Source organism: Coffea arabica, chromosome 2c (genome assembly GCF_036785885.1).
Source record: "Coffea arabica cultivar ET-39 chromosome 2c, Coffea Arabica ET-39 HiFi, whole genome shotgun sequence".
NCBI classification, from domain to species: domain Eukaryota; kingdom Viridiplantae; phylum Streptophyta; class Magnoliopsida; order Gentianales; family Rubiaceae; genus Coffea; species Coffea arabica.
Genome location: NC_092312.1, coordinates 14,201,447 through 14,340,304, shown reverse-complemented (window position 1 = coordinate 14,340,304; position 138,858 = coordinate 14,201,447). Strand labels below are relative to the sequence as shown.

The window sequence follows — 138,858 nt, the reverse complement described above, 5'->3', positions numbered from 1 at the left end:
CCTCCTCCAGTTCTGTTCATTCTTTTACTAAGACAAACTTTAGAAACCTCTAATGGAAGGGCCAAATAGAGGGAATAATCAACATCATTTATGAAAAAAAAATAATAATCAGAGCTACAACATATTTCAACTCTCAACCATTCGGAAAATTCAACTTACTCTTCCATCCAAGAAAGAGTGAAGTAGTTAATTTCGTTCTGAAATTGAATCCCACTTAAACTTACAGATTCGATAATTACTTTTGCTATGGTTTCTTGAACAACCCAAAAAAAAAAAAAAATGCAAACCATGATCTTCAAAATTCCCTTGCTTTCATATTGAATTCAAAACCAAATTAGGCTTACAGAATGCTCACTTTTGGTTTCTAGATTCATATTGACCGACCACGGAGTTTTCCCATGATCCAAACGTAATTAGGTCGAAAAATTTTATGTTGGTCCAGAGCCATTATTAGGTATGCTAAAGAAGGGATAATTGCAGAAACCTCCCTTGACTTTTATAGTAATAGCATTGACCTCCCCTATCAATTTTGAAATAGCACTGACCTCCCCTATCAAAAGTTGGAGACAATTTAAGGGATAATTGCAGAAACCTCCCTTGACTTTTATAGTAATAGCATTGACCTCCCCTATCAATTTTGAAATAGCACTGACCTCCCCTATCAAAAGTTGGAGACAATTTAATAGGCAAAGGTGGGTCAATTTACTAAAATACCCCTGACATGATTTAATTTTACCAAATGAATGTGATGAGTACTTTCATCAAACCCAACAAAACATTTGTTAATAAAAATTACACTAAATTAACTATTTCTGCATAGTTTAACTAATTAACTAAATAACTAATAATCTAATTAATTAATAACTAATTATCTAATTAACTAATTATCTAATTGTTAATAGTTATTAACTAATCAAACTATTTCTGCATAATTAAACTAATTAACTATTAACTAATTATCTAATTAATTAATTAACTAATTAACTAATTTCTGTTTATCTAATTAACTAATCTCTATTTATCTAATTAACTAATTAACTAATTAACTAAAGCTATTGTCTGTCCAAAACTAATAAACTATTTGCATGTTAAACTAATTAACTAATTAGCTGCTTAACTAATTAACTACCTAATTATCTAATTAATTAATTAACTAATTTTTGTTTATCTAATTAACTAATTATCTAATTAACTAAAGTTGTTGTCTATCCGAAACTAACAAACTATTTGCGTGTTAAACTAATTAACTAATTAACTGCTTAACTAATTAACTAAAGCTGTTGTCTATCCTAAACTAACAAACTATTTGCATGTTAAACTAATTAACTAATTAACTGCTTAACTAATTAACTAACTAATTATCCAATTAATTAATTAACTAATTTTTATTTATCTAATTAACTAATTATCTAATTAACTAATTAACTAAAGCTGTTGTTTATCCGAAACTAACAAACTATTTGCATGTTAAACTAATTAACTAATTAACTAAAGCTGTTGTCTGTCCGAAACTAACAAACTATTTGCATGTTAAACTAATTAACTAATTAACTACTTAACTAATTAACTAACTAATTATCTAATTAATTAATTAACTAATTAACTAATTTCTGTTTATCTAATTAACTAATTAACTAATTATCTAATTAACTAAAGCTGTTGTCTATCCGAAACTAACAAATTATTTGCATGTTAAACTAATTAACTAATTAACTGCTTAACTAATTAACTAATTTCTATTTATCTAATTAACTAAAGCTATTGTTTGTCTCAAAATAACAAACTATTTGCATGTTAAACTAATTAACTAATTAACTACTTAACTAATTAACTAATTAATTAACAAATTATTTGCATGTTAAACTATATGCAGTACGCATTACCTATTTAAAGTATCGGCTCTTTATAGGTGTTTTACTTTCAAACATTTAATTTATGATAAAAATATCAATGTTTGTAAGTAAAATTCAAAAAGTGTTACAAAAAATATCAATATTCTTACTTTCAAATATTTAATTTATGGCCTTATACCCCTCCCTTTTTGTAAGAATATTACTGTAACACTTTTTGAATTTTACTTACAAACATTGATGTTTTTATCATAAATTAAATGTTTGAAAGTAAAATACCTATAAAGAGCCGATACTTTAAATAGGTAATGCATACTGCATATAGTTTAACATGCAAATAGTCTGTTAATTAGTTAGTTAGTTAATTAGTTGATTAGTTAAGCAATTAATTAGTTAATTAGTTTAACATGCAAATAGTTTGTTTGTTTCGGACCGACAACAGCTTTAGTTAATTAATTAATTAGTTAAGCAGTTAATTAGATAAATAGAAATTAGTTAATTAGTTAATTAATTAATTAGATAATTAGTTAATTAGTTAATAATTAATCAGATAATTAGTTAATAGTTAAGTAGTTTAACTATTAACTAATTAGATAATTAGTTAAGCAATTGTCAAACAAATAATAATTGTCAAGCAAGAAGAGGGCAAAATTGGAAGAAATTTCTTATCTCACTTCTACAAAAGCTGTCAGGGAGGTTTCTGCAACGAATTGTTACTGTTCAGGGGAGGTGAATGCAATTTCAAAACCTAGAGGGGAGGTCAGTGCAAATATCAGAAATCTCAGGGGAGGTTTCTGCAATTATCCCATGAAAGAATATATAAGGATCTTACTTAATTTAATTTAACATGTCAAGTGGATTCCATTTAACATGTGAATTAGCAAATGAGTCCTTTACATGACTAGTAGTTATTTCATATCGACATAAAACTTCTTATCTTCCCTTTTGACGATGAACAATAGAGTCAATAATGCACCATTAGCTGTTGCAAGTAGGTTGAAGCATGAAATATTATGTCCCTAGTCATTCTGTGTAGCGACTAGGACTGTACAAAACATTACAAGTGATAATGACTCACACATTTAGTACTCTAAAAGATTATAGATTGTCAACGAATTTGAAACAAGGAAAAGATGTAAAAGCAGTAGTTAATTACTTGACTATAGCTGGAAGGAGTACTCGAAAAATGCTTAGAGAAATAATCATAAATTGTTAATTGAACGTACGCATCTTCATCTGGGATCTCCTCCCCATTAGTGTTAATATATGCATAATGAAACCTGCCAAGAGCATACACGAGCTAAAACCTGCAACTAGTAGCACAGGAATCATAGCAATGGCAACATGGAGAGTTAACGCTTCATCATCTGTATCAACTGCAATTTCAAGTATTTTCCAATTCAACAACCAGCAAACAGCTACAACACCAAAATAGCAGAGACAATTACAAGAACCCAATCAAGGCTTTGTTCCCTTTCTGCGCTTAAACCTGTGAGGAGACAAAGACAGACTATTGATGAAATATTCAGAGTTTAAAAATAGCAATGTCTTACAGCTTTTGAATTTGTCAAGACTCAAGACTAATTTCTACCTTCACAAAATGGACCAAGCTGAAAACAAAATAGGGTTGAATTTCCTGCCCTTCCAGACAGAGTTTTCCAAGGACGAATTTTATTGATATGTACACCCCAAAAAAAAAAAATTCTCTTTGAACATTTGGACTTGTACTAGAACTTCGCAAAAAACTGCACATGTACATACTTTTTTTTTTCTTTTTAGTAGGATTACAATAAACTAGCAAGATGACACCGTGCTCGCGCGCGGTGAGAAATTAAAGTGATGCCCAATGTGAGCTGATTTGCATGTAATGTATGGTTGTATTTGTTATTTTGTTTAATGAACGAAATTAAGACATTATTAACAAAAAAATGAATAGGTGAAGTAGCTGCATAAGAAAAGATATTGAAATGTATGTGTGTAGTTTGTGCCGTGAATGGGAAGGAAGTTAATAAATTCAATGAGGAAAAAACATGTAGTTTTATTTTTCTTTTATAATAATGCAGGAAAACATGGTGAATAAAAAGAAGTAGAAAGTTGTTAACAATATTCATTTTAGATAGTTTTTTTGTAAAGTGGTATAAAATGTAATAGATGAAAAAAAAATTTGCTGGAAACATATTTTGGCGGGTGCATATTTGTTTAATTAAACGTACGTTTTGTTTGGCAAAACGGACCCGGACCCGGACCGAATCCGTCAAATTTATCCGGGTATAGGTAGGGATTTAATTCCGTTACCTGGATTCGGATCCGGATCCGTTTTGCCAAACAAAAAACGGGTCGGATACAGAATATAGTATTCCAACCCGTATTGGATCCGGATCCGGATATAAATGGATTAATAATTCAAAAAATATATATATATTTAATAATATAATTTGATTAGGATGATGTATTTGAGTAATCAATATAATTGGACCCAGATCCTAATCAATATAATTTGATTAGAATGATGTATTTGAGTAAAGGTTAATTTGATTTCTTTTCTTATTTGATTTTTTTTGTATTAGTTAGAAATTAGTTTATAAATATATGTTTTTTTCTCATTTTTGTTAGGAATTATGAATTTTGTTATTTTTTTTCAAGTAGACCCGGATCTGGAACATATAGTAAAGACCCGTCAGATAAATGGGTCGAGCCCGGATCCGATATAGTGTATCGGGTCTGGAATAATGAATTTTGACCCGGACCTGATCCGTTGACAAGCCTAGTCCTATTCATTGACTGATTAGATAGGAAAAAGCAGTGTGAATTTTAGCGTTGTCTTATCAGCATGGTTCTTGAATTTTGCAATGTCTGAATGGTCACTATTAATTAATAGTGCCGTTTATTTCTTTTTATATATTTCTTTTTAAATTTATGTACTTAGTGTTCACTTCTAACATTAAGTACACTTAATATTAATTAGTTACTTATTTGCTCTTAAATTTAGTATAAAAAATTATCCTTCACTTTTGCCGTTAGTATCAGTTAGTTAATTTGTTCTTAAATTTAATCATGGCAATCACTTAGTGTTCAGTCTAATCATTATCTAAAGTTAATAATCTTGATTCTATTATTACTTGCACTTGATTATTATTTCATATACTCACTATGAAGTAAATATTCCTTATGTATAAATATAAATATATGTAAATATTCCTTTTGTATGAATGTGAATATTCCATATGTATGAATCTAAATCCAAGCATTCTCGCTGCTCGCGCGTGGCGCAAATCCACTTGCTACAAACAGCCTACTAGCCCGCTTAAAAGTCTCTATTAGGAATCACAAAGATCCATCAGTGCAAGTATTAGTGTGAAAGCATCTGCAGAAAGACTCTTATGTATGTAAATATAACAATTTACTATTAGCTTGGATAATCTCTATTTCTTTTTAACTTTAATGTATTCAATTGCAGCAATACTGTATTTTCAATTTATTATGACCCTTTTGAGCACATGCCAATTGCCATATCTGGGCAACCTCGCGCCTCGTGCAAGGCCTAAATTAACTAGTTATATATAAAGTTCTTTATAGTACAGTACTACAAAGTTAATAAATCCACAAAAAGTGGGATAATTAGTAGCAACAACCAATAGATAGTTAGATGAAAACTCAGCATACAAAGTTAATAAACTCAGCATAGACTATGTGTCAGAAATTTATTAATCTTCTATGTACTAAGGTCTAAATTTATTTACGTAAGTAAATAGGTTTTCGTTTATAATTTATGATCTCCACTTATACTAAATCTATACTTAAAACATAAGACATGCATCTAAACCTGATTGCATAGCATTGTATTAACACCGTCACTGTCAATTAGAGAATATTAATCCTTCTTATGCAATACTCCTAACGACGAAAATTGCGGGGTGCAAGATCGGTATAACTTTGTACAACAATAATAAAAAATTTTCAAAATCTAGATAAGCAGGATAGTTACCTGCTCCGGAAGCTGGTCCTTTGGCTCCAAATCTGTAATGGTTCTCACTCTACTGTCTCATGTTCTTTTCTCCGGTAATATTTGGTTTTTTAGGCTTTTTGGGGTTAAAAGCCTGAAATGAAATTGGAAATAGCAATCAACAACTAAAGTACTCAAATGCTTGACTTCTTCTTCGTAATCTTCCATTTTCAATTTTTTAGCAACAGAAAAGGAAAGCAAAAGTAAATAGTATTTATCTCTTCATAGTTTTCCTGTTAAAAAAATGTAAACATCTTCTATTTAATTTTCTTTCTTATCTAAACTAGGAGTATTTTTTTTGTTGGTTTATTTTAATTTATTTTGATTTAGAGATAAGGCATCGGAAGAATAACCTCTAGAGTCGGTGGGATTGGCAATTCTTATATATAGAAGTAAGAAATCGCTCTAATTAAAATATCTACTCACACACACATACTATGCGTGTGTGTTAGCTCCCTTCATTATTATGAGTTTGAGGCCATATATATAGGAGGGGCAAACCATGAAAAATTGAAGAATTTTGAACAATCGAGATTGCGCAAAAAAATTTAGATAACTAAAAACACCAACAAATGGAGAATGATAAACAGCAAGCAACTATTCTCCCAACAATTTACAAAGGAAATATGTACTAGTTAAATCTCTATCCCATTTTTGGAATGTTACGTAATGTAATTGAATGGACAATTGCTTAGTTAAATCTCCATCCCATTTTTAGAATGTTGTTAACGTAATTGAACGGACAATTGTTCATAGACATACGTTCGCTCTACCATTGACGGAGCTAGGAGTTTTTTTCTTGGGGGACCAAAATTTTTTCGAACAAAATTACCTTAATATATTATGTTCAAAATAATTTTTATTTATTTAAATATATGACATCTTAAAATATCAAATTTTAATTTTAATTGTAAAGATATGTCTATTTCATAAATATGTAACATAGTCATAATTAAAATTAAGACAAGAAATAAGTTTTGATTAAATATCCTATAATATCACAAACCACCTAAGTTGCACGTTATGAGAAGATGCTCTAATATATCACTTGTGCAAAAACAAAAATATAACTATTCAATATAAATATGACTATTTGCAATTAAAGAAATATAAAAGTTATGTTAACATGTCTTAAAATTTCATCCTCTTTTATTAAAAGTAAATTGAACTTTATATTCTTTCATAGAACTAAATTCATGTATAATTGAATCAATGCTAAATTTTTGAATAACTTCCAATTTTTATGTACATTGTTAGGCAATCATTTAAGAAATTATCTTTTATCTTGTTTCGGAGATTTGTTTTGATTATCTTCATAATTGAAAATGTCTATTATATAGACTATAGAATGGAGCCAGGATTTTTTCCTTAGGAGGAGAGCCAAAATTTTTCTGAACAAAATTATCTTAATATGTTATGTTCAAAATAATTTTCATCCATTTAAATATATGACATCTTAAAATATCAAATATTTACTTTAATGGTATGTCTATTTCATAAATATGCAGCATAGTCTTAACAAAAATTAGGATAAGAAATAACCTTTGATTAAATATCTTATAACATCACAAACTACCCAAATTGTACATTATGAGAAGATGCTCCAATGTGTCACTTGTGCAAAAATAAAAATATAACTATGCAATATATATATAACTATTTTCAATTAATAAAAGATAAAAGTTATATTAGCATACTTTGAAATTTCAACCTCTGTGCTTAAAAGTAAATTGAGCTTTACGTTCTTTCATAGAACTAAATTCATCTATAATTGAATCAGTGCTAAATTTTTGAACAACTTCCTTTTTTTTTTTTATGTACATTATTAGACAATCATTCAAGAAATTATTTTTTATCTTGTTTTGGAGTTTTGTTTTGATTATATTTATAATTAAAAATGTCCGTTCTATAGTTGCAGTTGACGTAGGAAGAGTGATAACAAGTATAATCAATCTGTCAATAATAGGATAGATCGCTCAATTTCTTGTCTTCATCAAGCCTTCAAGTAATTATTTGTATATTTGTAAATGGGTCAACAAGAGGATAGATCACTAATTTTAAAATTTTCATCAATTAGACTAAGTTGTATATTTGTATATGGTCCAATAAAGTAATTATTTTTGTTTTAGCCCATCCATAATTATGAATTGAGTCTTTTATTATAATATATCAAATTGGGTCAATTTACTATGGATCATCAAATTATATGTTTAATTTTTTGAATGTTAAATAATTATCACAATAATAAATAAATAAATCATAGTGCTAATTCATACACACACATAGATATATATATATATATATATATATATATATATATACTCATATATACTATAATAATATAAACTAAAATTGTAAAAAATTAAGGGGGTCAACTTTGTCTTATACATATATTTATATATTATGAATTAAAATTTTCAAAACTTAGAGTGGTCATGGCCCCCTCCTCAGTCTCTCCTTGGATCTGTCATTGTGCTCTAGTTATTTCCCTTATTTATACAAAAAAACCGAACGTCTTATGAGAGAGATCTTGGCATTAAGACAAGGTCTTCTTTCTTCTTTCTTTGTTTTTATTTTATATTTATCAAAATCTTTCTTAAGTTATGCTAGTGCAAGTTTTCTCCCTCCTAATATTTGGTAGTGAGTGTTTTCTTTTCTCCTAAGCTATCCTAGTGGAGTTTTATTTAAATTTTTTTTTTCTTGGATTTAAGAGTTTTTTCAAAATTACATGTTAGATTTGGAATTTTTTGGATCTTCTCGACAGATCTCAAATGTCATTTTAAAATTTGAACTATTGGATAATGTATTTGAATGAACAGACGTGCAGATTTATGGAGCAATTTGTACAATTAATCAGATATGATGGTTTACAACGTATTCTTACTTTGTAACTGTGTTAGATCGACGATTTTTCAAATTACATATATATCTATGATATGTTCAATGTATGTTCAGCCACATAGTGCAATTTTTTTTGTCAAGCAAATCTTCTTTGATGATTTTTAACTAGTTTATTAATAATATTCACTTCAGTTTTTATTAAAAAAAAGGTCATAAGATCATAGGGAAACTAAATTAATTAGCTGTGAGAACGAGTTGTACAACTAAAGAAGGCTCCATTACTAAAGAAACGTGCTACATGTATATTTGATGATTTTTAAGTCTTGATTACAAACTAGGAAAAGCCCGGCTAACCATCAATATGAAAATAAAATTTGCAGATATAGCTCTTGTTGTTTGTAAGAACTACTGTAAGAGAGGAAAAGATAGAGATTATTCAAAAAAAAAAAACCTTCAAGACGTGCTACCGCATATTGTAAAAATGAAAATTTTCATATATGTATTATGTATATATAAACAAAACATTTGATAGAGTCTCAATTTTTTTATTTTACTAGTATTTTCAAAATTTGCCATTCAAACAGACGCCGTTTGAAACAGACGCCGTTATTTTACTAGTCCTCTGTCAGGCATTTAAACAGACGCCGTTAAACAGACGCCATTCAAACAGACGCCGTTATTTTACTAGTCCTCTGTCAGGCATTTAAACAGACGCCGTTTAGATCAGTTTGACAGTTATTTCAGTTACTTGCAATTCATGAGATCACGTGTACAAAATAAGATAATCATAACAGAAATTGGCATGATTCTCTCGCCTCTTTTGTCTTGTTTTCTTTCCTCTTTTGTCTTTTGCCTCTTCTCTCTTCTTCTCTCTCTCTTCTTCCTTCTTTCTCTCTTTTTTTCGGAAATGATGGCTCTCTACTCCCTCTCAAATGGAATTTTTATCCAGGGGCTTGACATCCTCATCCTTGCCAGCTCACAAAATAGGACACAATCACACGCACAAGCTTCACACACCGGCACTACTTACACGCTAGTCTAATACTACCACCTGGTATAAAAGTTCATCACCTTTCACCAGATATCAAGTCATCAGGAGAAAGGAAAAACGCAACGGAAGACTGAGAAAGAAGCAGGGGAGCTCGCTGCCACCGTTAATCTCGTCGTAATCCACAACCACCGCCGTTGTTCAAATTGGTACTTCGCAATTTCACATACTACTGATGCCACATTTTTTTCTTAATTTTGCAAACCTTGCTATAGTTCGTTGGTATGACCTGCGGTTAACATCGATGGCCTTAATCATCAGGAGAAAGGAAAAAAGCAACGGAGGTCCTTTCATGATCAATTAATCTGCTTCCTCCTCTTCCACTAAACATCTCATCCCAATATCTTAATTCAGTGGTCTTTGAAGATAAACCCTCCAAACACATGCTTTGAAACTTCTGGATTTCTGGAACCTCTTTTTTTCTGATGCTGTTCAAAGAACTTGCGTCTTTGAAAAAGCAGATGGTGGAGGAAAATAAAAAAGCAGCAGCCATACCTTTGAAAATACTGATATTTTTTGAGCTAAAACTTGGTATAAAATTAATTTAGTATGCATTAAGGTGATTTTAGTATGTTTTCGTTCATGTAATTGACATCCCTTCAAATTATTGCGAGTGATGTCATATCTGGTGCCGTTTTCTATTTTTTTATATATATAAATATTATACCTCTATTCTCCATAACAAATATTATTATAAACATGGTCGAATTGTCGGGTTCAATAAGAGACATCAATTGGACGAACAAGGAGTTCCCGATGCTGTACAGCCAGAGGCCTATTTCAGATATGCCATGAAATGCATCATTACGGAGCTGGCGATGGGGTGTATCCTACTTTTTTTAGAGGCTGCAATTGCCATCACTGAATACACCATTGGTAAGGATGAAGACAAGAACAAGGGTGCTGCCAAGGGATTTGCTATCGGTTTGAACGTGCTCTCCTTCAGGCTTTTCGTCTTCTTGTTATGCAAGTTTCATTGCCGGGCAAAAGCAGAAAAGGCCACTCTCCGGTGGAAATATGTGTACGTATGGATCGATCCGATGACCCAAGAGGTCTGGCAAATGTATACACCATTTAAATTTTGTTTTTTTTCTTGGATTTAAGAGTTTCTTCAAAATTACATGTTAGATTTGGAATTTCTTGGATCTTCTCGACAGATCTCAAATGTCATTTTAAAATTTGAACTAGTTGGATAGTGTATTTGAATGAACAGACATGCAGATTTATGGAGCACTTTGTACAATTAATCAGATATGATGGTTTACAACGTATTCTTACTTTGTAACTCTGTTAGATCGACGATTTTTCAAATTACATATATATCTATGATATGTTCAATATATGTTCTACCACATAGTGCAATTTTTTTTGTCAAGCAAATCTTCTTTGATGGTTTTTAACTAGTTTATTAATAATATTCGCTTCAGTTTTTATTAAAAAAAAGGTCATAAGATCATAGGGAAACTAAATTAATTAGCTGTGAGAACGAGTTGTACAACTAAAGAAGGCTCTATTACTAAAGAAACGTGCTACATGTATATTTGATGATTTTTAAGTCTTGATTGCAAACTAGGAAAAGTCCGGCTACCCATCAAAATGAAAATAAAATTTGCAGATATAGCTCTTGTTGTTTGTAAGAACTACTGTAAGAGAGGAAAAGATAGAGATTATTCAAAAAAAAAAAAAACCTTCAAGACGTGTTGCCGCATATTGTAAAAATGAAAATTTTCATATATGTATTATGTATATATAAACAAAACATTTGATAGAGTCTCAATTTTTTATTTTACTGTTATTTTCAAAATTTGCCATTCAAAAATTTGTCGATCCTCTGTCAGGCATTTAAACAGACGCCGTTTAGATCAGTTTGACAGTTATTTCAGTTACTTGCAATTCATGAGATCACGTGTACAAAATAAGATAATCCTAACAGAAATTGGCATAATTCTCTCGCCTCTTTTGTCTTGTTTTCTTTCCTCTTTTGTCTTTTGCCTCTTCTCTCTTCTTCTCTCTCTCTTCTTCCTTCTTTCTCTCTTTTTTTCGGAAATGATGGCTCTCTACTCCCTCTCAAATGGAATTTTTATCCAGGGGCTTGACATCCTCATCCTTGCCAACTCACAAAATAGGACACACTCACACGCACAAGCTTCACACACCGGTAGGGCTGCAAATGAGCCGAGTCGAGTCGAGTTTTGAGATAATCGAGCCGAGTCTCGGCTAAATTTTATCAAACTCGAGCTCGAGCTCGTCTCGAATCAAGTCCAGCCGAGCTCGAGCTCGAGCTCGAGCTCGAAAAAAATAAAAAAATTTATTTTATTTTTAAAAAAAATAAATAAAATAATATTTTTTTCTGAATAAATAATAAAATATTAAGGATATATCCGTAATTTCACTATGAAAATAAAAAATAAAAAAAATATGTATATAACATACGTAATTTTATTATTAAATAAAAAAAATAAAAAATATATATATATATATATACTCAAGCTCGCGAGCTAACGAGTTTAATATTCTGAGCTCGAGTTCGAGCTCGAGTTTGACTCGAGCTGGCTCGAGCTCGACTCGAGCTCGATTAATGTCGAGCTCGACTCGAGCGGCTCGCGAGCGGCTCGCGAGCGGCTCGATTCGTTTGCAACCCTACACACCGGCACTACTTACACGCTAGTCTAATACTACAACCTGGTATAAAAGTTTATCACCTTTCACCAGATATCAAGTCATCAGGAGAAAGGAAAAACGCAACGGAAGACTGAGAAAGAAGCAGGGGAGCTCGCTGCCACCGTTAATCTCGTCGTAATCCACAACCACCGCCGTTGTTCAAATTGGTACTCCGCAATTTCACATACTACTGATGCCACATTTTTTTCTTAATTTTGCAAACCTTGCTATAGTTCGTTGGTATGACATGCGGTTAACATCGATGGTCTTAATCATCAGGAGAAAGGAAAAAAGCAACGGAGATCCTTTCATGCTCAATTAATCTGCTTCCTCCTCTTCCACTAAACATCTCATCCCAATATCTTAATTCAGTGGTCTTTGAAGATAAACCCTCCAAACACATGCTTTGAAACTTCTGAATTTCTTGAACCTCTTTTTTTTCTGATGCTGTTCAAAAAACTTGCGTCTTTGAAAAAGCAGATGATGGAGGAAAATAAAAAAGCAGCAGCCATACCTTTGAAAATACTGATCTTTTTCGAGCTAAAACTTGGTATAAAATTAATTTAGTATGCATTAAGGTGATTTTAGTATGTTTTCGTTCATGTAATTGACATCCCTTCAAATTATTGCGAGTGATGTCATATCTGGTGCCGTTTTCTATTTTTTTATATATATAAATATTATACCTCTATTCTCCATAACAAATATTATTATAAACATGGTCGAATTGTCGGGTTCAATAAGAGACATCAATTGGACGAACAAGGAGTTCCCGATGCTGTACAGCCAGAGGCCTATTTCAGATATGCCATGAAATGCATCATTACGGAGCTGGCGATGGGGTGTATCCTACTTTTTTTAGAGGCTGCAATTGCCATCACTGAATACACCATTGGTAAGGATGAAGACAAGAACAAGGGTGCTGCCAAGGGATTTGCTATCGGTTTGAACGTGCTCTCCTTCAGGCTTTTCGTCTTCTTGTTATGCAAGTTTCATTGCCGGGCAAAAGCAGAAAAGGCCACTCTCCGGTGGAAGTATGTGTACGTATGGATCGATCCGATGACCCAAGAAGTCTGGCAAAGGTATAGATCAGCGATGCAGCTTTTGGGCCTCACCATGGGTCTGATCCATTTTGTGGTGTCAATCGTGGACATTTTCAGACTTTTCGATAAAATCCTCCCGCATCTCTCCATTTTTGCAATTCTCCCGCTGTTTGTCGTCGCTTTCAAAATAATCTTGAGAATAGCGTCACTTCTTGATGACCTTTGCTGCATGCAGCGGGATTGGCGATGCAGTCATCAATTATTCATCTATTGCCAAGGATATGATACACCCTGCATTGATGAGGAGCCAGCAACAGTCGCTGTTGGAGGGGAGGATCTTGAGGCTGGCGCTGTCAGAGGAGAGCACATCGAGGCTGCAGCTGCAGCAACAGCCGGTGCTACAGTAGCTACGATAGCAACTACCGCTACCGAAACCGAAGCAGCCGTTGAAGCTATAGCGGCCGCTACCACCAGTGGAACCGGTGGAGTTGTAAGCCACTGGCAATGTGTGCAAACTTACCGGTACAATGAATTCAACACCTACGCTGCCCGTTGTGTACACCACGGCTGCCATGATGGTCCAATGCACCGGGTTGTAGCTACGCCTCGTTGGAAGGAGAAGTAGGGGCACGAGGTGGAACAGGGGCAAGAGCAGTGCTGATTGCAGTTTTTTTATAGCTTACTGCTTAACTTCCAGAGTTTCTTCATAGCTTGCTACTTAAACTTTTTTCTGATTAGCTTGTTACTTTAACATCTTCAGTTGCACGCTCTTGGCAGACTGTAGCCGCTCGCCTTAGCCATTTGTTATTTTATTTCTAGTTTCTACATCGTTATCTATAGCAGTGCTTACAAATTTTCAATTATAAAGTATAATTTCAGAATATAGATTTTAATGAAGACATCAATTTGTTGCATTGCTGAGTAATCCTATACGTTATCTAGACAACTATAGGTAGAGAGCAGAAAGACTGAACAACAACAGCTAACGTATTTCAGCTAATGCACTTCAAATTGTTTGACTTGCTCGGTTGCTCCAGGAATGTCCTATTGCCAACAAGATTCCTAACTACTTCACTGCATCTCTTTAAGTTTAAAAAATTAAACTAGCCTCCCTTAAAGTTTATTAATTTGTAACATTTAGATCCGACCAGTAATTAAAAAGTATTTATATTAGAAGAGAGAAAATAGCATGATTTCACCATTATCCCTCATCTATTATATTAATTAGTTAATTTAATATGAGTCCACATATTAAAGAAAAATAGGAGAATTTGTTGTTTATCTCCCAGAATTAAATCACACACAATATACCATTCTACACAATTTACTTAATGTAATTTTAATTATAGAACCATTGTCAAATATGATCAACAACAAATAATCAAAAAAATCTACAACCAAGATATTAAAATTCACTCTCTGTAATTTTTTCCATTATTTATTATTGACCATGTTTAACAATAATATGTAGCTGGAAAAAATAATTTAGATTTTACATTAAGTAAAAAAAATATACAATGATATACTATTTTTTGATGCTATATGTAATTTGATCTCCAATGTTAAATAGCAAATTTTAGTATTTTTCTTTATTGTATGAGTTAGTATTAAATTAACTAATTAACAAAGTAGATGAGGGACATTAGTTACGAGTTTGAGGCCATATATATAGGAGAGGCGAACCATGAGTATCAATGAATTTTGAACAATCGAGATTGCTAAAAAAAAAAGAACAAAAAAATGAAAATCCAACAATGAACATCTTTAATTGCATTTTCAACTTGTATCCCGAGACAATTTTTGATGTTTAGAAACAAATTCGATCATAGTACCAATAAAGTTGAGAGATGAGGGGTGGTAAAGGATTTGCAAGGAGTAGGACAATGCAATGAAAGTTTTTTTGTAATTGGTGCTTTGCAGGCTGAGACTGGTTCTGACCTTTGGTCCAAATTTCGGTCACAATAAAACTTCAGTTCTTACCAATTGTGCAAGACTTCTGATGCCAAATTTAGACACAAATGTAAGCAATTGCTTATTGGATTGACCAGCTCAGTTGTGTATAGACTTCAAAACTAGGATTGGGATGGAAATGGAGAATGTTAGCGTTTTAGTGTCTCAAAATTTGTTGCAGGAAAACATGAAAAAAGTGCACCATGACCAGACGATACACAACACGATGATTATGTAAGTCTAATCCTGTCAAAAACAAGTTTTTTCAATCAAATCTCCAATACCGGTTTTGAGGCCAAAACAATCTCCGGAATAGGGTATGTTTCGTTGCATTTCATGATCCAGCCAACCCTGTGTCGTTTGTATATGGTATTGCGGGGCCTCGTTCACCAATTATAGCGGGCAAGCTATGGACCTTGAGTACATATATATAAATATATCTATACATATATATACATACATGTATATGTATACATACATAAATACATATATAAATATATATACACATGTATATAAAATACGTACATATATATACAAATATGTATATATATACATGTGTATATATATATATGTATGTATGTATAGATCCAACCAATAATTAAAAAGTATTTATATTAAAAGAGAAAAGATAGCATGATTTCACCATTAACCCTCATCTGTTATATTATTTAGTTAATTTAATATTAGTCCACATATTAAAGAAAAATAGGAGAATTTGTTGTTTATCACCCGGAATTAAATCACATATAATATACCATTCTACACATTTCGCTTATTGTAATTTCAATTATAGAACCGTTGTCAAACATGATCAACAACAAATAATCAAAAAAATTTGCAACCAAAATATTAAAATTCACTCTCTGTAATTTTTTTATTATTTATTGTTGACCATGTTTGACAATAATATGTAGCTGGAAAAAATAATTTAGATCTTGCATGAAATAAAAAAATATACAATGATATACTATTTTTTTGGTGCTATATGTAATTTGATCTCTAATATTAAATAGCAAATTTTAGTGTTTTTCTTAATTGTATGAGTTAGTATTAAATTAACTAATTAACATAGTAGATGAGGAGCAATAGTTACGAGTTTGAGGCCATATATACAGGAGAGGCGAACCATGAGTATCAATGAATTTTGAACAATCGAGATTGCTAAAAAAAAGAGAACAAAAAAAAATGAAAATCCAACCATGAAAATATTTAATTTCATTTTCAAATTGTATCCCGTGACAATTTTTGATGTCTAGAAACAAATTCGATCATAGCACTAATAAAGTTGAGACTTGAGGGATGGTAAAGGATTTGCAAGGAGCAGGAAAATGCAATGAAAGTTTTTTGTAATTGGTGCTTTGCAGGTTGAGACTAGTTCTGACCTTTGGTCCAAATTTTGGCCACAACAAAACTTCAGTGCTTACCGATTGCGCTAGACTTCTGATGCCTAACCTAGACACGAATGTGAGCGATTGCTTATTGGATTGACCAGCTCAGTTATGCTAAGAATTCAAAGCTAGGATTGGGATGGAAATGGAGAATGTTAGGGCGTTTTATTGTCTCAAAATTTGTTACAATGAAGAAAATGCACCATGACCAGACGATACATAACACAATGATTATGTAAGTCTAATCCTGTGAAAAACAAGTTTTTTCAGTCAAATCTCCAATACCGGGTTTGGGGCCAAAACAATCTCCGGAATAGGGTGTGTTGCATTGCATTTCATGATCCAACCAGCCCTATGTCGTTTGTATATGGTATAGCGAAGCCTCGTTCACCAATTATAGCAGGCCAACTATGAACCTTGAGCACACATATATATAATACATACATATATATATGTATACAAATATATATATATATACATGTGTATATTTATATGTATGTATAGATCTAACCAATAATTAAAAAGTATTTATATTAGAAGAGAGAAGATAGCATGATTTCACCATTACCCCTTATCTATTATATTTTTAAGTTAATTTAATATGAGTCCACATATTAAAAAAAATAGGAGAATTTGTTGTTTATCACCCGAAATTAAATCACATATAATATACCATTCTACACATTTCACTTAATGTAATTTCAATTATAAAACCATTGTCAAACATGATCAACAACAAATAATCAAAAAAATCTGCAACCAAAATATTAAAATTCGCTCTCTGTAATTTTTTCCATTATTTATTGTTGACCATGTTTGACAATGATATGTAGCTGGAAATAATAATTTAGATCTTGCTTTAAGTAAAAAAATATACAATGATATACTATTTTTTGATGCTATATGTAATTTGATCTCCAATGTTAAATAACAAATTTTAGTATTTTTCTTTATTGTATGAGTTAGTATTAAATTAACTAATTAACAAAGTAGATGAGGCGCAATAGTTACGAGTTTGAGGCCATATATATAGAAAAGGCGAACCATGAGTATCAATGAATTTTGAACAATCGAGATTGCTAAAAAAAAAAGAACAAAAAAATGAAAATCCAACAATGAACATCTTTAATTGCATTTTCAACTTGTATCCCGAGACAATTTTTGATGTTTAGAAACAAATTCGATCATAGTACCAATAAAGTTGAGAGATGAGGGGTGGTAAAGGATTTGCAAGGAGTAGGACAATGCAATGAAAGTTTTTTTGTAATTGGTGCTTTGCAGGCTGAGACTGGTTCTGACCTTTGGTCCAAATTTTGGCCACAATAAAACTTCAATTCTTACCGATGGTGCCAGACTTCTGATGCCTAACCTAGATACGAATGTAAGCAATTGCTTATTGGATTGACCAGCTCAGTTGTGCTCAGAATTCAAAGCTAGGATTGGGATGGAAATGGAGAATGTTAGGGTGTTTTAGTGTCTCAAAATTTGTTACAGGAGGACATGAAGAAAGTGCACCATGACCAGACGATACATAACACGATGATTATGTAAGTGTAATCCAGTGAAAAACAAGTTTTTTCTGTCAAATCTCCAATACCGGTTTTGAGGCCAAAACAATCTCCGGAATAGGGTATGTTTCGTTGCATTTCATGATCCAGCCAACTCTGTGTCGTTTGTATATGGTATTGCGGGGTCTCGTTCACCAATTATAGCGAGCCAGCTATGGACCTTGAGTACATATATATACATATATCTATACATATACATACATATATGTATATGTATACATACAAAAATACATATATATACACATGTATATATAATACATACATATATATATATACAAATATGTATATATATACATGTGTATATATATATGTATGTATAGATCCAACCAGTAATTAAAAGGTATTTATATTAGAAGAGAGAAGATAGCATGATTTCACCATTGCCCCTCATCTATTATATTATTTAGTTAATTTAATATGAGTCCACATAATAAAGAAAAATAGGAGAATTTGTTGTTTATCACTTGGATTTAAATCATATATAATATACCATTCTACACATTTCACTTAATATAATTTCAATTATAGAACCATTGTCAAATATGATCAACAACAAATAATCAAAAAAATTTGCAACCGAAATATTAAAATTCGCTCTCTGTAATTTTTTCATTATTTATTGTTGAGCATGTTTGACAATGATATGTAGCTGGAAAAAATAATTTAGATCTTGCATGAAGTAAAAAAATATACAATGATATACTATTTTTTTGGTGCTATATGTTATTTGATCTCTAATGTTAAATAGCAAATTTTAGTATTTTTCTTAATTGTGTGAGTTAGTATTAAATTAACTAATTAACATAGTAGATGAGGGGCAATAGTTACGAGTTTGAGGCTATATATATAGGAGAGGCGAATCATGAGTATCAATGAATTTTGAACAATCGAGATTGTTCAAAAAAAAAAAAAGAACAAAAAAAAATGAAAATCCAACCATGAAAATCTTTAATTGCATTTTCAACTTGCATCCCGTGATAATTTTTGATGTCTAGAAACAAATTCAATCATAGCACCAATAAAGTTGAGAGTTGAGGGATGGTAAAGGATTTGCAAGGAGCAGGGAGACGCAATGAAAGTTTTTTTTTGTAATTGGTGCTTTGCAAGCTGAGACTGGTTTTGACCTTTGGTCCAAATTTTGGCCACAACAAAACTTCAGTGCTTACCGATTGCACCAGACTTCTGATGCCTAACCTAGACACGAATGTGAGCGATTGCTTATTGGATTGACCCGCTTAGTTGTGCCTAGAATTCAAAGCAAGGATTGAGATGGAAATGGAGAATATTAGGGCGTTTTAGTGTCTCAAAATTTGTTACAGGAGGATATGAAAAAAGTGCACCATGACCAGATGATACATAACACGATGATTATGTAAGTCTAATCCTGTGAAAAACAAGTTTTTCAGTCAAATCTCCAATATCGGGTTTGGGATCAAAACAATCTCCGGAATAGGGTGTGTTGCGTTGCATTTTATGATCCAGCCAGCCCTGTGTCATTTGTATATGGTATAGCGGAGCCTTGTTCACCAATTATAGCAGACCAGTTATGGATCTTGAGCACACATATATATAATACATATATACATACAAATATATATATACATGTGTATATTTATATGTATGTATAGATCCAACCAGTAATTAAAAAGTATTTATATTAGAAGAGAGAAGATAGCATGATTTCACCATTACCCCTTATTTATTATATTATTTAGTTAATTTACTATGAGTCCACATATTAAAGAAAATTAGGAGAATTTGTTGTTTATCACCCGGAATTAAATCACATATAATATACCATTCTACACATTTTACTTAATGTAATTTCAATTATAAAATCATTGTCAAACATGATCAACAACAAATAATCAAAAAAATCTGCAACCAAAATATTAAAATTCGCTTTCTGTAATTTTTTCCTTTATTTATTGTTAACCATGTTTGACAATGATATGTAGCTGGAAAAATAACTTAGATCTTGCATTAAGTAAAAAATATACAATGATATACTATTTTTTGGTGCTATATGTAATTTGATCTCTAATGTTAATTAACAAATTTTAGTGCTTTTCCTTATTGTATGGGATATTATTAAATTAACTGATTAACATAGTAGATAAGGGGCAATAGTTACGAGTTTGAGGCCATATATATAGGAGAAGCGAACCATGAGTATCAATGAATTTTGAACAATCGAGATTGCTCAAAAAAAAAAGAACAAAAAAATGAAAATCCAACCATGAACATCTTTAATTGCATTTTCAACTTGTATCCTGTGACAATTTTTGATGTCTAAAAACAAATTCGATCATAGCACCAATAAGGATGAGAGCTGAGGGGTGGTAAAGGATTTGCTAGGAGCAGGAAAACGCAATGAAAGTTTCTTTGTAATTGGTGCTTTGCAGGCTGAGACTGGTTCTGACCTTTGATCCAAATTTTGGCCACAACAAAATTTTAGTGCTTACTGATTATACTAGACTTCTGATGCCTAACCTAGACACAAATGTAAGCAATTGCTTATTGGATTGACCAGCTCAGTTGTGCCCAGAATTCAAAGCTAGGATTGGGATGAAAATGGAGAATTTTAGGGCGTTTTAGTGTCTCAAAATTTGTTACGGGAGGACATGAAGAAAGTGCACCATGACCAGACGATACACAACACGATGATTATGTAAGTTTAATCTAGTGAAAAACAAGTTTTTTCAGTCAAATCTCCAATACCGGTTTTGAGGCCAAAACAATCTTCGGAATAAGGTATGTTTCGTTGCATTTCATGATCCAGCCAACCCTGTGTCGTTTGTATATGGTATTGCGGGACCTCGTTCATCAATTATAGCGAGCCAACTATGGACCTTGAGTACATATATACATATATCTATACATATACATACATATATGTATATGTATACATACATAAATACATATATATATATACATATGTATATATAATACATACATATATATATACAAATATGTATATATATACGTGTGTATATATATGTATGTATAGATCCAACCAGTAATTAAAAAGTATTTATATTAGAAGAGAGAAGATAGCATGATTTCACCATTACCCCTCATTTATTATATTATTTAGTTAATTTAATATGAGTCCACATATTAAAGAAAAATAGGAGAATTTGTTGTTTATCACCTTGAATTAAATCACATATAATATACCATTCTACACATTTCACTTAATATACTTTCAATTATAGAACCATTGTCAAATATGATCAACAACAAATAATCAAAAAAATTTGCAGCCAAAATATTAAAATTCGCTCTCTGTAATTTTTTCATTATTTATTGTTGACCATTTTTGACAATGATATGCAGCTGGAAAAAATAATTTAGATCTTGTATTAAGTAAAAAAATATACAATGATATACTATTTTTTTGGTGCTATATGTAATTTTATCTCTAATGTTAAATAGCAAATTTTAGTGTTTTTCTTTATTGTATGGGATATTATTAAATTAACTGATTAACATAGTAGATGAGAGGCAATAGTTACGAGTTTGAGGCCATATATATAGGAGAACGAACCATGAGTATCAATGAATTTTGAACAATCGAGATTGCTCAAAAAAAAAAAGAACAAAAAAAAAAGAAAATCCAACCATGAACATCTTTAATTGCATTTCAACTTGTATCCTATGACAATTTTTGATGTCTAGAAACAAATTCGATCATGGCACCAATAAAGTTGAGAGTTGAGAAGTGGTAAAGGATTTGCAAGGAGACTGGTTCTGAAAGTTTTTTTGTAATTCGTACTTTGCAGGCTGAGACTGGTTCTGACCTTTGGTCCAAATTTTGGCCACAACAAAACTTCAGTGCTTACCGATTGTACCGGACTTCTGATGCCTAACCTAGACACAAATGTAAGCAATTGCTTATTGGATTGACCAGCTCAGTTGTGCCCATAATTCAAAGCTAGGATTGGGATGGAAATGGAGAATGTTAGGGCATTTTAGTGTCTCAAAATTTGTTACAGGAAGACATGAAGAAAGTGCACCATGACCATACGATACATAACACGATGATTATGTAAGTCTAATCCAGTGGAAAACAAGTTTTTTTAGTCAAATCTCCAATACCGGGTTTGGGCCCAAAATAATCTCCGGAATAGGGTGTGTTTCGTTGCATTTCATGATCCAACCAACCCTGTGTCGTTTGTATATGGTATTGCGGTGTCTCGTTCACCAATTATAGCAGGCCAGCTATGGATCTTGAGTACACATATATACATATATCTATACAAATATATACATATATGTATATGTATACATACATACATACATATATATACACATGTATATATATACATATTTGTATATATATGTATGTATTATATATACATGTGTGTATATATATATATATATGTGTATGTATAGGATGCAAGGAATCTACTAAATTAGAAGACAAATTTTTCCCTCAATAAAGTTGAAGAAACACTGGTCCTTTCAAGGTGTAAGCTCGCTGCTCCTATTCATTGCATGAAACTCAACGAGTATGCACAAACCCCTTCCAGTATTCTTTTTTACCGCTAATCACCTGGAAAATTAATTTAATAAAGCGCTTAATTTCGGGCACAACTGAGCTGGTCAATCCAAGAAGCAATTGTGACATTTCAGTCTCTCAAGACTTCTACCAACTAAACTATGTCTCCAACTTTAAATCTTAAGATCTCAACCTTAGCTATTAGAATAAGCCACCTCGACCTAAGAATCTTTTTGCAGATAAATAACTCTAAAGCTGTCAAACTCGTACTGCAAACTTTGAGGCACTATTGCCGTTGAGCCAATTTTCATCATATCCAGCAAGAGTTCCCAATTTATAGAATTTACAGCAACAACAAACATATATAAACTACAAAATTGCACAAAACATGGCTAGATGAGAGGAAAGAATACTAAATATTAGTGCATGGTCTAATATGTGATTTGTCTTGTATTTTAATTGTATCGAACTTATTTCAAATAGTAAACAAAATAAAAGATATGCTAAATTGCCATCTAAACTGTAAGGTACTAAAAATAAATTGAAGTTACTAAGCCTAATATCTCATCTCCACCTTAAGTCTTCAGCTACATCCAGTATTCTACCTTGGAGATCTACCAGAGAGGCACCTTCCACAGGAGACAAATTTAAGCAAAGTTTGAGGCTTCCTTCCTCTGACTTTTAAACGTGAAAGCTGCAATAAGACAAGTTAAATGTGTTATGGGATCCATGAAAATGGCTCAATAAAAAATTTTTGTAAGCTGTTATCTACCAGGTTGCTGGCACATACCCATTATATCGGTGTTAAATAAGACGATAGTGATAGTGCAGTTAAGGGGCACATGACTTTACTGCATATCTTTCTTTTTCTATATATATATATATATATATATATATATATATATATATATATATATATATATATATATATATATATATATATATATATATATATATAAACTGCATATCTGAGTAATCCTACACATTTACTTAAACCAATACAAGTAGCTGCACAAGAATACAGCTTTAGAAAAAATAATAAGAAATTCAAATACCTTTCTTCGAGTTACTCTAGAAGATTTCCAGCAAAGTAAGCTCCTTGATCTAGGTTCCAGTCTCCTGCAAAACAAGTAATATCTCAAACTTCCTCAACCCTTGGGAAATAGGTTAAATTATAGCTATAAATTTGAGTAATACATAGGGTTTCAACACAAGCTTCTCTTTTTAATGTTAGTAGTGGTAATGAATAATGAGATTCATATGATACGATTTCGAGGCCTTACATATAGTAGGGAGAACCAAGAATAGCGAAGAATTTTGAACAATCGAGATTGCTCAAACAAAAAATTTTAGATAACTAAAAATACCAGCAAATGGATAATGATAAACAACATGGAACTATTCTCCCAACAATATGCAAAGGGAACATGTGTGATAGTTAAATCTCCATCCACTTTTTTGAATTTTATGTAACGTGATTGAATGGACAATTGCTCATAGACATACATTTGTTGTAGTTCTATCCTTTATTTATTACAAAAACCGAACTTCATAAGATCGTAGGCAGACCAAATTAATCAGCCATGAGAGCGAGCTGTACAAATTAAAAGAAGCCTCCATTACCAATTAAGAAACACGCTATTAGATGATGATTTTTAAGTCATGATGATAAACCAGGAAAAGAGGAAAAATATAAAGACAGATCAATGGATCCCCAATACGACGGGTCTGTTCTCAACTGAGTATGATTTTGTAAAAATTGATTTCGTAAAATTGATTCTTAAAAGTCAGATTTTTTAGAATTACTCATGCATTTTTATTTACTATTAAAAAAGCCATTTCAATGAATGCATAGGTGTCTAAAAAAAGTTTTAAAAACTAATTTTCATAAAAAAAAAATGTTACCCTTATGTGCTATATGAATGAACTAATTAATTAAATAATTTTTTATATAATTAATTAATTTTTTTTTATGAAGCTTAAATGATAGATGGAAAAACAAGGGACATAAAGATGAGAGGAAGAAGTTAGAAAAACCATAAAAAAGACACCTAACCTTTAGATAATTTAGTAATTAAGTTAAAATTTGAACGATAATTTTGTCACGATAAAGTAGACTAGAATCAGAATACAAAAGTAGCTCAAAATCTGATTCTAATTTTCAGCTTTTTTGGACCCAAAAAAATCTAAAATTGGTTTTTAAAAATCGTTGAGAACACATAACATTAGCTTTTCAAAAATCAAATGCTAAAATTAGATTTCCAAAAAACAATAAGCACTAAGGCTAGTTAGGTGGTCATGGGTTCATCTCTCAAATCTTTTCGTTTCTTATTCTTCTATGTAAATATTGGAATCTCTTTTAAGCCATAAAATATAACAAAAATTTTGAACCCCATTTTCTATGAAAATCCCATCATGATTTTGTCATGGTTTTGTCCCTTCCATACCGATCATAAGTACCTATGTATATACATTGACAATGCTCACAGTCAAGTCAAGGAAGATAAAAACACTTATAAGATATCCCCAACTATACATTTCATTATATTATCATCTCTCAGTTTTGGTTTTCTCTATCCCTAGTGATGATATATATACATACATACATACATACATCACAGGCAATAACGCAAGCTACAATGAAGCCAAAGAGATCACAAAGGACAGCCATAAGAATCGCAAAATACGTGTGATCAAATGGAATTCGTGGTGATATTTTAGGGTTGCTGCAAGTGTCCAAATAATGCAGCGGAGCGAGAACTAAATTTGACGCACACAAACAATAAACAAGAGAAACTAGTCACAGGGCTTTGTTCAATAAACGAGTAAATAGATAAACTCATGACAAAATCATGAGTTTTGCACACAATCGCAAAACACGTTTTAATCAAATGGCAAAGCTAAGGCGTGGAAGGTTCTAAATATTTGTTCACTTTTCTCAATTACAAAAGTTGGACCTCAAGTTCTTAAATAGATAAACGTAACTAAGAAATAAACTTATTTTAATCGTAATATCAAAATATGACTCAACCCTATTTCTTAAATTAACTTTGACACAAATTCTAATATAGTTATCAAATTACAAACCAATTTTTAATATAACTAAAATTCTAAATATGTTTGGTTTAATTGAAAAGAGATCATAGATCAGACGTGTTTGAAAATCGAGTATTAGCACAAAAGTAACCAAAAACTTATTTACTTGTGTTTGAAATATTGGGATAATCTTCCCTTTCCAATTCTTTAGCAACAACCACGAAAATAGGACTTTTCTCCTCATCTTTGTCACCAGAACAAGTTAATTGTGGTTTGAATTGAAAAAATCATTGTTTGCTTGATAACAATAACCAAATTAATCAGGCATGATGAAAATTGTGTTTTCCACAAGCAATAGGATTTAATAATTTGTAGTTCGAGTATTTAGCAAGGAAGGATATAGATTAATTGATAAATCTCAACCTTGAAGTATGTCTAAATTGCTACGCTCCCTCTTAAGAATTCCTAAATTTTCGTTATCTTGCAAATAATTTCCAATGCTTCCCCTGCCAACCCAATGGGGTGAAAAGAGCCTTGTAGACATTTCTCATTTCATTTAAAACCTCTTATGCAACCTACCCGTTTAAGGGTCTAACAGCCTCTTCCTTCCCCAGCAATCCCCAACGAAATGAGGGCATGGTCCTAAGGGTTAAGGGCCATGATTGACCAAAATAAACAAAAAGTTGTAAGGCTCAATTAACGTGATTTACATCGTTTGCAATGTTATGTGTGAGAAGTACAAAAATTTGTGACTTATGTTGTTACTAAACAAAAGATATACATTTCGTTTAAATGAGCACAACTCTTCGGAGACGGCTGATTTGCCACTGTACAGAAAAAACCATCTATAAATTAGGCCAAGGATGATGCATTAAGTCTATTTCGTGATCGTTTTTATTGCACTAACAAATCAAGCGATAAGGTTATCATTTGTTCATTCTCCCTTCTGCCATTCCTTTATTCCTCCGGTTTGCATCTGTAGCTTCAACAGCGCAACAGCAACTGGCTCTTGAGAGGTTTAATTTCCATCCCAAATGGAACCAATTTGAGGTTATTCCACAGAGCATGGTTAAAGTACTCATCCCAGCAACATCTGAGTACTGCTTTTCTATCTTTTGCTCAACTCGAGCAACAATCCGTAATGTTTCCACTACCTGTGTAATAAAAAAATATGTTTCTGCTAACTGAACTGAATTTTAGGACTAGTTACGAGTATTTGTTTACAAAGTTGCCAAGATGTGGTCCAATGGCTAGGTTACGTAGGGTAGGGGGGAGAAGGGGTTGTTAAGGGAGCCGTAGGTTGCAATGAAAGAATGTAAATTGAATGAGAATGCTTGCAAGGATGTAAATCCAGTGATAAGGTATTCGTTTGTTCGTCAACGGATTTGTTTAACGAGCTACTAGAATAAGGCCACCTCGGCCTCTGAATCCTTTTGCAGATAAATAACTCTGAAGCTGTCAAACTCGCACTGCAAGCTTTGAGGCAATATTGCCCTTAAGCCAATTTTCATCATATCCAGCAAGACTGAGTTCCCAATTTATAGTACAAAACATGGCTAGATGAGAGGAAAGAATACTAAATATTACTGCATGGCCTAATATGTGATTTGTCTTGTCTTTTATTTGTATCGAACTTATTTCAAATGGTAAACAAAATAAAAGATATGCTAAATTGCCATCTAAACTGTAAGGTACCAAAAATAAATTGAAGTTGCTACTATGCCTAATATCTCCACTTTAAGTCTTCAGCTACTACATCCAGTATTCTACCTTGGAGATCTACCAGAGAGGCACCTTCCACAGGAGACAAATTTAAGCAAAGTTTGAGGCTTCCTTCCTCTGACTTTTAAACGTGAAAGCTGCAATAAGACAAGTTAAATGTGTTATGGGATCCATGAAAATGGTTCTTTGTAAGTTGTTATCTACCAGGTTGCTGGCACATATCCATTATATCGGTGTTAAATGAGACGATAGTGATAGTGCAGTTAAGGGACACGTGACCTTACTGCATATCCTTCTTTTTATATCTATATAGATAAACTGCACAAGAACTAGCTGCAGTATATCTGAGTAATCCTACACATTTACTTAAACAAATACAACTAGCTGGCAGCTGCACAAGAATGCAGGTTTAGAAAAAATAATAAGAAATTCAAATACCTTTCTTCGAGTTACTCTAGAAGCTTTCCAGCAAAGTAAGCTCCTTGATCTAGGTTCCAGTCTCCTGCAAAACAAGAAATATTTCAAACTTCCTCAAATCTTGGGAAATAGATTTGAGTAATACATAGGGTTTCAACAGAAGCTTCTCTTTTCAATGTTAGTAGTGGTAATGAATAATGAGATTCATATGATACTTAATCTCGAAACATGCAACCAATTCTAGAATCTAGATAGGAGTTGAACAGCAATACATTTACTAGAGTGAAAGCTATCTAAAGGAAATTAAGAGGAACTCCTCTCAGAACACCACCCATTCCTGGTCAGTCTAAAGGGAACAACAAAAACTGTCGTGAAGCAAAAGAGAGTATACAATTTCACATAACTGATGCAGCAATAGTATCTTCAGCTCTCTTTTGGTCCTACACCACTTTGTAGCCCATAAAAGTTCTTGTTATTGTCCTTGTAATTTCTGTTAGCTATTTACCAGACAGCAGAACAAAGAAAGCAAAGAAAAATGTCGCAGAGAAGCTACTTCCCATGATCCATGGACACACATCACATGGGTCTTGAGAATCTTTTTTTTTTTCCTTGATAAATCCATATAACTTGAAAAATGCCAAAATCAGCAGAAGTTCACGAAGTTTCCGATCCCAAAGGCTTTATAACCATAAAAAGCAACTACAACACACACTGGCATGGTTCGCCTAAAAAATCTCCGACATAGTAAGGATGCTTGGTGAAAGACTGAATGCAATGATTTGGACCACATAATATTATGCTCGGTACTTCTCGCCTCCAGGCATTTTATGTGCCCATGGGAGATCTGATAAATTTGGTTAAAGAAATGAAGAAAAATTGGAATGGACTTAGAGGTCACTTTTCCAGCAACAGTAAACCTTCAATATGATGTCAATTTTCTAAATAATTATTTTGCAGTATATTATTTATAATTTAAGATTTTGTCATCACACAATGACGAATTTTAAGAGCAAAGGAGACATGTAACAAGAAGAAAATATCAGACCATATAATACATGCATTCCATGTGGTTAGAGGAAGTAAACTCACCAATAAAAAACTGGTCGGAGTTTCTTCACTAGTCCACCATTATACATACTGTTAATCAACTAGTAGTATAACGAAGGAAAACTTTTCTTGTCGATACATCAAAGGAAAAAGCTAATCCCATGTAAATCAACCAAACTTTATGGGTTTATAACAGCCTATGAAAAGGAAAGTCCACAGAATCATAAGTTTTAAAAAAAAAATTATCATGTGGCATTATACCATTTAGTATGCATTAATAAAAGAGCCAATCAGCATTGCAGTTATTTCAAATTCCAGTGAAGGAGTTTCAAAGACACAATAAATGTAAGTATTTAACTCTGCCATGTCATCTATCTATTGAGAAGAAACACAGCATCAGGAAATAGGAAGTGGAAATGAAAAACATACAGGTTCTCTTGTTCAAGCTTTTCAGCAATAGACACAGCCTTGCGTTTTGACCACCCACTATGCTGTGAACATCCTTCTTGAATTACATGCGCAAGGGAAACCTTGCCTCTTACAAGACTCAGACTCTGATTTCTGTCCCCCAGCTTTCTTCCTTCTGGAACAGTTCCTCCTCCAACTGAAGCACTTGCAACATTTTCCCTATCACCCTGTGCATCATTTTTTAGATGCTCATTGCCCTTTGCTTCTCTTGGAGAAGTATCCAGTTCAACAATCTCACTCCTACGTAATCCAGCAGAACTGAACTGAACTTGAGTTGAACTATCTCTATCTCTATGGTTACTTCGGCTGATACCTGGCACCTTGTTGCTGCTAAGCGAAATGCGGCTTTTCTCTGCATGGGACAAACCATCCTGAGATGCTGGTAAGACAATTGGCCCTGCCTTGACATCTGTACTCGAATCACATCTGATTTCTATTGTCACAGGAGCCCCAAGAACACACTCGAAAGCTTGTAAAATGTGTGCACCAAATTTCTCTGCCTTGGATTTCATTAGATGTGAACTAAATATCAACTGCACAGTTGGAGCTGAATAAAGATGAAAGTTAGACATGCCAGGAAATCTCGAACAAAGGCAAACTAATCAACTAGCAGGATGATGCAATATTGTAGGAGAAACAACAAAAAGTTCCAAGAGCTAAACAGATTTCAACCGTAGCATTAAACTTTCTCCAGAAATGATTGTGACAAAATTTTCAGGAAAGTGCAGGATTATGCCGCAAACAATTCATATACTCGAAGCCAAAAGAGACATCACCAGATCATCGTTTAAGGTGAATAAAATGAGCCACATGTAGAGAGTCAAGAAATGAGTAGCTTTCAATCTCATTTTGCTTTTCTTAAAGCTAAGGCGACCACTGAGATGCATAACCGGCTGGGTACACCTCCAGTATGAACTATGAAGTAAGTGAAACGAAAGTTCAAAGCAAGAAGAAGAGGAAGAAGAAATAAGATGAGCAAACCCCATGTCTTTTTCCGATATCATAGCAATTTAGTCATCAGGGTCAGCACTCTGGTAGTCATTTTATGAATGGCCTAAGAATATATAGCAAGAGGGTTAAGCGAAAACAACCCCAGCCATGTTTAGATCAGTTATTGATTTTCGAAGCATGATTCGCACGTGTTGGTACAACAGTACTTGTGCAACTGTATCTGCAGTAGTTATATACAATGACAAACATGACAGCCACATTGATGTGTTTTAGCAACTAATAATGCTCCAGTAACCTAACAATAATGAAAATCCAAAAAGAAAAAAAAAAGGAAAAAGTACTTGGAGAAGCTTAATGACTCTCATATAGTCTATATCATATGGGTAGCAGATACATGAATACATAGATTCACAAAAATTTAGCACAAAGACACTCAAATAGTTCTTACACCAACATTTCTACTTTTAGCAAAAGGGCATTTAAAACTTTTATAAGATTGTTATTCTCCACATTTGGAACATTATGTCTTCCCTTATGCATCACTTCAACAGAATATAGGCTACAGCCATAGACTGCCTGTCACTGATTGCCATTTAAAAGGATTTGAGTTGAAAAACATGTGTCTTGCTGATTTAATGAAATTTAGTATTCTATTCAGAAGGAATGCATATGTGTCCAGAAATACGATTCTTGTTTAATCTCAAATGAAAAGGAGAAAGAAACAACAATGATCCTATTAATGCAAAATATCTAGATTTTTGATAGTTACAGATAAAAGAAACGACACCCACTACTCCATGCTATGATACACAAAACTAGATATGACATTCTCAGTGCAAAGAACAGCCAAAACCAGAGAGAGTCATCAACATAATTTCATTGACTTGTCTTAAATAGGAACCCATAACCTGACCATGAAAGATCAGCCTAATATTTGTCCATTGTTTCCGTATATTATCGCTACTGCAAAGCCATTTCCTTTACTGAACCATGTAGAAAGATAATCCTGTAGCAAGAAATGACTGAAAATTTATACAATGGTCAAAATCCTAAACAACAAAGTCAGCCAATCCTCCAACCTTCATTTTCCTTAAACTTCACCAGTTTTTCCACTACCATTTCAATTAATTCCAATTAACTTCAACGTCATAGCCAGTTAAATACTTGTTTCAAGAAACAAAAAATTGACCTCGGTTGAAATGACAAGAAAACTTTGATATTCTTGATTAGACCCCTGCCACATTTCTACACCACAATAGGTGCACAACTGTACAAATATATCAAACACAGTAAGGACATAGGTATGCAAAATTTCTCAAGTTTTTGACATGAGATCACTTTTGTCTTTTGACGTACAAATAGTCAATGCAAAAGCAAGTGAATTGTTGAGAAGTCATAAGAATCAGATACTTGAGATGGTAATATTTGATTGTAGAGGATAGATTTAGGGAGTAATTTGTTCTTAAACACAACAAATAGAATTAGACACAGTGAGTGGTGAAAATACCTGCACCAAAACTGACAGAGATCAGCTTTCCTTCTTGGAACAAGAACTCTCTTAGGCTATCTCCTTGAATCTTGCGAAGCACGTCCAGCCAAATTTCTTCAATTTCACTACGACATTTACCTTGTAACTGCCTACTGCTTACTTTATCTCTTTTACTGGAAAAGCTGTAAGCCTGTTGTGGAACTGTTGTGTTACTTGTTCCTGTATCTAAACTAGTACCTTTCAACCTACCACTATAATTAAAACCACCGGCATTTCCAGTTTGAACATTCCCTTTTCTAACTCGTGTTGACAATCCTCTCTCTTTAGGCACCTCAGCACGTTCACCACTACTTTTCCTTGGTCTATCTCGGACGGCAACATTATTTAAATCGAGAGGACTGTGATTAAAGCTAGTATCACCAGAAGAACTGGGTAATATATATTGTGGGTCAGGAGCAAGTTGCAATAGCGCAGCTGTTAGCCAAGTTAGTCTGTCATTGGACATCCTAAGCTGCTTTTCAGCTTCAGATAATGTTTTCAGAGCTTGACGCAGCTTTTCCATATCTTCCTTTGATACTGAAAAAAAAAAAAACTTACTTTTGTCAGCTGGAGAAAATAAAGTTGCATTTAACCGGACAACCACAAAAATAAAATACAATGCAGCAGCTGACAATTGTAAAACAAAGAGCACCAAAAAGATTTAATAATTCTGGCCAGTTCTAGTTGCTTCTGATTTTTGTGACTTGAATTTGTAAAGGCTCGATAGCAGAATTGAAAAGCAGACACTTGTAGCTTCTGACTTTGGCTTTTATAGCAAAATTTTACCTGAAAATCTTCACCATATATAAGAGGGTATATCATAATAACTCACATGCTTGTGTCTGGAAGAATTTCCTTCTAGGCCCGTCTTTGGTGAAGTTATAGCCACCAGCAAGAATATCGGTGATCACAGTGGCAAGTTGTGACATCAAAGCAAGTGGTTCCACACCAGATTCCATTATCTCTCTCAGATTCTTTACTGTATTTACTGTGTCTGCGGATAAAGCTAAATCAAGCAGATCCACCAACTTCTCATCTGAAATGAGCCCAACCTGTGAAATTGTGTCCCCAGAAATTTAATTAAAAAAAAAACCCCCTCTGGAAAAAAATATAGTGCTTGCAGATAACACCGGTCTGACTATAACCAGATTACAGAAGATTGAGATAGACAACAAGTTTCATAACAAGAAAGGCCATCAAATTGTTCCTCAGTCATACAATATGAACCTCTAGAGAATAACAGAAAAAATGGATCTATGGGTAGGATGATTATTTTATACATTGGCATATAATGATGAAGCAGACATGAGGATTATTTTCCACCTTCCCCTAGCCAAAATCTGGGTCAACGGATATCAAAATCATATATTTCCAGAAATACCCACAATTCACGTAAGAATCATAATAGCTTTAACTTTGTACAAGAAACTTACAGATTTCAATTTTTTATTTGAACAATAGAAACAGATTTCTTATTAAGCCATAGTTGGTAGTAATGCTGGGAGCTAGGACCTAGGGGCCAATGGAGGCAGGGCAAATGTCAACTATAATTGTGCATTAGAGATTAAAGCATGTATATGTTTGTCTGTCATATATTTGTTTAAAGAATTCTTAAAAATTTTGTTCTTTATAACTGGCACCTTTTTCTCTTTGGAATAATTTTAAGTATTTTTATAATCAAAGGGTAATTGAACTATTGAAGCATGTTTTAATGTTTTTAAGGAGATCAATCAAGAAAAGAGGAAATTTGGAGAATTTAGTAACGGCGAGTTAATGAAAACATATAAATAAACAACGTTTGCAGGCAATTGAGTAAATTTTCCAAAGCTGGGTGTCCACCTTCAACTAAGTGTAGATCAGCCTATAGTTGGTAAAATGCCATGATAGAGGGATGGAACAGGGACAATCCAGATTACATATAATCTGCTGTACCCCGCAAAGAAATTAAAACACATTGTTCACAATTAGGTATAAATGGAAATGACATTATAGGAAATGAAAAATAACACACTCGAGCAAGCATGAACAACCCAAAGTTCCTCCTTGGAGAAAAAGCAGCAACACACAATCACAAGGCCTTGGTAACAAACAGGGATTTAATGGTCAGAGTTGATTAGGTTTTAAACTTATACATGAACGAACAAATGATATCTCTAGTGAAAGGCAAGGCAAAGACTGTTGTCAAGCTACATTTTTTATGGCGATGAAATGCAATTTTAAGTACAAGGACTTGCTAATCCAAACAGAGAGAACTTACCATTTCCTGCACCAGAGGGACAGAGATTCTCTCCCCAAGCAAACTCAACTGTTCAAGAGTCATCTCAGCATCCCTTAAAGATCCATCTGATTTTGATGCAATAAGTTTTAGAGCATCCTTATCAATCTCTAAACCTTCTTTGGATGCAATCCACTGCAAGGTGTATATGACATCAGCATCCTTCAACTTTGGGAAGAAGAACTTCTGGCACCTCGATATGATTATATGAGGCAAAACATCGAGACTCGAACAAACAAGGACAAAGACCACGCGCCTAGGAGCTCGATCAATTACCTTAACTATAGCACTCCAACAATCAGGAGAGAGACTATCACAATCATCAAATATGAACACTCTGTACTGGGATGGCATCTGGGAAACAATCATGTTGTCAAGAAGATCTATGATGCTTTCGAAGTCAAAATTACTGATAGGGCCTATTTCTCTTATATTTCGACTCTTCCCAATGTCATGGGCAACGCAAGGATTACAAAATCCACAAGGTTTGGGATGTTCTAGAGCCTGGCAATTTAATGCTCTTGCAAATATGCGTGCTGTGGAAGTCTTCCCTGTGCCATGAGGGCCATAAAACACATAAAGCAAACCAACCTTTCTTTTTGTAACAGCATTGCTAAGGGCTTGAGCCACCAGATTTTGCCCGACCAGATCTCTGAAGGATTTTGGCATGTACTTTTGAGTCAGATTCTGATGTCGCCCATTATGAGGCCCTCTATGTTTGTATTGCTCTCCATATCTAGCTTCTGAGGCCAGGTCTGAGTCAAGTTCACGCCTTAGTAGATTGTCAGCAAAAATACCCAACTCCCCTGAGTAATCATGAAACCAAGCAGCATTTTCGGTACTTCCCTGGGATCCAGAAGCATCAAGTAGTAGTGGCAGTGCTTCTGCATCAGATCTTGTAGATGAACATGAGTGGTCAGACATCATAGGAATATCAGGAACCTCACTTCCTTGAGGAAGAGGACCACCTTTCTTTAGTCTTGAGTCAGACAAACCACAAGACAAACTTCTACCAGCCATGTCAAGGAAAGATTTACCCCTGTGGTGAATCCGTGACCAATTCCAAGGAATTCCACACCCATTCCTAGGAGCCCTTGTGACATGTTGATGCCCATATCCTTCATCTGCCTCCCCTAGTTGATATTTTTGGTGTGCTGCACCTGAAGCAAACGAATTAGAGGCCACGGACATTTCGCTTTGGGTTCCAAATTGCCTGGGTGCTACCGAGGCCCGCATTTTTCTTGCACCTCGAAATTTACGCCTCTTCCCTCTATTTAGGCCACTGGAGTAGCCACGAATGGTTGCTTCTGCATCTTCAGCAATCTGGTCAGTTAGAGAATGTCTTGCATGCACATGAACGCGAGATAAAGCTGCATCATCACTATCACCTGGGAGCTCATTTAACTGCTCAGAGAGGGTTTTAATGTGATCAACTTGACTATGCCTCCCTTTATGTTTGACACCCTCGTCCCTGAAACCTGAGCTTCCAGAAGCATTATCATGTCGCAAAGTACTTCCATCTCTTGAAAGATCGTGCTCATCCTTCTCAACCATGAGATCAGTCCCAAAATTCCTCCCACTTGACTCTTCCCTCTTAACCCTTCTACGTTCACGAGCCCCATTCTTGCTACTATGCTCGCTCACAGCAGCTACCCCATCCATATGCCTGTGTACTTCACCAGCCGTCACTTTAGCTGTTGGTAGATCAGCTACAGATGGCGAACTTCCAGACATCCCTCCAACAGCCCTTGGCCGCTCAATGCCCACACTCCTCCTCCCATTTCCAATTGTTGACTCTTTTTCACCTCTTTTAAGAAGTAAATCAACAGGAGAATGCCATGATGGTGGACTTGTAGATGGATCTCTAAGAGACCTTGATTTCTGAAGGATAACAAGGTCCCTCATCAGGGATTTATCAGCCAACATAGGGCTATGCTTATGCATGTTCTTCAGATGAATACAATTCGTCAAATGTATGTGATTGCGTAGGTGATCACTAATGTTACCATTTGCATCCTTAAGCACCCGGTCGCGGACAACCTTGGTCATGATCAGTACACAAATAGATCCAATAATAGAAAGTTTCTCAAATCAATCCAAGATATCAGAATAATCTGCATTCTCTTAATATGAAAAAAAAAAACGACTCAAATCTTCTTAAACTACCCAAAAAAAAATCTCCTCAATTATGGCATCATAAATACAAGAAAATCTGCCACAATTCACTACAAAATCCCATCAACGTTGTGCATCAACCCAATTACAGTCATCCCCAAATCCAAGCCATCAAAAATAACCCTCCAACTTAAGCATTCAATCCTAAATTTTTCCACATTTTTCCAATACTGCCTCCGCCAAAATCCCAACATACAAGCCGTTCGGTGTTTGCCATTTGTATGCACAAACACAAGCGAAAAGCTCAGAGGACAAAAGGCAACAGCCAAAACTAACCGACCAATATTAATTCATAAAAATCCAATCTCTAGAGCTCAAAATCCCAACTTTCTAGTACATCCCACAAATGAGCAATAGCTAGAAACTCAAAGCACCTCACTTCACCAACAGACAACACTAATTAATCTTACCTCAGTCAGACAGAACATGCAAAACTGCAAAAATAGCAAATTCTAAAATCCTCCCATCAACTATGTGAAAAAAAAAAAAAAAAAGAAAGTCTCCTTCTTTCTCTCTTTTTAAGCTTGTACACTAAAAGGGTTAGTGAAAACATAGTCAAAACAAGGTTCTAAACATAGAAAGGTGGATGTACGGGCAAGTAACTGAAAAGGAGGGGTATAAACTATAAAGAACACTACATTCACCTGACTTTCAGCGGCAACTAACTTGTTGTACAGGCAAGTCACCCGCTTCCATCATAAAAACTCTATCTTTCGCACTTCTTTCACTTTCTCAGATCCCTTTTTCCCAAAGTTTCACATGAATTTCACCAGGGATTCATTCAATCAAGAAAAACAAAATATGGTCATGTATGAATGAACAAAGCAAATAGGAACAGTTGAGAGTTTGTCTTCTGTTTTCTATCTGGGTGTTGATTTTAAAGAAAAGTAGTGACTTGAAGTAACGGAGAAAGTGAATGAAGAGAGGTATTTACAGTGTGAGATTCGGAATGGTGTAAGAACAGAGACTGAGAAAAGAAAGAAAAAGAGAAGGGAGAGTTTTCTTGAGAATTTTATATGGAAGCTGGGGCCTACGGGGGAGGGGATGGGGTCCATGGGGGTGCTGACAAGATTGCATAGGAACTGGACACTTATGCAAGAAAAAGCTGAGAAAGGTTGAGTCCTACAATTTGTTTATTTGATTAAAGTCCATTTATCGAAACACTCGTACAAAAAACTGTGAGTTATGAAAGGGATTAAAGTCCAAAGGATTGCATAGAAGGGGTAATCTCTTTTTACCCAAAAAAAGAGGGGTTTTATCAGAATTTGTGTAAAATATAGCAACTTCTTTTGTACTTTTTACCCTTTTGTATCCAACTATATGAATCTAAAAAAATTGAAACTTTATTTTTATTTAAACTAATTCTGAAGTACTCATACCTGATTTTGAAATTTTTAGAGGTAGAGTTTATATTTGAAATTCTCAAACTTTGACACCAAAACTATTATATTTATTCAGAGATCGAGCTAGTCTACAATTATTTTGCTAATTCAATTGGAGAATCATGCTAGAAATGTTGGATTAAATACTAGTTTCTTCTTAAATGTGGATTCTAGTGATTTGGCAATTCGATGCCATCTAAATATTACCAAAGAGGATTGAAAAGAAGCGTTTAAAATTCGGATAAAATCATACAATTGCATAAGTATACGTCATTTTGTACCATTACACTAAAAGACAAAGATCTAAGTTGAAATTGCTTAGCAAGAAACAATACGAGGAAAGGAGATTTTGAATAATAATACCTAGCTATAAGTTAGTACAAGTTTTTGAAAAACCGAATAGGGTACCAAATGCATAATTATTCAATTTTTGTTTGCTTTGCAAGGCATAAATGAAAAAAGTCAAACTCAATCTTTACCACATTAATTAACCACGTGATCTTATGCATAATTATTCAATTTTTGTTTGCTTGTCAAACATACATGAAAATAGTCAAACTCAATCTTTTTACTACATTAACCACGTAATCTTTGAGTTGATGTTCTTCGGTCCACCACACAATTATCAAAATTAAATTTCATTCACCAAAGCAATAAAGTAATCTAAAGGACCTTGCCCTTCCAAGTTCTTCCCTTGGATTTTGAAAAATTCTTCCCTAAATGGTTGTCTTGGGGTGTTTTCATAAAATTTGATTTTTCTTGTAGCATATTGTGAGATAAAAATATGGTTAAATCCATATTGGTGGATCAGTTCTCTGAACTAGTTTTCCTTTCAAATCATCTAAATTGCATTGGAATCTTAATTTTGACTGTCCACAAACCTTAAGAAAATTTTACCCATCTGTTAATAATATTTGTCCATATCACCCACCCTATATGATGAGGTAGGTGCTCAAGTCTTACCTCATATTTTAAATTTAGAAATGAAATTGAACCTGAACTTGAATTTTTAACTTCATTAATAACTCCTCGTTAGCTTGATGGACAATTGCTAACTTTATATGTGAATAGAGTGTTTGAGTAATGCTCCCATGAGTATACTTACTTGCATTCACACTTTGAAGCGCGAATATGATATAGCCTTTGGATAAGAAGATTAAGATATCTTCTACATCATACACAAACAAGCAATAGCCATTGCGAAGAACAACAAATGAATCAAGCAAGTGAAGTAATAAGAGATTAGTGAATTAAAAAGAGATTAACTACAAATTTTTGTACTGACAAATTAAACTCATGGGACGAGTAAGATCATTATTGTTATCAAAAAAAAAGTTCAAGTTTCATACACCAAAGCACACTCACCCTTCCTTATGTATCAAGACTCTACAAGAACTTCTTGAAAAGTAACAAATCGATTTATAAAAAACTAGTACCCACAATGAAGCATGAAATTTTTAGTTAAAATGATTTGCAGTTCGTGATCAAGGTATCAGTCGTTTAATCAAGAACAATCGTGGGTGTAAGCGTATGGTAGTTTTTGGAGAATTATGATGATGTTGGCAATTGAGTAAATCCATAAATGAGAGTGTTGAGTAATTAAGAAGTTAAGTGGTGAAAATAGTTGCAATAAATTTGGACTATTTGTACCCTTACAACTAAACTTCACGGTGTAAGGGCAAGATACCACATAGTAATTCTCAAACTTCATGTATCGTGGAAACTGTGTTGAGGATTCAATTGGCATATTTTATACTCGACTCGAAAAGAAAATGGCATTTTAAAACAGTATGCATGGGGTTCTTGTCCTATTCACACACTCAAAAATGATTAAATTGTTTAATCTTTAATTGAGTTAAGTTCCTGTCCCCCATGTTATTATGTAAAAAGCTAACAAATGTATAGAAAATTGGAGTGCTAATAAATTGTTGAAGTTGTGCAGAAAATCTACCATATATGAGTTTTCAAAATCAATAAATAAACTTTTTAAAATGGCCAACGTATCTAGGAGTTACTGATTCAGATTTTGATTTGGAGCATCCAATGAAATTTAATTTCGAAAACTAAAATACTTTTGAAATGTTTGTTTCTTTGTGAGGCACAAAAGATGCTCAGATGTTTTTCTTTTTTTTTTTTTTAGTATAAAGATGCTCTTTTTTTTTTGTTCAAAAGGAGTATAAAGTAGGGGTGCAAACGAGCCGAGTCGAGTCGAGTTTTGGCCTTATCGAGTCGAGCCTTAACTTAATTTCATCGAACTCGAACTCGAGCTCGACGAGCTGGTAATTTTCAAGCTCGAGCTCGAGCTCGACTCGATTGGAGCCGAGCTCGAGCTCGAATTCGAGCTCGAAAAAATAAAAAATAATTATTTTATTTTTAAAAAAATAAATAAAATAATATTTTTTCTTAATAAATAATAAAATATTAAGGATATTTATGTAATTTTACTATTAAAAATAAAAATAAAAAAAAAAATATATATATACTCGAGCTCGCGAGCCGGCTCGCGAGCTAACGAGTTTAATGTTTTGAGCTCGAGCTCGAGCTCGACTCTGGCTCGAGCAGCTCGAGCTCGTATCGAGCCGCTCGCGAGCGGCTCGCGAGCGGTTCGATTCGTTTGCACCCCTAGTATAAAGGTGCTCAGTGCTCAGATGATGAACATCCGGTTAATGATCAATGTTGATGGCAGTATTGTATTGGCCACATAGGACAGGAAAGGACCGTCAATTATTAGGTGACCATACTATCTGGTTGTACCTTAATTTCAATCAGGTACAATATTCACTGAAAAATTAATTACATCAGCTAACACCATATGGATGGTGAAACTTGAAAAGGATGCCTGGATCTCCGTAGATATGACCACGATTTTAGAATCGTCGGTTCCAGTTTAAAGACTAACAGTTTTAATTATTATGAAATGTGGGACCTAACTCGATCCTTATAGAAACGGTTATGGTTACGGTTCTTAAACTTTCAGTTTTGATTACAATTTCTGTTTCTTCTGATCACGATTTAGTTCTTTTAGTTATGTTTAAGCACTTATTGTTATAAAATTGATTCAAAGAAAATATGACAATGTATGTAAAAATAAAAAAAAAACTTTACTGTATTATCATGTACAAGGGAAAAAATGGTGTAAATTTTATTAAAAAAATATATATATCTCCTTGGTAATTAGATTAGATTGGTTTTGAATTTAAATTAGTCATGGGGTATGCACTTACTAATGGATTGTTAGGCTACAATTGAAGCTGCTGGAATTAGATGCTAACCATTAATATTGAACTCTAAACTGGCCAAATAAATTTAGGTAGCAAATATTTTTAAAAATAGTTTTGAATGAGTTATAAACCGTTGGTTCCGATTCTAGTTCAAGTTCAAAATTTTGATGAACTTGAACTTGAATCTTTAGTCACGATTATGGTTTCAATTCCGATTTCTAAAATCTGATTCTGGTTTCTGTTCAGCAAACTGTCGATCCGATTTCGATTTAAACCTGAATCATGGCCACACTAGATCTACAAGAAAATTGGTAAAAAAAAGGTAGAATGCTTGCAGATTTTATGGATATGAATGGACAAGCATTTTAATTTTCCAATACGAAATTAAGAGGATGCTTGCTTCTATAACGCAATAACTGGACTTTTACTTAACTAAGAAGTTTCTCACACATTTTTATTATGCTTGTTCTTTTCTTTCCTTCTTGTTCTTAGTTGATTTGGAAGGTTAAATAATAAGAATTTGTTGATTTTTTTTTTGAGTAAATAGGCATGTTAATTACTGCAATATAGAATAAAAGTTACTAGGGAAGAGCTTTGAAAATCTTTCTTGTTGTCAGGTATAGCTGGAAATAGAAAGGGCGTGGCAAGGCATGTGAGGGATTAAAAAATGGTTTCCATAGTTGATATTCGGCAAGATAATTTGGATTAATATTTCCCACATTATCAATTTAATTTTTAGTGTAATTTTTAAATTTATCGGCATGGAGATATTTGGATAAAGTGGCTTTTGATAATGGTGATAGACATAAAAAACATATTTGGGCATCTTAATAACTTTTGAAATAAGAAAGATATAGCACCTGAGAAGGCATAAGTTGAGGTGCTGGTTATTTCAATTTCTCGGAGCATAATTCACGTAAGATTTTCTCTAACATGTATAAGACAAGTAGCGGTTAGTATACCTAATTTATTTGTAATTAACTAAATGAAATACGCAAAATCACATTTAGCCCCTCTTAGCCAATTCTTATCAGCATCTGTTGGAAAAATTTACCTTTATATATAGTGCCCCTCATGCTGTAGAAAATTGTTTCAGTTATGTTTGCTTATTTTGTTTGGATTCACTGCCACAAACATGTTGGAGTATCGAGTAATTATGAGATTAAAGAGACAGAAAATAGACAAATGCCATCTCTCACTGACTTTGTTAAAAAAACACTTTTAGACGTTAAAAAGTATTTTTGAAATGTTTGGTGAATATCATATCATAAATATAGTGTTTTTAGAGTAGTATTTGTGTTTTAAAACAATAAAACATAAAATTTAATAATTTTGTACTATATTATGAACTCAATAAAATGATAATACATTTTTTAAAAATTTAAAAATTATACATTAGTTAACACAATACGCACTTATCAAAGTATTGCATTCAAATAACATATTTAAGCACTTAATAAATGATTTAATTAAAAGATTCATTAGGCGAATACTACTTTTCAATGAGTCCAAACAAGCACATAGAGTCTTTTTCCATTGTACTACAAACTTTCTTTGTCTACTTGCAAATTCACTTTTCCGTATTCCATTGTAATCTCAGAGGCCAAAATGGGCATCATACACTACAAATTTTCTTTTATCTACTTGCAAAATTCACTTTTCAGTATTCAGCCATGCTTTTCGCACCTTTCATAATGGCTAATTTTATTAGTATATACCTGATAGAAAAGCATGTTCAAAAAATTGTAGGGGTACTCCAGTGGAATTATAGCAAACTTTAGGAACGTCTTGTAATTTCTGCTGTATTTTTAGAACGCACTAGCCGTTATAGAACAACCTGCCCTGTGCATGTGCTTTCACATCATTTCAGAGATTTTTCTAGAATGATGTCATTTTCACAGCTATAATCAGTTAAATTCCTTCTTCTCCCCGCAGTTAATTTAACTCCATAAATTCCAGGTGGGATATCGAGGCACAACAATTTCTTTTCGGCAAACGAAAAACAAACAGTAAACTTTTTTACGGTACAATTGTACGGAAGAGTGGACCAGTCGAGACATCCGTTTGGATAATATATTATTAATTTGGGGAAAAAATTTGTAAACATTAACCAATTTATATTATAAAAATTTTTTAATCATATTTTTATTTTATCTTTTTTCACATACATCATATCACAAAAAACACTATACAATCTCTTTGATTTTTTTTTTTTTTTTTGCAATCTCGTTTGATTGAATAAATGAAAAATAAAATAAAAATGATCCAGTAGTGAAACTTTGGTATTGCAATAATTTAGGAAATGAAAATTTTCGTAGAAGTTTTTAAGAAAGAATTTGTTATTTTTCCCTTTGTGTTGAAAAAAGGAAAACTTAAAAATTTCACTAATTTAAACTCAATGAATATTTTTCAAGTGATTTTCTGAGCATCCTTGTGTATTAATTTATGAAATTGTATGAGAGATTTATCTTAGCCAGTCAAATAACAAAGTCTTCTTCTTGTTAGCTATTATTGCCAACCATTACAAAAGGAATATCATTGAACTTCCAGTGGCAGTTCCTTTTCGTAGTCATTGACTGTGTTTTGATCAAAGTAGTAACTTTTTCAAAATTCTGGCATTTACATACTCGTAACGTTGCTATTTACTTTATTTGAGTGGCATTAATACATGCATTTTTTTTTTGTGTGCGTATGGGTGTTCGAGAATATAAAGAGATACTCTAATGTTGTGATGATGATAATAATAAGAATAATAATACAAAACAATGACGATGATAAAAATACTAATAATAATAATTGTATTAGTGTTAAATATGATAAGAATATCAGCTATTATGTTTTAAATAGTTGTTTTAATTCTAGAATAAGTCTTACTACAGAAAGAACAAAAAGGTCGTTGACCTGATTTTTGAAAATGGATTTTTCCGAATGAGTGCTCGCCAGGCATTTTCAGGAACATAACATCTAAATTATATTAAATTTGCCATTCTTTTCAAAAAAAAAAAAACAATTTTCCAACGGGAGAGTGGATTTAAGAACCGAGAAGGGGTAGAGGATTTAAACCTAGAACACCTAGTTCCTCCATATTAAATTTTCCATTCAAAAGTGTACAATCACATTTATTGTCTCTCTTGAGATGATTTTTTCTATTTAAGTTCATTTTTTTTTTTGCCAATTGATGCAAGAAAAATTTACTATACAAATTTAATTGTGTTTGGATTGTAATTTTTTAAAGAAAAATTGATACGTTTTTTATAAACATATTTTTTAATTATTTTTTTATTTTAAATATATCAAATTGCTACAATATTTTTTCTAAAAAAAATTCAAAAAACAAACATGCTGGGAAAAGAAGAATTAAGAGACACGACTTCATAATACAACTAATTCATCTCGCGGCAGTGTCCAGTTATAACTCTGAAACTGAAAAATGCTGTGGGGCTAAGGAAAGCATTATATTATTTTAACATCGGGGATCACTAAGACCATCAATCAGAATCAACGTCACCTGTGATGATAATGCATTGACGTCTATTGATGGATGATGTTTACCGTTGAAAACTTCTGATTTCCATAAAATTCTGGAATATTAACGGTGAACTGTTCCCACTCCGTTAGTAATAATGAACAATATTTAAATAGAAAAATGGAAGAGAAGTACCTGCTGTATTGCAGTCAAGGACAAACTTTACATTACAGCAGAACAACATATATTTCTCTTGCTTTTTCATGAGGTTAAAGTAATTACACACGTGATGATTCTGAATAGAACTATAATATCAGCATTCTGATTTATTTTATCGAACTAATTAAAAAAATCAATTATTCCATGATAAAAATCAAATCCTATACTTTGAACATTCAAATAATCCTATGGGGGATCTTTCCTCATAAACAATATGGAAGGGCATTTTTATCACAAAATTTGAACGGTTTGTTATAATGAATTGTATTTTTGTCAACACAAGTTTTAATGGTCAACGTGATGAGTTGGACTAAAATAAGGAGGTAAAGTGAGAAGAAATAAACGTTAGGAAACATAACTTTAACTTTAAACCAAATCTTCTTTTTTCTTAAATCAGTAATTTTTTCTGTGGCAATAAACGAGAAACCACAATTAGAATTTTGAAGTATTGTACAGTACGTGAGTTTTTATGTGTAGCAGGTATTTCAATGAAAACCCAAAAAAATAGGATTCCAAAAGAAATATTTTAACTCTTCCAATATTTAGAACTTATTTCTTCCGCTAGTTACATGTTTCTTTTCTTTCTTAATAAAAACGTATCAGTAAAAAAAAAACCAATTTGAATTTGTCTTTAAAACATTTGCATAGAAAAGCAATTTTTTTTAAAGCCAATCATTAATGGTGTAGAGTTCAAATAACAGATAAACAACTCTTTAGTGAGTTAATCTTATATATGCCGAGAGTATAGATTATTACAATTGGATGCATGACACATATGCAAAATCTAAATTTCAAATTCAAATTTGGATTAATTATCATGCATCTAATAATAATAGTATATACACTATTAATACATAAAATATTAATCCTTTATTTAAATAAGAACATGCAAATATTAAACTTCATGGAAGGTCTATCTTCTCTTAGCAACTACTGAGCTTTCACCACTCGTAAAGCGCTCATTTTGAAGCTATTAATGTCTCAACATTAATTAATCATGTAGAAACATTAATCTACATGGATTATCTTTCTCTTTGATGCTCTTTTAACTTTTTATTTAACTATTTGTTTGCGTCTCTATCTTTATTGTATATTCTGACCCAAAAAGGAAAAGAAGGGAACCTAGTAGCATCTTGTCTAGGGTTCCTGGGGTTGGCTATTTTACAGAAACTGGATTTTCTCGGATTCTCCGTGAGAAATTATAAGAAAGTGGAACTGGACCACCTAAGTTCTGTCGTTCAGTTGATTCAAAGTGAAAAAAATTGATCACAGAATACCGTCACCATGTGTTGTCAGTCTTGAGAAACAGTAACTACATGAGAACTAGACTGCACATATGACATTTGTACTTTCTGATGCGACTGTAGCATGAGCATATGCTCATGTGACCGTTCATGAATCATTCAGAACTGAAATTAACAAAAGTTTGGTCACACATTTTAGTGCAATAATTATAGGTTTAGATCATGAGTTAATTAAATGATGACTCAAAAAGCAGAGCATTAACATCCGAATGATGAAAACCATTTTTCCTGCTCATTTTAATCAAAATATATTGGGTGAGAAGTAAGGAGTTTAGGATTTAACTCTCATTAGGGTAGGAAGGTGTCTATGATGATGGTCCTACAAGAAAGCTTAGAAAATTGGGGATCGGTTGGTTCTCACCTCTTCTCATTCTGGAATAGAAGTCAAGAGTTAATGCTAATAATGGCAATGGTGTCAAACATTAATTCTTCCCTATCTGGTTTCTTGACAACTTTTTTTTTTTTTTTTTTGGTAGAAAATGATTAGGATAGACATACATAGACACAACTCGTACACAAGGAAGAAAACTAAAAGAGAAAAAAGATTTGTCCTAGGGTAATGGTACTGGTTGAGAGGGTGTCACGTGTGTATATACAGATAAACGTGATATCTCTCTTAACCAATGCCCATTAAGCACCTATTAAAAAAAATGAGAGAACGGATGGAATTTGATAAAAAATGAGAGGAAATGAACCAAAATATGGAATTCTTCGGGCCTCAATCTTAGTGACCCCTTGTTTCTTAACAATTTTCTTGAGGCATCACTATTAGTTTTGTGAAAACATATAACTAAATTGGAAAAGTAATTAAATACAAGAGAACATTAAATATATGTATGTGCAAATGATAAATTGTATATAAATTAGGTATACTAACAGGGGCGGATTTAAGGTGGGGGCACGGGCCCCACTGCCCCCTTAAATTTCTATAATACTTGTATAATTTTAATATAATTTTAAGTGTGCCCTCATAGTTTTCTTAAACCGGATGTGAAAGAATTACGTGATTTTTTAAGTTAGTTAATAAACTATAATTCTAAAAGATACGTGTGTCACAAATTCCATTTGAAATAAACTAAAAAAACCTTTTCAATTCAACTAACAAGTACCAATCATATCATTCACTTTTTTTGAACCCCCACTCCCCAATTTCCCTTCCTTCCTCTGGGCCCCCATTTTTCCCCCACAACCGAGAGTCACTACCTTCCACAACTAAGCAGCTAGCTACTCTTTCTTTTGATCAATTCATCCAATCATATCATTCACTTTCTTTGTCCTCACTTCCCAATTTCCCTTCCCTCCATTAATCCCCCGTTTTTCCTCCACAACCAAGAGCCATTCTTACTTCCACAACCAAATTAATTATCAAAATATAAAAACTTGTAGTAAGCAATTGTAAATAGTTAGTTTGTTTTTGAAATAAAATTATTATTACATTAATAATTTTGAATTTGTCTTTTTATGTTTTTCATGGAATATATGCATCATTTGTACTTGCTGGTGAATTTTTTTTTTTTTTTGCTTGAAAAACTAGAAAAAGAGTAAGTAAAAAATTTTAGTGTTGCTTTTGCCCCCACTAAGAATTTTTTCTGGCTCCGCCCCTGTATACTAACACAAGCACACACAAAAAGAATCCCTTATGAATAACTTAATGAGAACAAAATGTCATGGATATCATGTGGAGTCAGCAAACCGGGAATGAAATAAGAGAATCATCCAGACTGGAAAAGATGGAGGAAAAAATTAATAGTTCACGACAAAATGGGTAATCTTTTTCTTTTTGCCAGAAGTCACATTTCACATACTGTAGAACTAATTTCAAACCATTTGAATTAATTTCGAATCATAATCTTGACTTTGAAACTCTCCAAGCAAATGGTGCCATAGCAATTTGAAATGAAAAGGTAAATTGATTCCCCCCCTTGAGAACAAGGGCATGTGCAAAAATCCCAAAATGTAGAACCAAAACTTGTTGAAGAGAACAAGTCTCCCACTGTCTTGGCATGAATGTCAACATTTGGTTGAGATATTCATCTCCCTTAATTATTGGCTAGAGATCCAACCTAGGCCTAAAAATGCATGCATATGAGGCTACACAATAGCTTTGTTGACCTTTGTTTAAGATTCCTTGAATTCTTTGATCTTTGATTACAAAGTGTGGAGAGCATCATTAATAGTCATTGGACAAAGCTAAAACATGTCTAGTTCCAAAGGGACAAAATTTTGGGTATATGTTCCATGGTCTAATTTTCTTTTCCTACTTATGGGGTGAAATCATTCCCTAATCTTGAGAAGGCCACTGTTCATCACGTTTCCCTCAAAGTAACTGATTACTCACAAAGTCACACGATCACATGCATCTTTGCGGCCGCCGTCGACTGACTTCCCACCGTAGAGGGAAACATAGGGATAATAAACTTGCCAGCATGTATAAATAATTTGAGAGGATTTTGAGTGGAGAAATCCTGCCTGATAAATAAGATATGTATACATTCTCAGACCAACTAGACAAACAAGGGGACATGGTGAAGTAATTTAGAGTTGAAATGTGAACCAAAATACTTTATGGTAATCGGACCTTAAAATGTAGAGGTTCTAAGTTCAAATTTCATTCCCTTTTCTCACTTCTTAAACCTCACCTTTCTCCTACTAAAAAAAACATTTAAAGATTTGATTCATAAATCTACATTCTCCTTTGGCGCTTCTTAATCGCACCCCTCTTGATAGTAGTTGATTTACGTTCGGCTCATCAAGAGTTTATTCAAAGTTCGATTAATAAATTTAATCAACTTAAGCTTGAATGTAAGTTTTAGTTGGTTAATTATCAAATTAGGGTCGAACCTGGTTTAATTAGCATAAGACAAGACCAATGCACGTCGAAAAAATCGAATTATGCTGAGCTTTGCTCGATGGTCAAAGAAATCGTACATAGTAAAATTTTCAAGAAATCAAACCTAATTTTGTATACATTATGTTGGCTTTAACTCAGTCTAGGCATCTCTACATCAAATAGGATTATAATTAAAAGATAAAAAGGGGGAAAGGTGAAGGATGGTGCATGCATTTGAATTGTAGTTACTCAAGATTGCATGAATTGATCTAGGCTTCTCCAATCGGTAGAATTATATGCGGAGATTTGAGCAAGTTTTCGAGAGCCCATTTCCAAGAACTTGGAATTTGGTGCAGTTTTGCACATCTTTTACGCATGCAGCTGAATTTGTAGCCAGGTTAATCAAATAAAAACAAGCTCAGTGGCGCAGTTTACCAGAGCCACACATATAAGTCTGTGCATGCACACATGGAACACACATGCATATGATACTATCAAAAGATTCTAGCCAATATAAAGACTGTGAGTCTGCAATAGAGTTCATCCCCTTGAGTCCATTGTCCATGGAATTGGGCAAGAAGGGCTTTGGGAAATAAGTCCAATAAGGCAATTGTTTTCTTTTTAGGCTCTCGTGGATGGCTGCAAACACCCTAGTACTGTCTGAACTATGAAGTTCTAAAGAGGGTATTAGCAAGATTTTAGAACTTTGCATATTATGGGCTCACTTCAAAATTATTTATCTTCTCATGTGTATGGTATGTATCCTATGCATTACAATTCTCTTCCAATACATGACCCTTTTTTTTCATGAAATGTGAAATTTTCTTGAATTTAGTGTGCATCTTAATTGTTTACCCAAGAAATACCTTGCCTTGGGCTATCGTATAATTGATGTGAAAGTGGATTTGATGATGCCACTTCCAAAGAGACCAGGGTTTGGTAAGGCGAAGTAGCTAACCTGCAGTACCTGAAGCTTCAGCCTAAGTGTGGTAAAAGAAGGAAGAGGGGCAGGAAAAAGCAATCATTCCTGAAAGTTTATGGCCAAGATTTGGCCAAAAAAAAAAATTGTAAGATCTAGATCTTATCCCGTACCTCATTTTTCACATCATGTTTAAGACCCACAACAAAATTTTGTTCTATAATTATACGAGTTACGCCGTGTGCATTTTGCACAAAATCGCCTTGAACGGTTTTCTTGATAACTGTTCGGCCCCTTGTCCGTAAGAGACATACCTAAGTAATCCAAAAAGGCAAAACAAGGAAATTCCAAATAAGTACCCTCTCCAACTCTCAATTCCAAGTCAAACACCATAGCTGGACTTTGAGACAAATGCACACATGCTTAACTACAATAGCAACCAATGGACGCGTTTTTCAACACGCAAAACAATAATAATGCAAGTTGCTGTCATCTACAATCCCTCCACCACAAAAGAAAAGAAAAAACCAACCCCACCAAGCAATTGTCATCCTGCTGCATTTCACACATACACCAAAAACAAACTAAACCATCATGGAATAGAGTAAAACAACACTTCTGGCACGTTTTCTAGGAAACTCCCAACTATTTGAGATGCATTAAGCAAGACTTCTACAAGAAGCATAGGGGAACAAACCTTTTTCTATTTTACTATTTTACTAGGACAAAATACCACATCAAGTAAACTCTGAAAATGACCAGCTACTTAGCATTTATGTATATTTGCGAATAAACAATTATCAAGCGCAACCACATTGACAAGAAATACCATCCACAATATACAGTAGCTGTTTGTTAGGAGGAGTCTATTGCGCATATTAGAAGGGAAGCATCTTACGAAGAACCTCTATATCTTGAACGAAAATCAAATGCCAAGCAGGATTGATTTTTGGCTGAATTTAGCAAGAAATGAGGATGCAGTAATTTACACGATTTACAGTCTCAGTATGATGTTGTATTAGGCTCTCTCTTTAGCTCTCTCGGATCAAATTGGTTGGTTCACTCAAAACATATCTGGGTAGCTCATATTTTGCACCTGCAACAAAAATCTTAAAGTTAAGTACATCCAATAAAAATTATTTTAATTGAAATATCAGAAACTGGAAAAGAAAGTGAAAACTAAATTGCATCACACCTCTCTCATCATAGCAGATTGTCAAGTCTGGGTTTTGAACGATAATACCAGCACTGTCAATGATTGCTTGTGCTAGGGTTAAATCTGCCTCAGCTGCAGCTCGTAATGCATCCCAGATCTCTGAGAATGCAAAAGGATATTCGTTCAATTTGTAGTTTCATTCTAGAACTTCTAAATGTACCACAGTTGCCAGCAACAATGATGGATAAACCACATATATCATGGCATTCTGATACCAAGCAGTACCAGCAGAACCGCTTTCCCAGCACCCAGCAGGGTGGCAAGGTATCTCAGTAATTTCTTAAACCTGGCACAAATATGAACCTCAATGACACCAAAAGACGAAGTGGAGTGTAGAATATGAAGTGAAACACATGAAGAACTATAAGATGCAGCATAATGAAGCCAATCAAAAATCAGGGAACAACTCTATTGCGGTATCTCTCTCTCTCTGTTCTATTCAGTCTTAGCTTAACAATCTAAGAAAGATTCGGATAAACAACTTTATGACCTGTTCATCCATACATGGAGTCAGAGACAAGGAAAGGGAATGGGTGGAAGGGAGATGAAAAGGCAAGTAAAGAAAAACCATGAGATAATTATCCCCATGAGCAGAAGCGTAAAAGAAATAACTGCCACTTGCACCCTCTTCTCCCTCGATACTGCTTTATGTATAACAGTCATCTGAGATTTCTGGAGAATAGAACTTACTTCCTAAAGAAAATCATGCTTCATCAGATTTAACACAGTATACTACACAAAATTTTTTGAGTGACTGCAAAAATGAGGCTAGTGCAAAAGAAATCCAATAGGATCCTAAAACTAACCCGAAACCTCTTGAGGTGTTTTCAATTTTAGGTAAAAGATGATGCATAAATTCCATCCACATATCTAGAGAATTGAGGCTTGTGCAAGGCTGATGAACGACACTGTCAGGATGGGCTTTCACTAGGATACTCTGCATCTATCCACGGGCACTTAAAAGTGAAACTTCAGCTCATGCTCTTCTCCCAAAGATAAATCTTGTTCTACATCTGTAACCTATTCCACTTAACCATATTGCACTTTCAGGCAATGAATGTACAAAGCGATCATGTGGTTAATGGATTTTACAATGACCTGACAATGCCTGAGACATCTGTGATTTGACGAGTCCAAAAAGGTCATCCAAACTACATCTTGTATTTGGTTCACAAGGCATAGAAAAAGAGATACCCAGACCTCTATCCAAATATGTATGTGGTTCACAAATCAAAAAAATTCAAGTTACTCAAATTAAAATTATTAACCATTTTGCAGCACCAGGCATATGCTCTCCCTACCTGCAGACCCTTAGTCATGACAAGAGAACTATTAGTACAGCCATGGGAAGCATTTATTCTTTCTAAAATACACCAACATCAACCATAATCACTAGATCATTTAACCGGACCCAATCTCACATACAAAGGGTTGATAAAGGTCTCTTGGGATTATGCTAACAGATCAAAAGTGGTGAGATTGTTGCCTCAGCAAGCAAAGGTGCTGTTTAAACCATGTCATAGAGAAAGATGCAATCAAGGTGCTCACAGAAAGAGCTTGAGGCAGGATGAGAGTGGTGACAAGGATATGAACTGAAATGGTGATAAGGAGAACTTGCAGTGCTGGTCTTGTGAAAGAAGACTAGACACTCGAATGTTGCACAAAGGAAAACATAAATGCAATTCTGTTTTCTATTCCCACCCACAACTTGTCCTGTGAGGTCTAGCAGCAACGACTCCCGAAAATACAATAGTACCATGCAGGGTGAGGTAATCAAACTAGGTATGCAAAGAAAGGATGAGGCAGAGGCTGTGAGGAAAGCCATCCCAATTTATAATTATTGTAACCATTGAAGCCTCACTAATGCAGGTTGAACATAGGAATATAAAAGGTCATGTTCAAACTTTAAGATTATAACAATACAGTGTAAGCACAAGGGACCATTTCATACTCAAATGCACTCCTTCCTACAAGACGTTTCAAACAAAGAACCGCATCCAAAGTTATGATTACCAGGATTAATTTACAAAAGTATTTTGTAAAGAATGCAAAGCAAAACCATTCCACAGCATAGGCATCTGTACAAGCTAAAGCAGAGGAATTGAATCAAATTTATTCATTTCATAAAAGAGAAACTCAATATTTTATGTATCATTAAAAAACAAAACAAGATGTCATGCCATGGCGATCCTAGCATTAAACAAGTGTCTAGCTACAAGCATTGAGTTCACTGATTATATACCACAGAAACCCATAACTAAAGACTTGATTTAATTTCAAAATCTCTGCGATCCCAATTAAGCATCTATTGCATATGACTCCAAAAATAATTTTGAATAGTAGATGTTGCCGATGAAGGGAAATCAAAGCTGGAAAATCAATTTATAGCTTTTCACTTCAAGTGATATAAAGAAAATGGATATATGTAGTCATTCCGAAATACTCACATTCTGTATCTCAATATGTTTATAACATGTTTTGAAAGTCAAGGTACCTCTGAATAATTGGGTTTCCTCTTTCTTTCTTTCTTTTTTTTTTTGGGGGGGGGGGAGGGGGGGGGGGGGGGGGGGGGGGGGTTTGTGGTTTGGGGGAGGCCAAGACAAACCATGTGAGACAGGCTGAGTTTCATTTTAGACTTAGATTGAGCTGTTTTTTCAAAAATTACCCCCTTTAGAGCAAAAAGAACGAATGTGACGGTGTCCTATTAGTTAACTTGCTCTTCTTACTTTTGTACATTTCCACATTCATTTTTCGGCAAAGTTTCTTTTTTATAACAACTATATTCAAACTCTAAGTATGAAACTGGGGAGCTTCTTGAAGCTATGCAGTACCTTCATAGAGAAGAGAGGTCAAACAAGCAAAATAAATAATGGACAGGCAGCATATTAAAATAAAAGCCATATCTGATTTATACAAAACAAAACAGATATATAATAGCCTAAACTCCAAGAAATGGAAATTGGAATGTTGATAACAAATGAATATTTGTAAAGGTAATGCTGTACTACAGACATTAAAGTAAATGTTTCTTTTTGGGGTTACTCTTTTGGCAAAACTAATGATCGTGTTCCTATATCACTTAGGAGATTAAGTTTCAGAAGACTCTAAATGGACAAATCTATGGGATACGCTGCTAAATTCAGTTTTGCATATAGTTTTATACTGGATACTTCAAATTATCTTGTGACAAATTTAACAAATGAAGGCGGCTAAAAATAATAGTAAAAAAGTAAAACTGAACAATTGAAAAGACAACCTTTGCGACCACCGTAATGAGGAGCAGTATCCCAGAACTCATCACGCATCTGTACAAGCTGAGCCCTAGTTATTGGTTCTGAATGCTTCCAAGGCTTTGGCTTTCGTATCTTTTTAACAGGTTCTGCAAAATATTTACATGTAATGAGTTCAAAAAATAGCAATGTTCAAGCACAACAGAACTGGCAAATTTTATTTATTAAAACGTGCAAGGACATGTCTTATCTCCACTAGTCAAGATAGAGAAAACATACACTTAAATTAACTATCTACATCTACGAAGCCACAAAACTAGGAAGAATTGAATGACTTGATTCCCAAAACTTAATGTAGTCTGCCATGTCAATAAGATTGTACCTTTTACAATCCTACCCCCTGTGCTTCAGCATCTCTTCCAACATATTCATAAAGAACATTCCTGAAATCTACCTATTTTAAAGCCACAAGGCTCTCTCCATACAATTCTTTCCACTCATATGATGTTGAAAATTTAGAAAGGTATTTTTGATAAGTTTTATTGGCAACTTGCACAGCTTTCCGCTTTTTCACTTTCTACAACAGTATAATGCTTCTGTAGCACTCATGTTGTCAGAATTTCGTCTTTTCATTCTTCTGTTCAGGAATAGAAGATTTACTAAATTTTAAATGGCCTACAAATATCTAGCAGACAGCAATACTACAGCTTCTAAAACTACACTCTGAAGAATGTAAGATTAAACATCCTATGGAAAGAATGGCAAAATTAGTACAAATTTCAGGAAGAGAGCAGGACAATCGAAATAAAGCTAAAGAGCTTCAGAGAAAACAGACCTGACACAGTGTTTATAGAATAAGAGAGGAAAGGGTCACTCACAGACATAAGAACCATTTGGAGTTTACCTAACTTAGATTCATGCTTTCTAAGCTTGAATTCATTTAAATTAATGAAAAATAATTAAGGAGTAAAATCATGGTACAACCTGACACATATTTTAAGAAAAGACACTACAGTATATTGCCCAATAAAAAGACTGCATTGACACAAACTAAACATAAGGCTTGTTATGCAGTGGGAGCAAGATAAATATAGGATACTTAACAAAGGTCACTCCAATCCAAACAGAACACTTAACCACAGAACACATGATCATGGTATCATCATGCTACAGTTCAGGTGCAAATGACATTTTTAATCATCTAAGTTTCCACACCTCCTCAGAAAGATAATATGATACAATAGGTGTGAAAATAACAGTACCAATAACTATATAAGAACCAGGGAAAGGCTAAAATAGTATGACAGCTGAAATGCAGCGTCATGCTCTCTTAAAGAGGTCTATCAGTTGATTGATAAGAATCTAGAAAGACAGGCTAATAATTATTATCCGCAACAAGAGCAGGTAAAAGCTTTGGGTAATAGCAGTGGATGCCTATGACAAATACAGCAGCTTTAGGCAACACTTTTCCGCATATCAGGCTTTATATCCCTGTACAAAGCAGTCTATCCATTCCATCTAAATCATCTTATTTTTTTGAAATTCTTGGGATACGCTAACATGACATATTACTATTCCCAAAAAGGTGTGATTTGAAGGATATTCTGTTTCTATTTGATCATAGGACGTCTTAAGATTAAATCATTGTCCAGGAAAAAAGTATTTTCCCAATATTCTCTAATTTTGTTAGACAATGTAGAAATACTAATAAATGCTATATTATTCTCCTTTAACTTAAGAATCTTCATTTTCATATGCAAAAGCTCAAGTGTCTTTTTCTTTATGAAAAGCAATACCATATTCCAGACCACCTATTGGTATGTTCTCCACCTTCATAAAAAGAAATATTCAAGAGATTATGCTAGTGGAAAGGTATCTGAAGTTCTTGGATAAAGATATGTGTATTTTATATTGTCCCTGCATATAAAGATGGTTACTTCGGTAGTAAAAACATGAATTTTCAAGTCATTCAACTATTAGCTCTTTTCATAGCTAAATTGTCAAGGCCTTCAACTAAAATCCTAAAATACCACATAGTTTTTCAAATTTTTTCCCAACCAAGAAAAAGGGAAAAGCACAAGAAAAAGAAACTGATATCTTCATTCAATCAAGAATGAAACCCATGAACATCCGTTAAAAAAAAAAAAAAAGAATCTGATTCAAGTACATGAAGTAGATTGCCACACAGGAAAAGCTCAAGTCCCCAAAAAGAATTCTTGATATCTAGCGTACTGAAATGCCAAGCCCAAAACAACAAATTACATTAAAAAAGAAATGAAAAGAAATGATTGCAGCTATATAGGCAAACGCACTATCTTACCAGAAAACCATCATGGTAAATTGGCAATAATTAGGAACCACGTACATTTCAGCTGAAGCATACGAAAAATTCCAAAACCCCACGATAGAAAACAGAACCAATTCACAAAATCAATCAAGAACTTCCCAGAAAGCACCACTAATTAACTCTAACTTCAAAATAAACAGAAAGAGAAAAAGTCAACTTCAAGAAAGTCCCAGAACCCAAAATCATCCAAAACAGCTACCAGATATTCAATCAGATAATAACTCAAATGGGTTATCAAGAAATCATCTAAACAAACAAACAAGCCACGAATTACTGGATAGAAAAGCAAAAGCAAAAGCAAAAACCTTCTTTTTTGGCACGCGATCCAGCGCACCCCATGATTTAGAATTGATCTTTCTCCCCACGATATAGAACCTCTATATCTACAGATACGCTGGAAAGACAGAGAGAAAAAGGGTTGCAGTGAAATTTGGATTATGTTCTAGTATTTTCAAGAAAGAAGGTGATTTTGCGTGCTCACAACTCTAGCTATTTATATCCTACCTATGTACCATGTGTATTTTACTGTATTTTGTACAGCAACGGAAGGTGAAGCTAGTACCTTTTCTAGAGGTGATGAGAAGGAGAGAGACTGAGAGAGAGGGACACACAGTCCACCTGCTTTCAACCCTTTCTGGCCCTCTGCTATATTTTTGCCTTGTGCTACTGAAGGCTAGTTCGTTGCACTGGCCCTACTTGGATTGTACATTAATTATTTGGAAATGTATTATTAAGATGAACATTTTCCCGTTGTGATGTACATTAGGTAAGATTAGAAAGTTGAAGGATAAAAATATTGATTAAGAAATGTATTTATAATAAAATGATTTTAACATATAGGAGTAGTAGGTAGAAAGATAGTTCAAAAATGAAAAAAAAAATGATTGAAAAATATTTTTATAATGTGATTTTTTTGACAAATTTTGTTAGTATTAGAAGATGAGATTCTTGAAATTGACCATAAAGATTCACTTTTAGGAAGAGTAAAATGCTGGATCAAACATAATAAATAATAATTGAGTTTCAAATTTTGGACCAAACAGGGTCCAAGAAAAATTAGAGGCATTCTTTTTTCTTTTTTTTTGAGGAAAATTAGAGATATCCTTGTGTTTACAAAAGGAAAAGAATGAATAAATTGGAGAGGCTAACATGGCATGGGGCAAATGGAGGAGGTTAAAGGATTACTAATATTTTCTTTGGTAGAAATTTTCTTCTTCTTCTTCTTCCTCCTCCGTTGATTAGACCATCTGGACTAGCAAGAAACCACAAAAAATATTGGTTTGTGCCTCATTTTTATTGGAGAATGGTGTTACTAAACCTTCAATTTGACTTGAATGTTTTTGGTAGCAGATGCAAAATGAGCATGTAAATTTTATTAAAGAGTGGTTAGGATCAACTATGTGTTGCTCATATTGATGATGGTTTATTATCAAAGATGAACTTTGGGAGGCGTTGAGACAAGGGCTATTTGCCTCCACGGGATAGCTCGAGTGGTCCGCTCCCCCTCTTTAAAGTATGGCGACTTTCCTGACAACCAGGATTCGAGTCCCGCTGTTAACGCGTTCGGGGGATGGGGCCTCTCCACCCGAGTCGGAGTGGGATTAGTCAGGCCCCGTAAGGATTGACCCGGACATCCACTCCATCAGAAAAAAAAAAAAAAAAAAGAGAGAGACAAGGGCTGTTTGTATTTATGAAGGAATCAATCTTAAAACTTTTATGGATCTCAATCTTGAGTTGAATATAAGCATGTTTCGTAGGTTAGTCTTTTGTGACAATTCGATGATAGAAGAGTATGCAAAAGAAATGATTGTAATAAAAGAAAAGAAAAGGGTCATAACGTCGTCAAATCATACTCTACTATGTACTAAGTTCACAACTTGAGAATTAAGGTTCATTTTTCTCCAATAATAAATTTTGAAGATGTATGCACAAGGGTCTCGTGGTGAAGTAACATTATCGTCCTTTTTAGTTAAGATTATAGAAAGAAAAAAGAATCAATTGAATACGTAGTTATAAAGCTGTAATAGACGGCCTATACTTGAGACAATAATTGACCACATAATTTGCACAAAGAAATTTAAATAAAACGATCAAGTTTGATTCTTATCAAGTTTTAGAAAGGCATTCCAGGGTAGGGAAACTCAACAATAGAAATACTACTACTAGTTAAAAGAGTTATACAAACACAACAATAAGCCGTAAAAGCCCTTGTGTCCCGTCAATTTCTTAGCAACTTGCATGGACAAAAATGTGCCCCGTGGAGAAAACGGAAACTCAGCAAGCGGTATCTCAAGACTGCTATAGCCAACACAAGTTGACTCGATTGGTAAGTTTGAATTTCACTATTGACGTGAGGGTTGCGAGAATTTGCCTAATATTTAATTCAAATCGAGATAAATTTCCTTCAAATAACCTTAATATTAGACGATGAGGTATAACATAAGAATGTTTAAAAATTGCATGATTTTAGAGGACAAGTCTCAATTATACATAATAATATCCATAATTATTTATTTTATTTCAAAAATTTTCTTGTCAAAGACATATGTACAAGAAAGTGATCTTCTCGTTTCTTTGCCTCACTTTCCTTTAGTTCACTTTTTCACGTACTTTTTTATACAGTCTTACCATCAAACAAATTTTTTAAAAACATATATTTGTTTTTAAACACGTATATTTATTTGGACACATGTAGATACCATGATATCTTCAAATTGTCACCCACACACATTAGTTTGGACATGTGTGAAACTTTTGTCGATAAATCTCTTTTACAATGACAATTTATACTTTAATATATATGAATGAACGCTTGCAATATATGTAAATTCGGAGATAAAATCCAAATAAAAATGATGTAATATACACTAAAACCTGTTAATATATGTACTTTCAATATATATATATATATATATATATATATATATATATATATATATATATATATATGAAAGATTTATCATGTTTATGTTTAATGATAATAATGTAAACGTCTTACTAGTTCCGTTGGCTCAATGCTGTCTTGTTTGGGAAGTCATTTTTTTTTCATATATATATATATGTTTATTAAATATTTTTTTACCTTACATATATCAAATTACTACAGTCCATTTTTTTTTTACAAAAACTCAAGAAAATAGTAATCCAAAGGAACCTAAATTTGTTTCTGAAATCCGTAAAAGAGCTTTGTACTTGTGCACCCCCCCCCCCCCCCCCCCCCGTAGAAATGATTAATCACTGACTCGTACTGGCCTTTATTTATATAGAAGGGAATTTTTTTTTTTAAATGACTCTTTCTTTTGATTATACAAATACCACCATTTCCATTTAGTTTTATTTTTTTTTTGGGATGAATAATTTTTACTTTTTCTTGAGAAGAAAGTAAAGACCGATAACGACAAATGATGTGACATAACGAATGATTAGAAATTAAATAAATTAAAAACTCCAAAAATTGATAGTTAGATTTTAGAATCATACAAAAGTCAAAAGCGCAACTTTTAGGTTTTAGCACCACAATTTATTGATTTGTTTGTATAAAAAACCATTTTTTGGAAAAACCATTTTTATATTATGCCATAACGTGGCCTAAGTCATCCACGCAACACCGAACATGCCTCTGCCACGCATTACATCCCCCCCCCCCCCGGGGCCCAAAAAAAAAGGAAAAATTAAAACCAACACACAGTCACATACTTCTCATTCATTCCTTTGCGTTCTTCCGACGTTTAAAACCCATCTCTCTCTGTCCCTCTCATTCACTTTCTCTCACTAAACTCTGGAATTTACCACTTCTCTGCCTAAAATCTCAGGCTGCAAAGATGAATATATTCAGATTAGCTGGTGATATGACGCATTTGATGAGTGTTTTAGTACTTCTTCTCAAAATTTACGCCACGAAATCATGCTCAGGTCTGGCTATTTTGCCCCATTTTTTTCGCTTTTATTTGACTAATTCTGTGTTTTTGGTGCGAAGAGCTTAAATTTACGTTTTTAATTTTTGAGCACGTTTTGTTTCAGATTTTTGTTAGTGGAACTAATTGTTTTTAGGTTTCAGGAGTTATTTAAATTTATTTTAAGCTAGCATTAGTGTCTGGAATAGAGTTGTCTCGGGTTTATGCTAGTAATTACTGTATTCATCTAATTGGAGTAATTTAATAATGTAAAAAAAGGCGAAAGAAAAGAAAAGAAAAAGGCATGGTATAATTGGATGGAGATACGAAGATGTTAGAAGTGAGTATTGTAGATGTAGATTATGCATTCCGAGTTACTTGAACAATTTGGGGTTAACTTTACTGTTAGTATTTCAGGCTGTGGTTTATTTTTGTTACTTGCTTGCAATTTTCCCAAAATTAGGTCCTCGTTTGGAAGGTGAGAAGGAAAATAAAACAGGCAGGAGTTAAGTTTGCATACATAAAATGATGTAGTGCATTGGGTGTATCATTTGATAGTTGATGTCTGAGTGGTTGAGTTTGTTGGACTGAGTTATTTAGGATGGAAATGTTTGCTTCTTTCATATGTTTGGCAGGTTTTATGTAGCCGTGTAGATATATGTAGAGGTTTTACATCCATATGTAACTTTACAGCATGATTTGATATTACTATTAGATTGATTAGGGCTTTGCTCCTGTGTGAATGAGTTGATCCTATATATGTAAGCAACAAACTCTTTGAGATCTTTCTTTTGTTCTTTTTTTTTCTTTAGCTGATGAAACTACGCTGAGATGCTTATGAAGTCTACCCTTAGATAAACATCTCAAAATATTAGTTGTGCTTATAAGCTTTTAGCAAAGTAGTGTTTTTAGTGTTTAACATTTTTTTTATTCAATCTCAGTAGATCAAAGAAATGTACAACATACAAGATCTGAATAAGGTTATACCCATGTTTGGGACTATGATAATATATATCTCTCTGTCTCTCTCTCTCTCTCTAAAGTTGATTTGGCCAGTTAGATCTCGCTTAGTTATTTTTCTAAGAATGAAGTAGATGCGCATGAAATGTGTTTTGATGGATTCTGCGTTTGGCATTAGCTATTGGTCTGACTGTCAGCCTGCATATAATTGGGCATGTCCAGGGGTGCAAATAGAAATGATGCAGTTTCATTTGATTGAGAATTGGAAGAATACTCAGAAAGGTTGAAGAATGGTTCACTTAAACAAATTGTACATAAATTAACTAGTATAGGGTACATAACTGATTGGGGAAAATATATATTGAAAAGCAAGTGGGTTGATAACGATCTCAAAGATTTACATCATCTTTCTATCAGAGTCAAGGAAGATAAATTAGCTAATATTCCCTAGGATTCTGCATTTTGTAATCTCCTTTTTGTCCAAGAAGAATTCTTGTCAAGCTTGTGGGAATTATGCAACATGACATGCTGAGGAATGACCGCACTAACCCGGGGGTTTCCTGATGAAGTTTCCTGGTTGAGCATAAACTGCATGTCATAAATTTTTTCCTTTTGTTTAGAACATCAAAATTGGGACAATCTTCTTTTGCTTTTAAGAGGACTGGTGGATCTTCATTGGAAAATCTTGAATTCTGCTTTTGAACTTGCTGCTTGCTTTATGCTGCCCGCACATGCAAATGTTCTGTTTGAAATTTTGGTTTTGTGTTTAATTATTGATTTTCTTAGATGTAGGGAAAATATGAGGGAGCAATTACTATACAGTAAATTGGAAAGATCAGAAGCAATAGCTGTAGTAAAAAATGCTGGAAAATACATACTGGAATGAAATATTTGCTATATGCTCAGAGAAAAGTATATAATTACTCCAAACCCAAAAAAGAAGTCCTCAAAGCTTTTTTTTTTAAAATTTTTTGAATAAACTTTATGTTTTGCAGTCCATCCAGCTGCTGTAGAGATGATTTGTATTGCATTTTTGATCAATTGTCAAAAAAGAAATGGTGATACAACAATTCCTAGTGGAACAAAAAGTTAAAATAACTTTGCTGGATTGTGATTCTCTATCAGAAGTTTGATTTGATACAAGATGTTTGTTATTTGGATGTTTGGTACAAGCTGCTTGCTAATGAAGAATGTAGGAAAATTATTTCATTCTTTTCTTTGGGTGAAAGGAAGGTGGGTGGGGAGCCTGCCCTTTTGATGTTCATCATCATGTCAAGATTGTTGAGAAGTGGCCCGTTGTGTATTCTATGTTTCCAGTGATGCTTGAATAGTTAGCTGTTCCAAATAAGTATTTTTGCAACCGTCTGTAGCTCAGTGAAGCTGATATATCCTTGGTTCTGACTGCAAATGTATGAGACTCAGACTAATGTGTATAAGATTCTCTGAGGTATTAATGGGGTATTTGACTTGTTGTGTTAGACAAGATTTTAAGTGCAATGCTTTACATTCCAGCAATTCTATTATGACTTTTTTTGGGTAGTATCTCATTGGATGAGTTGAATGTGAGTAAAACTGTATGAATTCCTTGTTGATTATAAATTCGTCTGTTTGTCTTGGAAAATGACCGCGTGTGTGCCGGGGGGGGGGGACTTCGACTGGTATTGTTTTCCTTATCCGTGGGACTGAGAATTTACATTTCTGCTCATGGTCCTAGTTTAACTCGCGGTGTTTCATTAGTCATGCATGTGGAAATTGGATGTTTTGCTTTTATCTTTAGGAGGGATTGCTGATAGGATCCAGTTTGGTAGTTTGAGTTTACAAATTGAGTGATGAGCTCATCATCGAGCTGAACAACTATTTGATTTTAGTGTTTGAGTAGACTGCTACTTTTTTTGCATCTATCTTCAGAGATATGTGTCTAGTGACATTTGTTAGATTTAAAAAAGCTGGAAGAATCTGAATTTGTTGATAATTTATTTAGGGATTTCATTGAAGACACAGGAGCTGTATGCGGTTGTCTTTTTGGCTCGGTACTTGGATCTGCTTACTGATTTCTTCTCTTTGTACAATTCCGTGATGAAAGTGGTGTTTATTGCGAGCTCTCTGGCAATTGTGTGGTGTATGCGGTATCACCGAGCTGTGAGGCGCACATATGATCGTGAACTGGACACATTTCGCCATTACTTTCTTATTCTGGGTAGCTTTGTCTTGGCTCTCATTTTTCATGAGAAATTCACAGTTCAGGAGGTAAACTTCTTGTTTTGCAGTTGTTTTGTTCGATTTATTTGTGTCTATATATTTTGTCTTAAAGTTTTGAAAGCCATTCATTATTACCAAATAGTTTGTCTAGATTGTAACAGGAATTAATTATGTGAGTGGTAATGTTGTGACTTGCAAAACTCTAGAACTTAGCTTGCCACCTCTGGCTGAGTATCAGATTAGCCTTTATCTATTAAAAGAACTTCCGAATTTGGTGTAGTGATTAGAGTGATTTGTGATATTTGAAGGCTGAAATTTTCTTCTGTTTCTGAAAACTTCAACCTTAAGCAAAATTACATTCAATGTGATATTTGAGATTGTAATTTTAGTTTTCCTTTGAGATTGTACCTTAGTTATTAACTTCTAGGGACTATTGTGCTTAGTTTAGTACTTATTGATTTTTAGACCCACAGTGAAGGCAAAGGAAAGGAAGAGAAAATGTGCTGGAATGGAGCACAAGGATTTCTTTCTCAATTTCTCTTTGGACTAACAACTTTTGACTGCGGTTGAAATTTGGCATAATGGAAAGCTTTTGATGTCTAAATGTAGATATTTACTTCTTATTTTTGCTTGCAATTAGTTTTTCTTCTTGATTTTCTTTGGTAACAGGAGAACGATTTTCTCATATTTCGTTTGCTTTTCCTCCCAAAACACTAAGCTGCAAATAGGCCCGGAATGTTCTTGAAATAAATGTAGGAAGATGATTGAAAAACTTGTTTCTCAAATGCCAATGTTTATCAGAAGAAAAAATGTGCTCAAGTCGAGGAATATAATTGCCTTCACATTTTTCTCTTCACTCTAATTTATGGCTTTTGACAGAGGTTGAAATTTGACGTAATTGAGAGTTGTTGATGTCTAAGTGTAGATTTTTATTTCTTATTTTTGCTTACAATTAATTTTTCTTATTGTTTTTCTTTAGAAACAAGAAAACGAGTTTCTCAAAATTCATTCTCTTTTCCTCTTTTTAATGTTAAGTTGTAAATAGGGCCTGAATGTTCTTGAACTGAGATTTAGTAAGCTGATTAAACAACTTTTTGGTCAACTCCAACATTTATCATTACTTGTACAATTTTTGCATCTGGTTAGAAAATGAACTATATAGATCAAATTTAAGAAATGTGATCTTTGAATCTTATGTGATTTTTCTGCCTGAAGATATTTCTGGATCTTTTATTCTTTAAAGGACAAATAAGATGAGGCAAAGGCAACCTGAGGCTCTCTTTTTACTTCATCTGTCATGTGGAAAATTAGTTGACACTATACTAATCCATGGAATCAAGAATTATATCATTGCTTGCTCTTATGTCCTGACATGTATTCTCGTGCTTCTTGCATCTATTATCTAAAGCTTATGCACAAGTTGGTTCCACACAATTTTCACTCACACCAATTTATTTCTAAAGTTGTCATCAATATTTATTTTTCTGTTCACAGATCTAATTACCCCACTTGTTTTGCTCATTACATTTCTGATATCATTGCAGATATTTTGGGCGTTTTCAATATACTTGGAGGCTGTTGCAATTCTTCCCCAGTTGGTTCTATTGCAAAGAAGTGGGAATGTGGACAATCTGACTGGACAATATGTCTTCTTTCTTGGGTATTTTAGACTTTCCTTTTGTTTGACTACTTCTCAGAAATACGACTTAGTTAACTTTACTTGGTTTGGAATGACTTTGGGGAAGCATGAGTAGTTGTCTTTATGAATCTAGTTTCATGCAACATCCATAATAATGTCGAAACAATTTCAGCTTTAGAGATATGCCCTGATACGCAATGGTGCTTATGCAGGATGGTTGCAATGGTACCTCTACCGAGACATAGTTGCAATATACTTGTCAAAAAAGTTGATGGATATCTTGGATTCACTCTGCTTAGCCTTTGTTTGTTTGTTATATGATTACAGGGCATATCGCGGGTTCTACATCTTGAACTGGATTTACCGCTATTTCACAGAGGCACATTTCGGTCGATGGATAGGTAAGAGTTTTGACAGTGGGGTGTATTATTCTAACATTTAACCTTAGTTTATAACATTTTACCCTAAACGTTTTACTTTTTCTCAGCTTCCATCTCTGGTCTCGTCCAAACAGCGCTTTATGCAGATTTCTTCTATTACTACTTTATCAGGTAACTAGATCTAAACTTAGTAATGATGGATCGTTCTGGTTCTGTAATGTACAAAAACTAACCCAGAAATTGGTTTTGCAGCTGGAAAAACAACGCCAAGCTTAAGTTGCCAGCATAAATACAAGCTTGTTCATAATTGATACTTCTTCTGCTATAATCACTAAAAGTTTGCTGCTGACAGAACTTGCCTACAAGATAAAACTTGTTATCAGATGGAATTATCTTGGTTGCAAAGTCAAATTGATTTGACAGTGTTAGATGACGTATCTACTAGCTTAGCTCATACCATCTTTCTGATTAGTTGAAATACCCCTGTTCATATCAAAGGGAATGTCCTAAAAGTTTGTTTACATTCCCATATAACGTAGAGCTGATTGTAGAAGTTCAGAATCAAAGGTGGATAATTTTGTTTCTCTGCTCCTGCAAAATACTGATTCTTATTGCCACAGTTTCGACGATGAACGAGCCTTTAGACTAATCTTCATTTCTTGTTTTCCCCCATTTCATTTATCTTTTTACGTTCAAGCACACAACTACTTAGAAGGTTGGTTCTTGGATACTACCTTCAGCTAGAGGGCAATTGCAATTTCCAATTGACCTCTATTTCAAACCAGAAGGTTGGTAAGTTTGGTTTAGGAAGCCAGGATACATGCGAGGGCGTAAAGTTTCAAAGCTAGGTGGTTGGTCATGTTTTCAATTTGTTTTGCTCCTTGGCTGTGTAAATTTTCAGTCGTACAGTTTGAAGTTGGAATGTTCATCTATTGGTGTTCAGGTTGTAATGCAGATGAAAGTGACATTTGGATTCCGAAACTTGTCGAGATAAACTAATTTTGTCATCGACCAATTGGCATGGTTGCTTGGTTGTCTCTCTTGGCCCTGAGATAAACAACTAAAAGAGAAGTTTACTCGTAAATGTTTATGCAAATTGCTGCTTCATTTCGAGAAAATTTTTGAAGGATGGTAAAAATATAACAAACCCTTTGACCTTGTCCTACTTATTATCGTAGAAATGGTCAAAATCAACTTCCAACTGTCCTCCTGTTGGCTCTGACCTTAAATCTGAATATTCTGATGATTTGAAACTTCCTTTAATTAATTTTTGATTGAATATCCTCGACAAGACTCAATCTTATACTTCAAACAAAAACAAATTTAATTTCATTATGCGACACAAAGAAAAAGGGTACCTATATCCTCTTTTTAAATTGTTCTATTCTAATTTAACATTACAAAATAATTGTACAGTACCACAAGAAAATATCCGTTTTTGTAATTTTCAAAAACAAAAAAACTCCAGCTTCTCATCCCAAAATCAATCATCCATATAATATAAAAAGTTAGACTAGTGGCAGTTGGTATAAATAATTTTGGTCATTTTTTGAACTTTCAACTTCACTCTTACAAAAAATTTTTTTTTTTACCCTCATCATCTAATCACATTTTACCTTTATGGATTCGTAACTGCACTAATCTGAATGCCAAATTACTAAAACATTATAAACCAAAGTTCTTTAGTAAAAAATTCATATCAATTTGATTTACGTAAAAAAAAAAATTTGTATAAAATTAATTCATTTTAATTATTTTTAAATTGTACATGCATTATTGAGTGCACCCGTATAATAAAACCACCGTGGCAGTCCTCCTATTAGAGTCCTCCAATAAGATCCAAGAACGAGTACGACGCGTTTCGGGCACCCGACCCGATTTCCAAACATACTTCTTGTGTAAACCCTACAAATCCAAAGAATTCCCCAAAATAGATGTACAGTTCCTCTTTTGTCATTTCTTTTTCAATTTCTCTGCCATCAATCGAACCGAAATTTAGACCGGTGTATCCACTGTAAGCTCTCTGATTCCTTTGAATTTCTGTTTAGTTTTATTGGCTGCATTTAAAAAAATTTTTTGGTGCAGTAATTGCTCAGATAGGTTTAAATGTTCACTTTTGATTTTTGATTTTTTTTGCTACTTGCATGGATTGTTTGGATGAATTATCTGTAAGATCTGATTATTCTGTCTGATTGTGAATATTTTATATTTTCATTTTGTGATTGATATGTAAGTGAAAATATACATTTAGCTAACGATCTCTGGATTTTAAATTTTCTGGAATTCCAATGGTAAGAATATTAATCTTTTTCCATGTTTGCACTTGTAGAATTTACTCATGGTTGTGTTTAGGTAACATTAGGAACAGGAAAAAACGGTGATTTTTAGTGGGTATAAATTTCCGTGGAAAGTGGTTCATAATATCTGTTCTGCTATGGTTTAGGTACTTGCTATCTCGACTTTATTGTGTGAAAATTTTATGTTTTTGCTACTGGATTTTAGGAGATTTTCCATTGTCAAATACCTTGTTTGAAGCTGTTTGGAGGGACTGTAGGAGTTGATTATCTCATATTATGCATTATTTCTGCGGTAGGTTTGACTAATGAGAACAAAAACACACAATGGGTGCAATTTTTTTAAAAAAACCTGATGGATAAGTGATGTGATAATTATTAGTTGTGGGTTAATTTGAAATTTTTGATAGAGTTATTGCTGTCACGTATTAGTCTGTTCATTTTGTCTAATTTTCTTTGAGGAATGACAGCAATGTCTGAACAGGGTTGTAAATACCAAGCAAGAATGGAATTTGGTTAAAAGGATAAGGAAGAGGATCAGGAAAAAATAGGAGCAGGTTGGAAATTAAATGGGTTTTGTTCTAGATATGTATGAGATTATGGGGAGTTGTTAAAAGTGATTAAAAGTGCTTTTTGTATGGTCGAGTTGTTAAATGGTGTCTGTAATAAAGGATTGAAGGGTAATTGAACTTTTTCCAGGTTAGTAATATGTGAAAGCAAACATTCTTTGATGGTATGTTGCTCTGGGAGATAGAAAGGCATTATCAAAGCATGGTGAAAAAGAACATAGGATCCCCAGCCCTTTTCTTTTTTCTTTTTTCAATAGTAAACCTCATTTTTAACAGTTGAAATGCTCTCAAAAATGAATGAGAATTAGAATCCTATCAGCTTTGTTCTATTGACAAAATTTGTTATATTCATTTTTCATAGTCGAGTTAACGGGTGCTTAATTTTTATTACTATATACCACTTTGCTGTGAAGATATGTTTCTAGTTGGCTTATGAATGTTTTTTTACATCTTAAGCACAGGCTAAAGATAATCGGGTCTAATTTGGGAAAATGGGTGGAGGATTTAGAGTGCTGCATTTGGTTAGGCCATTTCTTTCATTTCTACCAGAAGTTCAGAACGCTGACAGGAAGATTCCCTTCAGAGAGAAGGTGATATATACTGTCATCTCCCTTTTTATCTTTCTCGTCTGCAGTCAACTCCCTCTTTATGGCATCCATTCTACAACTGGGGCGGATCCTTTCTATTGGATGCGTGTCATTCTTGCCTCTAATCGTGGTACTGTCATGGAGCTGGGAATTACACCTATTGTAACGTCAGGACTGGTCATGCAATTGTTAGCTGGATCAAAAATCATTGAGGTTGACAACAATGTCCGCGAGGATCGAGCGCTTTTGTAAGTCGATTCTTCTCCCATGGTAGGATTGTGAACAGTTCTGGATTTGTGGCACAACCTTTCTTGCATTTGTTAACTTATTTTAGCACCTTGAATAGTTGATATTATCCGTAAGAACTTGGTCCTTTTTCTTTGTTGTTCTCTTGATTTTAGGTATCTTTATGTACACAATTTTTTTCTTAAGCAGGATCATTGTTTGGAGGAACAATTGGTGGATGTCATGATTTTAGAATTTTTTATGCAATACGTATTATTTCCAAAAGTTGATTATATTACCACTATACGAACATACATGCAAATATGCGCGCACACACACATTATAACTGTATATGAGTTAAATGGGGATTTAGCTGTGACAATATTATGTCCACTCTGAAGCCTCAAGTTTAATTTCTTTATCTTGGTATTTGTTCTCTTTGAAAATATAAATGTCAATTGTTGCCTGAGCTTATTCATACAAGCTCTGTGTCAATACTTTTTATTTTTGAACAGCCACTGGATTTACTGTTTTGAATTGACCAGAATTCACGCTTTTCCTTCAGAGCCTTTTTTTTTAAACCTTCTTTTCCTCCTAATTTCCTTAACTTCAAGTTTTACTGGATTCCTTCCTTTATTTTTGCTATTTTCTTTTTTTTTTTTTTGTAAAATTGTTCTCTGTTGATCTGCAGAAATGGTGCTCAGAAGCTGCTCGGAATCCTGATTGCAGTTGGTGAAGCTGTTGCTTATGTGCTGTCAGGGATGTATGGCAGTGTGAGTGAACTTGGGGTTGGCAATGCCATTCTTATCATTGTTCAGCTTTGTTTCGCTGGTATCATTGTCATATGCTTAGATGAGCTTCTTCAGAAGGGCTATGGTCTTGGCTCTGGGATTTCTTTATTCATAGCAACCAATATCTGGTATGTTGCCGATTCCACTTTTCACTTGTCATTCTTTTTAATGCTTTCCAATTGTTTAGGATTCATGATTTTTGGAGGCAGTGTGCTAAGTTGTTGCTAATCTTTTTAGTGAAAATATAATCTGGAAAGCATTTAGCCCCACCACTATCAATAGCGGGCGTGGTGCTGAGTTTGAAGGTGCTGTTATTGCTTTGTTCCATCTACTGATAACAAGGACAGATAAAGTTCGAGCTCTCCGTGAGGCCTTCTACCGACAGAATCTGCCAAATGTTACAAATCTTCTTGCTACAGTTTTGATCTTCCTCATAGTTATCTACTTCCAAGGTTTCCGTGTGGTTTTGCCTGTGCGCTCAAAGAATGCCCGTGGACAACAGGGCTCATATCCGATTAAGCTTTTTTACACCTCTAACATGCCCATCATTCTTCAATCTGCACTTGTAACAAACCTCTACTTCATCTCCCAGGTAATCTAGCTTGATGCTTCTTTGGTGCTTTGAAGCATTTTCTGTCTTTTCGTAAGGTGAGGCTAGAATGCAATACTATCTTCTTCATCTGCAGTTATTGTACCGAAGGTACAGTGGAAATTTCTTTGTCAGTTTGTTGGGCAAATGGAAGGAATCTGAATATTCAGGTCAGTCCATTCCTGTGGGTGGTCTGGCATACTATGTTACTGCACCATCAAGGTAAAGTTCTTTACTTCCTGAGAAAGTTTAATTTTCCATCCCCTTGCTCTGCTGATGGACATGGAAAAATACATGAAAACATCTGAATATTTTCACACTAATTTTTTAATCCTTATGTTTGGGAGCTGAATCTTTTTTCTTGATTTTGTTATCATTTATGTCAGTCTGGCGGACATGCTAGCACATCCCTTCCATGCGGTCTTTTATATAATCTTCATGCTCAGTGCCTGTGCACTATTCTCGAAAACTTGGATTGAAGTATCTGGATCTTCAGCTAAAGATGTTGCCAAGCAGCTAAAGGTATGACTGATCTGACTCTTAGATTTTTTGTTGTAATTAATAGTATTCAAGATATTTAAAATAGATTAGATTTGTTTTGGGCAACAATTTTTGGTTCTTTATGAAGAATTAGTAGTTTATTGGCTCTGGTACAATGCCCTTGTTTCATTGCTGTTTGGCCTTGAAACATGTCCTTGACTATGCGGACTGTGATTAATGCATAAGATATGGATATTGTAATTGTCCTTATTCATTGTACCCATAACACAAAAGAATTGGGACTTTGTTTCAGGGTGCCCTGCTATTACTCATTCAGAATAAACAGAACTTTTATGCTTTGTTTTAGTTCTCTCTGATTTGTTTTGTTGCTGAAAGTTCTTTAAGCAGTTGCATTTTATCTGGCATAGCTTTTGCGCATGCCCAACTTGTTGATTTAACCATAAGACTTTGAGCTTACTCATTGGTGCACAGCCGTGGAGGATAATATTTGATTTTGTCAATGCTTTTGCAGGAGCAACAAATGGTGATGCCTGGACATCGCGATTCCAATTTGCAGAAGGAACTGAACCGTTATATACCTACTGCAGCTGCCTTTGGTGGAATGTGCATTGGTGCATTAACAGTTTTGGCAGACTTAATGGGAGCTATTGGTTCAGGGACTGGAATTCTTCTTGCAGTTACTATTATTTATCAGTACTTTGAGACTTTTGAGAAGGAGAAAGCCAGTGAGCTGGGCTTCTTTGGATTCTAAGAGGGGAAAAACAATGAAATTATTAGATACAGGGATTCAAATGTTGCTAGTTGGTTCAGGATACAGGCTCCATAGGAACTACTCATCTGGGATATTACATGTAAAGCTGCTTGTTAGCACCCATGGATAGAGAGATTCAGGTTACGATTGTAGTCTAAAAGCTTTTGTTATCAGCGGAACTCGCAAATTTTGTAGAACTGTGTTGTCAAAGGAGAATGAAAGCTTACATCTCAGGTCATTTGCTTTTAATGTAGAATGCCTTTGGGTTTGTTTTCTTTTCTTTTCCCGAGACAGTAAAAGTTTCAAAGATTCCAGGGCAGATGAGCTCTCGATGTTTAAACAGAAATAATGATACTAACAATCTGTATTGGTTCCAGTCCCTTATCATGACAATGCAAAACGTAAATATGATCAAAACTTCTTATTACGCAAGCAAAACTGGCTCTTGGTGTTGGACTCCGCAATTGGGCACAGGCTTTAGTCCATTTGTCATATTCTAATATCGCCAAACAATCCAACTATTTTTACCGGTCGAGAAGACTGGTTGATTCGTCTATCTTTTCCCTAATTTCTTTATGCTTGCTTATATGTTGGTCACTAATAAGATTCTTGCCTGAATTTTCAATGAAGTGACTTAGATTACATCACTATAGGCTTCATCTTCCTTCCCTTGTTCACTTTTTTCTTTTGATAGAAAAAATCATTTCATTTAATATATATATGCATGAATAATAGAAAATGCCTCAAACAAATATGACACAGATATATAGAAATTTGAAATCAATAGAAGTGGCAGATCGTAATACAAGACATTTGGATTGTGTGGTATGTGCGAACTCTAAAATGTTGACATCATATAGAAAAACGAACAGAACCTATATTTTCGCCTGGAAAACATTTGCACTGCAGAGGCACAAGAATGCTGTGGTCAGTTGGTCTAAGAATTTTACAAGTCATTTTCATCAAGAAGTACCTCAATAATCAAGCTACAAAAGGAAGCCAACTGAACATGGAAAGGAACAGTGATAAGCAAATCCTCAAGTGTTTATAAAGTTTTTTTGGTTGCTTGTTTCTTCTTTTGTAAAGTAATCATATCAAAAACAGACTCAGGGCATTGTGCTCCATGGAAAAGGAGCAGGGAAGAAAGGTTCTGGAATCCAATCCACAAGAATATCCAAAACACTTCTAATTATTTCTTCTTTTTTTTTAAAAAAAAATTAAATTAAATTCCTGCCATGCATTTTGGGATACTTTCTCCAATTAATGTCACAAATAGCATTTGTTCAACAATGAAAGTTGAACACTCCATGAAAGAACACAACAAAAAGAACTAGTTAAAAAAATGGGTCGCTATGGAGTGTCTCCCCTTGAACACACAAAAAAAAAAAAAAAAAAAAATCAACAGTCCTTTGAACAAGGGCTAAGCATGCCTAAATTTGATGCAAATTTAATATTGTAGGTTTAGCATTCATGTAACTTACTCATTACATAATTTTCACAATACATTCTCAAAATCAAAACACTGGCATACACAAGGTTGGGATTCATGTAACCACTAGCTAGAATATCATCTTCTGCACTTGAACCTCTATTTGCATTTTTTGAGAGCTATCGTCACAATGAAAAGTCGCATACAGCCATCCCCAAAAATCGTCTTGGATCAACAACTTGAAAACTTACTTCTAAGGTAGATGCCTGAGGTTCTAGATTTAGAGACCTTGAGCTATATAGAGGGGCTGAGAGATAGCTTGGATATCTTCCCATGAAAAGAAATCTTCAAGTTTCAGTTTGACATACAAGTCTAAATTCAAAACATAGTATGCACGGAATCAGCACAGTTGAAGCATACATTAATTTACAACCTCTAGCTTCTTAGTTTTGCAGTGTGTAAACCAAACAATTAAGGGTAAATTACATTTTACCCCCCTGTGGTTTACCCTTTTTTTACATAACCCCACTATGGTTTCAAAAGCTATACATAACCCCCTCATGGTTTGGATTAAAGTGTCAAAGTAACGGAAATAGTCACTCGTAACGGAACTTCTAAAAATGTCGAAATTACCCTTATAAATACATGACACATTAACCCCCTATGATTTTTATATTTTACCATATAACCCCCTTATGGTTTAATACTTTACCATATAACCCCCTTATGATTTTCAAAATATACACATAACCCCCATTGGTTAATACATAAATTTCAACCTTACATAAGGGTATTTTTGACATTTTAGGTGACGCCGTTACGAGTGACTACTTCCGTTACTTTGACACTTTAATCCAAATCATAAGGGGGTTATGTATAGCTTTTGAAACCATAGGGGGGTTATGTGGAAAAATGCTAAACCACAGGGGGGTAAAGTGGAATTTGCCCAACAATTAAACGAACTCTAACCAACAAATAAATATGTAATGGTTTGGCAATAATTTTATCTTGGACTCTTCTCTAGGGTGGGCAAAGAAGTTCTTGGAATCTCCTTGTCTTTATAATACAGTAACCATATGCACTTTTATGCTTCCAAATTTTGGAGTTTGGAAGAGGAAACATAGAAAATTTTGTTCTCAAATGTACCGAATATTGGTTGTTATCAGAAGCTGATTTTGAGGTTCCGGCAACCCTTGGAACCAGCTTTAGAATCATTTCGTCCTTCTTGTCCTCTGGAACTGAGTTGGGAAGGGACTTGTCAATTGGCACTACAAGATAAATGGATACTTCAACGTCACAGTTAACTGGCATTGGACAACAACTGCTTTGGCAGGCAAAGAAAGAGAAAGCTCAGTATCTGCACCGAGTAATGCAGTTGTTGGCAATGAAGATTCAGCACTAGTAGATTTTACCAGACTAAGATGATGTTGAAACGGAGTTATTAGTTTCCATGTTAAATGCTGGAACTGAAGGGAATCCAAATTTTGCTGGAAGATTGTGATTTGAATTGTCTTGGGGCATTTTAACCCCTACTGCCTTGCCAATTTTGAAATTGTTACACCTCCAGATTCTAATATAGGAAGCTTCCCTGTTCTAGAGTTCACTTTTGATTTTTGAACCATATGTTCAAGAGCTTTTATCCAAATGAAGGGACTTCAGTTGAAGTACATAATGTCTCCTAGTGAATTCAGATGCTCTTCTGTAGAACTAAAATTGCACGGTGGAAGCACGTATAATTTGACACATAAAAAGATGCACGGCATGCAACTTATCTGAATGAGGAGTCCAAATGGATCACATGGCAAACTCCTGTTCTACCAATTTATTCTTTGACATATACACTAAATAAGCAAAATAATAAAGCTTGGTTTTACAAAAAATTTCCAACATTAATTCTCTACTACCCACGAACTTTTCTTCTGAAATTGATGCTCCTACTAAGTTAAAGGTTTTATGAACAGCTGCTGCTGGAGACTTGGGCAACTTTCTTTGGAACAAGTCCATGGGCAACCAAGGAACCTTTCGACTTTAAATTGGAGACGCTGCTGTTGGTGTATACCCATAATAAGGATTTGCCATGTTGGTTGCCTCTGAAGGACCATTATGGGAACAACTGATAGAAGGATTTGTTTTAACAAATTTTAGATCATTAGGTTCTGAATCTTTAGATTCTGCCTCAGACGTTAGTGAAAGAGAAAATTTAATATTGCTTTATCAAACCGCCAATGTAATAAAGGATTATACATCATGTTTCAAAGACACTTAGGATTTGTTTGGATCGATGGGTTTCAATATATTTTTTTTTCATATGAATTCACATGAAATCCATATTAATTCAATTACGCTATTTGGTCGTTGGTGATCATAATGTGATAACTAGAACTTAAGGTTAAAAAAATTAGTGTGAAATTAGAAAAACTAAAGCTTCAGAGGTTAAATTGTTGAATTTCGTAATTCTCCTTTTTCTGACTTCTTTTGCATCTTGATCTTCTTGTTGGTATTTGTAAACTTACAAATTCCTCTAACAAATTTATGGATTTCAAATCCAATTCTTTTGCGAGTCATCCAAACGAGGGAGTGAATTTGGGTGGAGGATTTTTTAAACCAAATACATCCAAATACCTCAATTCAAAGGACCCTTATTTAATAAAAGCCCCAAATGTTAATATTTTGAAAAAGTGATGTTAAGTTGCATAAGTTAATTGTAAAGAAAATAATAAATGTGAGTGAATGCAATTATATGGCTATTTGTGTGTTGGAACTTGGAACCATCATAGATAATTCATTAAAGGGTCCTTTAATTTTTTTTCATCTTCTCATATAAGTTTGAGGAGCTATCTATACACCACGGACTGTAATATATATATATATATATATATATATATATATATATATATCGTGTGTTTCACAAAGGCAACATTTTATTTTTCACGAAAGTAAAACCTTTGTGTGCTTGTCGAAAAAGTACCCCTCCTTTGCATAACATAGATACATATACAAAATATAGATACATATACAATTTCTCCATTTGGCTTGACATGAAAAACAGACTCTGTCTATAAAGGAATTAACAATTATAGCTAGCTCTTTCCTTGCTATCCCTTGATCTAAGAATAGAGTCATGTAAATTTAACATTGCATTCCCTTTTTAAATTTCCTTACTGTCTATGTCATGAGACTTGCAAAGAATCTCTTAGCTCTTGGTCTCTAAGTGAATTTGAGGAATTAGTGAATATAAAAGTTGGTGAAGATTGTCAATGAATCTTAGACATTTGGAATGGTTATAGGTCTATGCTGCACCCTAAAAGCTGAGTCATGAACGGCAGAACGTTGGAGCAGATGAACTAATGAAGCTTTCGGATACAAGACAAATACTCCCCATTTTGAGATAAGCACGAAATGAACACAGTTGAAACATCCCTTCATCCAACAACATTCAGGCTCCTAGTTTTGCAGTATGTAACCCAAGAAGCATATGGACTCTTAACGCACAAATAATATGCATTGGTTTGACGACTTCTCTAGGGTGGGTGAAAGTTGATCGAATTTCCTCATCATTGCAATAGATGTAGTAAGCATATGGGCTTTCGTGCTTCCCAAAATTTGCAATTTGGAAGAGGAAACCATAAAAATTTCGTACTCAAATGTACACAAAGTTATTGTGATCAGGGAGGAGATGGTGCACTTCAATAAACAAAATTTATTGTTTTATCATACTATCAATCAATGTAAAATGAAGTTACATAACGTTTGAAAGGCACTAGTTGCCAGAGCCCCAAATGTTACTATGTTAAAGAAGCGGATTTAATAGAATATGTTTCTACATGCAGAGAAAATGATAAATGTAAGTACATTCATATAATAATTTGTATCTGAATACAAAATGATAATAATAAATGATAATAATAAGTAAGCATTAAATGGTCCTAACTTTTCACCCTCTTGCATAAACGTATAGAGTTATAGACCAGAATCAAATGTTTATTTGTATTCATGCATGAATGCAAAAAAAAAAAAAGGTTAAAACCTTTGCGTATGCATAGAAATGCACTTCCTTTAGAAACATACATGCGTATACAAATCATACCTTGACAATGACAACCTCCCCATTTGGCTTCTTGCTCCTCGCTATCTCTTGATCTCAGAGTCTTAGTTATCTGAAAGGGCCATGCATTAGTCCTTTTTATTTTTCCTTACTCTATGCGAGACTTTCAAGAACCTTTTGGTTCTTGGCCTCGCAGTAAATTGGAGGAATAAGGGTATGTAGATGTTGGGTATTAAGCTAAGAAGTAAAAAGAAGCACTTGGAGTCAAGGATAATTCATTGATTCATTTATACTCTTTCTTAATCATCTTGATGCATACAAAACTCATTTATAGTTGAGTACATCATTCAAGAATAAATTCATTGGAATATACAGAGGAAATTCGAGACAACTCACTTACCAATTAACTCATTAATTTGACTTGCCAACCAACTAATTATTGTTAAGCATATTAGTCGTCAACAGTAGAAGTAGAAGTTTGGTCGAGATGCTAAGACAATAACAGCTAGTTCGCTCCTCGCTATCCTTGATCTAAGAATGAAAGTCATCTGAAATGCACTTGCATCATGTCATGTCTTTGTTGCATCTAATAGGTGAGACGAATGTGGTAAAATGCAGCTAATTGTCCTACCTTGGTAAGAAAACAAATGGAACTTGTGGATAAAAAGGCAAATATTCCCCGTTCTCACATTTAGCTTCAAGTGAAATGTGGTTAATAGTCCTACATTGGTTTGCTTTTTTTAGAATATTATCAGAACCACATTAGTTTGAACCTAATTAAAGATAAGGGATCGAACTAGTACTATTTGCAAAATATCGTGCATATGGCGTTCACATGACTTATATTGCTAATTCTATGTAATTCTTCATCAATCCTGCAATTAGAGAGAATTAATCATCTTCAAGCTCCAATATCAATATTTGTTGCTTTAAATCCCATTTCTATCTGCTAATATTCTCATGCTCTTGATAATTTGGTTTACGCATGCAAAAGCCGATTCATGCAAATAGCAATAGCCATATTCGGATACCAAAAAAGATAGGATCGACCACAAAACAAAAGAAGAGACCTGTACATTAGCATAAACTCTCATCTCTTTTCTACTTATACAAACGCATGATCATCAAGATAACAAAACCCCACATCAGCAGAAGTCCATAAAAATCCACAAAACAGCTCATGACCATTAATGTACAAATTCCACATTAATAATCAACAGCCCAGAAGAACAAATTGACGACACCACCCACAAAAAAAAAAAACCACCAAAACTTTTTTTAACGAGTATCTATTAAACACCCTATTAATGGATTAAGCAAGTTAGACCTTTAAGTTTGGCAAAACTACAACATGGTCCTGAAATGCAAGATTTTATAACCAAACACTCCCAGCTGTGGGTCAATTAACGTTGGCATTTTCTTGCTAAAAAGACAAGGGGACCAAAAAACCCCCACAAAGGGAGACTCAAAGCCTACAAGGGAAAGAGGGGAGAGGTAAGGGGAAAAGAGAAAGGAGAGGATTTGAGCCAATAATAATAATAATCTTCCCAAATTTCCTTTGCAGTTCTAGTCTCCGTCCTCCAAGCTTTGATTTCTCAACACTTTGTAATCATCATTAGATGAATTGTAACCAAATGCAGAGACAGTAAGTCTAAATAATGAAGGCTTGTTGGCAATATGAGAGAACTCTTTTGGATTTTGGGGTGGTACGTGCTAACTTTAGAAGTTGAGGTTGTGTGGGAGAACTTTTCTCCTAATGGATCATTACATAGGCACAAGAACATTGTTGGCCATTTGGTCTAAGAATTTTTCAAGTCGATGAAATAAAATTATCCTCTCCTTATACAAAAGAAAAAAGAAAAATAGAAGTAATTTGGATTTTCTCGTGGATGGATTCCAGAACCTCACTTGATATGATAAAACCCTCAGTCTATTCTTGAGTCTTGATAAGATAACTTGACAAATAAGAAAGAGGGAACGGAAAAACTTTATGAACACTCGTGGATCTGCATATCATTATTTCTTTTGATGTTCAGGTTGATTTCCTCTTGTAGCTTGATTGAGGTACTTCTTGATGAAAATGGGATCCATAATTAATTAGCACCATGATTTAGACAGGTACCTGATATGGATGAGTGACTTAACAGGAAGTCTAGATATTGTTTCCATTATAATTTCTATTCGAAGAGTCAACTCCTGTTGCCGTAAACAACTACATAAAAACATGCAAAATAAGCACTCATCATGTATCGTGCAACCATGGTGGAATTAGGTTTGTGGTTCCTTCTTAACTATTGTTGAAAAAAAAAAAATGTATCGTGCAACCACCTTGCTTGTAATGCTATGACGTACGTGGTGTTCTTTAATCAGCTTTTTGTACGAGAGTTCTATTAGAAATTGGATACACAACGTTTTAGTCTATCGTAAAATCAGCTTTTGTCTACTGACCTCCCTTTTTTTAGGGGAAAGTCATGGTCCTTGTACTTCAGCAAGTTTTTGTGTAATGACCAAATAGTCCCCCATTTCATGCATGTTTATATTCAATCTGGCTCTGTAGTTGCATTATTTCATGCAGAAAGGTTATTTTTGGTGAGGTCATTGTTTGCAAAAATTCTGCACGTCCCATCAATTATTGTTGAAGTTAGAAAAGGCCAAGGAATTCTTTTTATTTTGTTTATGATTTTTATAGGAAAAATGCAAGGGGGATTTTGTCCAGGACCTGGAGAGACTAACCCTTTTTTTTTTTTTTTTTGGTTGGAACCTTTTTTGTTTTTTCTCTAGTGAAACTTCTCTGTCACAATTATTGCTAATCTTTTTGTTGTTATTGCTTTAAATGCAATTATAGGAGCACCTCAAGATTCAGGAATATTGTTGCAAACAGTATTGGAACTGGGACAAAGGGTACCGTTATTTGGTGTGTGTATGGGGCTGCAGTCTACTGGGGAGGCTTTTGGAGGTATCCTTCATCTCCGTCTTAGAAACTTTAGAATTCTCACCACCTTACAATCTTCAACAGCGTAAATGGTAACCAAATGCAGAGTGAATCCGAAAAACGAAGTGCCAATATTACCAATCCGTGGTGGTAGAATTCCTTTGCATTGCACAAATGTTCTAACTTTAGATGTTGAGGACATGTGGCATAACTTTCTTCCTGTAGACCATTGAAGAGGTACACAACAATAATGTAGGCCAGTTGGCCTAAGAATCTATGTAAGTTTTTGAAATAAAAATATATATGGAGTTCCTTGCCGGAAAATAAAAAATGAGCAGATTTTGTTATGGATGGATTCCACAAGAACAACTTTCCAATAATCAAAATGCAGATCAAGCCATTAAACTAATCCTAGAGCCTTACTTGGCCGCTCCTTTCTGTACAAGATACGTGATAAATTCGCAAAGAAGAATAAGCCTTCACCAAGTTGTTGTACTAAATTTTGATAAATGAAAAAACACAAGTACGAAAAAGGGCTTTTGATTTAAAGACTCCGGACTAAACCTGCATACAAATGTGAAAGTTGTAACGTGGCGTGCAGTATACAAGAAAATGTAAGAATTTTCGTTTACATTTACGTAATTCATGAATTTCTCTTGCCACTAATGAGACACTTCCTCTCCCATTGGTTTGGAAGATTCTTTAAAAGGCTAATGAGTTCTAGAGACGGATTTCTCACAATGAAAAGCAAACTTGATAATTCGAAATTCCAAATCAGAAAATACGAAACAACTACAATTAACACACGATAGAACAGGAATTTGCCTTTTTACTTACTTATTATTTATCATCGAATGTGAAATAATACTACTTTCTTTTGATTTGAACTTTGTAACCTAATAGTACTTTCTTTCGATTTGAACCTGTTACTCCATTAGTGTATATATTCCAAATCAATCATATGATTAGGAAGGATTTTAGGTGGCATTTCGTATCAGCCATCCAAGTGGAAGGTGATATTTGGGTGATACATTTGCTGGTGATATATATTATTACTCCTTTCATCATTTGGTTTTGCTTAATATTCTATTTACAATACCCAATCGCCTATAGTAACAACCCCTTACGCAAGGTAGATTCATAAATGGTAAAAAAAAAAAAAAAACCTTACTTTCAAAACGTTACAATATGACATCTCATATTTTGAACTAAATTGTAAAACTGACGGAATCCGTTAAATTTAATGGAAATGAATGAAATGACCAAAACGTCATGATATAATTAAGCAAAAGACAGCTCAAAAAAATTATTTGTTTTATTCTCTAGATAGAGAGAATTGAAGGTTAAGGGGTAGAACAGGTATATTTGTTAAAAATTAGGTATAATTTTTTTTAAAAATTCCAATAAGTCATTTCTGTTAAGTTTAATGGATTCTATCACTTTATAATTTAGTTCAAATCATGAAATGTCATATTGTACGTTTTGAAACTATGGGAGCTTTTTTGTAAATTAAATTTATCATAGGGGGCTTTTTTGTTTTTTACCCATTCATAAAAAACAAAAACAAACTTCTCTTTCAAAAAGAGAGAAGAACATTTGTCCCAAAAAAAAAAAAAAGAAGCCATTAAGTTATGTCAATTTCCTTTCCTTTCAGCAGTTTTGATGTGAGTGTACAAAGTTGGTGTAGTTTGATATGAGGAAAAGATGTATATCTCGCTGTAAAGACTTCTGAATGATCGATGAAAAGTTTAATATTTGCCCAAGAAAAGGTATCATTATACGATATCAGTTTGTTTTAGAATAAAATAAGTGAAAAAAAGTTGAATACATTTTCGAATGACGAATGCTAATATGACAAGAAAATTCAAACCATATATCCTTCTCTAATCATCCAATTTTACAGTTGCTGTAATGAATCATCAACCACAAAAATTGAAAATTTTTTTTAAAAAAAAACCATGTCTGATAATACACTATTAAGTGCTAGAAAAGCCTCAAATCACTATAATCCCGATAAACTGTAAATTTATAACAATAACCATTACACTTGCTTCCTAGTTTCTACAACGCAGAAACTATAAATTGACGAAGCAGAAATGTAGAATATATACTCATAGTAAACAAAATTTATTGCTTAATCAAACTATGAATGCAGAAATGTAGAATATATACTCATAGTAAACAAAATTTATTGCTTAATCAAACTATGAATGCAAGGTCCTTAAGCAATAGAATGCCTTTTTGATATTGGAATTCAATTGCCTCTAAGCTCCGTTTCTTAGACAGGGTGAAACTAAAGTCTCCTCATAGACATGGACTTCGCGGACATAAGAAATCCCACTGCTAATTTTGGTCTCAACTCCCCAAGATTTCTCTGTATATAGTCCTAAAACTCCTTTCAAATCATCCTCTTTTGCCTCCAGCAAAACTTCCCCGTTCTCAAACAAGTACCTTGGGACGATGTAATAACAAGCCCTTGAGGAATGTGGCTGCAGAGGGACATCTTGATACTGAATCCCAATCATTTTTTCCCAACATTTCTGAGGACCATTTGCATCCTTCATTCCCCACAAAACAAAATGGCTTGTAATATAATTGCAATACAAGGAAAGCATTCCTCTCAAAACAGCTAATCCAAACTCGTGAATCTCAGGCCCATTTGGATGGTCATCAGGAAGTGGTAGCTCACCATACGTTTCTGTTGACAGCTCAAAAGAGATGATTTTAGAAGCTTGATTTGTAGCTTCACCACTGTCAATCAACCAATAAATTGATCCATTCGCGAACTTCCCATCAGATTTGGCATAAAAAGGATAAGGGCATTCCTGAATTTTTCTCCAAGAATCTGATTTCAGTGAATAAATTTTTGTTTCTGTTCTTACAGGTCCACGTCCTGAAAACTTTATAATTCTTACCAGTTTATAATCATCATTGTGCGGATCATAACCAAATGCACAAACAGCAACTCCAACAAAAGAATTGGCACCAATTTCGTGTGGAGTATCAATGACTGGTGATTGAAGTCTTTTGTGCTGTCTTAGGGATGGATTCCACAAGAACAATTCTCCCTCCATCCAAATGCAAAATAAGCCATTACAAACTTCCACAAATGCTATTCTGCCAGCCCTTTTTCCTAAGGGATAAAGCTTGACTGCATCCTTGATGGAATGACTGGGGAAAGACAAAAGAGGAAAAGACCAAACTTTATGAATACTCGAGCTACTGTACACCATAGCCCTTTTCAGATTCAGGTTGGCGGGATTTCTGGCTTGGCTGAGGTGTTTCTTGATGAAGTTGGAGTCAATAATTAGTGAACACCATGATTTAGAAACGCACCTGAAGCGTATCAGTGACTTCGCAGGAAGTCTGCAGAGTATTTCAATGATGATTTCTGTTGGAAGATTCACTGATCCCGCCGTGCATGGTGGAGCATTGCTTTCCATTGTCACAACTGACAAATATTAGAGTTTAGTTTTCTTCAGAGGGCTTAATTATTAGAGGAGAAGAATTGGTTTATCAATGAAATGAAATGAAGAAAAAAGTAGATTAGCCTATCCAGTGGAAGCACACATTTGAAGACAAGGGTTACTACAGAATTATTGATTATATCGATAACAAGGAGTGAGTCCAGGACATGATAACAACTTCGATCTCATCGCTGATGACACGCCAAGCCAATAATTAAGGACACGAAAAACAACATCAATTTACCTCAGCTTCTTGGATTTTCAGCTTGTTGTTTTATAAATGTGATCTTCCTAGGCCGCCTTTGATTATCCTACCATGGTTTTAATTGGGTTAATTTAGTAGACGAATCCAGTTAATGTCACTTTCAATTCGATAGTGCTTGGTTGCAAGGAAAGATGAAGGAAAGTGAAGAAAATAAGTTTGGGCTAAGGAAAGAATCAAAATGGAGGATTAATTCGGTTAAGTGGGATGTATCATTTCTTGCATAAAAAACAACCAAAATATGGAATGATACAGGTTTTGTAATTTAATTCTGTATCATCTCACGAACTAAGCAAACCCTAATAGTGTATATATTAGGATTTAGATACACATCACATATATAAAATTTGGTATTCAAATTCAAATTAAAATTATATAGAATGCATGTAAATCCACCAGTGTATACACTAATAGCGTGGAAAAAATTAATTCTATTAATTATTATAGTGATATTAAGGAAGGAATTCAGGACAGCAAAAGAAACTTGGATTTTTTGGCTAATAACAGGCCAAGCAAATAATTGAGGACAGAAAACACAACATCAATTAACCTCAGCTCCTTGGATTTTATATTTGTTGCTTTATAAATGTGATTTTCCTAGGCCTTTCATTATCCTGCAATGGTTTTAATTGGGTAAATTTGGAAGAGGGATATTCTTGATTTGGAGGAATCACGTTTAATACTTTAATCAGACTGGAAATGAATCAACGTCGACGGTCATTCCTCTTGGATTGATGCGGACTACAGCCAACGGGTTGCCTCCTTTAATTGTCATAAATACATCTAAGTTTAGGCACCAAAATTTACAGAAGCAACAGATAAAGTATCTAACATATAATACGGAATTGGACGATCATTTGATTCAAAAAAAAAAAAAAAAAAAAAAAGAATTACGAATGAAAGAGAATTAAGCACAAGTTGAGGTTAGCTTGGTGACAAATTTTTTCTTCCTGCCGCTGGTCGTTTCATAAGTTAAATCATCTTGGAAAAATTAAGCACAAGTTATTAATCTCTTCAAGGAACCATGGACTCGTCACTCCATATAAATTATTAGATTCACCAATGAAATTGACCAGGTTTTTTTTTAAAACCATGTTTAGCGCTCGTTTTAGATTCGAGTTTATGAATTTAGGGACCTAATACACACATTTTAACTGTTTAGGGAAAAAATTGAAAGATGGATGAAAATTCGAGAAGTATTGGTGCCATTGAGCCTCTAATAGTTTTCTGTAAAATTCAAATAATGCATAGTGAAAGACTAAAACGAAGAATTCAACGGTACATTTAAAACCAAATCAAACATAACTATGAGGTTGTATGGGATGATTTCTAAACCTAGGTAGGTGGAAATCAATAAAAGTTCAATCCATTTGGGCAAATATATAATTGGAATTCAGTGCTTATTCTCCTAGATCGGTGGTAGTGTAAAGTTAAAACTTAGAATAAGGTCATTTTCTTACTTCAAAGCAACGGTGAAAAATGGCAGCATGGCATGTGATTAACGAATGATTCTACATCATTCTGCGTTATTCCAAAAGCCATAGAAGAAAAATTCCTTCCAAAGATTCCAGGAAAATAATGGAAAAATATGTACCATATAGTTAAAACATACAAAATCATAACGAAGTTTTGGATCAATTTTTAACCAAATATACACTCTTTTGAATAGAGTGTTATCGTAATCTTTTTCCAGAAACACATCTAGAAGATGAAATGCAAATGGAGAAAACATGGATAAAACTACAGCAGGAGCCTCAATAACTAGGGAGTGCTTGTTCCTTAATTTTTATCATTTATGTTTTGTTCTAGACCCAACTTCAAATTTTATTGATCCTTGATCCAAGAAATATATATATATATATATATATATATATATATATATATATATATATATATATTTTATAAAAAGTGATGCTATCTTGCTCTATCTGCCACCAAAGCCAACAATTATTCTAGCAGCAAGATGTTGTGGGTGTATAATAATTACTTCACTACTTATTGAAAATGAAAACAAGGCCTGCTTCTCCATTAAGCCTTTTGGAATTATATTATCCACCAGACACACTTATCCATTTTATAGGTTCACATAATTAGCATTGCATAGTTCTTAATGGGATGTATTGCAACAAAATCATTACCTTTTACATGCCTTGTGATCTACTACATTGAAATGACTGTTTAGTATTATGAAAGCGGACTACAATTAACAAATTGGCGAGGTTCTAATAATTGTATTTGAGGAAAAACCAATTAAAGTTAAGGGGTCATAGTCACCTTTAAAAACATCATTCAGGAGTTCATGTTCATCAAATTCCATTCCACATTAACTTAAGTGCCCATTGCCCATGCCCTATAAACTACAAAATAATAATATGATTGAAGAAGAAAAAAAAAACATTATCTCCAATTAGCAACATTTTGTTGGGAGAATGTAGTAATTAGAAAAACAAACATTGAACTTGGAAAGTGAAATGTATTGCCTTCTTGTCGCCTTTTTTTCATAACGCTATTGGCATGACACATGTTCTTCATCTTCTGTTCTTGATTGTCTGCCTTCCTTCAGGGCGATGATGGAGTGCAAAATGTTTCGGCTTGACAAAGGACAACTTCACTTTGAAATGGGTAACATGGGAGATGCAGTCGACCCATACGGATTATACTCTATTATTCATCATCTTTTGAGTGGAAATTGACCGAGAATTGTAGAGGTGATATTTGACAAGACCTTTATACCTTCATACATGTGATGCTGGCTAAGCCTGCAAGATTTTGTGTTATGTAGGCCCAAAAATGCATGAAAAAATTCAGTGGAAAATTTGCAGCATTTTTCTAGCTAAGCCATCTTGTTTCTTTTGGTTGATAATTTCTTCTTTGATAGATAAGGTGGAAAGTTCATAGATTAGAGAATTCAACGGGAAGCTTTTGCATATCGGTGTAAAAGTCGTAAAGATACAATTATGAGCTAGTTCATGTACCATATAACATGTGAATATCGTATGACGTGACAAAAGAAAATAATGTGTAGAAGTATATAATTGAAAAACATCAAGCATTATCCCTATAGCTTGGTCAGTGGGTTTGAATTTGGTTGCTGATTTGTTAATAATTTAGACCCACTTTTCGTGAGTTTTCATGATGAAAGAGAATTCAATTGCTCGAATTCAGCGTTCATTCACAAGTACTTATGGCTAATTGAGAAAGTCCATTCGAATTTCCAATAGCTACTTTGGTTCAGGCGTTGGTGATGTAGCGACCAAGACCCTATAGTCTCGAATTGATTGACATTGACAGCAAAATTATCTCAGCAACTGATTCTCCCCAAATGATTGCAGGAGCAATAGTAGTGCTTACTTCAAGATGTTTAAACAATTTTAATGGACCAAAACCAATCCATTTTCAAAGTTTCATTTGACTGAACCAATAAATTGGAAAGTTTATTCCTACCACACTATTGTATGTAGAATATGAGGAGGAATCATGCGTAAAGTCCAACAATCAAGTCGAACCATGTATTGCACCGAATGCGCATGATAACGACCTGAATTATCTTTAACTCGTGATTTTGAAATGGAGGATCCTTTTTTTTTTTTTTTTTTAATTTTAAAGAAATGAAGGAGCCAATTCGAATATACAATTTGAACATGGGCCAATTCTCCCTTCAAGATATTAATTGTAAACAATTTGTCAAGAAGAAAGGGACTAAACAATTTGTCAACATGAGTGGACTAAATGTGGAAGACAGACACCTGTGGGATTTTTTTTTTTTCTTCTTCTCAATATGCAAAATTTGTGAACTTTCACTTCAAGAATCTTGTCGAATCAAAAGAAATGGTCAAGTCCACACTAAGGACCAAAGAAAGTAATCAAATGTATCAAGAAACCTTTGAGGCTAAGATGTAATACAACTTAATATACAATTTTTAAAGATGGAGTGGAGACTGGAGAGAATGGATAATGTGTTAGTCAAGTGCAAAATCACGTTAATTAAGGAATATAATTACTTATCCCCATGATTTAGCCAGATCTTCTTATTCTTTAATAAACTTCAATCCCATTCAGTTAAAATTACCAAAGCCAAAACAATGAATATAACAAAATGCATTTTACTTTTAAAGAATTGTTTGGATAGAGTAGTATTATTTGAAATATTATTTAGAATAATCACTATAGTATTTTTTGTGATGTAATGTATATGAGATAGAAAAAAAAAAGGTTAGAAACACAAAAAGATAGATTGAAAAATGTGTTTAAATATAAGCAAAATATTATTTGAAAAAAATTTGATATCCAGACAAAGATTGGCGTCCCATTTAGATACTAGAAAATTGTTGCTCGCATGTCAGTCACTGCCCTCCTGTATTCTCCAGATGAGGCAAATGTTTGTCTGTCCTGTTCTTTTTCACTGATTTACTGGGACAAGGATCGTCTTGATGGGGTTGAATTTATTAATGTACACACTTAGTTCATCAAACCCGCATGTGGGCATTTGCATCAAGAATTCAAAGAAAACAGCTATGAACATTCATGTACCAAAGTGGACCATCTAAACCTGCAACAAACTGATCATGAACATTAAAACTGGTAGCGGGACCAATTTTCTTGACTTGCCTCAGAAATTTACTCACTCATTATTGACTAACTTGCTGTAGGATTATTCCAAGTTTATGCAAGAAAGGAAGCTATTATTCAAATTCCTGTCAAGTCATTTTCAGCAATTGTTTCCATATCTGCATGCTTTTGTCTCGTGGGTTTTCATTTTCGTCCAGATAATTGATGCCCCTCTCGTACTCACATTCGTGCAATGCGTGTTTGATTGCTTCCCACAGGTTTGTTTTCGTTTTTTGAATTAAATTTATTCTATCTTTTAGTGAGAGATATTGTCTGGCGCTTTCTTTTCTTGATCTTGTTCTTTAAGTTGCAACTCTAATCTTCATATCAATGGGGCAGAACTACTCAATTGATTTTATTTTTTTTTTTTGTGTGTGTGTGTGTGTAAGGTCTCCTCCTTAAGAATCAATTTTGAAAAGTTGAAGCAAATTAGAGTATGCATGCCACTCATTAGCTTCTGTAATAATTGATTTGTCACCCACTCATTAGCTTCAATTTTTCTAACAAAAAAAGGAAAGCTTAAAATTATTTCCAAAATATAAGGGAAAAATACAAGGAATTAAGAAACATTAAACTGAGATTAAATAAACACCCCTCAAATAAAATCCAATCAAATTTGGCTCATTTGGGGATCCGGACTGCAGATCTTCCAAAAATCTTTTTGACTTTCTAGGGGTTCTATTATTATTTCCTTCTGAAACATAAAATGGTGGGTGTTTTATCCAATTGAGGCAATAAGGTGTGAAACAGAGAAAAATTACTCCAACTCTCCTCTGACATAATAATATCAAAATCTATCGTTCAAGCCACTTTTCAGGACTTGCAAGTTGCAGCTCCATCAAAATTAATAGTTTTTTTTTTTTTTTGGTTCTTATTTTCGTGGTGGATAGACATTATTGATCCTTCTTGTTTCTTGGGCTGTACACTCTTTATGTGATTGTGCAAAGTTGTGAAACACAAGGCATCGGTGAAGTTTGAGATATTGGGTCTCACTCCAAGTCAAAAATATGTTTTCTGAAATAACTTTTCTTTCTTTTTAAAAAACCCAAGAACAAGTGCAAACGGCTTTATTCACTTCACCCTAATACGTTATCATTCTCTCTAACAATTGTATAACTTCTGATTTTCTTTCCTTAAATTTTTTCCAAGCAGGGGAGGGGCGGGATTCAAGAATAGAAGAGGGAGAAAGGGGGATTACAACTCAAGATCTCTAATTCTTAGACGTCTCAACTTTAATCACTACATCAAAACCTCCTCCACAATTGTATAATTGATTTAATTATATACATATATATAAACACATAATATATCTCAAAAAGAACTGGATTTGTTTCATCCATTCCCATCCCACAAATCAGATTTACTTGTTGCCATTTGACGAGGTACACAATACAATAACAGATTTTTACAGATTCTTCCAGGCATTATGGGACCTTGTTTTTGTTTTGGACGGCAAATATAGTGAGTGAATACCACCCAAATTCATTATGCTGCCCAGACTGTTTGCTTCCCAAATAGTAGTTTCATTACTTGGACCCCACTCACTGAACAGTGAATAGTTGACACCATCAACTTTACAATAATGATATCAACAAACTACTGCTCCGACTTAAAAACACTTCAAAACAAAATTCGAAAACAAAACAAAAAGGATTCTGTTAAAGAATAGAAATGCCCCTGTGATCGAATATTTTTTGGAAAATTTTCATTTTTCTTGAATATTTTTCTTTCAAATTTCAATTTAAAAAGTGTTATAGTAGTTTTTTCATAAAAGTGAGTTTTTAAAAAATATGTTTTGAAATGGGTTAACAATGAACTTAAAAGTAGGGTAGGCAAGTGACAATTTTCAAACTTAAGAGGTGCTAAGTGAATTATTTGAAACCTCAAGGGAGGTTTGTGAAATCATCCCTTATAATAATCTTTTTATACATGCTAATATTAGACAATAAAATCGTGTACCAGTAATTTGATGCACGACAGACCTTCATAGATCAAATTTATTACCTATGTTTTAAGTGTCATAGTTCAACTTTTAATGGATAACCTTTTAAGAATTTTATGTTGCACTTTATTTTTAAGTTTATAAGATAAAAAGGTATAGAAAAACGTATCTTCGACTTCTCTAAAACATACTTTTTTTACGTTGAGTACATGAATAATTTTATGTTGCACTTTATTTTATAAGATAAACAGGTGTAGAAAAAGGTATCTTCAACTTCTCGAAAACATTAACTTTTTTTACGTTGAGTACATGAATAATTGTTTTTTTACTTCTTTTCTACAATCAATAATGTTTGCGAAACTCAAACATCAATTATACAACTTGAACTTTCTCCTCAATAAACTTTTCATGATTAATTAGCAATCTAGAAAATATTGGAGAAAAAATAACATAACAACCATTTAAAAAATAGAGTGCATTTTCGGTCAAAGCTCTCTTCTATTATACAGCACCAAATCAACTTAATTTCTTGAAATGATCCAATATATAATTTTAAAAATTCCCAAGCCTGCGTATCTATTCCCATGTCCATATCTATGGATGATCCTTTAACTTTCTTTTTCCCGCGCTTTAAATCATACTTTAGCCAGCTCAATCTCTGATTTCGGCCATAGAGTCAAAGAATTGTCCTGCTTTTCTATATTGTATTCCTCTTTTCTTTTCTTTTCTTTTCCCACTGATAATTTCAAAGCCACCCTTTTTGTTCCTCCTCGGCCTTTCTTTCCTCCATTTTCTTCCCTCGGTTCATACATGCCTTTAGTCCTCTAAATTTTTTGCATACTACAAAATCAATGGATTCAATCAGACCTTCTCCAGCTCCATCAAAAAACAAACTAGCCAAGAAATTCCAGAAAGTTATTCATCTGAAAACAGCCACAAAAAACCGCTCAAACAATGCCTTTTGTTTGCTAATACCTCAAGAAAAGCTCAAATGTTGTGAATCCCAACAGTTTGAGAAAGAAGAGATTGAAGATGCTGCAAAAGAGTCAAAGAACAGAGCTGCAATGGAGGCCTTCATTGCTAAGCTTTTTGCTACAGTTTCATCTGTTAAGGCAGCTTATGCTGAGATACAAATGGCTCAGTTTCCTTACAATGGTGAAGCTATTCAGTCTGCAGATCAGGCTGTTGTCGATGAGCTGAAAGCTCTGTCTGAGTTAAAACACAGTTTCTTGAAGAAACAGATTGATGCTTCACCCCCTCATGTGACTTTAATGCTGGCTGAGATTCAAGAACAGCAATCTCTGATGAAGACTTATGAGATTACCATGAAGAAAATGCAGAATGAAATTGAAGGAAAAGAGGCCCAAATTTCTTCCCTTCAACGAGAGCTGAATGAGGCCATACAGAACAACAAGTCCCTTGAGAAGAAGATCAATGCAAGTGGATCTTTTTCTATTCTTGACAATGTTAAGTTCTCTGAGGCTAATTCTAAAGACTTCATCATGGTTTTGCACTATGCATTGAGATCCATACGTAATTTTGTGAAGCTGATGATTAAAGAGATGGTGTCTGCCAATTGGGATGTTGAAGCTGCTGCAAATTCAATACAACCTGAAGTCAATTTTGTCAAGAAGGATCACAAAGGTTTTGCATTTGAATCTTTTGTCTGCAGAGAAATTTTCAGCGGTTTCAATGATCCAGGCTTTGCTGTTCGACATGAGAATCAACCTTGGCCTAATGGGGGGTATCAAAAAAGGCTTTTCTTTTTTGATCAATTCAAGAAAGTGAAGTCAGTGAGTGTTCTTCAATTTCTGAAGCACAATCCCAATTCTTTTCTTGGGAAATTCTTGAAGTCCAAGTATCTCCAGCTGATTCATCCCAAAATGGAATTCTCATTTTCTGGGAATTTGAATCAGAGAAAATTAGTAAATTCTGGTGAATATCCAGAAACTGAATTCTTCAAGGCTTTTGCTGAGATGGGAAGAAGAGTTTGGCTTTTGCACTGCTTAGCTTTCTCATTTGATCATGAAGTCAGCATTTTCCAAGTGAAAAAGAACTGTAGATTCTCTGAAGTGTACATGGAGAGCGTGACAGACGACATTTTTACTGCAGCAGATGGTGATTTTCGGGTGGTTTTTACGGTGGTTCCAGGGTTTAAGGTTGGCCAAACAGTGGTGCAAAGCCAGGTATACTTATCTCCGGCCAGGTCTGCTGCCAACAGTTAAAATGCAGTTTTAGTTTTTTTACAGCTTCTAATACTATGTACATGGTTAAGAGGTAAGATAGGCAAGCAAGTTGGCGTTACATGCCCTGGTAAGATGGCAGAAGAGCCTAGTGCACTTTTCTGCTAGTGGTAGAGGGCTCACCTCAAAATGTGCACAAAGTTGAATTGGGATCCTCCCTCTATGGCTGTGCTTTATCTTAGGTTCAATTTCCAGCGAAAGAGGAATGTGACAGTATGTGAATCTTTAGATCAACTTTGATAGCTAGGAGAATGACAGACCAAAACCAGCACCTTGCCTTGAAATGGATGTCTATTATTAACACTATAATATATATATATACTAGGATTAACTTTTAGAGTATAGTTTGGTAGATGGCATCTCTGCCAAGGATCTTGTGTTATTGTATGCAAGTGTTCAAAGAGTTTGCTTTCTTTTCTCTTCCTTTTCTTCTAAGGTAGCATCCATATACTTTTGCAATTATTAGTATTAGTAGTTGGCTAGTAGTAGTAGTAGAGTATTATCATTATGTTTATAATTATGTTGTAATTTTAATAATGAAAAAGGGGTTAGGGGAGAAGGAGAAAATGAGATTCAAACTCTTTTGAGTGTCAAGAAATTAGCAAGCTCACCTTGTGGCTCTTTCTTGTGTCCTTTCATTGTGGATGTGCACCAAATTTAACCAACTTGAACTCCAAGTGCATTCAAGAAATACACTCATTGGTTAGGTTAGGTTAGGTTAGGTGGTGGTTTAATTCCAATTTGCTTAGAACATAATATAATGTATTTGTGGGAAGTGGTATTGTACTCATATCCAGCTCACAGAGATAGTGAAATTGATATCATGTCAATTTCAATTACCACAAAATCCGGCAAGAAATTAACCAATCCAGTAGTAGGAAACAGTAAAACAGTATTCTATTTTGTTGATTGGCCCTTGATCAAGGACAATCACTTGTATGTATTCTAGAATTGGCAAACAAATTTGGAAATGAGTCAAAATGAAGGTTTTGTTGTCTGCTTTGCGCTAATAGTGAGATAGTGAGAAATAATTCAATTACATGACAAAAGTGCCACTATGTACCTCATTGTTGCAGATACATCTTTTACCCTTAATTTCTTCCATTACATGGGATGTGGTGATCACAAGAAGCAGATTAATTGATTTGCTGCACGCCCCACAAGGAGGCAGACATTGTGGGCTTCTTGTTTCAAGATGTCACTTGTTAATTAATCTGTGCTGCTTTCTTGTTATGTCTGCATAACAAGAAATATGTCACTTGTTAGTTAAAATATCGATTGTATTTGGATAGTAGATTATTTGGAATAATTTTTTCGAAAAATATACTGTAGCTTTTTTTTTTATGTATATATAAATATGATGTACGTGAGATAAAAAAAGTAATTGAAAAATATGTCGATGATGCGAATAAATAAATTTTTGTAAATAATTCCCTGTCCAAACAAACCTGAATCATCTCTAGCTGAGGTTTGTCCTCAAGGACTTTGAAATTGTAGTTTTCTACTAAAAAATTTTTACGTTTTTCGTGAAACATTTTTCAATCACCTTTTTACTCCATATACATCAAATCACTGCCGTACATTTTTCCAAAAAAAAAAAATCCAAAAATAGCAATCTAAACGGGACTGGGATTGGCATATAGTTACTGAAAGTTTTGAAGGGTTCTATATGAAGGGGACATAGCTGAAATTTTGAGAATTGAGATTTATCATTACAAAACAAAGTACATCACGGGTTGCTCAGGCAGGTTTATGGGCCCAATATTGCATGACTGAACTTTGCTTCACGTTCTATCTTAAGCTCTGAAACTGCAATTGACTTTGTCCAGCGGGCGCTAGCTATATAACTTTGGCATTTTACTGGTGGACAAAGAATATTAATGGTTTTTCGGCCTATCAAGGTGAGCTATACTTATTCTTCAAAAGTGTACAACTTAGACTGTTAAAAGCCATCAAATCATTAGGTCTGTGGTTTCGACTTTTAAGTTACTTTTTGAAGAAGTATAGAGAACTCACTAGCTATTAGCATAAGCCAAGAACTAAAAAGAATTAATCTCATTTTGAAAAATCGATTGCTGGCCGGTTTCCCATTTGAGTGTGCATAGCAAATGATATTATTAATAGGTGAAATAGAAAATAAGTGAAGGTCATTAAATCTCCAGTTTCTACCTTATTAATTTTTCTATCCACCAGACATTACATTGCCAAATTGAGCAATTTTCCCAAGCCTTTGACCTGGCGATGATCATCACAAGCAGAAGTAGGATTTCAATAATCCAAAAAAGGAAACCATTCTTTTTTTTTTTTTTGACATGAAAATGTCCCTTTATCGGAGAAGAAAATCATGACCAAACAAAATACTTTTTGGGAGTTTCTGGACCAACAAAGATCAATACGAAGCATAGCACATATGAGACAATTTACTCAAGAATCCAACATTAATTTCCACATGGGAGCATTTATTAAGATATTAAACATGAGCCAAGCCCATTAGAATGTCTGGTAATACTACAAAGTTCCAAGAATCACACTGGATGGATTAAATTGTCCATTTCCATAATAATCAGTTTGTCCTCTACCAGCCACAATTTTTTCTTATCTGTATTTTGGAATTGTCTGGTCCTGAACGCATTGCATTGTAAAGCTCATCTCAAGATTGCAAAAGAAACACCTCAAAAACAAAAACAAAAAATGGCGATCGTAATTGACTTGTTTCAGTTCTTTATGCTATCACCAGTTTTGTCTCTTGGGTCTGTTGGATGGTGAAAAATTACCATGTCTAGTTCCTTGGATAAACAGGTACCTATCCTAATGAGTAATGGTCCAAGTTCAAGGAGTGCCATCTTGAATGAATCAGACTCTTAGGATAGAATTGAAGCCCAAGCAGAAAGCTAGAATCATACATGGCCTGATAACGAATAAAAAAAAAAACTCAGCTACAGGTTACAGAATGGGGTGATGGTTATTAACTTTGTGGTCACAAAGCTGGAGGGTGACAACTACCCCTTCTTCCAGAGAGGTACCATTTAAACGAGACACTCCAAATCCAGCAAAGATTGCTACGAATGGATGTTGGGCTGGTCTCCTCACCTCCAAAACCTAATCTATTCAGATATCAACTTTGATTCAATGAAACCCTCCAATATTACAAGAAAAGGGAGGAAGAATACGAGACCAAAATTTTCTATATCATTTACAATTATACAGGTTCAATAAATTTGGTGTCAATGAATCTGTCACTCTGCCCCGAAAAAGAAAAAGTAACATGGAAAAAACAAAAGAAAACATAAGTTCTGTATACACTTTTTTCTGACGAAGAACCCTGAATAGCAGTTCTCCAGACCGCTGCTGCCAAAATTCCCTGTTGCCTGAGGCAAAGACTGCCTGAAGCAATATGAAAAAATGAATTGTACAAGCAAATGAACATTTCAACACTCTCTTGACTGTGCTCTTTATTTTGTTAACTGCCCACGAATGAATCCATCCGGGTGCAAAGTCATGTAAATCTTTCACTTGTCTGAGTTGTCAACTTAACATGCTTATCTGGGTTTCAATCACACTTCCCCTGCTATCGTCAATGACAGCACTAAAACCTCTTGACAGCCATAATATCACGCTGAGAGTTGGATCAACCACTCTCCAATTGTTTTCCCACAAGGGAACACTTGTGGTCCCTGACAGGCTTCCAGAGCATCCTTCAAAATGTATGATCGTGAAGAACAGAAATGAACTCAGACAAGACCGTCAAGGAGACTTCAGTCCGAGCTTTCTGTGAAAGCCACCGAGGATGGTACAGAGTCAGAGGCATCAGCAAGGGCTTCAAGCATCATTATGACCTCTGAGGTGTCATCTAAATAATACTTGGCTTTACTAGGTTTTTGACCAACAGTGCAGGCATAAACAGAAGTATTAGATGAAAGGACTCCACTGTTCATTGCATCTCCAATTATCTCAAACATGTCTTCATCAGATCTGTCGTCACCAATGCATAATACAAAATCAGCTTGCCGACCCCTTTCAGTCATTGATGCAAAGATCTTCTCTGCAACTACACCTTTGCTGACTCCCTGTGATCATGGCAATCGGTGAATGAATACACAAAGAAATTGAAATAACAATCTCTTCATTATTAATTAGCATAAGTAGCCAACATTTAAAGCAACCAAGTAGGCAAGCTGATAAGCTCACTAAAGTGGAATATAAAGTGGCACAATGATAGCATATCATCATCCAGCAACAACATTTTCCCCCTTAGACCTCCTTACAGAGGCCTCTTTCTCCATTCAGAAGGGGGACTGGATGGAGAAGAGTTGGAATTAGTTAAAAAAAAAAGGTCCAAAGAGCATTGTATGTAGAAGCTATCAATTGGAGTTGCCAGGCAACATGTCTGCAAAAACTTTCTGCCAGAACTCAGAACGGGCAGCTCACAAAGAGGAAAGGAGGGGCATCCCCCTTCCCTGTAGCGAAGGCTAGTTGTCACCAATTAAAGAGAGAGAGGATTCAGAGAAAAGCAAGCTAAACCCGAGGTTAATAAATTCAATGGAAGTGAATGACTATTAAATGCATACAGCTTAACACAGACATTTTCCAGACAAGTTACCAACCAGTGTTTAAACCAGGAAAAAGCACTAGAAGTCTAATACTTGAAGATCCAGTCATATTTGACTATTTTCTTAACCACTTATTCTACTATTATTGTAGACTAGGGATGTCAATAGTAAGGACTAGAGTTTCATCTAGTCATGCTAATAGCATATTACAAGGCCTTACTACATCCAATCAGCCACACCTGGTCAGTGGTCACAGCTCACACTGTCGAGAAACAATTAATAATAGACATACCAAAGTGCATTTATAAATAATTTTACAGATCATACAAATCCATGAAATGCAAATGGATTGAGGAAAGTTTCAAAGAGTGACTCCGAGGAAAGTTTCAAAGAGTGACTCCGAGGAAAGTTTCAAAGAGTGACTCCAAGGAAAGTTAATCCATGCCTCAGAGGACAATCATACAGAAACAGGAAGATAATCGAGTTCTTTATGAACTCTAGGCCAAAAAATTGAGAGCACGTTGGAAAAAAAAAAGAAAAGTATATAATAAGCTTCACATTTACACTTCAGCTTTTTGGCATACTACTTCTTCACATAATATAAGCAATTATCAGGAAGATTCAGTGCCCAAGGACAAGAGGAAATAAGCAGATGAATCACTGAGGAAGAAACTAGAAAACATTATTTCAACTTGCATTTAATTCTTCACAAGAAAATCCGAAGGACTTTCAACAGCCACACAGGTCCATCACTAAAGCATAATTATCTTTCGAAAGGACCTTTTTTGGATTAATTAGTTCCATGTCTTCCCCACAAGAAAACCTAGAAAGATTTTAATGCGCTGGTGTCAGTTTTATACAAGAGGACCAGCAAGGAGACAGAAAGACACAATCTGTCAGAGAAGCCTGAAATCCATCCATGTGCAAAGCAAAGCAAAGACCGAGCTATGATGTACCTGGGGTTTGACTTCTACAATGAACTGACCACTCTTCACTGCAACTGGTTCATTTGCCAGCACGCTTTCAAGGTGTTCTAACATTTCCTTTGCCTGACTGGAACCAAAACCTGGATCAGCATCCCTATGATGCCAGACAATTGCACTTTCTTTATTCTCAATGTAGGAGCCATCTGTAGATTCAGTATATAGCTGCATTACAGGCTCAGCTAGCTGCATCCACCCAAAGTCATTGCTCTGCCCACACATTTCCCATTCTCCATCAGAAGGCCACCTGAAAAACATCACCACATGCAAATAAATAGCTATAAAAGGAAAAGAACCAAGATAAAAACCAAAAAATAATAGCAGAGAGCTAACCTTAGATAGTATCCATGTTCAGCAGCTATACCAAGATTCTTGCATGGAGAAAACCACTTACCCAGACTGTCCCTTCCTCGTCCACTAACAAGAAAGACAGTATTCTTTACATCACTGCAGAGTTTGTTAAAGATTGAAATAACCTCCTGACTGGGGATCTTACTGATTGTTGTTTGAGGCATCACAGTACCATCATAATCCAAAAGAATTGCCCGATTTTTAGCTCTTGAATAATCAGACACTATATCATCAATTGACAACTTTCTAAAATTAGGGTCAAGTGCAACAACCCTAAAACCAAAGCTCAAACCTATTCCCCAACACCTGCGTCTGAAATGATCCTTGCAAGTTCTTTCCAAATCTTGGAAGAAGCTACGCGACCAATAGGCAACATCATGGGTGCTGACATATTTATAATGCTTCTCATGGCGCAACTGTTTCTCAGCATCCTGCATTGAAATGGCCTCATGTAATGCTTCAGCAGTTGCTTCAACATTCCAAGGGTTAACTCGAATAGCACCGCTGAGTGAAGGAGAGCATCCAATGAACTCAGAAACCACTATCATGCTTTTCTTGGGAGAATTTGAATCAGAAGTAGACTCGGACCCCGGGATTCCTTGCCTGCAAACTATGTACTCATATGGAGTCAGGTTCATTCCATCCCTTACAGCTGTAACTACAACACATTCAGCTGCAGTGTAATATGCTGCTCTCTCACTGAGGGAAACTGGTCTATCAATAAAGATAATGGGTTCATAACCAGGCTGCCGGAAATTATCATTGATTCTCTTGCAGCTAGCTTGTATCTCTGCTTGAATTTCCTCTAAATCCTTGCCCTTCCCTCTAGCAGGATTGGCAATCTGCACTAGGACTGCCCTTCCCAGCCACTTAGGGTGCTGGTTTAGCATTTGCTCCATTGCCAAAAGCTTTAAATTGACACCTTTAAAAATGTCCATGTCGTCTACTCCAAGCAACACTGTTTGGCCTGCAAATTGTTGTTTGAGCTCTTCCAGCCTCCATTCTTTATCTGCAAACTTCAACACAGATTCAATCTGTCCCATATGAATCCCGACAGGCATGATCTTTATCCCCACCGTCCTTCCGAAGTACTCTAATCCAATGTAACCCCTTTTCGACTGATACTCCAAACCAAGCATACGGCTACAGCAAGAAAGGAAATGCCGGGCATAGTCAAATGTATGGAACCCAATAAGATCAGCATTCAGCAGTGCCTTCAAAATCTCCTCTCTCAATGGTAGAGTCCTATAAATCTCTGATGAAGGGAAGGGGCTGTGTAGGAAAAAACCCATTCTTAACCGATTAAAGCGCCTCCGCAGGATAGTAGGCAGAACCATCAGATGATAATCATGAATCCAAACATAATCATCATCAGGATTTATCACCTCAATAACTTTCTGTGAGAAGATCTTGTTTGCTGCAACATACGCCTCCCACCAAGAGCGGTCAAATCGACCCCCATGACTGGCAGAAAATGGTAGCATATAATGGAAAAGTGGCCACAAATGTTGCTTACAGAAGCCATGATAATATTTGGCCAGAATGTCTGGAGGCAAAAATGCCGGTACACACTTGAACCTATCCAACAGTAACTGCGAAACATCATCCTGTTCACTAGAATCGACCTCTACTCTCAAAGACCCTACATATATAACCTCCATATCATCTGGTAAGCCGTCCTTTATATGCAAAAACAATGAATCCTCATCCCAACTAAAACTCCAACCTACATTATCTGGCCTACGTTTTGCCTTTACAGGAAGCTGATTAGCCACAATAATCACACGGTCTACGGCAACAGATGACTGAACATCCGACGAAACACTGTTAGCTTGATCATCATCCAGCTCAGAAATTACCCCAGGAACTGTCATTACCCGTGGGAGGCGCTTTCTTTCGCCTCTTTCACGGCCCATCACAGGGAAATTACCGGATGCTAGATCCAGTAAATTAGTATATGATCTGGACATCATCTTTACACCAACTTTTGTTCAACAATCTAACAATCAAGAATCAGTGAAAATCATATAACAAAATCAACAACACCAAGAATGCTTCTTTATCCAAACCAACACCAATTCACCAACCTCAAGATTGCTTCTTTCTATGCAAACCAACACCAATTCACCAGGATCTGAAAAAGGTTTCATCCAAAACCAAGCAATAAACAAAAAAAAACGTTAAATTCAATAAAAATTAGATCCATGCAATCAAACAGAAACCCTTGTGCTAAATGCGGTAAAAATCCAATCTTCAACCTTAAAATGGATTAATGATTACCCCTATTCATACATGCATGTCATATTAACACTAGAAAAACAAAAAAAAAAAAAAAAAAGAAGCCTTTCAATCTTTTTCCTTAATTTAGAAATTTATCCAATCAAACAAATACATAAATAACTGGAAAATGTGGGGGAAAAAATGGAAAGTTGAAACTGACCTTTGTGTATAATGATGAAAATTTGTCTACAAGATATTTCTTTTATCTTTAGGATCTGATAGTCAAATCCAAAAACTCTGCTTTCAGTCAGATAGAAATCTAGGGTTTAGTCTATCTCTCTCTCTCTCTTTCTCTTCTCCCCCTCAAAAATCAGTTCTTTCCCTCTGGTTTCCGTGTGAAGGCTGAGTGCTTTTGAATAAATATTTTTTTAAAAAAATTTTTCTTCAAAAAATATAAAATAAAAAGTGAGAAAATATAAAACAGGATAAGGTCGGCCAGCGTATACTTTGTGGTGCCAACTGGCACACTTGTGCTATTCTGTCACGCGCTGTCTTCAACGGTACATGGCACGCGTCAGGTGAATGGTCTATCCACGCGTCGGGTATCTATGCTGTTTGATCAAGTGAGGATTGAGTGGTTTTAATTCCCCATATGGACCACAAGCAAGCCATTAGGGTAATGCCACGTGGGAGATTGAGGTGTCAATGCCACGTGGGCATAAAGGGTGAGAAAGGGACTTGTTGACAGTGTCATCCGCGGAGTAGAAGAATATACTGCTTTCTTGAGGAGTCGAGGGGTGGGGACAGAAATTCAGCGGTGCCACGTGGATGGGCCCTGGGGCAAATTTAGCGGATAAGGCGCAAGAATTTTAAGGGGTGCTGACCTGGCAGTGGTGTTACATCATTCATGACGTCACCTCACCGATGTGGCAGCACGTGGGTCTATGTGTTATAGGTCTTGTTTCGATTTCTTTAGTTTGGAGTTTGGTGTGCTTGTGCTTGGTTGGATGAACCGTACAAGTTGTGTCAAATGATGACTTTGCCCTTGACTATTAGACTATGCAATCTCTCTCTCTCTCTTCTTTTTTTTTTTTTTTTTTTTTTTGTACTATGGAAACTTGTTTGTTTGGGGAAAGAAATGAAAACATATGGAGACATGAGGTAGGTTTACTATGAGTCGGCTACAAATAGAAAATGTCACTTTGGTTGAGCTTTAAGCTAACAGATTAATTATAAACTAATTGTGATTTTCAAAGGTTACCTAGATATTTAGAGCATAGCAAATTGTGCAACTCTATTTTATTTAATAATTTTTTCTTTAAGTAGAATGGTCACTCAAATAGTACATTCATTGCTACTCAACTAGTGAAATGTATATTATAAGTAATTTAATTAATAAAAGATATTATTTTTGGTCCTGAACAATACACTTTACTTAGTTGTATGACAATTAAAACAAAATCTGGTGAAAGAAAAATGAAATTCTGCATACTATAGTAACCATTTTGCATTATTTTAGGCTATATTGCACTAGTCTATGCTTATACTTGTTCAATTTGATACTATACTTTCTTTATTCAAATACTTATTTGTGATCTTTTATCTCGAATTATAAATTATTTTGCTGCCTTTAAATCTAAAGTGATTAGAGTACAAATAATCTGTGGTTAAATAAAATCATTTAAAACATAAATATCTTGAAAGATCTTCAATTTAATGGATGTTCTAATACAAGTTGATAGTAAGTCCTTAAATATTTTGATTGTCGGCCTACAAAAAAAAAAAAAAAAATTTACTAGCACTTGAAAGAAGATATTTGGAACAAAGAAAAGGTTAAGGGCAATTTGGGAATGAGGAACTTGTCGTGAATGTGAACAGATGGATTTAGTGCCGGCAGCATTCAAAGTTTGAAAAGCCAGTAGTGGATGTGCTTTTGACTCATTGGCTGTCTTTACCTAATGTATAATGGTTTGGTTTGCGGAGACAGCGCCACCACGAAAATTTCATGAAACATCCCCTAAGTGTTGCAAAAATAGACATTGCTGCCTTATAGAAAAGGTGGAAGTATTATCAATAATTGCTTGTGTTTTAAAGAAGGTGCAAGTTACTTTTTTGTTTCTTTTTTGATATCATACAAATTGGAATGGGGCTTTTAATATCCAATACTCAATTTGAATAATTACAAAGTAACATAATCTAATTCCGCGTGTGTTGGAATAGAATTATTTGAAAATTTTATTTGGAATATCAGTGTTGCATTTTTAACAATGTTATGTACATGAGATAAAAATACAATTGAAAATATAAAAATGCTATTGTAAAATATGTGAATCATGTATATAAAATATATATTGCAAAAAATTTTCCCAAATCATGCTATGATCTATTGTTTCCTCAAATTGAGTATTGGATTGGAGGTCCAAATCAAAAAGTAAAATTTGTTTTGAAGATTAGGCATCATATCCATTTTATAGCAGCTAGAATTCAAGCTTCATGAAAATGTGCACGTTTTTTTTTTTTTTTTTCTTTGGGTGGACCGGGGAAGGCGGGGGTGGGTGGAAGGTAGAATAGAAGGTTTGTTGGAATTCTCTCCTGTTCAAGCAAGTTTTCAAAAATATCATTTTTTTGTTGGTATTAGCCCACAAAGAATACCTAATTTATTATTCTGGTTGCTAACTCAATTGGGCTCTCTTTTTTTTTATTTGTAAACATTTATTAATATTTATTTAGTGAGTGCCATACCTCGTTATTATCCATTAACTAGAAGAGAACTACTTAAAAGAAACATAATTGGGCAATCTTTTTCACACATTTATATCAATTTTATTTGCCTTTTGTAAAAGCAAAACCCCCCTTTTTGACTTCTTAAATTTCATCAAGAAAACTCTTCCTAAGCTAAAAAATTTCGAGATAATTCAACTTGCAAAAAGATGCCATGTCTTACAATTTTCCAAAATTTCTAGCAAAATATACACCAAAAAGATTCTTCTTCTGAAAAGATTTTCTTTCCTTCTTTTATTGGCTTACATTAAATAAGTTGTGTTTGGATTGCATTTTTCATGATTTTTCATGAAAAAATTACTGTAGCGATTTGATGTATGTGAGGGAAAAAGGTAATAGGGAAATGAAATCACGGAAAACAACGTAATTTTCCGACGAAAAATTGCAATCCAAACAAAGTATAGATAACCAAATTCTTGTTATCATCACACTCCTTGATTCAATTTACATCCTCAAGCTCTCGCTTTCATTTTTCTATTCGGCAGAAGAATATACCATTTATTCCCACCACGTTGATTATAAAAAACATTCTTTTGGTCGTGTGGATTAAGGATAAAAGAAGGTTTGAACAACCAGCATAGTTTCTCTGTTTATTTAGAGGAATATGCTTTTTGCGCTCCTGAGCTTTTGCCTTCGCACATTCCCTGGTATATTCCATCTAAAATTTATTTGGGTCAGGATAATGGATGTTAAACAAACACTCGTTTAAGATGTAATTTAAGTATTAAATATTTGAAAAGATAAAAAATTAATTAAAAAATGTATAAACACAATGAAAGATAATAATTATCAGTACATGTATATAAATAATAGATTGGATAAAATTTAAATATGTCAACAAGTATAACAATCACCCCAATTGCTTGGTTCTTTTTAGGGAAAATCGTTCAAAACGTCGCTTACATTTTATAAGATGACTTTTTTCGTCATTCACTTTTAAAAGTGTAATTTTACGTCCCTTACAAATTTAAATTAACCAAATTTGGTTCCTACCTAGGTTTCTGACTAGTTTTTTGCCGGAATCCACCACGTGACTTGCATGTGATCATTTTTAAGGGTAAAATTGTCAAATCAAATTTTTACATAATCTGATTCATAGTCCCTCACATTTCACAAAATGAATTTTTTGGTCCCTAACATTTTACAAAATGAATTGTTTCGTTCCTCACATTTCAAAATATGAATTTTTCCATCCCTTACATTTTTCAAAATGAATTTTTTCATCCCTCATTGATCATATGTATGAATAGTTTTTTTTCTATAAACCCGCGTATATGTATATTTGATTTTATCTGAACACTACAAATAACATATAATTTATCTCTATTGGATTTCATCTAAACATGTCAATTGTAGTTGTACACATGCTATTCAATAAATATATATAGGGGTTTAAAACTAATAATTTTGTTTGAAACTCATGTATATATTTATATGATTTCACCATTTGAACCTATTCAATATTTGTGATATTTCTCTTTTGATAATAATTTATTTATTGAATTGTCTAATAAGTTCATCTAATTAATGAGTCCTAATTCGAATTCTATAATTGTGCTAACAAATTTCAGTTTAAATACGAAATTTCTACTTGACACTTTTAAGACCAACAGTTGAAGTACTTGCCTTGTGATTGTCTTAAAATTTGAAAATGCCAATCACTAATTTCTTTTTGTCATACATTTCTTTTGTTTATTTTTTCTGTCCAAATTTAATTCGATATAAATACTGGATAATATTTAGGATTAAATGTCTTCTTTATTTTCAAATTTTGAGTAAAAAAAATTAAAATAAGTGAAAAACTAACAATTTTTTTAAACCATGTATATATCTATTTGATTTCACTTGAGCAGTACGAATAGTATGTAATATATCTCTATTTGATTTCACATGCTATTCATACTATTTAAGTGAAATCAAATAGATATATACATGGATTTAAAAAAAAATTATTCACACAAATGATCAATAAAAGATGAAAAAATTCATTTTGAAAAATGTGAAGGATGAAAAAATTCATTTTAAGAAATGTAAGGGACGAAAAAATTTATTTTATGAAATGTAATGGATTATGAATCGAATTATATAAATTTGATTTGACAATTTTACCCTTAAAATATGATCACGTGCACTGCACGTGGTGAATTCCTATCAAAAATTAATCGGAAACCTAGGTAGGGACCAAATTTGGTCAATTTGAATTTGTAAAAAACGTAAAATTATACTTTTTAAAGTGAGGGATGAAAAAAGTTATCTTGTAAAATATGAGGGACGTTTTGAACGATTTTTCCTTTTTTTTAAAAGCTACTTTTATGGTTGGGTGCACCTGTTGCACGGGTAGCCATGATAACACGTGCTGCTTGAAGGATAATGATTGCTTAATTTCTTATATACAGCCATCCAATCCACAATGAATTTTATGATTAATTTAACTTATTAGGGGAAAGAAGACAGGAGCTGTAGATGGGTCCTTGCTGACATTGTTGATTGGACATTATCCATTCCTTTTTCTTTCATTTGTCCATTCAATCTTCTTCAAGTTTAGCTGCCTGGGTTCTCAAGAAATCTTGAAAAAGGTGTAATAGCATAATTGTACCTGTGACTAGAGCTTAGTCACGTTTTTCAAAATTGCATTGCACGTACTAGGGGCTTAATGGTACAGAAAGAAGGAAAACTAAAGACAGAACTTAAACTATTTACGGCCATTTTGCAGTGGATTTTGCAAAATCTAATTATGAAAAATTACTATAGATAATGATAAAATCAACTAAATATTGCTCTTGGATAGATTCTAGTTTCTTTGTTTATTATAAAAGTTTAAAGATGTAGAAGAATAAATAAATAAGAATATGAAAAAATTAATTATCCAAAATCAAGTGAAATAATCAAACAAAAACCATCCCTTAATCACATAGCATCCACAATTACTTCAAATAGCTATTTACACAAGGGGAGGGATTGGTTGGGTGGTTCTGGGAGAGAAGGAAGTGTACATGAGAGATCCTAAATTCGAACCCCTTTCACTTATACTTAAAAAAAAAAATACCTATTTACACATGCAGTAAACAAGATACAGTACGTTGTTTTGAAAGTGATGTGAATTATACATCTAGATTAACTAGTTAAGTACAGGACTTCTATCTATTTAGATGCTCCAAAAATTATTTAGAATGTAACAAATTAATCGGATGGTAATGACAATGAAAAAAGAAGATTATATCTTCAAAGTAGCTAGGAAGCATACACAGAATGGAACACAGAAGCAAACTGATGAAATTACCTGTATAGTGGATGCATATTATTTGTCTTCTAAGAACAAAACATTAAGGAGCAATGCACAAAACCAACTAGTCGCATAGACAAAACATATGTAATTGAGGATATTCACACTTCCTTATTAGACCAGCATATTGTGAATGTAGTATGGATTTCTAGAGAAATAGATAAGGTTGCACATAATTTGACACATTTTGCTAAATCGTCCAAGTTACTTGAATTTCGCTGAAATTATCCTCCGACCTTTGGATTAATATATCCTTTTTGTTTTTCAAAAAAAAAAAAAGAATGAAATTCATCAAAGATTTAGAAAATGTCCATCTCCCCTTTAAACTCTTCAGAATTAGCTGGCAATAGTTGTGGTCCTTGTGGACACTATCTTGTTAATTAGTGTGAAGAGAGAATTGAATGGATGGCAATGACCTGCTTTGCATGCATCACCAATCTGTATATGCCTAAGTTAAGCAAGAGAATTCGTGCAGCTTCACTAAATTGAGCAATTGAGCAGGTAAGTTTTCTTGGAGCCTCTTTTTGATGATGATTATGCTTTCTTAAACATATGAAAAGAATAATCCAACTTTGATTCTAGGGTCTGACTAATGCAATCAAACATGAAATATATCCCAACGACCGTTAAGTTTTCACAATGCACATTTTTGCTCCAAACAGTGTTTGTCCGAAGAGATCATATTTCTCAATATTCAAGGGCAAATTTAATAAAAGGATTTTTCAAGAAATAGGAGGGTCTAACTAATATAAATATTGTAGTCTTGCATACCAGTAAATTACAAGTTCCCTTTGCAAAGTGTAAAAGAAAAATAGGCAATTGGAATATTCCGCAGAACATTTTTTAAGCAAAAGAAAGGAAAAATAAAATATCTGTATAGTTGTCTTGCTTCGTGATCAAAAGTGTTTAGCTCATGAAATGCTTTAAGACAGCTTCACATGATTAGTATTTACTATGTAATCCATTAGAAAGATTCCAGTTGTAGCTTAATGCACGCAGAACTAAGAAAGTAGTAGATAAAATCATAGGTTTTGTCGCTTGTCCTTGGCTTTAATGAAAGAAGAGCACACAAAGTAGAGCAAAGAAAGTATAGAAAAACACATAGGATTTGTCAATTTTCCTCGGTTTTCATGTAAGCAGGCGCAGCAGTGGAATAACATCATTCCTCCTCTTAGCTGTACCAATCATTGGATCCTGCAATCTGATTTGGATTCAGAAAATATCACAAGGGATCAGGAACTAGAAGTCCTATCTAAGCTACCAACTAGATTACTTGAACTTGAAGGGCAAACAAATATTTCACTCTCATGCAGAAAACAAGAAAACAAAGTACAGATCATGAACATAGGAATGAACCAACATAAATATTACTTATAAGCACATGTAGGGATGTTTCCAATGCTAGCACACAGCTGCTTTCCTCATTGAGAAATTTCCAACTTTGTGATGAATTTAAAAAAAATTCTACAAAAGGGATGATTTTGGGATTAATTTCCGGCCGGGGGTCTTCGCATTCGTGAAATGCGAGCTTATTGAGCTTGCATTCCACAAATGCGAGCTCTTCTCTATATTTTTTTTTTATTTTTTAAGAGCCAGGGAATTATTTCCAGAAAGCAAATGCGAGCTCTTATCTTTCGCATTTTGTATTTTTTGAGAGGGAGGGAATTATTTGCAGAAAGCTTCTAATTTTTGTTTTAAAAAATGTTGCAAATATTTAAAATTTTGCAAATAGCTCGCATTTGTTAAATTTGACCTGCAAAAATTGTATTTAACTTTTTTGTTAGATTTCGCATTTATAAGTATGACTTTTAGAAAATTAATTTAAAAAATGTTAGGAAAAAAATTTAAAATGATATGTACGAGCTCCATAAAAAATATAAAAGTAAATGTAAATATTGTTTGTTTTGTAGAAGTTGCCTTTACTAAAATGGTGTCGGTAGTAAAATGTTATTTTAAAATCTGTACGAAAATCTTATTTTTCGGAGAAAGGTTAGAGAAATTTTGTTTAAAAATCTGTAATGTTTAGAGGAATAATATTTTTTTTATTTTAGAACTTGCACGTGGCTAAACTCATCAAATATGAGCTAAAACAAAATCAGATTAACAATAATCTTTTTAATATAATTTACTATACATGCATAATTCTTTTATAATAAAAAAAATTGGTAATTGTACGGTTGAAAATACTTTATTTAATTATAATACATTTAAATGGTGGAAAAAGTACACATGATAGTTCTTTCTATCTCATAGATCAATATTCTTTCTATTTTATAGATCAATGTAAAAATAGAATGAAATTGTTAACATATAAGGTGTTGAGTATTTGTTGTGAATAAAATATTAAGTGTTTTTCCTTTTGTATGAAATAAATGTTTTTGATCAAATTATAATTTTCCTTTGTTATTAATGAATCGTATTTATTTGTTGACACCAATGAATATTAGTTATAAGAATATAATAGTTAATAGTCATTAATATATGTTACAATGTCAACCATAATTTTAGAAATTGCATAACGCAATGTTATTTAAAAAAAAAATTATATAAGTTATTTTTATGAATTGCATGTTATTTGTTTGTTAGTTGGAAAGGAAAAGGAAAAAAATGAAAGCAAAGAAAGGTCCTCCGTTTGATGTTGTTTGTTGGTACAATAGATTGGGGTTACTGATCAGAAGAGGTTTTTGGAGGTTTTTATGATGGAAGATTGGATAATTGATGGTTAAAATGGAAGATTGGAAGGAAGGGGTAGGGTTTCGGTGAGAAGAGGGAAGAAAATTTTTAAAAATAGCAGAAACGAGTCTGAAGCCTCGTTTCTGCTATATCCGCGAACCGATCCGCGGTCGGATCGGTTGAGTAAGGTCTCGGATCCGACATGGCTCGGATCAGTGTCAACAGAAAGACAGACGAGCCCTCGGATCTATCTGGGTTGAACTGGATCCGAGCTCGGATCTTTCATCCGTGGTCGGATCTTTCTGGGCACCTTGTGATCCGAGCTCGGATCCGTGATTCTCTGCACTAATTGTAGAAACTGCAATTTTTTGGAACTTTTTTTTCCTTTTTCCGGCCACTTCCAATTCGGAAATAGGACAAACATGGATCAATTCTAAAGACTAACGCACATGTAATATACCACAAACACAATGTTCCAACCTCTCAAAACACAACAAACACATTTACATTGGAAATCGAGGGGTGAGGAACTTTGGTCATTTTTTCACTTTTACACTAAAAGGGCATTTTTGGGTATTAAATACATATGAAATGACGTCCACATGCTTTTATAACCATGATATCACCAAAATTCACTTGAAATGCACAGTGCATGTATATGCAATGGAATTTGCCCTTGGAGCACTTAAAACACAATTTCGTAAGAATAACTGCATATGTAAAAAATTGTCACAAACAAAAGTATGTAATTCATAAGTAAGGTTATTTATACAATAACAATACAAGTAGCGTGCAATCAATGGTGCCCAAGTTTCCCATGAGTACCACATGTTGTTGGTTTGGGTATTCTTTGGCTTCGACGTGGTTGGTTTGGCACTATTGTATTGACCTGAGTAATATTCGATAACAGTGTAGCATCTTGATTTTCAGTGCTTGTGCCTTCACCTCCTTCACATTGCTCAGAAACATGGTGATGTGAGTCCCTATCGATTGTAAACTCTGTGTACATCACAGGGGACCTGTGAGATTGGCCAATCGATACACCTCTGCCATGCATGCCTTCGGTCTGAGGTGTGACAAAAGTAGCTTGGTCTTCCGTAGCCATATCACCTCCATGGAAGCTAGTCTGTATGGTTGGTTCTGGTGATCGGAGTCTACGACGTCGCCCACCGCCATGCTGACTTCCCTGGGTATTTTTAGGAGCTCGCTGGACACGACATGTATCAGGAAAAAGTGGAATCTCATGTGGTACGTGTGAAGGGCGGAATGCAAGTCGGCGTGACTCTCCTACATGATGCAAAGACGTGGATGCAAAGTCGCTCAACTCTTGCAAGTATCCGCTGTGTTGTTCATCACTAACTACAAGAGAGTCCTATGCCATGAAATACATTCGAGACATGGCATCACTCTGCAAAAACAAATATAAGAATTAGAATGAGATACTAGGGTACAAATTAGTTTAAACATTGAATACGCCGGAAGTGATTATTAAAAGTGAATCGGAAACAAACTGTACAAGATATTGTGCCCTAGCGCTATCACCCTGAAAACCCTCTGGAAAAGCGGGAAATCGACTCAGATTTAAGATATAAATCACCGCCCGCTCCCGATACCACTGAACATACTCATCCGATGGATATGTAGTATCTGCAATTACAGTGCCGTCTTGTACATGCACATGTCGATCAGTCCAAATATCAAGATATTGTCTATGCGTGGTGCTCCAGTCTTGATTCACCCTACCACGGCGATCTATAGAATGTAGAGCTGCTTGATTATCCGTTAACCTCATAGTAGGCAGGGACTGATCTAATCCAAACTGCCGCATAACCCGATGCGGGAGGTGCGGCTCAACTACATCCCAGCAGATAAGATACGTTACGGATCTCCAAATGTCCCGACCTGCAGTACAATACGCAGGAAGAGAAGCGAGAACGTCCTCCGAATATGGCTGCCATATGAACTGGAAAAAATATAAAAATGAAAGAATGATTTCGACAAGAAAAAAAGAACTTCGCTATAAACAACTATATAGAGCAAAAAACACCGATCCGAGGTCGGATCGAACATGAAAGGGTGCGGATCCGTCACGGCTCGGATCCACACCTTCGGAAGCACAGACGAACCCTCGAATTTATTTGAAATTTTTTGGATCCGAGCTCGGACCAATGGATACGCGCTCGGATCCGTCTGTGCACTTAGGATCCGAGCTCGGATCTGAAGTTCTCTGCAATAATTGTAGAAACTGCAATTTTTCCCCCAATTTTCGCACTCTTGCTAAACAATTCCAAAACGCGCGGGAGACAAACGTTTTAGGCCATCTAACCTCCCACGCACATGTAATATACCAAAAGTATAATATCCAATCTCGTAAAACACATCAAACACTGCTACATTGCAAATCGAAGGGTGAGGTTCCAAACACGTTTTTCCCTTTTTCACACAAAAAAGGCACTTTTGGCCATAACATGCACATCAAAGTCCAAACAACCTATGCAATGCAGTATGACAAACTTATGATTTGAATTATCCAGATATTGACAGAAAAGGCCTATTGTCCGGACATATGTACAATACCTCTTCAGGACGCAGTCCTGTCAGCTGATCTCGGAATGCGGGCACAACATGCCTAGCAACTCTGTGTACGTCCAAGTCATTATTCCACCTATATTTAATAAAACAGGAAACCAAGCTTAGGCAAATGTGAGTTGGTTGGATTATCAAATGCCATTAAAAAACCTAAATGGGTGCGAAACGCGCACCTAGCTGCATATGGACCAGGGTAATGCTCCAACGGCGCGATTCTGTTCGGACGCATAGTTGGTATATGTTCCCAAATCCAGACCTGTTAGAAAATTAGAATCAATGTTAGAATTGCAAAATGATAAAATGAAAAAACTCGAAGATTGATGTTCATATTGTTTGTAATGTACCTGTAGCAAAACTAAGGGACCGGCAATAGCCGATTTGGCAGGATGCGTGGCATCACAAAGTGACCGATAGAGAGTCGCCAAACACGCACTACCCCAACTATATTACCCAACAGTTTCCAAGTCCCGCAGTAATGGAAGATACAACAAAGGGACTTTGTTTCCGGACTTATCCGACAATAAATGTCCACCTAATAAAAGTAAGATGTAGATGCGCGCACGCTGCCTACATTCGGCATCTGAAGCATCGGCTGGCAACTCTGTATCCAAGGCTCTTGCTAAACATCCCAATTTTAGCCTCTGTCCATCAAAGTATCCAACTGCAGGAGAAAATCCAAGGAACTCCTCACAGATGGCTCCCCACTCCTGAATGCTGCGGTATGTGTCTACCCCTATAACCGGTGGACCATCGATGTGCAAACCCCACAACACCTCTACATCCTGTAATGTCACGGTAGCTTCTCCCACCGGTAAATGGAATGTATGCGTCTCGGGCCGCCATCTCTCCACTAAACTTGTGATCAAAGAATGATCAACCATCTGATATCCACTGCCTAGCACCCCCTCAAATCCAGCCAAGGCAATATAACGACAAATCGGATCAGGAATAGGCGTATGCTCCCAAAATTCTTTGTCATACCGTCTGACATCTAACTGATTGCCCTGAATATGTCCGTGAAAAATGGAATGTGCCCGGTGTGCAGTTCCCGCCGATATAATGTCCTGCACGTATGGTCCTGGATGTAGGCCTGCAGGAATAGGGGTGTCGGCCATAATCCCAGACAAATATCTGCAACGATTAAATTGCAAGAACAATGAATAAGTAATATCCAAAAAGTATACTGTATCCACTTTTTTTTGATCAAAAAAGGTAGGGATGTCAAATTTTAGCAAGTTTTGACCATATATCCGTTATACAATAACAATAAAACTCCTTACCTTGTATTTACATTTTTTTTAATAACATTTGTTATCCCTCTATGTATTCATAGCGTGGATCAATGTAAGGCGTATTTATATTTTACCAATTAATATAAAAATTTGAGAGAATCTCCCCTATAAAGCGGCCATCACTCCCTGCCAAAATATATACAAAAATTTCATATCCTGTACATGCAAGAGTGCTTACATATATAACACACCTTCCAAGCATTCTTTTAACAGATAAGTTACAAATCAATGGATAGGGGATTTAGCGAGCAATGAATAAAACTGTTAGGCTGCACGTGTAAACTAGTTATTTCAATACATATCAAAGTACAAAACGAAGCAACAATTCTAACTAATGAACAATGAAAGTCACTAATGTAATTATTTAAAATAAATCCAGAAAATTACACAAATGAAGTAACTGGAACCCCACGAGCAAAAAGAAATGCACTAACATTAGTCCACAATCTCTAGGGAGTCGATCAAATCAAGACCTATAATTCGGACAATTTCGACTATTGTGACCCGTCTGATGACAATTTCGACATCTTCTTGGTTCGTCTGCATCCCTTTCATCCATCTCATTCCGAATTCGTCTAGCTCGAACTCGCCCTGCCCAACGTTTCACAAATTTGCTCGGTCTGCCTGCAGGTCCCACCCAGGCTGTTGCCAAGTATCTTGATGCGGCAGTGGGAAAAACTTCCCTGAATACTGGACGGCCCACCTTATCTTGGTAAAATGCTGGTCAAAAAGCAATCCCGGATTGTCACATCTATTCCTGCACACCGCCAAAGCGTGTGAACAAGGACGCCTGTATATCTGCCACTTTCCACAGGAGCATGTCTTATCAAAAAACCTGATGATTTGCGTATTGCCTCCTTTACCATCGACACGCCGCCCAGTGATTACCTTGTATACGCCCGATGGGCCATCGAACTCAACGACTCTGTGGGCGCCTGCCTTCCGCTCACCAACTGTAAAACGCCGCCATATCTTTGGGAGAAAAGGATTGCGACAATGTGAAACTTCTTCCCTTCTCCTCTTAAATAATTCAACTGTCCGATGAAAAGTCATATCAATGCATGCACGAATTGGCAAATGACGCGCCCCCCGCAAGACATTATTATAGCTTTCGGATATGTTGGTAGTTAGAATACCCCAACGACGGCCATCGTCGTGTATTAGGCACTACTTTTCTGGACTAATGGCTGACAGATAATTTCAAGCATCCGGAAACATGCTTCGCAGTTCTCTCCTGAACATTCGCCACTTGCGTAATTGTCTTGCCCTTCCCATTGCCCAACACAACTTGCGAAGGTGTAAACCTTTGAAGTGTGTCATCAAATTGCTCCTAACATGTCGCAGGCAAAATCTATGGTACGCTAAAGGTTCCTCCCAATAGTCAAAGTGTGTCATGGTATAGATGATACCATTGTGGCGATCAGAAATGACACAGATAGGATGTCGATCAAGCGCCACATTATATCTCAATTGTTCCATGAACCACGACCAACTGGAAATCGTCTCCTCATTCACTATGGCATAAGCAATTGGTAGAACGTGGTTGTTCGCATCTTGAGTGACTGCAACAAGGAGTTTGCCCTTGTATTCGCCACGCAAATGAGTGCCATCAACGCATATAACTGGCCTGCACATGTGGAATGCTTCAATAGCTGGCCCAAACGCCCAGAATACATATTTAAAGGTCTTAACTCGATCCGAACTATCCGAATGATGTGACCACTCTACCACGGTGCCTGGATTGGATTGTACCAGGGCATCAAGATACTGTGGTAGTTCGGAAAAATTCGCCTCCCAAGATCCAAACACAAGCTCAATTGCTTTACGTCTGGCATACCCGGCTTTTTTGTAAGACACATCAACCTTCAAGTTTTCTTTAACGTCACTTAGTATGTTCTTGACCTTTAATCCAGGGTCATCTTCAACCCGACGGAGGATGTGCCTTGAAATAACGGAAGCTGTGAGGCTTGTATTGTTATTTCTAATCATATCGCCCAAGCAGTTATGGTCATTGACCCATTTTGTAATTTGCCACATTTCATGGGTCTTTTTCTTTACGGCTCTAACACACCAGTCGCATGGTGGATACGATGGGGAAGTTGAAGTGGAAGGAGTTCTTTCAATTGATGATTTGCATTTACCAAACCACGTGTTACTCTTACTCTCAATAACTCTGAACTACCTATTGTGATTGATGGACCACATCCTAACTGCTCGGCTGAGCTGCTGCTTACTCTCAAATCTCATATGGAAACGTATATTATTATTCTCCTCACAGAATGTTACAATACGCTCCAATCCACCCTCCTCTTCTATATCATCATCATCTATACTCCCAAGATCGGAGAAAAAGGCCATTCCTCTTGGCACATATGCAGAGCTGCCAGCTGGGCTATTGCGTCTGTCCTCTTGGAACATATCGAGGTTTACTCTTAAATCCCCACCTTCATGCTCTTCATCCGAATCACTACCAGACACATCTTCCGACTCCGACTCTTCAACCTCTTCCGCATCAACTTCCCGGTCATCGTCTTCCGGATTATCTTCTTCAGAGGCACGGAGTCTATCATGTATACTAGCATATAGATCATCTTCAGCCGAACTGCGACAACCTTGACCAGGGTGTGAGTCTGGTTCTAATGAATACATAGATCGATCATCATGCATATAGTGACATGCCGATGAAGTCTCTTGAACGACTGAACTAGAACCAAAGTTAAACTTTGTTGGATCCATGAATGCATGTACAAGCGACATCATTGGACCAACATTACATATTGGTCCAGTGAATACGCTATTAACTACAGGCATTTGGACGATTTTTTCCTTCTCGATATAAATCTCCGCCATGTATGAAACTCTTTCGATCCAAAGATCGTACATTACATCAAGAGTTTCATCATCCACCACTGCGGAAACAGTATATTTGGAACTCTCCAACGGTTGACGAAGAAACAATTTCAGCTTGAACACCCCTTTATCGACCCCAATATAGTGGTAAATCCTGTCAACCAACTCCCCGTATCCAATTCTATGCCTCAATATGAATGTCCGGTTGGAAGTACGAGGCAAATAACAAACAAAGTCACCCTCGTAATGTATTTGTCCTCCCCAGTATAGGTTTACCCGCAGAGGTCTTTCTACAGACATGTCTGTGAAATGTATCCCTATTTTTAGGACAATAAATTTAAATTAATAGTCCAAGGGTCCAAACAAATGAAAGAGGGTGGACTCTAGGTCGAAATTGGAACAATTAATTAGACTAATTTAGATGAGAAGAAGGAAGATGAAAAAATTGAAAACATGTATGAAATATACTATAAATGACGATACGAATCGCCTAAAACTCCGAACGAAGTTTTTGGAAAAATTGGACAGAGCCTCCCTTAAAAATAGACTACAACTCTCTATCTGCAAATCCAAACAGGGTAAGAAATGTACAAGCGTAAGAAATGTACCGGAAGTTATATATATTTGGGCTCCACATTCACACCGCATAACAAGATCCACATTGACAATGATGTGATATTATACCAATGAATCTTACAAAATTAATGTTTTTCCCTGTAACTTATTTTGCCACTTTTTTAGCATAATAGATTTTGCCAATTACAAAAAACATTACAAGGTTGGTCAGTGATTTTCAATCCATCAATTCGCCTTAAAATATATTGGTATTTCATGTTCTACCGCCTTTTTCTACGGCTCACAAAATTAAACAAACCATCGTCTCCTCAAAGTGACCGAAAATATCCATAGTTGTAATATAACATAAATTAGCTAATGGCTTGTATCAAATCCGAATTAAGCCTTATGCATAAGGAATGGTAGTTGTAATATAAAATAAATTACCAAATAGTCAGTTGCCCTCACAAAGAAATATCTACAAAAATATCGACATAGTCTCCCCTATAAAGGGGCTCACAATCCAAATATCCATGAAATGCAAAAGCTCCAATCTATAAACTACATACCAAATTTCTAAGCTCCAATTGCAAAACATACATTGTCCAATGTACATAGTGTTTCGACCAAAACTAATAGTTGTGCAGTAGATTTAAAAAAAAAATTATGATGAATTTTAAAAGAATTCTACAAATGGGGCATTTTGAGCATGGGACTATGTACAAATGGGACTACGTACAAAGGGTTTTCGCATTCACCAAAACTGAACTCACGGAGCTCTCAATAACTCGAACTACGGCATCCCAAAAAAAAATTAAAAAAAAAAATCACACCTCGCATTGTATTATGAAATGCAGAGATCCGAGCTCGGATAATTTATGGCATCCTTCGGATCCAACAGGGTTCGGATTTGTGTCAAAGGATGATCAGACGAGCCCTCGGATCCGGGTGAATAACTATGGATCCGAGCTCGTATCGAAAACATCCGAGCTCGGATCCGTCTGTGTTGAGTCTTATCCGAGCTCGGATCATGCTTTTTCTGCACTAATTGCAGAAACGGCAAATAAACTGCTCCAACATTGGAGAGTGCAAACATTGTACGAATTCGCAAAATATAACGTATATCCTCAAATCCATCCACAAAAAATGCAAAAATAAGAACAACCCACGTCAAATTTAAACCCAAATTTCACCACAAATCTGAACTTGTCTTGGATTCAGGTATTCAAGTATTAATTAAACTTAAAATGCTATTAGTGAGGCATTGCAAGTGAAAAAGCCTAACCTTTATGCTGTTGGAGAGTTGGGACGGCAATGCAGAAAATTTTTTGGCAAGCGGCACGCGCGGAACCAGTCTTTGGAAGATCCGCTCAGCTCCGGTCTTTGGATGCTTCGACCACCTCTGTTTTCTTTGTTGTGCTTTTACGTACAATTTCGTATTATTTGTTTTTCTGTTCGACAGCTATAAAAGGCACTGCTGCTTCGTCTGTGCACTTTTGCCTTTTTTTTTTCGAAATGGAGTCTTGGCGGTGAGCTCCTCACTGAGCTTGCATTCTGCTCACTGAGCTCGCATTCTCAGAATGCGAACACCCCAATTACAGAAACTCATTCAAAAAACGCCCTCGTTGTAGAATCATTTTTTTTTTCCATCACAAAGTAAGAATTCACCCTTTCCTCATTTCATTATAGTTTTTACTTTGAGATCTCTTCAATGAGCTAAAGATTACTCGAGGCCTTCAATAATAAGAATGTCAAATAACAGGAAAATGGTTACTGTGGATGTGGCTGCTGGAGTTGTAGGAAATTGGAAGGAGACATATCAGTGGATACTTATATTTGGTGTCATAGCTGCAATCTCACTGGCATTTTCCGCTGGTGAAAACAACGTTCCAACTTCAGTATGTGTTGTGAGCATGATAATCAGTGCTACAAATTGAACACCATCAGTTGCATTCTCAAGGACTAATTACTTTTTGTTTTCTTTGAACTTTAATCCATCTCTCTTTTCATCTTTCATGGTGATCTTAAACATCATGGCAGTTCTCGTTGCCGGTAGGGTCAGGGTCTCTGACATTTCTGAAGGCAGCAATACTGGCATTTATGGTCTACATTCCCGGAACAGCCTTGGCAAGCAGTGGTTCTATTAGTACACTTTTCTCTGATGTAAGGGAACAAACTAATCCCTCTGTCGACATAAATTGATCTTATGCAACAAAAGAAAATAGTCCTTGTTAGCTCTGGTAGTGTTTTTGTCTTTACTCTTTTATATAACAAATTAAGGCAGCGGTCCATGTAGAATAGTTATCTGATCTGAATCATATGATAGATTCCCACTTTTGTGAAGTGGCTTATGAGAATTTATGCTTACAGCAGTTCCCTAGAGAGAATCAACCAATTCAAGGATTCTTAATGTGGAGTATGGTAGTTGTTCTCATCACAGCAAGTAATTCTCAATGCTCAATTTTTTATTACATTTTTCACATGGATTCTGATTCATTTGGACACTGGTGACAGCGCTATGGCTGGCAATTGCAACTTATTTCGAGCTACCAGTGTCATCTCAGCAGTCAACACAAGGTGCCCTTCTAGGGACGATGCTTGTCAGTGAAGGTTTTGGCTTCATACCTTTCTGGAACAAGGTTCACAATATAAATTATGACAAAACAAATTCAACTGCAAACTCTTCCTTTTTGAGTTTTATTATTACATAGGTTTCAAATCAAGAGATTTTTGTAATTTTCTTTCTTCTGTAAATTGTATATTATACCCTAGCTTATTTACTTCCTTGTTTTAAACATGATCTGAAGTTTTAACTCTAAATGAGTGTCTTGACAAGGCCGTCAAGTATATTAGTTTCTTTTTTTTTTTTTTTTTTTTAAACTGCTGCTTTTGCTGTTGATTCTTGATGTCTCAGAATGGATATCATAAGTTCAATGGTGGTGGTCTTCTCTGGATTTTCCTCGAATGGACTGTGGCTCCTATAGTAGCTTGTGCTGCTGCATTTTTATTCTTTAAGATCCTGAAGGTTGCTCTTCTATCTCATGAAAATTCAGAGAAAAGGATCCTGATTTTCCTCCCTATTTACTATGGAATGGCCGCTGGACTGCTTTGCTTTTTTATCATGTATCAGGTACTCTAGTTTTGCTCTGCCTTGTCTTTATTTCAGGTAGTATGTTATTCAACTTTTTCTTTTTCTTAAATGAATTTAATTTGGGCAAGCTCTTAAAATTCATTTAACATTCCTTCCAAAAGAGGACTTGTAAATTATACCGCATTTCCTTTCAGTTTCATCTTTAAAGACAAAAGGAATAAGGTTTGGCAAATTGCCATTAATTATTTTCATTTTCAGTGGACTCCAAAACATGCTTATTGTCACTTTGAATTGGCAGATTCTACCAAATCTTATGATGGTCAACATGTGGACTATCGTCATTGCTGTCACATTGTCTACCTTGATTGGAGCAGTTTCATCTTCGGTAAGCATAAACTCTGTACTTGATTTGGATTCAAATGTTCATTATATACTAAGCTTTTAATTACTTTGTTCTTACTTATTTTGTATTGCAAATGTTTGGCAATGGTAGTTTGTGGTGGTTCCTTTTGCTAGAACAAGAATGGCTTCTGTTCCGCGATTCAAGACGATGAAGAGAACAAAATCAATGGAGCAAGAAGGCTTAGAAAACCAAGATGAAGCCTCTGATGCTAAAGTTGAAGAAATGCTGAGAGATTTCATGCAGATGAGAGTTCTTGATACAGTCTATGAAGAGGAGGAAAAGAGCTGGGCTTCACCTGAAAATGCAGCAGGTAGTGAACATGCTCAATCAAATTCTCAGCTGGGATCAACACCATTAAGACAACTGCTTGAGTTGACACCTAATCAGTTGGTTAAACCAAGAAACTTCGATAGCATTGAGAGAGAGACTGTCTTCGATGCTATTAGACATTCTGTTAAATCTATCCTTTTTCCTTTAAGTATCCTGACTTCTGATGTTACATTTTTCAGTTATTTCTTGAGCAATGTCAAACTGACACAGTAGCAAATACTAACTGAAGAAGTGTAATACTAGGCTAATGATTAGATTTCCAAGGAACTTTTCCAAAATTGTGAACTTTTTCTTGGCAACGTTGCAGTGATTACCCAAGTATTTGCCAATTTATATTTGTCACTAAAGATCTTACTAGAATCTTGCAACTGCTAGTTATACAAGTTTGCTCTAAATTTCTAGGTATAATATTGTGTTTATGTTTCTGGAGCAGGTCATACAGTACGACAGACCTACTCTAATACGCCATGCTATAGTAGAAAATTTTGATGATATGGAAGACTTCTTTGGTTTCCACTGCTTCTATCATCATGCATATTTGCGTGGGTTTTGCTTAGTCTTTGTTCTCTCTACCACTAATTCTTTAATTCTCATATAGTCCTTTGCGTTCAGTAAAAACAGAACGATTAAAATGTCGGAGTTATATAAGATTTTGTACTAACTGCAGGCTTATCCAATCTGCAAACGAGATTGCTCCTCTAATGAGCCCATTCAGTGCCATTCTTGATGTTTTTAAGCACAGAACAAAGTATTTGGGAAATGGAGAAGATGTGGTAAGCTTTTAAATCTTCTGCGTCTTGTACTTGTCTTCTCAGAATCAAGAACTGAAGGATAGCAACATCCACACATTTTCTTTTCCACTTTTAATAGACAAGAACCAGCATCTATTATCATAATTGATCACAGAACTATTGTTGCCTTAAGATTGTTATGATACTGCACACCATGGCTGCTAAGATTTGAACCTTCTCCACTGATGCAACTAATGATCAACTTTGGAGGACACTTCATCAGGATTTAGTAGAGATACTTATAATCTAGTGATGATGACACTGATAGGGTTCTTTAGGAGTTCAATGGTGGATTAGAGCAATTGGAGGACTTGGTGCATCTACCGGATTCCTTCTTTGTGGCTGGCGTCTTACACAATGCCTTAGCAGCAGGCTGACATACGTTAGTAATTCAAGGGGACTGGCCTCACAGTTGTCTACTGTGGCAACAATCATCATTGTTTCCAGAGTGAAGCTTCCAGTGTCAAGTTTGCATGCTTTTGTTGGAGCTTTAGTAGGAGTTGGGCTTGCTGATGAACCACGGGTAAGGTTAATACAATATCCAAATACTGCCAAAACTTAACAGCCTCCTCAGTCCTCAAGAGTCAAGATTAAGTATTTCAGAACTAGGCAATAAGTACCATCTTGAAAGTATCAATGCCAATAATGCTTATTGTGCACTCAATCTCATAAATGGACCACATTCAGGCAGAAAATGGCACAACAATTCAGTAATGATGCTGAAGTTCTAAATCATTGGACTGACTGTAAATCAATGGCAACCTTCATTGATTGGACTGACTGTAAATCAGTTATTTTTGAATTCACAAATCATTGGTTGGATTGTTGCAGAATGTGAACTGGAAGCTCCTGCTGAAATTCCTCGGTGGGTGGATTGCTACAATCATATTCTGCTCTACTGTGGCTTATGGCATCTACTCTGCTTCAATACACTCTCCAGCATACGTGGTGCCCTGACCTTTAGATATGCTCAAGTACTCCAATCCAACTGGTTCTTGCAGCTCTGTCTAATACATACCGGATTCTTAGCATCCCTGTCTTCGGAAAAGATCAGCAAGATTGCCCAGACCAAAAGAATATGAACTCTCGCTAGATAACACAAATGTTACACAGCTTTCGTAGCGAGCAGAGATTTTAGGACATTTATGTCTAGAAGAATGTCTGGATTCAAGTATTCGCTACCTGAAATTTTGTGTGGAAACTGACTGAACTTGCTTTCTGTTCATATGCTATTAAATGACATAACCAAGAAAAAAAAACTTTTTGTCGCAGCCTGATCAAAGAAAAATATATTGTGAAAATTAACTGTTTATATATGTGAATATCGAAAAAGTAGCACATCAAATAAGTAATCAACAAGTTTATCTTGCCTCTCCAGTAATCAAACTCTAACATGCAGTTTCACGTATCCATTTTTAAAGTGTAGTTTAAAAGTCCACCTTCATCATTACAGATTTTTTGGAACAACGTAGATGACTAAAGTGAATATCCATATTGGCATGGCCTCCATTTTCCCTTTTGCTAAAAACTGATGTTACTGCAGTATCTTACCAACATATTGCTGTGGTTAATGCAGTCTGGATAAAAGGATTCAAGGAAGGTCCCCATTAATATTATCTCCCACCAGCATCTTCTTTCATGTTTCCTGTTTAACCCAGATCCCTTTTTTCTCGTCCTTCCCACATTAATGACACATGCACCTTGACATCAACGAAAGTAATTTAGGGGCCTAAAATCAGATTTCCTACAACCAAAATTGCATCAAAAGCTCTTTAAGTTAGCCGTATCAGAGGCTTTAGTACAGAGTATGTTGGACAAAAGGAAATAATTAGCGAGACGAATTTAAAACAGTCTAACTAACAGCTCCATTATTTATTTTTATAGCAATGCCACCAATGATCCACTTCAAGGTCTTCTTCATTGACTAGAAAAGTCTAAACGACTTGCACCTGAACTGCAATTTCTCTCATATTACATCTCTAGCAATAATCCTTTTATTGTTCTTAAAAATATCAAAATAATGTGCGGGTAAAGTATTAATCGAGCCACTCAAACAGTGCACAAAGTGCAAAAGGTGGAAGTTGAAAGAATGTGAGCTATAAAGACTGAAATATTAAATGATCACAATAATAAGAAAAAATGCAAGCATACTGCTATTATACACATAAGAAATGCAACCTAACGGTTACTGTTATATATATACATAGAGAAGACTAACAAGCTAATTCTCTTGAGGTCCTCGAAAAAAAGGAGGACCACGATGACTGATGAAAATAGCGGCAATTCTCCTTGCCACTTATGCTACATGAAAGCAAAGAGTTTTTTGTAAGCTTACTCTAGAGAACGTGTGATTTCTCCAACTATGTTCCAAGAGATCCAGAAAATAGTCAAGATTTTCATTTTAGCAATATTAGGTGGGAAAAAAAAAGTTGTCTATTTATAATTTTTGGCATTTACATGAAAGAAAGCGTAATGTGTGAGGAGTAAGAATTGGTTATTTGCAGCCATGATGAAGTAAGAGGAGCAAAATAATTATACTTGGGGCACCTCTTCCAATGCTTTAGTTGCTTGATAACATAAGATTTCTGGGCAATATTCTATCCACATTTATAACTAGGAATGAGATTGACATTCTGTTAGATCCTACTCGTGAAGTTTGCTAGATATATGTTCCATAGTATAGCTTCAGTAGCAAGAATGCAGGACTATAAAATCATATCATTTAGTGAATCTAATTACTTGCATTTATGGTCCACATTTTCCATTTAAGCTTGTGTGCTTTAGTTAAGAAAGGTTTGATAGCAGGACCATTGTCTGCAATTGATTTTTCTTCTTCTCTAAGTGATGGCTCCAAGGTGCAGGTTGCTTATCAGGTAGGCTTGACACATTTCATCACCTCTTCAGAATGTTATACTTGCATGATCATCTTTCTTGCCTCATGTAGGAGGTTCCAGATGCATATAGTAAGGCTGCTGCACTTAAAGCATACCCAAATGTGAGGCTGTCTTTCAAGGTTTTGTAGTTTGCGATCTCTGTTTAAGCATTGTTTGTCAGTTTATGCCTAAAACGTAATTCCTGTACCAATTTTCCTCTTTCAGGCAGTTAAATTGTGGCTGATGGACAAAGCTATACTACCCATAGAAAATTCTGTTGGTGGGAGTATCCACCGTAATTATGACTTAATCCTCTTCCACAAGCTGCACGTAGTGGGGGAGGTGTAGTTGCTCATAAACCACTGCCTCCTTGGATTGTCTGGCATTAGAAAAGAGGAGATAAAGCACGTCTTAAGCCATCCTCAGGTAAGTATTTCGTTCTCACGAGCAATATCCTTCCCCCTTCTTCTCCATTCTGGTTGAGAAAAAAGCCAGTGGTGCAGCATATGGTAAGGTTTATGCCTCATCAATGTGAAATTAAGAAGTTAGTTAATATATCCAGTTTCATATTTCTGAATTATGCTTCTAGACACCAGAAAAAAATAGTCGCTTTTTGAGATACCAGAAAATAATAGACTAATTAAGGTCTGCCAGTATTGATGAGTATCACTGTCTCTCTGAAAGGGATGAATTTTCATAGAACACAAAAATTGTTTAAAAATTAATGTACAAAATGTTTTGCTCTAAACCTGATCAAAACCAGCAGGACTACTGAGGCTCATCTTTGCGAGGTGGTCAGCACTTGAGCTCCCTTCTCTCCATACATCGCTCAGTTTGCATTCCCAGTTTCTCTCTGTAGACTGTACAGCTTCTTTACCATTTTGATCAAGTTACTATGCGGATTTTCCAATTTGTATTGCTCCACTAGTTGAATTCCCACTTGGGATTCGGATTCAAAGATTATCTTTTTCAATCAGAACATTTGGTTTCATTAGAAGTTTGTGTAAGCTTGGCCAACAGGGGAGACAAAAATAACTTCAAAAAGAGTGGCAAGATTGCACAAACCAAAAGCATATGAGCTCTTGCTGGAAAACACAAATGTTGCAGAGTTCCTTGTGTACAAACCGTAGTCCAGCAACTAGCTAAGAACCAAGGTGCTGATGGCGTCATCTGATGCAGAAAATTTTAGGACATTTATGGTGAGAAGAACTTCTGGATTCCTTTATTTACTGCCTGCAATTTTGAGTGATACCTAGATCTAACTGAACTTGCTTTCTATTCATATGTTATTAAATGACGTAACAAAAACTTTTTAAAAAAAAAGGAAGAAGAAACTTTTTATAAATCAATAAAAATATATTGTGAAAATTCACTGCTTAGATGTTCCATTTGAACATGTTGACATCGTCAAAGTGGCGCATCAGACGAGTAATCACCAAGTTTATCTTGCCTTTTCAGTAGTCAAACCGTAACATGCAGTTTCATGGACAACTTCATAAAGTGCAGTTTAAAAGTCCACCTCTATCTTTTCAGATTTCTTGGAATGAAGTCGATGACTAAAGTTGAATATCCAGATTGAAATGGCCCCATCTTTTCCCTTTGAAAAAATTATTTAAAACGTCCCTCATATTTTATCAAAATAAATTTTTTGCCGTTCACTTTTAAAATAATAACTTTACATCCCTCATAAAATCAAATCGCTAAAATTTAGTCATAACCTAAATTTTTAATCACTTTTTATCTTGAATCCATCACACAACCTACATATGGTCTTTTTTAAGGACAAAAAAAAATTAGATCCATTTGTAGTTAAACAAATGATATGGTCCATATTTATTTTTCTCCCTAAAAAAATAGGATTTGATCCAAACCGTATTCATTTTGTACTAAAACAAAGTGGAATCTGATCCAATTTATATTCATTTTTTCCTCAAAAAATGGTATCTAAGTTTTTTGTACATAAAAATAACTGCATGTGAGTCACATGATAATTTTAGACTAATTGATGGTTGAAAAATTAAATTGAAACAAAAATTTACTAATTTAAATTTGTAAAAAATGTAAAATTAAGATGTTAAAAGCAAAGAAAGAAAAAACTCATTTGGAGGGACGTTTTGAATAATGTTTCTTTTCCTTTTTGCTAAGAAGGGACACGAGTTACAGGTCATCTTACCAAAATATTGATGTGGCTACTACAATCTGGATTAAGGAATTCAAGAAAGGTCCCAATTATCTCCAGCTTTTTTTTTTAATATTGGTTTGTGCACACAAATCCAAATTTTTAAGCAAATTAATACAAGGAAAAAAAAACTTATCATTACACAAAATCTAAATGCATGAACTGCACCAATAGATGGTCAGTGTCATGTAACCAAGTTGAAAAGAGCCAAAAAAAAAGGGGGAGAACCAACCAATTGCATTAACAAAGAAGTACTAAAAGCTTTTTTCTAAAGGGAAATCATGAGTCTTGATAAATGTAGTTGAGAAATCTTAAAACCATTTAGATTTGACTTATGAAAAGAACATGAGAGGATAATCATGAGTCTTGAAAAATGTACTTGAGAAATCTTAAAACCATTTGGATTTGACTTATGAAAAGAACATGAGAGGATAAGGCAGCTGCATCGTCAATTCAAGTAAAAAGCATTCCTGGCTATCCAAGGTAGCTTTAGCCTACCATCGAACTTGTATTTTCTTGTTTTTAATCATGTTACTTTTGAGAAAAGCTCCACCAAATTTGTGGCGGCCGGCTACCTTTTCTTCTGAAAAACGTGTGAACTATACATGTTTGCTTCTTATATAAACCCATCATCCATCATGGTACATTTGAGAACTTAAATGCAATCATTTCCAATTTCATTTCAATTAAACCATGACAATTAGCCTACGACCTCCTCCTATTTGTTTCTTTGTGCTTCTCTTCTTTTTCCTGATAATACTGCTAGAAGCAAGTAAATCCACAGCAAGAACTTACCCTGATTCCCTGATTTCCGTGCCAAATCCCAGAACTATTAGGGGTGGAGATTCAAGAATGCTGATAGCTGACAAAAGGAGAGTATCGCACTTGGAAAGATTGAATTTTGGTCTCCTAGCAAAAGGGGTGGTGCATTCTTCCACTCCAAGCCACAGGGGACACAAGGCACCCATTTACATGAGACATTTATTCTAGCTCAAACAACAGCATTTTACAAGATATTAGAGCTGATGAGATGAAATAATGGGCATGCATATTTGAAGCTTTGCATGATATCGTATTTGTCATTTCATTTTCATCCTCTTATTCTAAATTTTGTTTACTTTACTCAGCAATGATCTTTGAAGATTTTACTTAATTGAGATCAATGTAACATTGTTTTTTCTTTTTTGAGTTTCTTCAGTGTTTGTATTAGTGAGAAGAAAGGTGTAAAATAAATGTTGTTGCCAATTTTCAGCCCAAATATTTTTTTCCTTGAAATTAAAGAGCTTTTTTGTTCCTTAAAGAAAACATACCTAATGGGAGTTCCTTAAAGAAAACCCCGTCTATGGATCTCACTGGTAGATTCGCTGGTTCAAATTTTGCCACATCATCTCACCAATTTGCACAATAAAGATGTGACAAAATTTGGATCATTAGTTTAAGGTTTCAAGATGCGCACTGCTCGTTAGAAAGTATTGTACTCAAAATACTTGTGTCAATTCATGAGTATTAATGTATTATGTCGCTATCAATCAAATGTTCTTTTCCCGTTATTATAGTACTGAGCTAACCTTTGAACAGCAATCGAAAGCTAATCCCAGATTAATTCCATTTTCAATTGAATTCTGCTCCTTTTGGAAATAGAAATTTGTCCCAAATATGTGAAGCAAATTAAACGTGTGGGAACCCTCAAACTATGCCGAATTCTCCAGCCTCCGACCCTCCTCTCAAGACTTTCCAAGAAAGGGCCAAAAAGTAATGCATGCTGCACGATGAATTTTAACAGTAATCTGATCTCCTAAAAGTGAAGTGCATGCAAAGAATGTAATGAACACAAATCTTCTGGTCCCCAGAACATGATCTTGATTGTCAATGATAAAAGCGTATTTCTCACAGAATTTTATGACATCTTTGAAAATGACCCTCGTAGGTTTTGCTATAATCATATGAACATCAAGATCGCAAACGCTTTCCACTTTGCCTGTATATAGTAATCAATAAAAGGGCCTTTTGAAGTCAAAAGTCTGATGCAATCTTCTCAATGGAATGAATTCATCATACTTACATAGTTGCACAGTGGAGCATATATTGGAAGGATTTTTCTAACGTGGCCGCTGATGGTTTACCATGAGAATGTAAACAGTCATGCACTACTGAATTTTGGTACTTTGCAATATTGGTTTCAATTTTTTCAATATATTAACACTCAAACCCCTCTTAATGATTGTCCTAGATTACCTGTTAGCCAAACCCATATATTGAAATTCAATTTGAATTTCTCACGCATTTTGATTCATTTATCAAAGTTCTTTAGGAAAAAAAAAGGTTTTACGTGGTCAGCATATTTGATTTTAAAAAACTTCATTTGTAAAGATTTTTTGAAAATTAAAAAAAAAACTGTTGGAGAAAAAATTTTACGCCAAAAAGAAAATCCAAACAAAAGGCGTTATAAAGGTTATCTGATTTGAGAGGGGCAGAGGACATCTGCATTATTCGGAAGGGCTGATCTTTTTTGTGGACGGTGCTTTCAGCAAATTTATCAACTTAAAGGTTGTTTGTCATCGTTTCACAACTATTTCCTTCACTTTAGTTATTCTAAGAGATGAACAGAAGTCAACCACCCAGGCAACATGATCTTTCGCTTGCTTTTCCTAGGACTATCCTCTTAATTTTAGTTGACAACTCATGCATCTTTCGCTTGCATTTTGGATAGTAGACCTCCCGCTTTGGTAGGATATCAAAATTTTTCAAATAATATTTCGCTTGTATCATAAATACATTTTTAACTCATTTTTTTATATCCTTAACCACCGTTTTATCTCGCATACATCACATCACAAAAAGTGTTACAGTAATTATTCCAAATACTAATATTTCAAATAATACTATATGAAATCATTGAAGAGGACTTTTTTTCTTTGCTTGATGATGGCTGATGAATTGGAGAATTGCCAATGATGAAAATTGAAAGAATCGTGGGTTCTAGTTCTTGGTCCTATGAAAATGAAGAATGCCGAGGAGGAGGAGGGAGAGGGGAAAAGAGGGGAGCAGAGGAGGGAGGGGACAACAGTATGTAATGGAAGGTGGCAGGAGGTAGTGGTGGTGGAGGAGAAGGCTGGTAGGGGTGGAGGGGGGAGGAGAAAAAATGATAATTTTAAAAAATTTTAAAAAACCCTAAAATTTTTGAAAAATAGACCATGATATTAGAATGAAGGAAAGAAAAAGTCAAACCTAGAAAATCAAGGGAAGAAAATTGAAATGAAAGGAAAAAATATACATCATTTGCAGCTAATATACTAGTTACTGGTCAAATTCTTCATCCATTTAAAACATGAAGAGGCTATGTAGATATTTCGAAATCATAAAGTGGGCGGTTGATTTTCGGCGAAATCATGAGAGGTTTTCTATATTTAATTCTAAGATATATTTAAATTATTGGTGAATTATAAAATGAAGTTTCTTTTAAGTAATCAAAACAATTAAAGTGATATGGGTAGATTTTAAATCCTCCATCAAATTCTCAATTAGAACGAAGCCTTTAATTCTTTGCAAAAGTCGTTTGACATCAATTATTTGTGTTTTGTTTTTCCGAAAGTATTATGATTGGTAATTTCTTTATTAATCCATATCCATAACTATTGCTCCACAATCCAGTCCATGGTTCTTCGCTCCTTCTCTTCAAATGGATTCTCAAGTAATTTCTGACTGTTTCGGGCTTTATAAATGTCTGCTCAATAATGGGTTGGGTTCATTTCTAAACTTTGGAGTCATGTATTCGGGCTTAAAATTGACATTGTTACACAAGTCCATTTTCTTTTCCTTTCAAGCCCACTCCAGAATCAACTTTCATTCTTTATTTATTTTTTTAATCACCCACATTTAAGGATGACAATGGGGCCGGTGACCGCACGAGCACCCGCCCCGCTGGGACTAATAGAGAGGGGGTTGGGGGGAGGGGGGAATTTTTTACCCCCCGCTTAGAAATGGGGTGGGGGAGTGTACCCCCGCCCCGCCACCCACTTTAAAAAAAATAAATATATGTATATAATTATATATATAATATATAATTTAATTAGTTACAAACTTATGATAATGATATTATTAGTTATATGTATTATATAATGTATATTAGTATATGTAATATATTGATATTATCAATTATACTAATAATTATATATGTGTACTAATACAAATTATTAATTGTTATACTAAATTTACTAATACATTTATACTAAATTCCTAATTATACTTAATACAATAACATTTTTTTCTTAAAAAAAAACACAAGCACAATAATGAATTAGTGATTGTATTTGTACCAAAAGTGAAAATTTAACTACTTTAGTTGTATTTATTTTATCATATTGGATTACATGTAAATAATTTTTGTTTGATTGTTTTTATAAGTTTCAATTGTGAAATTACAATGAATAATAATTTGGTGATGCGTTGATATTTTAGTAATTGATTGCTAAAATTTAATTATAATAAAATTATATAACAAATTTTTATTAGCCCCGCGAGAGAAATGGGGCGAGGCGGGGACAGGGCAGAAGGAGCGGGGGACAGGGGACTGGGCGGGGGCGGGGGCGAGTGGAAATTTGTAGGCTCCCCATCCCCAGCCCCGTTGCCATCCCTCCCCACATCCTCCTTCTCCCCGCTGACTGTTGCTGCAGCGGGACGAATTCTAAGAGTTCTCTACAGATTTGGCCTAGTGGTTCCAGACTAGACTTTCATGGCATGTATTTAAGTTTTATCTGACCTCCTAATTTTCTTCAATATTTTGTGTTAACAGTAATTAAATTCTTAATAAGAATATTAAACTTCTTCTGCCATCACTAATTTTTATTTATATATAGCTTCTAAATTCATACTCTTTTAATACCCAAATAGAAATTGTACGATAGTCAACACTCTATCAGACAATAATATTATAAAAGTAAAAATTCATTACTTTTAAAAAATTAATGTTTTAAGATTTTCTACAATTTCTTAGTAATGTTGTGCTATGAATTACATATATTTTAGTTTAGAAGACCATGACCCTTTTATTATAAGTCTCTTAGTAAAGCTATATATTCTCAGTTAACCTAATGTACTTCATATAGTTTTTTTTTTTTTTTTTTAAGTATAAATGAATGAGTTCTGGTCCGGTACCTCTTACTCACATTTCTTGCTCCAATCCATCCTTTTTCACTTTGTACATATGCATTTATTCTCATTTATTATCCCCATAAAACTAGCATCTGAATCCTACCTTTGTAACTCTTCAATGTGCACCAGCAACACAAATCCATCAATGCTTGCTTACTTTATGTCTTTACAAAGCATTCTCTTTCACTTCTCGCCAACAACTTCTTATTGAAGTTGAGCTAGTAACCACAACCGTCTTACCTTTTTTTTCTTGTTATGGATACATGTTCAATGTAATTAGTTCCAAAGAAAATAGTAACATTGTACTGAATAAGTTTCCACAATTCATTCCAGTCGACATCCTATCCATTAATGCTTCGGTATACGGTCATAACACGCATTAATTGTTCAGATTCCTAGAAATGGTGTTTTTGCCACTTTGGTCAATGGTCTTACCTTATCTATGCTCAACATAGTCAAAGGAACCGTTCAACATTGAAGAATTTTAAGGTACAATGTCAAGAAAGACCAATTGAACTTCCTTGCACGTTCTCATTGGGAAGAATAGGTACCATCATTTAACTCCATGTGAAGTTTAAGAGGTAGGATTACATAAATTAATGAAAGCCGACAAACATTTTGTTATTATTTTCAAAAATGATGTGACAAAAAAAATAATTGTCAAAGAAACCATTCAACGTTGAAGAATTTCAAGGGACTATGTCATGAAAGACCAATTGAACTTCCTTGCACGTTCTCGTTGAGAAGGATTGGTACAATCCTTAAAATCCATGTGAAGTTTAAGATGTAGGATTACATAAGTTAATAAAGACCGACAAACATTCTGTTCTTATTTGCGAAAATGATGTGAACGAAAAACTTGTGTGACACAAGTAGTTAAACTGCTAATGTCAAAGATATTGTTGTACTGCAAAATCTGCAACGCTGAAACTTTGAAATTGGTTGCTGAATATGGAATCTAGAACTGCTTTCACACAAAATTTTCCAAGGTAACATGAGAGCCATCGGCAGCTTTAGGTAGGCGGAATGTTAAAAACATATACTATATAAAAAAAAATGCAGTTAATTTAAGCTATTATGATCAATTTATATTGCCAAATTGATATTCATACATATATGTTTACCAAATGGGCTCTTCAATTGAAACAGAGTAATCCCATTAGAGACTTTTGGCGGTTAATGGACTAAATCTTCTTAAATTAATTTCTTGCGTTGGAGAATTTGGATCATGAAATGAAAAATTTATTGCCTTGTTCGGAAACATTTTGCATTAGAATCCTTTGGTTTCCAAGTAGTTTCCCTGAAATGTTGCACAGACGCGTAACTCTTGTTATTTTAGGTTTCTATGTTCATAGAGTTCATGTGGGATATTTATAATGTAGATATGTCTCTTATATAGCTTAGAGCATTACTTATATAACAAAAAATGCAAAATTGTGTAGTTTTATATGGTACTTAAATTATTTTTCCACACAACATTATGTTGTTTAAAAGAATCTATAGATATATTTCCATATACATACTCAAAAAGCTCCTAATGCTATAATTAACCAAGAGACTGATATCTTAACACCTTGACACTAGTCAAAAAGTTGGATCAGCACTAATATGAAATATAATGGTATTAGATTAATGTCGGAATATACTGAATTGGTCAATTTAGACTCACTAATGGTATAACTATCCAAGCAAGAATTTTGACTCAATAAAAGTTTTGATTCTTCTTCCTATTATACTACTCTGTGTACTGCGTGCAGCGTCCAAAGTGCTCATGCTTGCTGGCTTCATCTTCTGTCCAATTAAAAGGGATCTGCAATTGTCGGCTTCCTTCACACCATACAATCTATGTAAATACCAAGACAAAATAGATGGACACTAAGATAATAAACATAAATACCAAAGTAATAGTTGAAAAACAGACTAAATGTTGTCATTTAATTCTGACATTATTATGTCTCACAATTAATTTCATGCATTCAATTTGAAATCAACATCATCTGAATAATTAAACCTTTTTATGCAATTTCTCTTGCATAATTGCCAAGACAACCGACCCAATATAAGATATATTTGCACGACGGTGCCTTTAGAGGAAAATTGTCAAACAGGGAGCAATTCTAGTGGAGCCCTTATGCTGGTTTTTAAGCTGGCAAGACAACGTTAATTAGCAAAAGAAATAATTTTATGTACAACAACAATTCGAGTTTATACATACCCCTCACCATAGCATTTATTTAACTCAAAAAACGAAATGGTTTTGTGGTAGTAAAAAAGTTTAATATCCCTTCTCTTATCAGGCTCGAGATTAGAAGAATGGTTAGAACAATAAGCATCCATCTCTATATAATCATCAAAGATTATTCAAGATAACTATATAAAATATCATTTCAATTGAGCCTATTTCATTAGATTCCGAAGCCCTTGTCATGCATGTATGTTCTTGATGAGATGATTTCTTTTTAGTATCTCTTTGATTTGTCACCTCTTTTCCTTTTCTGCTGTAAATGATTTCTTCCTTCAAATTTTAATTTTTGGTTGGTTAGCAATCAATACAAATGTAATCCATTGGTAGTGGGAGGCACTAACAAAATAGTTCTGCACTCATAACCATACATCAAGTAGATGAAGATTCATGTGTCAATGATATTTAACTAATTGCCTTTACAGTTATATTGATTCGATCAACTGGGAAGGATTGGCCTGTTAATCTGCATTTAACTTTTCCATGCAATTCTTTAATTGTTGTATTGTAGGCTAATGAACAGGGTACGCATGTTTCGTGGTCACTGCATAGCCTATGAGTGAAGGTGAGCGTGGAAGCTAGTAATTGCACTATTGGATGAAAAATATGTACTATTACAAATTGACAATTCACAATATTTGGTTAAGAAAAGACACAATACAAAATTCCATGACCATCAATTCTGCAATTTTTTCATTTGGGAGTACGCCTTATTTCTCAATTGCAATCATTTAAGGCCGAGTCCCAACTAAAACATGAAACAATTCTGGAAAACAAATTAAATATGAACATACTCCATCCAGTTTAGAGAAGTTAGTGGTTATTATAATATGAAATGTCCGAGATTAAAGGATTTTCTAAATTAACAACCATTATAACTCACTAATTTTGATCTTTTTCCCGAATGATTAGAGTTTGAACTAGTATGACCTCTTACTTTCTTTAATGCTTCTTTGCTTTATTAGTTACGTTGAGCGATAACCACTGAACATTGCTCACTTTTTATCACCAACAGTGACTCCTGGTTCTTGAAACCTGCTATGTCAAAGAAAGACTACTAAATTGGCAGTCTCTTTTTACTTAGAGATAACGAGACGTCTTAAGTCCAAAATGGTCCTTCAACGCAAGTTGGATACAGATTCTCCATTAATTAACTGCTCCTTTGCTTTTCACCTCCTACCACCATATCCCAAATGATAAATATAAACACACACACACACACACATACATATACGCAGGCACAATGGACGCACGCATATAAACACACACATTTAGGGTGTAAAATTTTTACCAGCTGATATTTTCAGTACATATTTTTCACCATTTACACACACACACACTCCATCCTTCCCAAATTGTAGTCCATCTTTCAATTCAAGAGTATAGACAACTTTTAACTTCTCTAAAATGCATTTATTTAATATACTTCATTATTTGTAAATATAGTTTACCTTATTTAATACAGTCAACTTTTTTGCTAATAATTGCTTTGATATATCTTTTAAATGGTGCAATATACCATCAATATTGTTGTTATAAATAATGTAAAAATATAGTGATCGGTGATACTCCTAATATTAACGTAAGGATTTTTTTGGAAAATATTAGGCTAGATTTATTTTTTCATAAAATTAGCTAATTTTTCTTAAATTGTGTAAAAAAAATCAAAGCTATCAAATTGGGATGGAGGGAGTATATATTTGCAAATGAAGGTTTTTTCCACCAACAAGGGGAGGAGAAAAAAAAAACTATAACGTGTTGATTTTTCAATTTCCAAAGCAAGACTTGGTGAGGAAGTAATAAATTAGATTCGCTCTTTTCGGTGCCTTATCTTCCACTTGCGTGGTTGGACTATTTTACTTTGATTTCAACTAATAGCCATCCCTTGACTAAGCTTAGATTTTCAACAGCTTAGATTTTCAACCACCTCTTTTTGATGTGATTTCCTTTCTTAAATTCCGCGTGGGAGATTTCATCAACGCTAGAATCTTTTCTAAGAAACTAGGAGTAGACATTTAGACAGTTGAAATCAAACCTTTCTGTTTTCCAACTCAATTACATCTTGAATCGAATAAGAAGCCGAAGCCATCAACATTGGGACAACATTCTTGAAGCATCTCCCAAATAAACCTGATGTTGGGTCCTGCTCTTTTGGCCCTTGGCCATGCAACTATATGTTAAAGCTTTGGATTATGACCATACTTTACATAAAGCAAACCGACATTTAGAGATGGAGAAAAAGTCTTGGAAACGCGTTTGTTTCTTATTTAACCTTTTTACTTTCTGCACTTTTTACTTTGGCAAAATCAAAATCAAATAGGAATCAAAATTAGTAGAAAAACCAAAAACAGAAGGTCAAGTAATCAACAGCAAAAGCCTGCCAAGAGCAGTGGTATGTTTTTGCCACTAAATTAAGCAAAAAATTCCAGCAATAGAGAGTTGACCATTTGCTAAACGTCTCCTGAAAATTTACATTCATATCTTGCACAGTAAAGATGAGCTGGTATCATGCTATAATTCACACCGATTGTTTATTCTATCTGTCAAATTGTGTGGTATTGGTATCTGAAATACCAAAGCTAAATAACAATGAAAGAATAAGATCCTTATAGTGTAAAGTATCAAATGAACATATTCGCCAACTAGTCCCTCTGGCCTATACACTTCCATGTGAACAATCCTAACCTACAAGCTGCAGAAGCTTCTAAATATGCAAAACTATAAGCCCCCGAAAAAACCCAAAATCGTAAAAGGGGTTAGAGCAAGAAGAAGAAAACTGGGATTTAATGAACCAAAACTATGGCACATGAGATCATCCCTAGTGGCCGACTCCTGGGCTCGGTACTGACCGGAGAATCCTATCGATGGCGGCAAGGTGGCGGGCGACTAACTTCTCATCCACGGTCACTGAATGACCCTTTTTGCTTGGAGTAGAAGCTGGCACCTTCCCCTTGGGCAGGGAGGTCAGATATAGCCTTGCATCTAACGGATGCTGTGGAGGAGCCATATTCTTGTCAAGCTCCTGCACTTCTAACATCTTTCTGCCGCACGAGCATGACACAAAATTCAAAAGTGCCACCAGAAGCACGAACATGATTATTCTTGAGCTGGCCATTTATGCTGTCCTTTTTGAAAGTGGTTTTGATGAAATAATACTGTAGATAGCAAGGAAGAACAATGAAGAGATTAATAAATCTTGTGAACTTTGGTTTTGGAGAGAGAGAGAGCTATGAAGAGAGTTTCAAAGGGTGGTGTAGCACTATATATAGAGAGAGAGGGATGTAACAAAAGAGTAGACTATTAGAGCATAAAGGGAGAAAAAATTTTAATAATGGACCGCGTGACGGCAAGGAAGAGATGAGAGAGGCTTGGGGATCAAGTTCGTTGGGCTAAGTCAATTACAGAGTTTGTCTTGGAATTGAAAATTGAAGAAAAATAAGGATGTGTGAAAGGGAGTGATTGGTGATAGTGGGACTGTTCGCAATAGGTGTATGAATGCCGCGTGGATGTAAATTAGGTGGAAATATTCATGACAATAAACCTAAGCCGCCGGCCGGATTTAGTTAGGAAATCTTGATTTCATGCGTGCAAATTTGTACAAGAAAATGCATGCATCGTCAAAAGAATGAGATAGATGAGACCTCAGACCAGCGACTGCCTGCCCTGTTAGCCGCTTGGCTTGGGCTCCACTACTTTCCTAGTTTGATGGAGAACTGAAAATTTCTACCTTTTGTGCAGTGCGCCACAGTTGGGCATCTACAAGATGCAAATAGTATAAGTTCTAAGGGATTCTATTATTGTGTATTGAGTTGGAATGTGTTGATGACAAATTTGGAATTCAAGGGTCTCATGGTGCTCTTAAAATTGGAGGGATAGAGGTAATTAATAGTTATGGGTAGTGGGGTGTTATGAAGATAGTCTAAAAGGAAACTTTTGATTATTAGCGTTTGTACAGCAGGTTTTTTCAAATAATATTTCAAATAATAGTCTATCCAAACAAACTGAAATGGTAGTGGGATGTTAGGGACACCAAAGTTTTCTAAGTGTTAATATTTGGAAATGTAAATATTAATTGAGAAGTTAACAATAAGAGAGGCAATAAATTAAAAGGGAGTGTACTTTTTGTTATTATTTTTAAGTTATGCACAAGATCAAGGAAATGATGAGAACACTTTTTGAATTGAACAAGTTTTTATCCATAAATTCAAATCAGTTTGCTTTGAACAAACAAGAACAGGCCATAGATATGCCCTTTATGAGGCATTACTGTCTATGATATGGCATTGTCAAATTCAATTTGCAAGCCACTTGAAAGCCATGTCATGTCAAGGATGCACAAATTGGCCGACCGCAAAGAAAACAAAAAGGGAAACCAAAATGAGAAAGAGATCAATAGGAGGCCACACATAAGCTGCACCAGAAAAGTTCTTCATAGGAAATAATGTAGGGTCCTAAATCATATGGTCCTAGCTCAGATACTAATGTAGAACAAAGACCCTCATGAGACACCAATAAATCAATTTAACAATTGAGATAGTGGAGAACTACTAATTTGGGACGCTAGCTTCATCTTTTCTAACTTTTTGATCTTTATATTCCTTCAAAAAAATTAGAAAAATTAAGTAATTTTACTGATTGCAATGAAAATTGTAAAAAAGATTCCAACAAAAAAAAAAATTCTGTGAGAGTTCTCATAACCCTTTACAACTAAACCAACTACTAAACGATTTGAACAGGAGATTATTTGCTCAAATAT

The 138,858-nt window shown here is 34.6% G+C and overlaps 9 protein-coding genes across 15 annotated transcripts; 4 read left to right on the top strand and 5 right to left on the bottom strand.

Annotated features, from left to right (window-relative positions):
- Positions 1 to 23,448: 23,448 nt before the first annotated feature.
- Positions 23,449 to 37,486, bottom strand: LOC113726211 (protein STICHEL-like 4). Of its 3 annotated transcripts, XM_072074500.1 has the most exons (7): positions 37,120 to 37,480; positions 34,283 to 36,181; positions 32,858 to 33,077; positions 32,005 to 32,562; positions 29,508 to 30,093; positions 28,053 to 28,116; positions 27,370 to 27,751 (listed from the first exon to the last, which is right to left on the bottom strand). In XM_072074500.1, the coding sequence occupies exons 2-7, from the start codon at positions 36,032 to 36,034 to the stop codon at positions 27,659 to 27,661; spliced, it is 3,273 nt and encodes a 1,090-aa protein (XP_071930601.1). In that variant the 5' UTR covers positions 36,035 to 36,181; positions 37,120 to 37,480; the 3' UTR covers positions 27,370 to 27,658. The 3 variants fall into 3 exon arrangements, with proteins under 3 accessions (XP_027105603.1, XP_071930601.1, XP_027105602.1); XM_027249802.2 differs by lacking the exons at positions 27,370 to 27,751; positions 28,053 to 28,116 and adding exons at positions 23,449 to 23,550; positions 23,912 to 23,975 and having other exon boundaries at positions 34,283 to 37,486; XM_027249801.2 differs by having other exon boundaries at positions 34,283 to 37,481.
- Positions 37,487 to 50,558: 13,072 nt separating this feature from the next.
- Positions 50,559 to 57,304, bottom strand: LOC113726209 (uncharacterized). Of its 2 annotated transcripts, none has more exons than XM_027249799.2 (5): positions 57,172 to 57,304; positions 56,915 to 57,003; positions 54,289 to 54,411; positions 51,012 to 51,131; positions 50,559 to 50,912 (listed from the first exon to the last, which is right to left on the bottom strand). In XM_027249799.2, exons 2-5 carry the CDS (start codon positions 56,946 to 56,948, stop codon positions 50,848 to 50,850), a joined length of 342 nt encoding a protein of 113 aa, XP_027105600.1. In that variant the 5' UTR covers positions 56,949 to 57,003; positions 57,172 to 57,304; the 3' UTR covers positions 50,559 to 50,847. The 2 variants fall into 2 exon arrangements, with proteins under 2 accessions (XP_027105600.1, XP_027105601.1); XM_027249800.2 differs by having other exon boundaries at positions 57,114 to 57,254.
- Positions 57,305 to 60,288: 2,984 nt separating this feature from the next.
- On the top strand, positions 60,289 to 66,329 carry LOC140004137 (ER lumen protein-retaining receptor A-like). Of its 2 annotated transcripts, XM_072074498.1 has the most exons (6): positions 60,293 to 60,521; positions 63,444 to 63,709; positions 65,206 to 65,321; positions 65,628 to 65,701; positions 65,788 to 65,851; positions 65,933 to 66,329. In XM_072074498.1, exons 1-6 carry the CDS (start codon positions 60,431 to 60,433, stop codon positions 65,967 to 65,969), a joined length of 648 nt encoding a protein of 215 aa, XP_071930599.1. In that variant the 5' UTR covers positions 60,293 to 60,430; the 3' UTR covers positions 65,970 to 66,329. The 2 variants fall into 2 exon arrangements, with proteins under 2 accessions (XP_071930600.1, XP_071930599.1); XM_072074499.1 differs by lacking the exons at positions 65,788 to 65,851; positions 65,933 to 66,329 and having other exon boundaries at positions 60,289 to 60,521; positions 65,513 to 65,651.
- Positions 66,330 to 67,554: 1,225 nt separating this feature from the next.
- Positions 67,555 to 72,236, top strand: LOC113726207 (uncharacterized). 2 transcript variants are annotated; one of them, XM_027249795.2, is made up of 7 exons: positions 67,555 to 67,694; positions 69,000 to 69,378; positions 70,047 to 70,274; positions 70,384 to 70,738; positions 70,833 to 70,957; positions 71,122 to 71,257; positions 71,748 to 72,236. In XM_027249795.2, the coding sequence occupies exons 2-7, from the start codon at positions 69,035 to 69,037 to the stop codon at positions 71,985 to 71,987; spliced, it is 1,428 nt and encodes a 475-aa protein (XP_027105596.2). In that variant the 5' UTR covers positions 67,555 to 67,694; positions 69,000 to 69,034; the 3' UTR covers positions 71,988 to 72,236. The 2 variants fall into 2 exon arrangements, with proteins under 2 accessions (XP_027105596.2, XP_027105595.2); XM_027249794.2 differs by having other exon boundaries at positions 67,556 to 67,694; positions 69,005 to 69,378.
- A 10,076-nt stretch (positions 72,237 to 82,312) lies between these two features.
- Positions 82,313 to 83,950, bottom strand: LOC140004135 (F-box/kelch-repeat protein At3g23880-like). The gene has a single exon (XM_072077226.1). It carries the CDS (start codon positions 83,834 to 83,836, stop codon positions 82,658 to 82,660), a length of 1,179 nt encoding a protein of 392 aa, XP_071933327.1. The 5' UTR covers positions 83,837 to 83,950; the 3' UTR covers positions 82,313 to 82,657.
- Positions 83,951 to 91,342: 7,392 nt separating this feature from the next.
- LOC113726205 (protein GRAVITROPIC IN THE LIGHT 1) lies at positions 91,343 to 93,335 on the top strand. Its single transcript, XM_027249790.2, has one exon. It carries the CDS (start codon positions 91,524 to 91,526, stop codon positions 92,895 to 92,897), a length of 1,374 nt encoding a protein of 457 aa, XP_027105591.1. The 5' UTR covers positions 91,343 to 91,523; the 3' UTR covers positions 92,898 to 93,335.
- Positions 93,336 to 96,082: 2,747 nt separating this feature from the next.
- Positions 96,083 to 101,465, bottom strand: LOC113726204 (probable alpha,alpha-trehalose-phosphate synthase [UDP-forming] 7). 2 transcript variants are annotated; one of them, XM_027249789.2, is made up of 5 exons: positions 101,240 to 101,465; positions 100,887 to 100,933; positions 98,782 to 100,798; positions 98,422 to 98,695; positions 96,083 to 96,982 (listed from the first exon to the last, which is right to left on the bottom strand). In XM_027249789.2, the coding sequence occupies exons 3-5, from the start codon at positions 100,770 to 100,772 to the stop codon at positions 96,671 to 96,673; spliced, it is 2,577 nt and encodes an 858-aa protein (XP_027105590.1). In that variant the 5' UTR covers positions 100,773 to 100,798; positions 100,887 to 100,933; positions 101,240 to 101,465; the 3' UTR covers positions 96,083 to 96,670. The 2 variants fall into 2 exon arrangements, with proteins under 2 accessions (XP_027105590.1, XP_027105589.1); XM_027249788.2 differs by having other exon boundaries at positions 98,782 to 100,933.
- A 13,372-nt stretch (positions 101,466 to 114,837) lies between these two features.
- LOC140035509 (uncharacterized) lies at positions 114,838 to 115,626 on the bottom strand. Its single transcript, XM_072076767.1, has one exon. It carries the CDS (start codon positions 115,624 to 115,626, stop codon positions 114,838 to 114,840), a length of 789 nt encoding a protein of 262 aa, XP_071932868.1.
- Positions 115,627 to 118,808: 3,182 nt separating this feature from the next.
- Positions 118,809 to 124,878, top strand: LOC113723959 (phosphate-repressible phosphate permease pho-4-like). The gene is made up of 14 exons (XM_027246917.2): positions 118,809 to 118,940; positions 119,083 to 119,205; positions 119,413 to 119,485; positions 119,557 to 119,681; positions 119,957 to 120,172; positions 120,432 to 120,518; positions 120,627 to 121,075; positions 121,269 to 121,412; positions 121,534 to 121,639; positions 121,926 to 122,185; positions 122,345 to 122,439; positions 124,442 to 124,530; positions 124,602 to 124,670; positions 124,756 to 124,878. The coding sequence occupies exons 1-14, from the start codon at positions 118,809 to 118,811 to the stop codon at positions 124,876 to 124,878; spliced, it is 2,091 nt and encodes a 696-aa protein (XP_027102718.1).
- The last annotated feature ends 13,980 nt before the right edge of the window (positions 124,879 to 138,858 follow it).

Excerpts from the sequence above, each read along its gene's own strand:
- LOC113726207 (XM_027249795.2), top strand. The coding sequence starts at position 69,035 with ATGGGTGGAGGATTTAGAGTGCTGCATTTGGTTAGGCCATTTCTTTCA. Across the intron at positions 69,379-70,046 it reads CGCGAGGATCGAGCGCTTTT|AAATGGTGCTCAGAAGCTGC; the intron begins GTAAGTCGATTC and ends GTTGATCTGCAG. Across the intron at positions 70,958-71,121 it reads TATGTTACTGCACCATCAAG|TCTGGCGGACATGCTAGCAC; the intron begins GTAAAGTTCTTT and ends CATTTATGTCAG.
- LOC113726209 (XM_027249799.2), bottom strand. The coding sequence starts at position 56,948 with ATGGGGTGCGCTGGATCGCGTGCCAAAAAAGAAG. Across the intron at positions 54,412-56,914 it reads ATCGCGTGCCAAAAAAGAAG|AACCTGTTAAAAAGATACGA; the intron begins GTTTTTGCTTTT and ends AATATTTTGCAG. Across the intron at positions 51,132-54,288 it reads TCATTACGGTGGTCGCAAAG|AGATCTGGGATGCATTACGA; the intron begins GTTGTCTTTTCA and ends TTGCATTCTCAG.
- LOC113726211 (XM_027249802.2), bottom strand. The coding sequence starts at position 36,349 with ATGACCAAGGTTGTCCGCGACCGGGTGCTTAAGGATGCAAATGGTAAC. Across the intron at positions 33,078-34,282 it reads TCCCTCTGGTGCAGGAAATG|GTTGGGCTCATTTCAGATGA; the intron begins GTAAGTTCTCTC and ends ACAATTTCACAG. Across the intron at positions 23,551-23,911 it reads CTAGAGTAACTCGAAGAAAG|CTTTCACGTTTAAAAGTCAG; the intron begins GTATTTGAATTT and ends GTCTTATTGCAG.
- LOC140004137 (XM_072074498.1), top strand. The coding sequence starts at position 60,431 with ATGAATATATTCAGATTAGCTGGTGATATGACGCATTTGATGAGTGTT. Across the intron at positions 63,710-65,205 it reads AGAAATTCACAGTTCAGGAG|ATATTTTGGGCGTTTTCAAT; the intron begins GTAAACTTCTTG and ends ATATCATTGCAG. Across the intron at positions 65,852-65,932 it reads TTCTATTACTACTTTATCAG|CTGGAAAAACAACGCCAAGC; the intron begins GTAACTAGATCT and ends TTGGTTTTGCAG.
- LOC113723959 (XM_027246917.2), top strand. The coding sequence starts at position 118,809 with ATGGTTACTGTGGATGTGGCTGCTGGAGTTGTAGGAAATTGGAAGGAG. Across the intron at positions 120,173-120,431 it reads GCTTTTTTATCATGTATCAG|ATTCTACCAAATCTTATGAT; the intron begins GTACTCTAGTTT and ends TTGAATTGGCAG. Across the intron at positions 121,640-121,925 it reads TGGGAAATGGAGAAGATGTG|GGTTCTTTAGGAGTTCAATG; the intron begins GTAAGCTTTTAA and ends TGACACTGATAG.
- LOC140035509 (XM_072076767.1), bottom strand. The coding sequence starts at position 115,626 with ATGATTAGAAATAACAATACAAGCCTCACAGCTTCCGTTATTTCAAGG.
- LOC140004135 (XM_072077226.1), bottom strand. The coding sequence starts at position 83,836 with ATGGAAAGCAATGCTCCACCATGCACGGCGGGATCAGTGAATCTTCCA.
- LOC113726204 (XM_027249788.2), bottom strand. The coding sequence starts at position 100,772 with ATGATGTCCAGATCATATACTAATTTACTGGATCTAGCATCCGGTAAT. Across the intron at positions 98,696-98,781 it reads GAACATGGATACTATCTAAG|GTGGCCTTCTGATGGAGAAT; the intron begins GTTAGCTCTCTG and ends GATGTTTTTCAG. Across the intron at positions 96,983-98,421 it reads TTGTAGAAGTCAAACCCCAG|GGAGTCAGCAAAGGTGTAGT; the intron begins GTACATCATAGC and ends CCATGATCACAG.
- LOC113726205 (XM_027249790.2), top strand. The coding sequence starts at position 91,524 with ATGGATTCAATCAGACCTTCTCCAGCTCCATCAAAAAACAAACTAGCC.